Source organism: Podarcis vaucheri (genome assembly GCF_965113315.1).
Source record: "Podarcis vaucheri genome assembly, chromosome: 1".
Taxonomy (NCBI): domain Eukaryota; kingdom Metazoa; phylum Chordata; class Lepidosauria; order Squamata; family Lacertidae; genus Podarcis; species Podarcis vaucheri.
Window position 1 is genome coordinate 69,121,394 of NC_138759.1, and position 144,179 is coordinate 69,265,572.

The 144,179-nt window shown below is 41.5% G+C and overlaps 2 protein-coding genes and 2 long non-coding RNA genes across 13 annotated transcripts in view; 3 read left to right on the plus strand and 1 right to left on the minus strand.

Annotated features, from left to right (window-relative positions):
• Nucleotides 1-4,313: 4,313 nt before the first annotated feature.
• BTBD10 (BTB domain containing 10) lies at nt 4,314-34,306 on the plus strand. 7 transcript variants are annotated; one of them, XM_082194098.1, is made up of 11 exons: nt 4,359-4,450; nt 6,599-6,654; nt 13,272-13,430; nt 15,835-15,978; nt 23,132-23,322; nt 25,186-25,468; nt 28,139-28,241; nt 30,001-30,121; nt 30,591-30,788; nt 32,494-32,604; nt 33,150-34,306. In XM_082194098.1, the coding sequence occupies exons 3-11, from the start codon at nt 13,330-13,332 to the stop codon at nt 33,458-33,460; spliced, it is 1,563 nt and encodes a 520-aa protein (XP_082050224.1). In that variant the 5' UTR covers nt 4,359-4,450; nt 6,599-6,654; nt 13,272-13,329; the 3' UTR covers nt 33,461-34,306. The 7 variants fall into 7 exon arrangements, with proteins under 7 accessions (XP_082050228.1, XP_082050223.1, XP_082050227.1 ...); XM_082194097.1 differs by lacking the exon at nt 6,599-6,654 and having other exon boundaries at nt 4,326-4,450; XM_082194099.1 differs by lacking the exon at nt 6,599-6,654 and having other exon boundaries at nt 4,348-4,450; nt 13,301-13,430.
• An 878-nt stretch (nt 34,307-35,184) lies between these two features.
• On the minus strand, nt 35,185-80,461 carry BMAL1 (basic helix-loop-helix ARNT like 1). The gene is made up of 19 exons (XM_082193605.1): nt 80,312-80,461; nt 59,263-59,400; nt 58,014-58,161; nt 56,971-56,991; nt 55,626-55,664; nt 55,174-55,215; nt 53,243-53,400; nt 52,608-52,687; nt 50,510-50,602; nt 50,116-50,233; nt 49,540-49,689; nt 47,043-47,289; nt 44,137-44,243; nt 43,695-43,845; nt 42,519-42,607; nt 41,220-41,328; nt 40,265-40,358; nt 36,772-36,874; nt 35,185-35,867 (listed from the first exon to the last, which is right to left on the minus strand). The coding sequence occupies exons 3-19, from the start codon at nt 58,151-58,153 to the stop codon at nt 35,707-35,709; spliced, it is 1,902 nt and encodes a 633-aa protein (XP_082049731.1). The 5' UTR covers nt 58,154-58,161; nt 59,263-59,400; nt 80,312-80,461; the 3' UTR covers nt 35,185-35,706.
• Nucleotides 80,462-97,892: 17,431 nt separating this feature from the next.
• On the plus strand, nt 97,893-104,164 carry LOC309517014. Its single transcript, XR_014213119.1, has 2 exons — nt 97,893-98,062; nt 103,204-104,164. It is a non-coding gene; the product is annotated as an uncharacterized lncRNA (long non-coding RNA).
• A 33,527-nt stretch (nt 104,165-137,691) lies between these two features.
• Nucleotides 137,692-144,179, plus strand: part of LOC309516959 — a 15,385-nt gene continuing 8,897 nt past the window's right edge. For 2 of the 4 annotated variants that reach the window (XR_014213091.1, XR_014213094.1), the window contains exons 1-3: nt 137,692-137,839; nt 138,960-139,133; nt 141,290-141,318. This is a non-coding gene — a long non-coding RNA (uncharacterized lncRNA). The remainder of the gene's footprint in view (nt 137,840-138,959; nt 139,134-141,289; nt 141,319-144,179) is intronic. The other 2 variants (XR_014213092.1, XR_014213093.1) reach the window with 2 other exon arrangements.

Sequence of the window (144,179 nt, forward strand, 5' to 3'; positions counted from 1 at the left end):
TAGAAGTGTATTTGCAAATAGCGAGCTGACATTCATTATATCTAGACAGCAAGGAAAATTCTGGCCCCCTTTAAATCAGTGGCAAAGCTACAATTCAGGGTCAGAATATTATCTTGGAGCCCTACTAAAGACATGTTTCTGCAAACAGACAATACATTACTACAGACCCTTGAACCTGCAGAGAACTGCATTCAAATGGCATTCCATGTGGGAGCAAGGTTCTGACATGAGATAGGGTATGTTTGTGGGACTAAGACCTTAATATGCACTTTCTATTTATTATTTTGCTGTATGTTCATGTCTAACTTACACAAATGTATCTTTAGTCCTTTATATCTGTATCTTGCTAATGAATTGTCAAATAAAATGGACCAAAAGCTCTTGGACAGTAGTAGTTGAAAAGCATAAACCCTTGGCCTTTCTGTCATTATTTATACATGCACTTTCTCATAATTTCGGAAAATAAAACTATTCAGCTGAACCCGGCTAAGGGAGCTGGGCATGTTTAGCCTGGAGAAGAGGAGGTTAAGGGGTGATATGATAGCCATGTTCAAATATATAAAAGGATGTCACATAGAGGAGGGAGAAAGGTTGTTTTCTGCTGCTCCAGAGAAGCGGACACGGAGCAATGGATCCAAACTACAAGAAAGAAGATTCCACCTAAACATTAGGAAGAACTTCCTGACAGTAAGAGCTGTTCGCCAGTGGAATTTGCTGCCAAGGAGTGTGGTGGAGTCTCCTTCTTTGGAGGTCTTTAAGCAGAGGCTTGACACCATATGTCAGGAGTGCTCTGATGGTGTTTCCTGCTTGGCAGGGGGTTGGACTCGATGGCCCTTGGGGTCTCTTCCAACTCTATGATTCTATTCTATTCTATTCTAACCCACAGTTAGTTGAACCAAGTTGTCATTGAGATCAGTATACTACTATGGCAGGGGGAGAGATCAGTATGAAAAATTAGTTTTGACTAAGTTCCTATTCAACTCAGTGGGGATAGGTTCAACTAACTTAGGGATGACTTCATCATTGTGCTAATGTCTTAATTGAAGCAGGGCAAGCATTTTGGCTTGCCAGATGAAACAATCTTCCCTCTCCACCCCCTGTAAGCTGTTCTGAAGATTCTCCTGCCCCCTCCCCAAGCCAATTTTGGTGGACATGGAAGGAGAGGAGAGGGGTGAAGTCTCATTGTGCAAATGGAAGTCCACTGATGGGAGTCACTAGTTGAATCCCACCTTTATTCTAGATCCATCCTACTGTATTTAGTCAGTAAAGCATGAGATTCTTAATCTCAAGGTCTCCGGTTTGACCCCCACATTGAGCAAGACGCCTGCATTGCAGGGGTTTGCACTAAATGATCATTGTGGTCCTTTCCAATTCTACGATTCTATAATTCTAACAAAGTATTTATGTTAACCTGGAAACATGAGAAAATACATGGCGGGGGAGCAGGGATAACTCTGAGAGGGCAAGCTTCCCCCTGTAACATGTTCAAATGCTGGGAAGAAAACACCAAGTGCATGGTTTTCCATTTGACAGTTGCAGCTCAAGCTGTGGCCCCCTACCAGGGGTGAAAATGGTGCTCTGCTGGTCACAATGACAAATATGCATCTGTTTGTGACAGTCCAGTCTCAGCTGTTTAAGTTTATTGCAATGACACCATGAGTAGAACTAAGAGACAACAATGGAATTTTTTTACTGAGCACAATGTCTGTAATTACTTGCAATGCATAACAGCATGTTCTAGCATTATATTTTGATGAGTTAATTGTGGGGTTTTGCGTAGGCAGAGAGAGGCGGCCTATCTGCAGTGTCTATCCTACTCCCTCCTTATTGACCTAGCCATATTTTGATTTGGTATCAAGATGAGAGTTTGGCTTAACCATGCCACTTTTTTGGCCCAAACGAAACAAGATATAACGGATAAGAATAAGAAACATCTCAACAGTCCTGCCATTAGAGGTCATTATTAGAGCTGGAAAAAATAAAGGTAATCATTCAAGGACTTTGCTCCCATAGTGATATTATCTTCAGGCAGAACAGACAGATGATTAAGCTTTTCAAACAAAGCAGGAGCCCTAAAGACAAAGTCACAAGACCCATTTTTAGCTGGCTTAGTCTGCTAGCGGGGGACCAGCAGTGCTAGCATGTGGAGAAATCTTTTAAGTTTCACAGGGCACTTTCGGATGAGAACTCATTGTAGGATCAGTGTTACTTATGCACACAAGTTATTCACAGCATCCATACAAGATAAATAAAAATGCCAGCTAGTATTCCCTTCACCCCAATTTAGTTTCCCCTTACCATGGATATTGGGTAACTAAAAATAACCTCTTTTACATCTGCAGTCACTGCTGATGTGGCAGCTTCTTAGCATATTATTTATGTTAAGCAGTTTGCCGCCACTGTGGTGACGTTTCAGTGGGTGGCCTCCATTGATGCGCTCCAAATTCCATTTGCTTCTCAGCTGAGCACAACCTACCCATTTTGTTTCTGGTGACACAAGCAGGCTACCTAAAGTTGCTGGTGGCTGAACCTTTGACCATTTGCATGCAAAGCATGCATTGTACCACTAAGGTAAGCTCCCTACCAGATATATGCTCTGCCCTTCCAAGTAACCATGCATTAAACTGGACTACAAATCAGAAATCAATTATGGCAGGAGTAGGAGTGGTGGTTATGTGGAACTAAGCTTTGATCTAAGGGCCCCCAGGTGTTGCTGGACTACAAGTTCCATCAGCACTGATCCTTGGCAGCGCTGGCTGAGGCTGATGGGAACTGGAGTCCAACAACATCTGTAGGTTCACAACTTGCAAAACCCCTGACATAAGGCATTAAGGACTTGCCCAAGAAGAGCAACTTATTGAGCTCACACCCAGGGCTGATATTATTATTAAGGCCAACTAGATAGCCACCTAGGGCACGGACCTCAGAAGGAGCACAGTACTAACCTTTGAGGGGCACAGTTTTTATTATATCTTATAAATTTCTGGTTTTTTTAATTTTTAATTTTGAGGAATTTTATCATTTATGAAGTAATTAGTAGATTAGAATTAACTTGTGGGTTGCAGGAGTGATGAGGGTTTTCAACAAGTTTTGACAGATGCTACTGAGATTGCAAAGGAACTAGAAATACTACCAAACTTTTGAGAAAGAACAAGTTAGAAAGAGGGGAAAGAAACAGCAGTTTAAATTTGTGGCCCAAGAAAAGGCACTGCAAGATCCGAAGCAGATATCCAAAGTTAGGTTTCTGCTATGCTGTCTCACAACACGACCATAACAGCCTGTTGAAAACAGATTCCAACAGCCACCACACTTTAATTCCCTATTTGGCTTCCTCTGTGATATATACAGTATCAACAACAAAAAATCAAGATGTACTGAAGGCCTGCAAGAATTTGGAGAAATCACTGATGCTCAATGGAAACAAAGATATGGATACTGAAGATCTGTGCTGTGGACCTATACAGCAAAAGCTCGAAATCTTTCAGAGTCTATGCTTCTCTTCATACTATAACAAAAACTCCTGGATAACGTGCTCAACGTTTCTAAACAGTTTTGGATTTGAGAAAGATAATCAAAGTTTGCTGTTTCACCGATTCTTGCAATTTAAAATAAACTTGGCAGCTTCAACGGTTGTGCTTTTCATTTCCTTTTCCTGCAAGACATCTGTTTCTGAAAACTGAAGTTAGCAAATGTGTTTTTTGGGCTGGGGAGGGGATGTGCCAGTAGTTAGCCTTGCCTAGGGTGCCAAATAGCCCGGCCCCGGTCATGCTTACACACGGCCCGAGCGTGTTAATTAATTAAATAATAATAATAATAATAATAATAATAATAATAATAATAATAATAATAATAATAGTAATACCCCGCCCATCTGGCTGTGGTTTCCCCAGCCACTATGGGCGGCTTCCAGCAAAATATTAAAATACGATAAAATAAAATAAATGAAAGCAGCGCCGTCACAATCCTCCACTGATGCCCAATTCTCGGGGGACGACCGTCCACTTGAGCAGATTCGGGAAAAGGACGGGAGGAAGGAGGAGGAGACGTCGCCGCTACCAGAGGAGTGGGGCGAGAGAAGTGAGCGCCGAGGGGCGACGATGCCGCCGCTGCAGCCACCACTTCCTCGGAACGCGGCAGGCGGCTGCAAGAAGAGGCGGCCGCCGCGGAGCAGCCAACCCGCGCCCACCGTCCCGCGCCTCGGCGCCAAGCCGTCCGCAGCAGCAGCAGCAGCCCTCGCGCGGTAAGCAAGCTTCGCGCTCTCCACCCGCTGCTCCTCCCTCCCTGCTGCCAGGCGACGCCTCGCGAGCTTTCCGCGCCTACCTCTCGCGAGAGCAGGGGGCAGACGGCCGGCCGGGGCCTAGTAGCAGCGACAGTTGCCGGCTAGAGGCAGCAGCGGCGGCGAGGGGGAAGCGCGGCGAGGCTGGAGCCCCGGCGCTGTGGGGCGCAGCAGGTGAGGAAAGTGGGAGGGCGGCGGGAGGCCCTTTAAGCCCCCCCCGGGGGTTGGTTGGGGCAGAATGGGAGGGTCGGGCAGACGGTGGTCGGCAGGCAGGACAGCGGGCGGCGGCGGCCACCGGTTGTTTTCTCCCACAGAAGCGAGTCTGGGCCGGAGATCCGAAGCGTCGCGGTGGCGGCCAGGTCGGGGCAGGTGGGCGCTGCTCGTCTGCGCTGGCGGAGGGCGGGTGGCCGTTACCAGGGAGGTCTATAAAATGAGGAGGGTCAGCGGTTGTTGGGAAGCCGGGTACGTGTGGTGGTGGGTGCCGCGTGGTATTAAGATACGTTTGTGTGTGTACACGCGTATACCTGACTGTGTGTATGTGTGACGCGCGTCAGATGCGCGTGTATCTGCGTCTACCTGACAAGTGCGGCAAGACAGGTTTCTCTAGGAGGGGGGTATCTGTTTTAAAACCCATGTGGACTACAAAGAGTTGCGAGGAAGGAAGGGCGGGATTGAGGTGGTTATTATTATTATTGTTATTAATTTATTTATAGGCTGTTTACGGCCTCGTTCATGGTGATTCCCGGTTCCCGGTGCCCCCTCCTTCCTCTCCTGGTGCTCTTACCGTTTTCACCGATGGGCTTGTTGGGCGTATGGCTGCTCCCACAGAAGTGCCTTGTCACGGGTAGCTCACCTTTGCCCCCTTCTTTGCCACATCCTGCCCTTCTGGAAGGGTGTTGGGGGGCATATTGGGGAAAGCCCGGGATGAGGAGGTGGAGAGGTTGTGTTGGGGGTGGGGGGAGAGTTTTAAGAATACAATACTGTACTCAAAAAAGTTGGACTGTTTTGAATTTTTTAACGGAAAACATAGATTTATGGGAAAAGTTGCCTTGTAATTTCCCCAATATATGTGCTGCTCTTTCTGTGGTTTATTCTGACTTTGGTGTTCTAAAGAGATCAGGCTTAAAATATTTCTGATGTTTACTTGGGAAGATAAGGGATGTTGTTTGTGCCACAAATCATTTACAGTGTCGTTTGTAGTTTTTTTATTACTATTATTAGAGTTGGCTACCAGTACAGGAGAATGCAGTTGGGTCCAGTAATTCCAGTATCCCCATATCTGTCACATCACTCGTTCCAGACTTATCATTTATTCTTTGATCCTTGTGTCATTCATGTAACTCAGTTGGTGCCACTGTTTTTGTTTAGTATTGTATTTCACTATTTTGAAAAATATTTTCTAACAATACTTTTGATGTCATGCCACATACCTTCTTTATAAATTGTTTTTTGTTGGCATCCGTCATCTAACAAAAAATGAATTCCAACAGATGATACTTAGCTAGTTTCTTTCTTTTGGATAGGAGTTATTGGTTCACATGGTAAACCAAACCTAGGCTTAGCTGACACACTGCACTGACTTTAGGACTAGGAAGGAACAAAGTGGTTACAATTTCCTCTCCTCTCCAGTAGCCTACACATTCCTGCTAAGCTGTGGTTTGGCTTGTGTGTGAATGTGGCCATTTTGTCAGTTCTTTTATTATTGCAGTGTTAAAAGTTTTAAACCATAGATACTTAAGACATGCAAAATGTTTGAGTACTTTTCTTATATTTCAAAACAATTTGGGTATATTAATGGACGTGTTCAAATATATACACACTTAACTTAGATTTGTGTTTAAGCTGTACACTTCTTGGAAAATAATAGAAAGCGCCTCAGACTAATCTACTAGATTGTATCATGACAGTAGATTATGGATGGCATCCAACACTAGTCATATTTTGATTTTAGTGGGTCTGCTCTGAGTACAACTAATATTGGAGATCATCATAAATATAAAAAAAAATGTTATTCTTGTCTAAATAGAGATTTTAAGCCTCATTAAATCTGTGTGGTGCTTCAGTGAGACACCATGTATCTTTTGTAGTATAAACATCCCGTTTTATTGTAAAACAGTTAGCACTTATTATCCTGGAATTTTACACAACAGGCCTTTATGTTTTCTTCATCTCCTCTGCTTCTTCAAAACCTACGACTTCATTATTTTCCTTTCACAGAGTATTTGCAAATACTAAACTAGTATGCTTGGATCATTCTGTTTTATTTCTTTTGCCTTACTTTGGGAGATGCTCCATCACAATTTTTCATTAATTTCTCTCCAGCCTCCTCCAACAATGCCCCCTTCATCATAGTAATGTAGAACAGTATTCTGGCTTTGGTAAGTAAAAGGAGAGACTTAAATCCGGACAGAAATAGGAATATATTTATGAGAGCATTTTAATTATGTAAATATCAGTATCAAGAATGTGATTCCTAGAGGCATTGGGCATAAAGGCAAAATGTCCATAATTCTTAAAAATAACTACATGCTGCTGTGAATTATTATTATTATTTATTAAATTTGTTAGTCACTTTATGTTGCCTAGGGCAACCCAAAACAACTTACAGACAAACAAGCAAGACAATAAACCCCGCATAGATACAATAAAACCAAGAGGAAAATTAAATACTGTACATTAAAAAATCCCATCCTCTCCTAAAAGGCTACAAATAGTTAAAGTCCTGTTTACAGAGGAAAGTTTTTGCTTGGTGCCAAAAGATATGTAGTGAATGTGCCAGGTGAGCCTCACTGGGGAGAACATTCCATAAACAAGGGAGCCGCCTCAAAAAAAGCCCACAGAACAGTTGCCCCCCTCCAGACATGAAGAAGGGCCTTAGATTATGATTGCAGGGTCCGGGATAGTTCATATGAGGAGAGGCAGTCCTTGAGGTATTGCCAGCAGTTTGAATTTGGCTCAATCGCTAACTGACAGCCAGTGCAGTTGATCTAGGATTGTCACTATATGCTAAACCGTCTTGCCCTGGTGAGCATCCTGGCTGCTAAAGTTTCTGAACCATCTTCAGAGGCAGCCCCATGTATAATGTATTGCAGTAATCTAACCTAGAGGTTACCAGAACATAGCTGACAGGTACAGCTATGGCCACCAGCCACAACTGATGGAAGGCACTTTGTTGCCACCAAGGCCACCTGAGCCTCAAGTGACAGCTATGGATCCAGAAGTACCCCCAATAATCTTAGCAGGTGCCACAATATTGGTAATGCAACACATTTTGGCTGCTCAGATCTTTAAATAATGCCTGTAATTTATTATGTATTTATAACCTGCTTTTCAATAACCATCATAAAGTGACTTACAAAGTGCAACCAACACAATATAGTTTAAAAACATTTAAAACATCTTCATCATAACATAAAAAGATATTTGAAAATTAGCTGTCCCAGGAACACAACAGTTAAAGATGTGATATTATAGCTTTAACAATGGTTGTTCAGTTCTTTATTATTGTGGAATGTTTTAAATGGCATTTTAATTAAGTTGTAAGCTGCTCTGTGCTTCTGTTTGTGAGGAAGGTTGGGATAGATAAAAAAGTAAATAAACATTACTAAAAGCCAGCACATAACCTCAACAAATACCTAAATACACAAAACCAAACCACAGTATCACTTTCACAGCTCAGTTTATATTAATCACTGAAGGCCTTGGAAAACAAATGTGTCCTCCCGGCCCACTTAAACGGGATGTCATGCTGTTAAACATGATGACAACTTTCATTAAAATAGAAAACCAGCTGTTAAAATTTTTACTTTGTGAAGGTCCAAATGGATATTTGGTAGAACTTTAGACAATGACTTAAACTGGAAAAGAAAATAAGGTGCTGTTTCCTAAAACTTCAACATAACACTAATGTAGCTTAACTGGTGTAAGCTCCTCATTATTCTGAAGTAGCAGAATGCTTACCACCTCTCCTCCTCTTTCCATCAGTTGTCTTAAGAGGCTGGTTCCCTACATATCACAGTGGAACAAATAAACTGCTAATTGATACAAGTTCTCCAGAGGAAGTTTCTTGACATAATGTAATTTCATGTGCAAAACTATGTCATAAAGTGTCACTTATCTTGTATGAAAGCCATGACTTGAACCTAGAGAAGTTTACTTCATCAGACAAGCCTATCTGGCCCCAATCATCTTATTTAGTATCATGGGACAGGGAGGGTGACATGTAAGAAGAAACAAGGAAGAAAGAATGTGAGGGTAAATGGGGAAGAGATGAAAAGGAAAGGGGAAGAAGAGTCGGGTAACTAACCCAAGATTTGCTGGGATACGAGAGTTTGGATTTGGCAGATCTTAGTCTTTCCCAGTTGAGCCAGGTAGATTTTTATTTTTATTAAATTGTTATATCTTCTTCCAAAGATCTCAGGGCACTTCACAGCATAAAATACAAGATAAAAACACAAAACACATAATAAGGACAAGAAAAAAACAAACCAATAACCCACAAACACATTGAAAGGATAATCAGCCAAAGGCTTTGTTGAAGAGGAATTTTCACCTGGCGCCTAAAGGTGTATAATGAAGGTGCCAGCCAAGCCTCCTTCGGGGAGCCACTGCAAAAAAGGCCCGTTCTTGTGTTGTGGTAGAGGCACACAAAGATGGGCCCCCAATGGTAATTGCAGGGTCTGGGTCAGTTCATATGGGGAGGGGTGATCCTTGAGGTATTTTGGTCCTGAGGCATTTAAGCTTTATAGGTCAAAACCAGCTCTTTGAATTTGGCCTTTAAACTAGTTGGCAGCCTGTGCAATTGGGCCAGGATCAGTGTAATGTGCTCATACCATCTTGCCCTGGCAAGTAGCCTGGCCATCAAATTCTCCACCTGCTGAAGCTTCTGAACCATTTTCAGAGGCAGCCCTATGTAAAATGAATTGCAGTAATCTAACCTAGAGGTTACCAGCAAATAGACAACAGTAGTTAGGCTGATCTCACCCTGGCTTAGTCTGCAGTGCAATTATGCTGATGCAAGACCCCAAAAGGGGCATTCCAGAGTGTGGTAGAATGGGGCAAGGATAAACTTATACCTATTCTAAACTTTTAGCTTGGTCATATTGTGTGACTTTGGGCTCAGTGCTCAGAACTGACCCCCACAATTTCTTGCCAGTTCAGGTGACAGTAGACTCCCCCCCTCCAGCCTCCTGAATGGAATTTGGAATAGCAGCAAGTTCTGCCACCATTGATTATGCTAGTTCAAATTACACCACCTTTCTACAATTAGGAGGAGGAGGATTATATTTATATCCTGCCTTTTCATACTGGGACTTAAGGCTGCTTACAAATTAGAACAAGACAGATAAAATTCAAAAAGCTAAAAACATATAAAAATAATCATTAAAAATAATTAAACTCAAGTAGAATGAAAACAATATAAAAACCAAATCTGTTAAATTACAAGTGATAAAACCAATAAAAACAGCACAGCGCTATTAAAGCCCTTTCCTTAAAAAAACACACAGTAAAGTGGAATAAAGCATTGTTGCTTTGTTAATGCCCCATTATCTTTCAGGTATTATCCCTTCACTTGTTACATAGAAAGAGCCCAGAGTTTAGTGGTTAGCACACCATCTAGTTTAAAATTCATTTATTTATCTACACAGTGGTGCTATCCATGCCTGTGATGGTGTACTTTACAGAGTTTTATAATGAAAATACAAGCCACTATCAGTTCCTTGGGGGAAATATAAATGTAGCCCTTGGGAAGATAAAGACAAGAGTGTGTGTCTTGATAATAAGAATCCAGGCAGGGAGGGAGAAGACTGAGGAGGAGCTTCCTCCACTGGAAAAGTTGTACAAAGATCTACCTATAAGAGCATTGACTTAGAAAAGTGTTGCAGAAGCCTAAGGCATAGAAGGAGTCCAGGGGGAGGATTGTCCCAGTTCTCAATGTCGCTGCTGCTGTCCTTGATAAAGCAGACGGACACCTTTATCCCATGACATGAGAATTGCAAAGCCAATTTCAGGAAAACTCAAATTGTATAGGGAAGTTGTAAGTTTAAAGCAGTTTCAGTTCCTTGCATATTGTTTATTTGTAAGGTTCAACACAGTCAGCAAAATGGACCAACTAAAGTGGAGTGACCAGGAATAAACAGTCAGCTTCAATAGCCTGGAAGCAAGGGAAGTGAAAGCCTTAATTGAAATGGCCCTGAAAAAAGATATTAGATAATGTCAGAGATGGTTACAGTTTCTGAAAGCTGTGGCATTTGCTAGTATATGGATTTACATCTGAGCTAATTAGAAATCTGATAAGGTGAAGCTATGAAATGAGATCATGTCAGTAGCCTGATCAGTAGTACCCATATTTAAATACAGTGCTCTTTGAGCCAGAAGCGTAAGGCCTTCTGCTTAAAAGTTGCACCTCGGCTCCTTCACATGATCACACTTCTGATCCAGTTGATTGTCTCATTATTGGATTGATTTGATCTTAATGTAACACATTGCTTCTCAGTCTAATACTGGTTCATTTAATATGATGGATATGTAATATGACAAATATAACTTTTATGTATTTTTTAGATTATTCTAAGCACTTCACATATTATTCAAATATACTTTACAATAACACTGTAAAATCAGTGAGTGTCATTCCCATATTGTAGAGATGGGACTGAAACTGTGAGAATAGGAACTTGCCTTAGGCCACCTTGGGAATTCAGGCAAGTGAGGTTTGAACAGTGGTCTTTCCAGTTCACAGCTTCCATGTCTAATGATGATATTTGCTGAGTCTCTTCTTGTGGTTAGCATTTATTGAGATTAATTGTATAAATTACAAATTGAAATGAAAAGAATTAAGATTTTAATGAAGCCTTTATCGTGACATTTCTCTCTAACCACTCTCGTCTATTTAGAGTATAATAGCAGAGACCCAGTATGTGTATATTAACAAACTACATTCTTTTTCCAAGTCAAAGGGAGATCAGGGCTATATATTTGTGATTCAAATACAGTCTGACAGTTAGGTAGAAACAACAGTTATACTCCTGTATAAATCTGCCTTCTTATGGTAGCTTCAGCAGAGAGACCTTGCCAAAAATGGGTTTCAGTATTAAAACATGTACTATGAATTTGAGTCCTGGTTTGAGGGCTAATGGGTTCACATCTCTAAAAGGACGGGACTAGCCTTCCCCCCCTCTGCAGATTTCTTTTCTCATAGGTAAATTCCTTCTCCCAGAGCAGCCTTTGAATGCCTTCATACTTTGAAGGCAAAGTATGGAAGTGGCATTTGACTGGTCAAAACAACAAAAAGTCGACCCTTGGTCACTTGAAGGGTCACATACTTAAGTACTTAAAATGGTGATTTATCAGTAACAAACTGAAGTCACTATATAGTTTTGTTCTTCTTAGAAGCATAATGCATTTAGATTGGCAGATGCCTCTAAACTAGTACCGTACATTATTGATTTCACATATTACCACAACATGGTAAGTAGCTGACCGTCCAGATAACAATATTTTACTGGTCAGTTGACAGCCTCTCCAAATCATGCAGGCTACCAGTTTTATTTCTTTCAAAGCCACACAGGACCTACTTGCTCTGTTTTTCTTACCTACCTTCATGTTCAGTCACAGCACTGAGTGAATGGATGATTTCCTATTTTTCTTGAGATGTTTTCTTCCCTTGATCTTCTCCTGTCCTCTATAGTCTTGATTCTTTTAAGTCTTGGATAATTTTGCATTGCTCGGAGCTTCATTGTAGACCAAAGAAGCAGATTGTTGGTGAATTTAGTAACTACTTGTTACATCTGGTTTGGCTTTGAAATACTCCATATGAGTTTTTTTTTAATAGCTCCGATGATTACACTGTCTAAAGAAACTTCATTCCCCTCCCCACCTCTGTTCACCTGTGCAAACAGATGATGATTTTTATGGGGATCGAAACTAGGACTATGCTGAGATTCAAAGTGTTTATCAGAATATATACTACTAGTGGGGAGTTCCCAGCACTGCCCAGAAATACATACATACATACATACATACAAAAATCTGCTTTTTAAATAGTGTAATGTGCAAGTTTTGGGGTTGTGTTTACACAGTCACACTTCTTTGAAGTCTCTCAGCCCCACTCACCTCACAGAGTGTTTGTTGTGGGGGAGGAAGGGAAAGGAGAATGTTAGCCGCTTTGAGACTCCTTCGGGTAGTGATAAAGCGGGATATCAAATCCAAATCCACATATACACACGCACCGACCTGGTTGTGGAGCACCTGATCTAGTACCAAATTGTTTTTTTGGGGGAGAGGGGCAAGCGTGATGTTGAGCCAGCAAGTCAAGAAACCAGTTTAATCTAAGCAAGCCTGAACCAGAATATTATCTCCATGCATATGGAAATCTAGGCTGTTGAAGAGAAATGCTGTGAATATTCAAAAGCTCTGAATACATGCTAATTATTGGCCAGTATTCAAAGAACTTGACCCTTGTCAGATGAACTGAAGGGGGCTTTTGCCTTCTTTCAGACAATGAACTGAGCAGGTTTCATGGCAAAGCATAAATTCAAAACGTACCTTGGATTAGGTGAGAGGAGGTACCAGCCATTCAAAGGAAATGGTGAAAACTTCCAGTGTTATAGCATAAATGGGAGGCTATGAGACCACATTTTGCTATCTGTCAAAGACAGATATTCCTATGAGTCATGCATTAAAGAACCTAGAGTTTCTTGCGTAAACTGTTGATGCATGTGCAGTTAAGCATTTTTATATGTACTATTAAAAGGTAATTAAAGAGGCTGCTATCAATGTTCCATGTCTGCAAACATTCATGCATATAATTAAAACTGACTTCCCATAGTGGAAATGTCTCTGTACCATTGCCAAGTTCAGGTTTGTTTGCTTCTAAAAGTCTTGTTATGTTGACTGTGTGGGTGCATGTGAATAAATAGCAAAATGCTTCTAATTTTGCTTTTTTATTATTATAAATGGCATTTTAAAGGACAATGCTGCTCTTTTAATGTAGGTTATGAGTGCTGGCTGTATGCTTTTCAGAGCAGTAGTGTGAGGAAGCTTGGAGTGGAATGGCAGGACGGCCTCATCCTTATGACAGTAACTCCAGTGATCCAGAGAATTGTGATCGAAAATTGCATAGTAGACCCCGTAAACTTTGTAAGCATTCAAGGTAGGTAGCACATATGCTGTATAGCATCTCAAAACGTTAATCCAAATTGATTCTGAAAAACTATTGAAAAGGTTGATGCTCTCAGTAACAGATGATAAACATCATTCTGAGTGAATGTATCATTTTTTGTATCTTTATTGAGCTTGTTAATCATTTCTCACTTCTGCCAGCTGTAGCCATCTGAGAATGTGTAAAATACAGAGTTCAGTTGACCAATTATTGATTATTTCATCTAAAACTTACCAAAAAAAACCTACCTGGGTAGAAAGATGTTAAATGAAACAAGTACGCCACTAGGTATAAATTATACACATCTAAGGCAATATATATGGTCAAATGAATAATCTGAATAAGTTTTGTCCTGTCAGCAACACTATCAAACAGCAAAACTATTTGACATACTTGTCTAACCACATATTTTTTTCCCCTTCTGTAACTTGACTCTTACTGTGCTGAACCAATAGGTGAAGGCATTTGATATTAGAAATAATTGCTTTGCAGCTTGCATTGCCATAATAAAAAATGTTAAGCAAATTAACACCTGGCATCTTTTCATGTAATAACTTTAAATTTAGAAGTTCATATACATTCATTGTAGTTCAAAATGATCCTCTCTGCCTCGCTGGGTATTGAAGTATCCATTGCAGAGATGGAAAAATAGGTCTAGAATATTACTGACAGAAGGTATCAGTTCAGTGGAAAATCTGTAAATACAGTTTATGGTGCCTTGCTTATATAAGCACTGTAACCTTGCTACTTTAGCACTAAAAACATGCTGTTGGTTTAAGAATGTTAACAGGATACCTTAGAAGCCACTGTGCTTATATGCTGCCTTGATTAAGGTTACCAGACGTCCCCATTCCCCAGGACAATCCCTGGATTTACAAATCAGTCCCCATACAAAATCCATTGAAGTTGAAAAGTGTCCCTGGATTCATTGAAAAAAACCTGGTAACCTTAGCCTAGATGGCCTTAGTCAGCTGGTGTATATCGAAAGAGCTGTCTGTGAATCATCTAAGAAAAGAATGGTGAGCAGGCATATTCTAGGAAGCCGCTTTCCAATTTGGAAATTTACTGTTTCTGGAAAAATCCACTCGGTCCTCAGCTCTGGGTCATTTCCAGAAGTGATATAAAGCCCGATTTCAGCAGGCTTTCACTAGATGGGGATACGTTGGGTCAGCTAGAATAGCTTGTTTGCTTAATATGCATTGGCACTGCAAAAAAATGTTGTTACTTACCCTAAGCCTAGGACATCAGGCTTGGTTCAAAAGACTGAACTGCAAGCTGCAAATTCTGTTGTAAGAAATCATGCAAGTAATACAAATGAAAATAAAATTGTATTATATGAATAAAAGTAATTGGCAGCTAGCTTTGTTTTCTAATTTCTATACCACCTTTTATCGAAGGATCACAGGGTGGTTTACAGTATAAAACACAAAAATGCATGACTTTAGTGTTAAAAGTGTACATTTGGAGATAACATTTAGAACAGAGAACATGGGTCATTATGCTGTGTTTATTTTTTGGAATATTATGGAAAATATCACAACAAAATTGTTTTCAAGCGTTTTAAGATCTCAAACAAACAAACAAACAAACATTTGTTACCAAAGTTGGGTACAGGGACATCAATAGCAAGTACTCTACTGCAAAACTATGGCATGCTCCCCTTCTAGACTCAGGGTGTGAGAACAATTGTTTGATTACACCAAAAGTCTTGAAAAAGGCACACAGATAAGCAGAGTGCAAAAACTGACTATGCCATGGCACAAGAACATTTGTGGAAGCTGTTTGCTAGAGAATTAAATACTGGATCAATCTTGTATTATTTTTGCAACTCACAAACAAAATAATAATCTAACATTTGGGGTCATGTGACACTTTGCAGATGAGCATAATTTATTATGAGGGGCTTCCGTCCTTTCTGGAGTTAGAAAGAGCTAAATATTTGTTTGCTTTGATAGTTGCTTGCATTTTTGAGTTAAGAAGAGCTCTGCTGAATCAGACCAAAGGCCCATCCAGTTGAACATTCTTTTCACAGTGGCCAACCAGATGTCTGTGGAAGCCCACAAGCATGTCTTGTCCCCTCACATCAGCAGCCTAGATCTTGGTTTGTAATTGTATAACTGAGAAACATTGAAGTTGTAGAAGAAACTCTGGTTAGAGCAGTTATGGTGGCTCCTGCTTATTTTGCACAGGCAGTTTCTTAACCTGAGTTATCTTGACTGTTGCCTTTCTCTCCTATATCTCTAAACAGGGTGGCTTTTATTAAATATCTTTAAATATCCAAGCAAACCATATGATCCCAAATGAAACTCTTTGATAGTTTGTGTTGCTTTGAATGACTATAAAATCAGGCATGAAAGATGTGTGATAGAATAAACCTTTTCCCTTGTTTTGTTAGTTTATTGAAATCTGACAAGCTGGCAGGACTAGAAATAGCTTCACAGATGGCATTTGGCAATATACCAAGCAGCTCTTCTCTTATGCGTTCCTTACACTGTCCATCAACTATGTTAGCCAATGGCTGCTCAGAGATGAGGAAACGGTAAGCATGAATTCAGCTTACAGGAGGCTGTGAGGTCAGACGTCAGTACTGCACTGTGCACGGCTGAGTCAGTGGCTGTGAGAAAATGAATTGAATTAATATCTAGAGGGCTTGCGTCTCTGAGCACTTAATGGACTGAATAGCTGTAACAGGATTGTTACCCTTGAGGGTGAGAGGAAAAGAGGATGCTAGAAAGTAAGGCAGGCTAATGGTGCAGAGGAGTACTGAGAGGAGGATGGAAATAGCAAATATGCTGAACTTAGCAAGTAATGCCAGAGGATGCTGAGCTGGCTTCCAAATCTACCGCCTGGAAGGGAGCGGATTTCCTTTGTACTTTGGTCTCGATATTTTCCCCATGTTTTTGTGTTTCTTCCTTGTTCTACGCCAAAAGCAGGTGCGTAACCATTAATAATCTGAACAGCATTTAGCAGGAGCTGGAATGCAAAGAAGACTAACTGTCCTTTGTGTAGTCTGATCTCTTTAAATGTCTGATATGACAAAGAGCAGATGTGTGTGTCCATGATCTTTTGTCTCAAGGAAAGACTGTAATATAAACAGAAATGTTATTGTTGGTGTGTTAAGATGCATTTATTTAGCTTAATTTAAGAGGAGTTGGAAGTTTGTAGATCCACTCAAATGCAGTTTCTTAGAAGGGGCTATTTTTAAGTTTGGTTGACTAGCTTTTTTAGTGCAAGACAGAATATTCTTTTATTGTTGTTTGAAAGATTCATAGACAAAAGTTTTTGTAGGTGTAATGTTTATTTGAATGTACTCTATCACTTAGTCAGGAAGATAAAAAGATTTGGTTAGTAAGTCTCTGAAAGTGTTGGTATTTTTTTTAAAAAAGGTACTCTAAAATCTGAGTTTTCTAATTGTTAGTCCCTACACACTTCTTTAAACTATGAATATTGAACATGCTTCTTAAATCTGTAGTTTTAACATGTTGCTTTACAGCTCCTAGAGTTGTACTGTATATACTATAAATGCTTATGGCTGATAAAATCGTTGCTTTCATTTTAGTTGACTTGATTTTTTTTTGTATCTGCATCATTTATTGCATAATTTTATTTTTATTGCATTTTTAGTGCATTATTTTTGTAGTGTAGAGCATCATATGAAGTTGTTTAAAATATGAGGAAATTTATGGTTTTATATACAAAATAGCTGATAGAAATTAATGGGTTGTTTTTCTTAAGACTAGTTTGGATTAGTTCAAATCTAATACTGTACAATATAGAGGCTTCTTAAAGTTACATGTATGGTATGTGCTCTGTGCACATCAATATGTTTGTGTGAAGTGACTTGCAACAAACAGTTGCTTTATGTGGTTTGCTGTGGTAGGAAGACAAATAGTGTGGAGTCATCCATTCATGTTGCAAGCTACTACATTGGAATGGCTGGGTGATTCTGTGTGATAATGTTTTGAGTTTACAAACGAGGGTTTATGTCCCCTTCAAATTACCAGGTTTGGGCAGCAATCTGTATTCTAGGTGCACATGTGTTAAAGCACTATGGCTAACTTTTTTTTGGCCTGAGGGCCACATTCATTCTTGATCAACATCTGATTGCTGCATGCCAATGGTGGAGGTGCCCCCGCCCCATACATATATCAACAGACACACAGCCCAAATGATCATTCTGATGACTGGGAAGTGGGTGATTTGCATCTCCAGTAGGAAACTGGAAGCCCCTCCCCCGGGTTGTGCCTATTCCAATTCCAATTTTTCTTTTGGCTACTGGCACTAAAATGGGTGGGGTTGTGGAAAGGGCGGAAAAACTGCTTGGGGGACTGAGTCACGCCCCCCTACATTACAGTAAAAGTAAAGGACCCCTGGATGGTTAAGTCCAGTCAAAGGCGACTATGGGGTAGTGGCGCTCATCTCACTTTCAGGTTGAGGGAGCCGCCGTTTGTCCACAGATAGCTTTCTGGGTCATGTGGCCAGCATGACTAAACCGTTTCTGGCACAACAAAACACCGTGACAGAAACCAGAGTGTACTGAAATGACGTTTACCTTCCCACCACAGTGGTACCTAATTATCTTCTTGCACTGGTGTGCTTTTGAATTGCTAGGTATGCAGGAGCTGGGACAGAGCAGTGGGAGCTCACCCTATTGTGTGGATTCGAACCGCCAGCCTTCTGATCGGCAAGCCCAAGAGGCTCAGTGGTTTAGACCACAGCGCCACCCACATCCCTTACATTACATTACAATGCATGCTTCCAAAGAACTGTGCTAGCTCCTCTAAGTAACTTGTAATTTGACTGATATTTAGCAAACAAAGACTAAAATATGCCATGTTATTTTTTTAAGAGAATATTTTAATTTCTGTTTTTTCATAATATAAGCAAACAGTAGCAAATAAGAATAACCCAAATGGAGGTATACAAAATCTCAAATACAAGTTATTCTGTTGCTATAGCAGTTTTTGTTAGTTGAGTAATGAGTTGTCAGTGGTCTTGGAGTTGAGTGTGTGTTCACAAATGATAGGAAGCTGAACAATGTGTCAGCAAAGTCACTTTTTTTGGTCCTCCGTCATAAGTTTTTCTGCTTGTGCAATTTACCAGACATTGCAATGCCAACAGCTAAGAGTTAAGCCAACTCCAGTTTTCCATTGTCTACCTATTATTAATTTAAGTGTATAAATACATCATTTTTCCAATAGCCAAAGGAAGTTGAACTGAAATCTTTGATGAGGGGGTAAATAATCAATTAAGTGCACTTACTGAGTTTAAATATTAACATTCAACAAGTTCCAATGTTTCACCTGGAAATTTATTTTTATTAAAATGTTTTAAAACATTTGATTTCATTCTGAGTCATGGCAGTTGAATAACGTACTCAGAGGTTTTTTAGATTTTAAGAAAACAAATGAAGGCACAGAGACCTGTTAATACACTAATCAGCAACAGAAGCACAGTTTTTGGTGACATGAAAGAGACTTTTCCGTGGCTGCTCCTATATTGTGGAATTCCAAGCTAAGTTTAGAATGGCTCCCTCTTTGTTATCTTTCCCATGGCAGCCTAAGACCATCCTCTTCAGACAGGCCTTTGGAAACCAAGGTGCAGACAGTGCTGATCACTGGGTCGCTGTCAGGGCAAATTGTATCTTAATTGTTGGTTGTAAATATGTTGCAATGTATTTTATTATTGCTTTTAACTAGTTTGCTTTTATTATTCTATATTTTATGATTAGTGTGTATAAGCTGCCTTGAACCCCAACTTGGGAGAAAGGTAGGGTATAAATATATTGAATAAATCATTTTAATATCCCTGAATAGCTTCCTAGGAGTAGTCACCTGGAAAGCTAAGTACTACTTTGATTTTAGATTTTAATGATTCCGTGTTCATTCCAGTTTGTCCAATTTGATTTGTCACAAATTAATTTTCAGAAATTCATTGTTTCATTAAATTAAACATCTTCCATTCTGAAGTCTCAGAATGGTTCCTCCTTTGGCACACAGGGATAGCCTTCAAAGTGGCAAGTATCTGCTCATCCCCAATACTCTCTTAGTCCTTGTTGCCAACACTCAGTGCGTACAAACTTCTTTCATTTCTACTCTTCCCAGTGAAAATAACTTCTTGAAGCACTCAAGAGTAGAGTTGTTTCTTTAATTCTCCTGTACATAATTGAAGAGAATTGAAGAATATTCTCAGTTCAGCTTCACACTTCAATTTATGCTATTGTTTCGTTGTTGTTTGCCTATAATTTTGGGGGGATAAATTTCTGAAACAAACGTTTACTGCGATTTTCATCTGGAAACATATGCCATATTCTTTGTAGAGGAAATAGAGAATATTAGCAATATAAAATGGGAGTAAAATATGTTTTAAAATTAGTTTAGATTTCCCCCCTCAAAATACACATCTCAGTAGCTTAACAAAGAGTTTAGGGATTTTAAAATATATTTTTTTTACTGTGGTTCAGAATAAAATTCCAGTAGCATGATTATTCTCTATTCTAGAGTTTCAGGCTTCCTAAGGAAGTGTATTATTGTGAGTCATCTGCAATACTTCCTGTTGCACCTGTTTACAGTAGATAATTTCCAGGTTTTAATATGCATGAGCTTGGCTTGTTTTTGAAAACAGCCAAAGAGAATAGTATTTTATTCTGTGGGTTGTGCAGACTTGCTCTGGGGCAGGACGAACCTTTAGGGGACAAAACAAAAAATTAAGCCTAAATGCAGATGCAAAATCATGACTTAGACTTTTATGAAATTTTACTTCCTTTAGCTAACGTATGTGTCATGTCACGTCGTGTTTCCTGCTTTCTTATTTCCCATTCTAGAGTTGGAGATCTCTATCTTTCACTAATGTTCACTCTTTGTCTTAAGCTGCTTATAGATTTGGAAAATGACTTTCAGAAAAGCAGCTTAGCATGCAGTGAAGGGATGGACAGTAATAATAAATACAACACAGAGTAGCGCCAGCTTTTTTCTCCATCAGTAAACTACTTCAGGCACACACTTGAATGATCTAGGTAACTGCACTTTCGGTCCCCTCCCTCATATCTTGCAGAAGTTTTGAGAGGTTTGTCAATATGCGTAGGAGGGTATTTCTCCCTCCTGTCTTTTCAACTGGGCATAGGGTGCATTCATCCTGTGGTGGTTTTGTGTGGGCCGTCTGTCACTCTGAGGCTTGCTTCACACTTTATGGAACAGGAGGGTTCTTGTATTTCTCCAGCTTGCTGATGTGTCTTCTTATTGGCAATGGTAAAGGTAGCAGTGAGGATGCCATCATATGGGCTTCATGGTTCCTTTTGTTTCCTCCAGTGTGCAAACATATAAAGCATTCCAGAAATAACCTAGTTGAAATATTGTGGCAATGTGGGAGCTTGTCTTTCCTGTAATATGAAAAGTGTCCCTTTGATGCCATGCATTAGTTATGTTCTGCTGAAGTCAAGAAGGGGTTTTCTCCCACTTAAGATCTTGAGAGTGTGTCTCCCTTTCCTTTTTGGCATAAAGGACCATCACAGTTGGAGAGAAGGTTTGCGATGTGTTAGTCATAACAAGCAACTAATAAATATATAGGCTTTGCTTCATGCTTGAGATCTGAGATGAGAAGAAATTTCTCCTTCATCAGGTTAGCTAATTCTTCCTAGTCTTTTGTTGCGCTATATGGGTTGGCTTCTTAGGTCTTTTGGATATGTGGGGTAGTATACCACCTTAGCGGGTAATCTGCTCGTTGTCTAGTTTCCATCAGCCAGTGTGTGGAGGATCTAGTCTTAGAGGCTGGACTTTCTGACACTGCAGTTCCTCCTTGAAAGATGAAGACATAATTCTGTGGAACGCAAATACTTTTTGCTTGTCACATTTAATCTTAGACCTGTTTCATCCATGCAGCAATCCATGTGAGGCAAAGGAAGCTATTTGTGTGAGTGGCTTACATTGAAATTCAGGCACATTTTAACCACATCATCATTTCCTCCACACACACCTCCCCCTCCACCCAGTCATTTTTAATTGGGGTGGAATCCCCCATCATATCAGGCCTCTTCTCTGATCCAGTGCGATGGGACAGAATGTACATGAACTTCACCAACCAGTTTTCAGTCTTTTTCTGCCTGTATCAGGACCCAGAGCTACACATGTTTAGAGGCAATATAATGGGACAGTTGAAATGGTCAGTTAGCCATCTGTTGCTCATCTGTTGATAACTTGTATATAAAAACCAAGACCATTTATATTGCCCTTTTATCCTACTTGTGCACTTTTGTAGGCATATAGTTGACACCATGGGACTGTTGGATTGAAGGGGCCTTTGGTCTGCTTGGCTCTTCTTGGGATCTTATTTTGGGGAGGTGATGATAAATCAAGGCAATTATATCTATTTAAAATGGCAACAAAAAGCTGATTTAAATAGTTGATTTAAAACAGGCTTCACATTTCTTAAGAGAGAGAAAGAGTGGTGCAAATCTGACCACTAAATTGCGTTATATTACAAATAAGATTATGTACCGTGTTCTCGAAGCTACAAACATGAGTCTGACCAAACTGCGGGAGGCAGTGGAAGACAGGAGTGCTTGGCGTGCTCTGGTCCATGGGGTCACGAAGAGTCAGACATGACTAAACAACAACAACCGTGTTTCATTCTTACAAGCAGACTTTGCACCAGGACAGTTTCTGTCCTGCTGTTTTGAACAAGCTTTACTACATTTGCCTACAGCTCTATTGTTCATCCAGTTTAATATGCATTCTGTTAAAAAGCAATTCTGCGTTAGAAGTAGACTGGATTGGTGGTTTTTAAATTTGACTGCTCAGATTTTAGAGGAGAGGCTAGGGTCAATCAGTGTGTATGATGTCAAATCACTGTTAATTTTCTTTAAAGGTAAGACACCACTTCTGCAAAAAGGAAGGAGCTATATTAGCTGTGTGAATATGTACAAGTTAGTGGTACCTGCTTTGAAGCTTTTGGAAATGGTCTAAGGCTCCAAGCATGCAAATAAGCAGGGAGAGATTGTTTGATCTGCTGCTGATGTCACAATTGCTTCAAGGGAGAATGGAGCCAAGGGCTGTGGCACAAGGATGTGTCTTGGGAGGCACATAGACTTCCTTCCCCACTTGCATGTAGAAGAGGTTGTGGAACTAGAGTGCAGATGTGGCATTTCTCTGGTTCCCCTTGTAATTAATTTTTCAGCTGACCTTTAAAACTTATTAACTGTACTAATTATAAATATTAGTGTTGCGGTATCCTTTTTGTCAAACATTTCAAAAAGTTTGAGGGTTTTTAAAAATAGGAATAATTCAAATAATATTTATCTCAATTTTGTTTTACTTCTGTGTCAGTATCTTAAATATTTTTTCAAAGGCATTTTACATATTCTTAGTATATTGCACGTTGTGAATATACTTTTCAGTGTGCTCCAATGAATGGTCCATAGGATCTTCTATAGACAGGGTATTGCAAGCTGTAATAAAGAGGTGAGCAACATAATGATTCTGCCAGGATGGACTTAAACTTTCCCACAAGCAATGTGCCTCTTCCTAAATTTTTCAGAAATAGAACTTGATGTTAGGATGCCACTGAGGTTAGGAAATAATTTCAGCTAACGAAAGATTGGAAATAGACCTGTTAATTATTGATATTCCAGTGTGTAGATTGCTTTGTAAATCTTAATATGACAACTGTAAACTAAACATAAACATTTGTCTTTCTAGTTCTTCTTCACGTGTTGCTAAAGGAGATTGTAGCAAAATGAGTCTCCATGGTGCTAGTGGTGGGCATGAAAGGTCACGAGACCGACGTAGATCAAGTGATAGATCACGTGACTCCTCCCATGAAAGGCTCGAGTCTCAGCTCACCCCGTGTATCAGAAATGTGACTTCACCAACAAGACAGCATCAAGGAGGTATGTAAGGAGAGAACAGCACCTAAGGTCTTTTTTAAAAAATGTATTTCTTTAGTAACAATAGAAATCTTGACCTTGCCATATATATGAGTGGATCCTTACATTTCCTGAAGACATATGTGTTTGTTTTCTTAATTGAGGTTAAATCTAGGGTTATTTCACACATGTGATGCAAATGTAAAAACTGCATTGGCCAGTATGTTCATTGGCATTACAGATGTCCATCCTCCACTTTATTTCCACACCAGTAGTTAGCTGTGAACATAAATAGTGCAACAGAGGCCCAGAGGCTATTTATTTATGCTTCATATATGAAAAATATCCTCACTAATTTGTTCTGTGTTCATATGAAAAACTTGGATCAACAGTATATGACATCCCAACCCCAAATAGGTTATATTGTCAGTTCCTTCATTGAATCATGTGATAATGGAAAGCACTAAAACAATTAAATAGATTTATTAACAGTTGTTTTATATTGTGAACTGCCCTTAGACCTGTGGGTATAGGGTGTTATACAAAGAAGAAGAAGAAGAAGAATTATTTTTTATTATTATTATTATTATTATTATTATTATTATTATTATTATTATTATCAGGGGATAGTAATCAACCATTGTAGAGTTGGAAGTGATCCTGAGGATCATCTAGTCCAACTTCCTGCAATGCAGGAATCTCAACCAAAGTATCCATGACAGATGGCCATCCAACCTTTGCTTTAATACCTCCAAGGAAGGAGAGTCCACCACCTTCAGAGGGAGTCTGTTCCACTGTTGAACACTTCTTACTATCAGAAATTTTTTCTGATGTTTAGTTGGAATCTCCTTTCTTGTAACTTGAAGTGATTGGTTTGAGTCTTATCCTCCAGAGCGAGAGAAAACAAGCATGTTCCCTCTTCCATGTGACAGCCCTTAAGATACTTGAAGATGGCTATCCTACCTCCCCAGTCTCCCCTTATTCAGGCTAAACATACCCACCTCAAGTACTGCACACCCTTTGCACTTTTTAAGTGAACATACTTTTGATTTGCACTTTTGTAAAATGAGGTGATCTTATTTGCTTATCACAGTGAACCAGGGCTTCTGGCCTGTTGTGGTTCACCATGAGCAAGCAGCATTCTGGTGTGCACAGCCCAGTCTCTTCTCATTTCTTTCTTTCCCTGGCACAAAAAGAAATCAACCGGGAAATTTGTCACAGTGTCTGAACCTGAGATCTTAGCTTGTTCCCTACCAAGCTAGGATTCATAAGCCAACAGCAAACCATGGTTGATTATCTCAAGTCTTGAATGTAAGATGTGACTATTCCTTCCTCCCCCGCATGTATAGGTTTGCACACTGATACCTAGGACTAGAGATAACTGAAGCTTGTTTGAGAAAAAGTTGTATGTGTGAAATACCACTCCATTCATACAAGTTGTCCCCTCCCCAAGTGTTCTGTCCCAGCAGTCTGTGGGAAGGGAAACAGATCACCCACTTCCACTCTTAACCTCAGGAATTCCTATACTGTGGCAGCGATGATGACTGCTGATCTTCACTTCCTATGTCCGTGGACAAGTGCACAGAGAACCCTTCCACTGCCGCTCATAACAATAAGATTCCATTCTGTGCAGTTGTCACCCATGTAATGATAAGCAGAGCGAAGGTTAGGAGACCTTCCCCCTTTGTCGTCCTTCACATCACAAGGTCACACCCTGCTGCCACTGTACCTAAGTCTAAGATCCATGTGGTTTAATCAATACAGTGGCAGCTCTGCTTGTTGGGTCACAATAATAGCTGCCCCCTGTGAGAATGTACGTTCTGATAGTGTAGAATATTTGGACACTGCAACACCATTTACAATATTTTAATTTTTTTTTTTTTGCAGAACGTGAGAAAGATCATAGCTCATCTCGTCCAAGCAGCCCTCGACTTCAGAAAACCTCTCCAAATGGTTCCAGTAGTAGTATTGGGAACAGTAGAAACAGCAGCCAGTCAAGTTCAGACGGAAATTGCAAGAATGCTGGCGAAATGGTATATGTATACGAGAATGCAAAAGAGGGAGCTCGGAACATAAGGACTTCTGAGAGAGTAACGCTCATAGTGGACAACACTCGATTTGTTGTAGATCCTTCTGTTTTTACTGCACAGCCAAATACAATGTTGGGCAGGTCAGCATTTCTTTTTACTGCATATTCATAAACTGTACTCCCTGAATTGCTGCTCAGAACAAATGTTTGGCTTGTTCAATATTTTTATTTGTTTAAACATTTTTATTTATTTAAACAAGGATGTACACTTTGGTAACACAAAAGAACAGGAAAAACCAACAGAATGAATGAAAACTAAAACTAAACATACACAAAGTACAAATTTGGGTTGTTTCATTTACTTTCCCCAGAAAAAACAGTAATTATTTTGATGTTGGAGGGCAATAACGTTTTTTAAAAAGTTTTATTTATAAATATCAAGATACTGTCTCTGAGGTCTTATGATATTCTTAAAGCTAAAAGATTGTTAAGAATTCCAAATTGTAGCATATTTCATAGGAGTCATTTAAATATTTTTATCATGAAATAAATTGTTTTATGAAATAAATTGTTCAATTTTCTATACCTCAGTTTTACAGCTGTCTTGATTAAATATTTTTGTGCAACATTTCAGGTGAAATTAGCCTCTTTTAGAGTTGATACCTTTTCTCTCATGAAATGCAACTTAGATATTGGGTGTTTTTATCCTTGGGTAAACCTGTCCATGGTGCGACTCAGTGGGAGAGGAATACCGTATTTTTCGCTCTATAACACGCACCTGACCATAACACGCACATCGTTTTTAGAGGAGGAAAACAAGGGAAAAAATATTCTGAATGAAACAGTGGACGTATCATTTTTGTGCTTCATGCTGTGGCCACAGACATGTGATCTGATGGTGAATTTGGGGTGACCCAATGCAAAAATCCTGAGAATCCCTGTGGATCCATGCTTTGTAACCACGTTTTTGCACCATTGCAGCCCCAGGCAACAGTGGGTGCGTGATTTTTTTTTGGGGGGGGCAGGCTGTAGCCATGGACATGCTATGTGCTCTGATGGTGAATTTTGGCTGACCCAATGCAAAGTTCCTGAGGATCCATGTGTACCCATACTTTTTAACCACGTTTTTGCACCATTGCAGCCCCAGGCAACAATGGGTGTGTGATTTTGGGGGGGCAGGCTGTAGCCATGGACATGCTGTGTGCTCTGATGGTGAATTTGGGGTGACCCAATGCAAAGATCCTGAGGATCCATGTGGATCCATGCTTTGTAACCACATTTTAAGTGGGGAGGGAAGGAAAAACACAGAAGGCTAAGAATGCAGGAGAGGGCTATAACGTGAGGAAAGGAAGGCAAAAGTTTCCCCCCACCCACCCACACAAGCCAGCCACTGTTTAAGGATTTCATCCTTTTAAATGGAAGAAAGCATATTTGAATGCTGTGTGTCTCCAAAAACAAAAAGCAGGAAGTCAAATCAGAATTTTAAGCCGAACCTGTAATCTCTCTTCCCTTCACATACATTGTTCCCTCCGGAGCAGGGAGAGGATAGAAGGACGGACGCTCTGCTTTCCTCTCTTCTTGCCTGGAGGGGAGGGGCTTCCCCTGCTCTTTGTTCCGTTTGAGCAAACACAGCAACGAAACAGAGAGGGCGGGCAGTAAGACCCGGAGGCAGAATGCAGGAAAGCTGCCACTTCCTGTCTCACGGAGCTCCCTTCTCCCTGAAGCGCGGTTTGATTTTTGCCTTATTTTTCGGCTCCAGAGACCACACATTCGCTGCATAACACGCACAGACATTTCCCCTTCCTTTTTAGGAGAAAAAATCTGCGTGTTATAGAGCGAAAAATACGGTATATCTTATATGACTTTCTCTACAGTAGTTAATTACCTAATAATGAATTTCCTCATGGGATGTGACCCGTGGCGGTATTGTTCTGCAGTGAATTACCAGATTCATTTTTAGATAGTGTATAGTATTAGGGACAGTGTATAGTATTAGGGACATATCGAGGTCTGTTCTTCTAGAAACCAGTAAGGTAACTTCTGTGCTGAGTAGAGTTGGCTCTTATCAAATTCAGCAAAGGAGGTAATAAACCTTTTATGGATTGATCATTGTCCATTTTAAGCTGACATTTTACTTGAAAGCATGTATTCGTCCCTGCTACTTATGGATTAAAGGACACATTGTAGATCAAAATGACATGACCATGCAGGAGAGTGAACTAAACCCATATTACCATATTTTTTGCTAAAAAAAAAATTTGGTGTCTCATACATGGATAGTGAATGCAGAGGGGGGATGTGCGATTAATAGCAGCAGCAAGGCCTGGCGATTGGCAGTGGCGATTGGGTGGGTGATTGGTGGCTGCAGCAAGGCCTGGCGATTGGCTGCGGCAGGTGGGCTGTTGGTGGCGGTGAGTGGGCAGACAATTGGCTGTGGCGAGATGTGCGATTGGCAGTGGCGGGCAGGTGGGTGAGCGATTGGCAGAAGTGCCCCCCCCCAAGCTAAACAACTTAATTTATTAATTTCGGGTTTAAAAAAATATGGGTTGTCTTATACATGGAAAAATACAATAATTAATATGGGTTAGTTCACTCTCCTGAATAGTCTCTTTATTTTATGTGTTCATATTTTATTTGAAGTAACAAGTCACACAAATATTATCTTAGGGAAGATGTAAGAGTTATTATTTTCTGTAGCTCTTAATTTGCTACTATTCTTTCTGCAGTTTCACCTTGCTAATTTGAACACTAATGAACGTTATATATCTGAAATGACTTCTAAGCAAACCTTTTATATATATATATATCTAGGATGTTTGGATCAGGAAGAGAACACAATTTCACACGGCCCAATGAGAAAGGAGAGTATGAAGTGGCCGAGGGAATTGGCTCTACTGTGTTTCGTGCTATTCTGGTGAGATTACATTACTTGCTGCTCTTTCCACATTCATAAGTTTATGTACAAGAGGTACAGATTTTTTAAATGGTTTTGTAGAATTGAAAAAGAACACCTGAACATTCATCCTATTATATCCAGGGCCTGTGCGGGTTGTGATTGAGGGTGACTAAGGATTCCTGCAGGGCACTGCTATTCCATTGTGCGTGACATCTCTCTCTTTCATTCTCACATATATTGAATGACATTGTTTGAAAGAATAAATGCAATATGAAAATCCTTTACAATGCAGTTTTGTTTCTAGCTGTGTAATCAAAAGGCTTCAACTGAAATTGAGGGATATAAAAGGTGGTATCTATTTTTAGATATTTTATTGTCTCCAATGATAAAGAAGTTCTACATAAAAGCTTATTATTATGGACCTTTTGTATCACAGTATGGCAGTTGAGATAACTTATTTCACTACTGTGAGAACTGTTCTAGTGCCAGACATTAATTTCTGCAGTGTTTGACTCTAGACCAGTGATTTTCATCTTTCCTTGTTCACAGAACTCTTTCCATGAAACTGCTGGGTATTTCAGAGTGTTTTTGAGTGCACACTTGGTTTGCTTGAGGTGCTGCCCATTCCTCTTGAGTGTCACGTGAGCTCTGTAAGCTGAGTTATAGAACACATCCAGCACCACTGTGTTGAAACATTGTGGGGGAATAGCAGGCAAGCTGTCTTTCAAGAAACACTGTTCAATATTACTGATATTCTCATTGAAGAATCTCCAGTAATCTTCCAAGGAACATCAGGATCCCCCAGACACAGAGTTGTTTGTGGAAAAGATAGAAGAGGTGTCAGTTTGCATTTCTTAGTGCAGAAAGTATTGATTTGATGTGTAGAGACCTTTCCTAGTCTAATTAATTCGAGAGGGTACTGGAAGCTTCTTTGTGTGAAAGAAACAAGTACTGTAGAAGGTTCATGATGTTCGGGTTATTCCTTCAGAGAAGCTGAGTACAGCTGGCTTAAAGTGGTTCTGTTATCTTTTTCTATGAATGTCATGCTGACTATAATAGTAAGGCAAGAAGGAGCCTGGGTTTCACACTTTTCTATCTCTCTTTTTGTTCTGGTGTGGTGTTCTGTATATAGTATGCTTAGCGTTAAGGTTTAGTTTTATTATAAGTTATTGTTAAGTTTCAGTTAGGTCTTTTTCAACTGGATTTCTTATGGACAGTGCCAATCCTGAATGTATTGGATTTGTGACCATTATGCTCATTTGCCTTCAGCAGCAGTAAAGCTCCTGGATGAAATACAATTGCCTCTGGTCTATTTTTGGGGAATCCTGCAACATGTTTAGATTTTTTACTCTGATAGCTATACGTTGGAATCTGCTCTGGATCAATATGAGTAGAATAGTAGAATTCATGACAAGAGGAAGCTAAAATCTTTGGCCAATGTTGTAGGACAGGCAGGCATCCCCTGAGATGCACAAACCATAATAATACAGGCCATTTGGATTGTACCCAGAAGCTAATTGGTATCCAGTACAGTCATTGCAGCTCCAGCCTTCTATGTTCCTTTCATGCCACACCTGACAGAAGGTATGCTTCAGCTTTCTGCATTAGCTCTATTTTTTGCTCTGTTACCATGTAAAGGTATAATAGTAAGGTAATTTGTCTTAAGATGGCAAAACAGAATTTTTGGAGAAGTGAAAAACTTTTCAGTAAGGAATTAGATGCTCCTTTCCAGTGTTTCATGGTAGCATACGGTAATTTTCCTTTTTCTTTTTCTAAGGATTACTACAAGACTGGGGTGATCCGTTGTCCAGATGGAATATCTGTTCCTGAACTTAGAGAAGCTTGTGACTATCTCTGTATTTCTTTTGATTATAGCACTATCAAATGTAGAGACCTCAGTAAGTACACAGTTGAAACTGGATTTATATGTATGTGTTTTCAAGATATCTTGTTCTAACTGTCAAATATTTTCCTGGAATAATATTTATGCAGCAATACAGCCATCTCCCTAAAAAGAACCCCTCATTTCCAGATGACTCTCCATATGTATCATGGCATTATTTTCTTTTAGATAATTCCATAACATCATGGAAATACATAGGAGAGGCTCAATGGGGAAATGAATCTTGAAACCAACATAGCCTGTTATCTGAAGCATTCCCAACAAATTCTTTCCCTACCACAAAAACCATATTGTTCCGTTTCCCTAGTCAGGGGAACGATAGCAGAAGCTTTCCCCCTTTTTTGGTCTAGAAAAACTGTACTGACTAAAGTGTATTTAGTGTCTAAAGTGTATTTAGTGTACTGACTAAAGTGTCTTTCTTAAATAAGTGTTCAATAATATTGATTTGGCGTTCTTGATTTCAGGTGCTCTTATGCATGAATTATCAAATGACGGCGCTCGGAAACAGTTTGAATATTACCTTGAAGAAATGATACTGCCACTGATGGTAGCCAGTGCTCAAAGTGGGGAAAGAGAGTGCCACATTGTGGTGCTCACTGACGATGATGTGGTCGATTGGGATGAAGAATACCCTCCACAGATGGGGGAAGAATACTCACAAAGTAAGTCACTGAGGTTTTTTGAAGGTAAATTTGCCTCTGGGGTATTTCTCCAACAATACATGCACATATCCTCAGATAATTTTCATTAAACAAACAATAAAAACATCACTAGAAAACACCTGATGGTGATCTCTAAGAAAAAAATACTTAACTAAATAGGTAGTGGTGTTTATGAATTAGGCGCACATTGCAATACAGTTAAGGTTCTTGTTCAGTGTGGGGAATTTATTTATACAGAATGTACTTAATTGACTACATAGTATTAGAAAAGTTTTCAGTGGGTGTCTAAAAGTTGACACTGAAGGCGCCTATTGGCAAGAGTATTCCACAATAAAGGTAAAAGGTGAAGGACCCCTGGACAGTTAAGTCCAGTCAAAGGCAACTATGGGGTTGTGGCGCTCATCTCGCTTTCAGGCCAAGGGAGCCGGTGTTTGTCTACAGACAGCTTTCCGGGTTATGTGGCCAGCATGACTAAACTGTTTCTGGTGCAATGGAACACCGTGACAGAAACTAGAGTGCACGGAAATGATGTTTACCTTCCCACCTCAGCAGTACCTATTTTTCTTCTTGCACTGGCATGCTAAGTTGGCAGAAGCTGGGACAGAGCAACGGGAGCTCACCCCATCATGGGGATTTGAACTGCTGACTTTCTGATTGGCAAGCCCAAGAGGCTCAGTGGTTTAGATGACACTAAAAGCTCTGTGTCTTGTTATGAAGTGAACTGTGTCAGCTTGGGGAATGACCAGTGCCATTCCTGCAGATCTTGGTGATCGAGCTTGCATATAAGGGTTCAGGTGAGGTGTCCAGGACCTAAGTTGTTCAGGGCTTTGTAAATTAATTCAAGGATCTCAAACCTGCCTTGATAGTTGGAGGAAGCAAGGAGCGAAATGACAGCATTCAAGTGCAAAGCCTAATTTTGCTTAACCACGATTACTGACCTATTGTTATTTCCAAATTCAGCCTTTGCATAAATCCCATCGGCAAAGTGTGAACTACATCGCAGCAAATTTTGGTTAGTCCAGTTAAATTAGAAGTGAAGAAGGGAGCATTCACAAAATTTTGAAGTGGGGGCAGTACTTAAAACCTACTCCAATTTCTATTAATTATCTCACATTGGATTAAAATCTTTTGCTATGCCAGTTAGCAAAAAGCACACACTGGCCCATCACGTTGTACATGCTTTTAAGAAAAACAAATCTGGGAAAAGAGTACATGCACTTTTTAAATAATAGAAAAGCTTTCAAGAAGGAGGCCCCAGGCACACCAACTGCTTTTTAAACCTTTGCATGATGAGTCTGAAGGCCTGAAGGGACTTTTAAAGGCTTTGAGTGAATGTTCTTACAGCTGCTGCTCACAAGAGGGTTTCTGTCTTATTAGGGTACCTCCTCACAAAGAGTTTCTAATTGTATTCAGTAGAACACACTTAAAAACCTCTTTAGAGCTTCATTTTAATTGCCCAAAGGTGTAAAGAGTAGCCCAAGTACCTGGAGACACTGGGAACAGGGCTTGCCTGCAGTTTTAAAATGCTTGACCTCTGTTATTTGTGTGGCAAAGTGGGTACAAAGGATTGTCTTCCAATTAAAGTTGCAAGCATTGTAACACTGGAGGAGAATGCATCCGTTGCTTTATCGACCATTGCTGCTGAACCAGGAGTAAGCACTGCATAACGTTTTATTCATCGGTGCATTGTGTTCCCTCCCCCCAGTTATTTATAGTACAAAGTTGTATCGATTCTTCAAGTACATTGAAAACAGAGATGTGGCCAAGTCAGTCCTGAAGGAAAGAGGCCTTAAGAAGATTCGATTAGGTATAGAAGGTAAGAGGTCTTGGAATTACTTCCTAAGCTACATCAACAACAGATCTGTGTGTGTGCACTTCTGCATTTACACAAATGGAATAAGACAGGGTAGCACTGGAAGGCAGATAACTAAATTGAGAGAGAGCAACAGAGAGAGAGGAAAAAAGAGAGAAGCCTTGAACAAGAATGTAGTTGATCATTCTGAATGTATGGACCATTTCATGATTCATGTGTACATGAGTAAATCTTCCTGCGTAAGTACCAGTGCAAAGCCTACCTTGATAAATAAGCATAGCTTGAAATGTTAGTGTTTTACCTCTTGTGGTCTGTTAGCTTGTTATATATTATATGATCCTACACACAAATGACAAAAATATATTGCTTGAAGGCAGAGTGCCAATAATATCTTCAGTGGAGGGTGGAGGAGGTCCTTACATGGAGCAGTGCCTAAAACTAAAATACTTGCCTGGTGTCTTAAAGTGTTAGATTCTTTTAGATGCCCTGGAAATGAAGTACTTTTGGTTGAAACGTGCGCGAATTTTGTTTATCTTTTAATATTTCAGGTTACCCCACATACAAGGAAAAGGTTAAGAAGCGGCCTGGAGGACGGCCAGAGGTCATCTATAATTACGTCCAAAGACCTTTCATCAGGATGTCATGGGAGAAGGAAGAAGGGAAAAGTCGGCACGTTGATTTCCAGTGTGTAAAAAGTAAATCTATTACCAACCTGGCAGCAGCTGCAGCAGACATTCCCCAGGACCAGCTGGTGGTGATGCACCCCACTCCCCAAGTGGACGAGTTGGATATTCTTCCTGCCCCCCCTCAACCCAGCAACAGTGATGTGGATCCTGAGGGACAGAACTTGCCACTCTGATCTGAACTCTTGGTTAAACAAAAGCATGCTATTATAAAAATGAAGATGCTGTAATGAGCTCATACTGCACTACAATTCCAGCTTCTCTCCATTGTGTAATGAACATAAAATGTTTTAGGATATTGCAGTATGGACTTACAAAAGACCAAAGTGGGATCTGATTATGGTTTGTGGGAGTACATGTGTAACGACATCCTGAGGTTCAGTTACATACCTGCATATGTTTACCAGTAGGTTTTGTGGTATTGGTTATTTGTATGGTGGACTGTCCTCATCCTAAGGCTCTCTTGTCACAGCAGGATTTGGAAGTTACAGTTTATTCAGTATTTTGGTACACGAGTGGGCAAAATGCAGACTTAAAATTGATAGTGGCACTTTATTAATGGTGGACAAAAAGAATTCTCAAAGCCATTTTTATAGTCATGATGCACAATGTTGAGTCTAACAGTGTGCTTCTTTCAGAGACTTTCTATTCAGCTAAATGTAAATAGTTTGTTCTGAATGAAGGTGATGAGCCTACTTTGTTCTCTTATGGACGAGCACAAAATTAATTCTTGCCACTGGGGCTTTTGGATTGTGAGGTTGAGATCCAACAGCCTTCTTTTTCAGATTTATTCAGTGAAGGGTTTTTTCATGTTTGATGTGAGCCATGTTCAAGAGTCAGGAACATACGATACGGGCTTTATCTTAAAATTCTGCCTTACCTTAAATCTGTTCACATAAATATTTATTTACTGAGTTTTTTCATAAGTGTCATGGAATAGGAAAATGCAAATTGTTCACCCTTCATTTATTAACTGATTGTAAACGAGTTTTTCATTCAAATAAAAATTTCCATTATTTTAATATTAGCTGTGACAGTAATTTATTACGTATTTTTGTAAAACTAGTAACAGAATTTAGTGCCAAAATCAATGCCTTTCCCCCTCTCTTTTTAAAAATGAAATGCCCTAACAATCCACATCTGACAAAAGAAAGCATTTAATGGTATGGAAGGAACCTATATCCTATGTCCCAGTTGCAGTGATAGCATATGGGGACACAAAGATGCTGTTGTAAGGCAACTTCCTATATTTCTAAAAGTATAAGATTATATATGCAGCTCTGTAAAATCAGAAAAGACCAGTACAACAAATGGTATGTGGAAGTTATTGTCTGTAATGAGGGTAGACTGGATGGGATGTGCATCTTTGTACTGGAAGGCGTTGCAGTAAAGTGTAGGAGGACATCTAGATTATGATCATGAGATGAAAATCCTCAAGAGTCAAGAATAAGTAGAAGCCAAGGCAAGTGCAGTGACCTGGTGGTTAGCAGCACCTAACGCTGTACTTCCTCCCCTGTATGAAGGTTTTTGCATGTCGTTTTTAGGCAAAACTTCATCTCATAAGCTGGTATTTCTTCAGTCAAACCTTAACCGCTTGCTTTTGTCACCAGAATATCTCCTATGCGCCACATCTTTTTCCATGCTTCAGAAGCTAGGCTGAAACTTGTAGGCGTTTGACTGAAGAAATACATTGTAGGAAGTCCTGGTTGTGTGTGATTTGAAAAATTGCAGACCCCCATTGATGCCAGGCAATTCAATGGATTCCCATAAGCATACTTGTTCAGGTAAGGCCATCACTTGCTTAGGGGGCCCCTTGCTTTGGAAATGCATTTGTTGTTCCTTTCGCCGTTGTCATTATGCACTTCAACCAGAAGTGCTTTTTCAATCCAAGTAAATGTAATTTAGAACAAGGGAAAACATTTTATTTTAAAAATATTTAACTGTCTAATACATTACACTTCAACAATATTTATAGTAAAGGATCTTACAAGAAACAGTTTTGATACATTAGTATAAGAAATATCCATTATCCACATGGGGGACCATTTTTGTAGTGTAAAAACACACCATACAGCTGAAATGACCATTTGCATATAAAAGCTACCAGTGATGCCAGTGCTTAGTTCGCACAGTGATCTTTTCCTTTTTTTAAAAAAAATGTCAACACAAAAACAGAATCCAAAATATACAGTTAACGCAAGCTATACACAGCTAACCAAATCAAAGACGTAGGAGGAACACTGTAGCAGGTTGATCTCCACTTGGTGGTCTGAAATTACACATGGGAGAAGGATGACTGTTCTCTTGATATGGCTTTTTATGAAATTAAAACATCAAAGCAATTCAACAAGCTTCACAGATTGGAGAACTCCACCAATAATGCACTTTGATATATCCATATTTCAAAGCTATTGGGTAGCATTTACAAGGGCCATGGTAAGTCACTAAAATCAACGGGGCCTCCTAGACCCGCGTCAGCTTCCAGAAGGCTCATGATTACAGCCATTGCTGCTTCATCATTGCTGGGGCTGCTGGATCCCTGGTCGTTGTCTATCATGTCAATCCCTATATGCGAGTTTTCCCCTGGAAATAAAGCAGAAAAAATGAAAGCTATGGTATGAAAAACGGATCAGCTCTGTCCAAACAGTATACTTAAGACCCTGAGATCATCTTCTGAGACCCTCCTTCGTGTGCCCCCTCCTCAAGAGGTCCAGAGGGGGGCAACACAAGAAGGGTCCTTTCTGCAGTGGCTCCCCGTCTGTGGAATGCTCTCCCCAGGGAAGTTTGCCTGGTGCCTTCATTATACATCTTTAGGCTCCAGGCAAGAACGTTCCCTCTTTAACCAGACCTTTGGTTGATCCATTACATCCTATACCCTTTTAAAATGTGTTTTTTGTCGTTGTTGGGGAGGGGGTTATTGCGTTGCTGTTTTTATTAGGTATTTTGTGGTTTTATATCTTGATTTTATTCTGTGACCCGCCCTGAGACCCTCCCAGGTATAGGGTGGTATATAAATTTAATTGATAAAAACAGCTGAGATAAAACAATGCCTAACAACAAAGAGGCATTACTTTTCCCTTTGTTCTGTATACTTTGTTCTAAGAAATGTACTAATTCACGTTTTAAAGATTAAATATTCCTAGTTTTCTTACAAAAAATAATAATCTGATGCAGATAAACATGCAAATGAATCGGTGCTCTAGAAAACTTGTAGAATACCTTCTCTTTATAAGAGAAGAAGCAGAGGGTTAAATACTATTTGTTGGGAGGGACTCATCTGGAGAGAGGTGTTTCCTGTATCTGGTGACCCTGAAGTTTTCCCAGGATTCCATGAAGAGAAGTTTGCCCTCAAGATTTAATTCACCAATATTTTTAAGTTAGAGGGATAGGACCCTAACCCTAAGGATTTTTACTACATAGTGACTGGGAGTGAGTAGTTCAATTCTCCATTCCTTCTTTTATTTGTCTTACATGGTTATATACTTACCAAGAATGGAAGAATTGTCAGAATACGGGTAGCCCGGATTGTCTTGGATCTGGCTAGATAGTAAACTGGCAGGAGGAATGTCTGGAGTTCCACCATTCAAAATCTAAAGAGAAATAGATAAAACATAACAGACTTTAGTCTCTAGCATGATCTGAGCACTCTGATCGTAGTATATTTTGCACACATGATCCTGATACAAACTGTTAACATTTACAGAGCTTATGTTCTGACATTATTTATTTATTTATTCAACCAACCAACCAACCATTAAGCTGCCCTTCACCTGGCTCAGGAACCCAGAGTGACTTACAAAATACTAATGAAAGTTAAGCAAGTTAACAATAAATGGGTCAAATTTTTAAAAAACCAATACCAAAAAAATTGTACACCTTTTCATAATTTCTCCTGATTTCTACACGTTATGGTATCATGCTATGGTGAATCTTAGGAACTTTGCGGCTTTAACACCTGAATTTGAAGCAGAGGGAACCATTTGTCAACTTTCGGAGGATATTATTAACTTCAAATTTACATTATGACTCAGCAAGAATTTCCCTTTGGGCCTAGCAACAACCCATTCACAATGTAACAAGTCATCACATGGGGCTTTTCTTCCCACTGAAACCCGCTAGGCTGCGGAAATGACAGGTGAGTCAACATGTGATGAAAGCTTATTTTAGTGCTTATGTTAATAGCTCTGCTAGTCAAGCTATACTGTCATTGGAATGATTTAAATGTGCTGCAAGTGAACCAATAATAGATCAATATAAAATCTCTGAATAGCCAACTTATTTTTTTAGCACTATAATTAAAAAACATGGAGTTACAGGCAATTACATTTTTATTTCTGGCAGTAAAATGACCTGGTAAGTCCCCACCTTGCATTCCAAAGGCCCCAGGTTCAATACTTGGCATCTCCAGGCAGGACTTGGAGACAGCCACTGCCGGTCAGTGTAGGGCAGATCTTTCCAAACTTGTCATGATGGTGACACACTTTTTAGATATGCATCATTTTGCAACACAGTAATTCAGTTTCACTAGCAAACTGGAGGTTAAACTAACCCCTTTCCAGCCCCTGGAGGAGTGCGGGGAGCATTCGCACAACACACCTACACACTGCAGCCGACACACTCATGTGTCACGACACAGTTTGGAAAGCTCTGGTGTAGGGAATACTGAGCTAGGTGGGCCATTGGTCTAACTTGGTAGAAAGACAGATTCCTAATGTGGTTTGTCACCTGGTTTGCAGTCACATAGCTATTTGGGGGGTTGCAAACTTAAAAAAAGACTCAGTCCCTGTCTAAATAAGTTTTGTTCTCTTGCACTCTTATGCAGGCACTGGTGCCACCTCCAGGGGGCCCTAGAGGCCTGGGCACACACATAATTTTTGCTGTGGGAGCCTAATTGTAACTATTACTGGCATGTTTTACTACCATTTCATATACAAAGAAAGTTCAATTGAAATGTCGCTTAGGAAACTTTCAGCACCTACTCTGCTCTTTTGAAATGAGGGCAAGGGAGGAGAGGAGGGAACCTAAAACCTAAACAAAAGCCAGCCGGGAAGATCATGCCAGTACTAAATGTTCACCAGGAGATGGCAGAAGCACATTTCAAAAAGGAGTCATCGCATCAGTAAGGATGTTTGAAATGCTTGCTGTGTTAGGTGGATCTGTGTGCAGCATTATCAAAATCTGCTTCACAGGGAGGAAGGGTTGGGGTGTGCAAATCAGGAGGGTCATGGGCAGAGGAGGAGGAGCAGGAGGAAGAAGAAGAAGAAGAAAAAGAGGAGGAGTTCGGATTTGACATCCCGCTTTATCACTACCCGAAGGAGTCTCAAAGCGGCTAACATTCTCCTTTCCCTTCCTCCCCCACAACAAGCACTCTGTGAGGTGAGTGGGGCTGAGAGACTTCTGAGAAGTGTGACTAGCCAAAGGTCACCCAGCAGCTGCATGTGGAGGAGCGGGGAAGCGAACCCGGTTCACCAGATTACGAGTCCACCACTTTTAACCACTACACCACACTGGAAATACTGCAATGCAGGAGGGTGTGGCGAGATGGGCAAACGAGCAAATTGGCACTTGCTGACTGTGGTCCCTTGTAGGCCACCAAATAACTGTCAGTCCTAGGCAGCCATGCCCACTTACTTCCCTTGCGGAGCTGGCGAATGTCAGGTTGGCCTACAATAAAAAAAATTATCATCCATGACAATAGGGGACTGAGGTGGCAAGTATTACGGAAACCTGGGAAGGTGGGTGGGCAGACTTGACCTGTTTCAGCTGAGCACACCTGGGTATTCATTGCCGCATGAGCATTGGTTGGAGAAATCTAGGGTGGCCATTACTGTCATTCCTAAATCTCTGTCTTTCAACAGGAAGGCAATACACCAGCATGATGGATTTGATTGTATGTGCCTGGTGTTGGGCCAGGGAAAGAGAATAGGAATGTAATTGGTGCACTGCCTGCCCCACCACCCTACCGTCTTCCTGTCCAATCTGGTTGCAGCAATAATGTTTGAGAACCCCAAAGGGTTTGTTCTGAGGGACCAGCAGTGACACCAAAGGCATGATATTGGGCAACAGCCATGGGGCTGTCTCAGTACATCATGGGCTCAAGACGGGTTGCAGGTAAATGCACTGTGTCTGATGCATGCTACTGAGTGGACTGGATGTGCCTCTGTGGCTGAAGGTGTCATGGACAGGCCACTTCCTAGTAGTTTGGACTGATGGTGGCAGTACCAACTCCAGTGATTGCTAAATGCTTTGGGTGAGTTTCCAGCTGGTCTATCTGACACTCCTGTGGAAGCCTTGGTCTTGCTACAGGGTGGCAAGAGTTGCATTGGGAGAGACACAGGGAGAGTATAACCCTGTTGATTTTCCTCAGTATCTTAGCAGCTTTTGATACTGTCAACCATGGTATCCTCTTGGAGTGGATCTGTGGTCTGGAGCTACTGTGATACAGTGATTCTGCTGCTACCTGCAGGGTTGTTTCCAGGGTGTGGGACTGGCCAATTTCTGTTTGGCCCCATCGGGAGTTGAGCTGTGGAGTCCCACAAGGTTCCATCTTGTCCCCAGTGCCACTGCCATTGGATGTGGTCATCAGGTGGTTTGGAGCCCAGAGGCATCAATATGTTGATAGCATCTAGATCTATCTCTCTAGACCATGAGATGGAGCTGTGCTAGTGCGGAATTGGTGCATGAAAGCAGCGAATCGGGGTAAGGGCCAAGATGGCAAATCACATTGAAAATTGAAAACTTGTGCATTTGCTGTAGAGAGATAACTTTTGGGCAATTTGAAAAGTAACTTTGTTGGCTGTACGTGTTCCAAAAATATTCAGAATGGACCTTACTCTTCCCCTGAATTGAGCTGCTGAGAATTCAGCCCTACAGAATACTAATCTAGCAACAGGAAGTTCTCACAGGATGTCTGCGCATTTGCAGAACAAATGTGTGAGACTGCTGAGAGAAGCCTAGCAATTTTAAAGACCCCATCTCACCTTTTTGCCTCCTGGCGAAGAAGTGTCAGGGGGAGGTGTGCTGGTCATGTTTAATGGACTAGAGCCACAGCTTGAAGGCGAAGAGCCTCTTATCCTGTCAAAACAAAAGCAGTCAGATTAGAAAGGTTATGCTAAACAATGCAATTAATGTTTGACCAAATTATCGTATTCATGGCAACCTGTCCCCTACCCACCTTGGAAGACTGTACCCAAGGAGGTCCTATCTCTCCCATTATCAGGTGTGTGAGAGATGATGCTCTGGTTAGGACTTAGCATTTTGAATTTTAACATGCCAGAGGCGTTAATCTGTTCTGGTTTACAATGCCTTGGTGTTCTCAATTGTGTACATTATTGGAAGTAGAAAACATAACATGAGGAATTTCCCACTGACTATAACCAGCGATATTTTTCTAGAAAAAAAAGGTGCCGGAACTCACCATGAACACCTCCCTCATTCTCTTAGAATGGCAATGGTGCCCTCCTGAGAGGTGCCACAACTGAGATCCGGCAAATTCCAGCTGAAAAAAAGCCCTGACTATACCACTTATGGTTCTTTTCTCCCTCTCCCCTATCAGGGATCAACATAATTTTGAGGCCGAGGTTTTGACCATTTGGGGTCATTGCTCTCAACATAACCCAATATATCGCCACACATTTTTCTCTCTACATTTCTACAAAAACAGCTACACCACTTACACAGACTGCTGTAAATGCATCAAGAGAGAACACACTTGGTGATAAAAGTGAATGCATATTTGTTCTGGACTTGTCAGGTTTGCCTCCTGCTCCTACAACGACCAACAGTAACACTACAGCAGCTATTGATTTCTTGTAACCTGAAAGCAACTAAACAGGGATACTTGCTATTTATGGAAAGGAAGCATCTGGTCACCTTTTCTTCTTTTTTTTAGAAATAGAGCTTGAGATGGAAGAACAGCACTGGGGCTTTCCTCACCTGTGAATCTCCATAATTTCTTCAGCAATCATTCTGCCAATTTTTCCAGCTCCTGCTCTTGTTCCACCTGGAATGCCAGGGACTGTTGGAAGGGATCTTTTGGGACCACCTTTATAAAGGGGGGAGGAGAGAACATAAAGAACTACACCCTTTCTGCTTGCACATTCTGAACACACATGAAAAATTTAGCAGAAAGCAGAAAATGTCCCTTGTCCAGCACTCTCTCCTCCATTTCCAATGTTAAATACTTTACTTCAGTAGTCATTGAGTTGTATCCAATGTAGCACCACGTTAGGGTCCTGGCAGTGCAAGGATTTCTGCTTGCACAACAGGACTCCTCCCATCCCACCCCCAAATCCTTTGTGCATCCTCCAAATCTGTTCTGGGGTCCCCCAACTGAGGTCCAGCTCTTAGGGCCTTCTGGCAGTTCCCTCACTGCGAGAAGTGAGGTTACAGGGAACCAGGCAGAGAGCCTTCTTGGTAGTGGCACCCGCCCTGTGGAGCGCCCTCCCAACAGATGTCAAGGAAATAAACAACGATCTGACATTTAGAAGACATCTGAAGGCAGCCCTGTATTGGGAAGTTTTTAATGTTTGATGTTTGATTGTGTTTTTAATATTCTGTTGGGAGCCGCCCAGAGTGGCTGGGGAAACCTAGCCAGATGGGTGGGGTATAAATTTATTTATTTATTTTTAAGGGAGTGAGGTCCTGTTGTGTAAATCCTTGCACCGTTGAGAAGAGTTTGTTGGATATAGCCCAATGATTCCAGTCATTGCTGTAGCAGCGCAACAACTTCAACCCTAAAAAAAGCTCAGCGACGTTGGTCAACCCTCAGGCATGTTCACTTCATCAAATCTGGCCCTCTTTGAAAAAAGTCTGGGCACCCCTGGGCTACTTGTTCAAATGACTTCCAAAGGAAGGTGTATAGAATGACAGACAGGACACCTACATATTTTGACCGACAAGGGATATGTTATTAACAGCTAAAGTGAGCCAAGTTAGAGTTTGTTAGAGTAAGACTAGGAACATCCAGCTTCAGATCTGCACTCAGTAATGAAGTAAAACTTAACTCCTATGTTACACTAACTTCACGTGTGTTCTTTGGCTCAGGGGCTCATTTGGACTCTGATATTTGGCACTTGAGGCTCGTGAAATTTAGTGAGCTTCTTGGCTCCAAAAAGAGCCACTTAGAACATGGGCTTGTCTGGCTGACTTAGCTTTGATGGTGGAACACCAAATTGGCTAAAGGGGCTAAAAGGTGGCTATGAATGGCTTTGCACTGTATGGTGCTCTAGTTACCTTCTCCAGCCTGGAGCACACTGTCCATGCTGTGCGGTGAAGCTGAAAGCTGTGGGAAAGTCGCGTCTCCCCCATCAAGTACATTGGCGCTGCAGGGAGGGAGGTTTCAAAAGAAACAGAAAGACAAATGAGACCCTTGGCTTGCATGCAGCCGGTCACCATGTTTCCTCTTTTCAGATCATAGCCACAAAGTGAAAGACACACAGAAGAAATTACAAGCTTTGCATTACAAACTGATCATCAAGAAACAGATCATATGTTGCACAAAAGACAAAAACGTATACATCACGTTTCTGTCTTCCTGTTTGCAATACGTAAAGTAGAACTGGGATTTCCAGATCTCAGCAGCAGCAGCAGGGGTGAGATCCACTACACATTACAGCAGAATCAAGGAAGGAGGAAGGGCCGTTTACATGCTTGGAACATTAGGGAACATAGGAAGCTGCATTATGTGGAATCAGACCATCTAGTTTGGTCATGTCTAGCATCTGGCAGCATCTCTCCAGAGTTTCAGGTAGAAGTCTCTCCCACCCCTAGTTGGAGATGCCAAGGATCAAACCAAGGCCCTTCTACATGCTTTGACACCAAGCTTCGCCCCTTCCCATTCATGCTTCTGTTTTTCCTATTCATTTTTTGTCCCTTGAAGAAATTCTGAAATGATACCCCTAAATTATAGGCCAGAACCTACATTGCAATGGAGCATGGCAACCAAAGTAGTTGCCTTCCCTGAACCCAAGGCAATCATCAAGGTGAAGACCCTTATTTTGCAGAAGGTTAAATCTATTCTTGTCCTTCTGGCAAACCAATTAGTCTAAATTGGAGCATTCTGTTATATTTGAACATCAGGACTATTTGGCTGTTTCCAGTTCAGCCATTATTTGATTAAACATATCTTGACATTGAAAAGCAGATCAAGTGGCTCAATGAAGTGGTATGGACCTATGTAAAATACTGTCTTGTTGACAAGTTGAGGCCAGGCAGTATGTAGGGTCCAGTTTTGCAGGCCACTTCATACCACTGGACCTAACAAAACTGTGAAGTCAATGGGAATGTCTGTGTATGCTTCGTTACCAAGCAGATAACAATGTGCTGATTTTCTACGTCTGCTTGTAACTCCTTTGAGACATAGAAAGGAGGATTAAGTGCCCAGCTTATCAGCTGAAGAAAAATACTTACGATACCACTGTGTTCGTTGAGACAATATATTCTACTTCTTTGGTCCACGGGTTCATGAAACTGAACCAACAACTCCTCAGTGTAATAAAAGATCCATCTTTGACTTTAAACTTGTAACAATTAGTATTAATTTTCTCTCTCGACTGTAAAACTGAAAGAAGGGGGAAATGGGACAAAAGTTAATATAAATGCACACTCCCTAGATAGTCTTGTGTGTTCATCACTTCCCATTGTGCGTTCCTTCCCACTGTGGCAAATTTCCTACATATGCACTATTATAATTACAACATCAACTTAAAATTTTCCCATTATTCAATTTATCCAGGTTGTGTTTCCTAACCACTCTTTCTTAATAAAAAACAGAAATAAAGTCAGAAATTTAATAAGTTTGGAATTATCTACCACCCCCTTGCATTTTTATTTTTTGTTTTGCTTATTTTACCTTGTCGATGACATTCTGCAAGATGCCCTATATCGTCTTGATGAAAATATTCATAACACGAAGTACCTAGAAGTTCCTGCGGTAAATATGCCAGAATTGCAGTTGCCCTAAAATATAAAAGGTTGTTTAGCTTACAAAAATTATACTTAGGCAAAAACTACTATATAAAAAAGGAGTGCCAACAGACCAGAAACAGATTGGCATGGCCTGCTCCTTTGTCTTCAAGGAGAAACTTTTACTGTCAGAGAGAAAGACTGCAAAAAACATGGGCCCTCACACTGAAGCTCTTGCCTCTCCCTTCTGTTGTCACAACCAATGCTAATTATTCAGTATATAACAGCTCAATGTGGGAACACAGTTTCAGAAAATATGGCAGAGGGGTGGAGCAAAGCAGGCACTTTATGGATTTATTTAAATGCATTTACAAACTACTTAATATTTCAAAAATCTCCAAGCAATGTCCCAAAAGAGATATGCCAACCACAAATGGACAGAGGTACGCAAGCACAATGCCACTGATTTCAATGGGCTTCAAATGCCTGTAACTGGATGTTGGATTTTTGTGGTTACGGTCAAAACTCAGTCTATTAACAAATCAAGAAATTAAGTTCATGTATGTGCATGCTTTTGGTGCAGTGTTAAAAAAGGGGTGATAGCAAATGTGCATTGAGTGTGAGACCAAATGTACAAAGAAATGTAAAATAAGAAGTGACAAAAATGTATATTATTTGAGAGATTATTCATGAAACCTTTTCTTTTCCACCTCTGCTCTGTAATCTGCATGTTATGATTTAGCTGCTAGTAATAGGATCTTCCTTCCTGTTGCCAGGACAGTAGGTTGGCATGGAAATCTCTTGCATGCAAATATATTTCTTCTGATATTCTATCAGTAGTTTTTAAGGTACCATCTGCTTTAGCATCTGTATTCCAGATAACTTTGGGGAGGCTTTGCCAAGTATTTTCAATTTAGCTATTGGCATAAAAGAGAAACTCACTTATGAAAGTACTCAAGGAAATAAATAAACATGATGAGCACCCCCAAGGTTAAAGATCCAAATAAGTTTCTGTCTTCCACTAAATCCAGATTAGCTCTTCTGGCTGCCAACTGGCTGAATATATTATAGTCCAGAAAGCTAAAGGTTTATTTTCATACTACAATAAGGAATATAACTTCCCATGGTAACTTATTAACACTGGAGAACATTTTCTAGTTATTAGCTCTTACCATTTAATATTTAACTGGCAAGGGTTAAAATGGAAACACGACCAAATGAACGAATATATAGCAATTCTCCAATGTATTCATATATTTAGAAATCCAAAGTGATATAATCCCTCCTTGCACCAAACTGAAAACATGTGAGAGCAGTAGCTCCAGTATAGAAATGGATTGCTGCCCACAATGACGTTGCTCACTTCAGTAGAAAGCTATAAAGGTGGCATTTTGCTGTAACATTACAGAAAGCTTTCAACCAAAGCTGAAATTGTAGTCAAAATTTCATTTTTGTGGCATGTCATGTTCTCTTTGGCATGCCAAAAATGAAGGGGGAAAGGGGTGCACAGCAAATATGCCACACAGCCATGCTAATTATTCAGTTATGACTGTGAAAAGTTCCTTCACCCTCAAAACAACCTTCACTTGCACCAAACGGAGAGTGAAAGGCAGGTTGTGCATCTTTGCATAAAAGAATCACATTTGTTCTTTTATATCCCTTTAATAACCTCCCTTCTAAATACTAAGCAGGGGCATAGTTTGGTTTAATAAATCAAGCGCAAATGAATGATAATGCAACAAAAGTGGAAGCTTCATGTATTTTCTCTTTATCGGCAACCCCTTCTATTCCTCACCTTTTATAAAGTTAAAGTAAATTCAAAGGATTTAATTTAGGGAAGCCATGGGTGTATTTTTACAACCCAGTGGGGGGTAACTATGATCTTGTAAGGCTGAGAGCTCTTGCACCTACTCTGGCCAGTCTCATTATTTCATTTATCAGTTTCTTCCCACAAGGAGTCTCAGAACGGCTTATAAAAATAACAATCCATAATACAAATAATATTAAAATAAAAAAGCAACACTAAAAATAATCAAATCATAAACACAACACGAGCTCTCCCCCACAACGTAAGCATCCCTGCCAAAGACTAACCCTTTTAATTGTAATTTCTTTTAAACTGTTTTTAATGCTGCATTTTAAATGGTTGCTACCTGCCCTGGGGCCTTAGGATAACAGGCAGGTAATAAGTTAACAATAACAACAAATGCAACAAGGGATAAATACACAATTGACTGGGAGAAATGTCTTTCCTGACATCAAAAAGATGCCAATGCCTGGGGCTGGTGAACCTTCCGGAGGAGAGCATTCCACAAATAGAGGGTCACCCCTGAAAAGGCCCTTTGGACTGTTGCTAAGAAGGGCCTTCAGTGTTTACCTCAAGCCATAGATATAGGTAAAGGAGGTTCATAGTTTACTAATGTCTGGGCCATTGAAGACTTTGTGGGTTAAAATCAGCATTCTGAATTTGGTCTAGAAACAAATCAGTCAGATTGTGCTTTGTTTCCTGTGCTATGCTAGGAGGAAAGGAGATAACATGAGCACCATGGGGGGTTGTGGATTGCATCCCATTTTTCTAACCAAAAAGTTTAATTATTATTCATCAAACTAGGTGTCAATATTCTTGAGCAACAAATGATTACATTTATGATACAGGGATTCTGCCTTTCAGGGTGAGAAGTAATTTAGAGTCACAAACTGTGGATACATAATTGCTCCAAAAGTACTTTGCAATTACTTATTTTCATAACTAATATTATTGCTGTTCTGAATAAAAACATTAGTAGGTAAAAGAATAAACTTAAGTCAACAGACCATTGTCCTGATAGCATGAATTAAAGATGTTGTTCTTACCTCTGGTCTACAAATACAAATTTCCCATCAATTGCATGCCGAGAAACATATTCTGTCGGTTTAACCCTGATCTCTCCATTTACTGGTTGAGGAACTACATGAGGATGTAACCGTCCAATTGCAACGAGACAGCTTAAATTACAGCCTTCATTATCAGGCTCATTGTCTTCGTCTAGTCCCATTTTTGTTGGTGGCCAGCTTTTTAAATATCCTGTGCTATGGATAGTGCAAAAGCTTTTCCGGTCTGCTACAAAAGAAAATAAGGTTTATGTCATCAGTACTGCATTGGTGGGAAAATGGCAACTTGTGTTCAGGCACATGAAACATCTGGCATCTTCTTCAACTTCTGAAGAGCTGTACAATGTGCAACAGGCTGTATGTATGCAGACTTCCATGCATATGCTTGGTCCAGGACCAGGAGTTCTTAGTTTCTTCAGGACCAGGAGTTCTTAGTTTCTTGGTGAAGAAACCAAGAACTAATCGGTTGGGCAGGAAGAGGATCAAGAAGGTGCTACAGCAGTGCTGAACAAAGACATCTGCCCAAGTGGTATCGTGCAATTCTTGGATCATCATCTCGGTCAGCAGCTGGTAGTTTTAGCTGACCATAAACCAGAGATCCATCAACAGTCTGCAGGAAAAGCTCCTCATGGCGGGCTCCAGAAGGGTCATGCAGTGGGTTCCAAGAAGCCACTGCTGTTTGGTGGCCCACCACAGGTAGCAAGATCAGGTTCCCATTAGCAGAGTCCAGCTCTTGCACACCTACCTAGTTGTTATCATGGACCTTCAGAAGAGGACATGTGCTGCCTTGTTAGTAAGAAAATCAGACTACACACCCCATTCTGACAGTATGTGTAATGCACACTGCTTCAGTAGAATTTATAGATATGTTGAGAAAGTGGTCATTTAAAAAAAAAACCTAAGCTTTTTTTAAAAAACAAATTTCATGTGAATGAGCTCCTCACTGGTTTGCAGTCTATCTAGGTTTTCTTGAAAGAACAACTCATTTAATTATTAAATTATGCAATCCCCTCCATATCCAGAGTTACAAATATTTCAAGTGTTTAGAACATAGGATCATTCTGATTATGCGCTTCCAAAGTGCAGTTTTATTTTAAAGATATTGATTTTCGAGGCTGAGTTCATTATGGTGAACTTGGCCAGTTCAATCTTTCTCCTTAAAAATATCCATTGCTGTTACACTTAAGACTGTCAAATAATTTTATTTCCAAGCAAAGGCAACATAATCTGAGCAATACAGGAAAAGGAAGAGAAGAACTCCTGCTGGATAAGTCAACTTTGCTACTTTGTAAGTCAGAAGTGGACAAGCTTGCCACAGAATCCTCAGTACATCCAATTTAGACAGTTTACGCTGAATTTCCTGGGCATGGTTGTGATACTGGTTTTCTATCTGTAGTAGGTGAAGTACAACCTTTGTAAAATGGTTAAGACATTAATGTCAATGGGCTGGACAGGGGCGGAGGAAGGGGGGTGCGGTGGGTGAAGGCCACCCCGGGTGTCACCACTGAGGGGGGTGACAAAGTGCCAGGTGGCACTCACCGTGGGGCCTGCAGTGCGCCTGAGCCACGTGTCTCTCCTGGGAGAGACACGGTGGCTTGGGCCCGGGCAGGCTCCGCGCTGCCCAAATGGTCTGCCTGCTGCCTCCCCCCCAGCTGTAGGGCGGCTGAGTGGGAGGAGGCAGACAGACTCTGGGGGCCTCGAGGTGCCTCTATGGGCTGTTTGCCCCACCCTCATGCTGCCCCATTGTGCGGCTCCTGCCACCCCTCGGCACACTGCCCCAGGCACCCGAGCAACTTCCTCTGCCATTGGGGCTGGAGCCAGGGACTGAATTGATAGAAGGAAGTGCAATCTTGCTGAAATTCTATGGGGAGGGAAGACATATTTCCCTGATTTCCCTTTTCTCTGAAGCTCCCTGTATCTCTTCCCATCCGCCTTTGGAGGGCAACCCACACCCTAGAGCAGGGTTTCAGGGGACACAGGGGGAAGGACGAATCAGAGAAAATTACACGTTTTATCATCTTTGGCTCTGAATGCAATTTGCTATCAACAATTTAAATGTTATGTCTACAAACTATATTCTGACCTCACTAGCAACTTGACTTGCGTCACCAAACATATACTACTTGATAGCAAAAAGTCTTAGAAACTGTTAAGAGAATTGACTGTTTTTAGCAATAGCATTATTACAATGTTATTATTTCACCCATTCGTGGACTCAAAAGTCATGGAAGGACTGGAAGCTAAATTTCTTTTTCCAAATGATGCTTTATGTAGCCAGTGCAAATCTGATCCCATATGCAAAATCTATGAATTGCTTCATAAGGTCAGAAACTGTAAGCCAGCAGGAGTCAGGTTTCTTCTTTATTTTTTCACATAGTTACAACTTTGCAGGGTCTTATTTGATCTCAGATAAACACCTTAATTGGTAGAAATTAACCAAAATTATTTTTCTAGATTAATCAAGACACACTACTGGTACCTTTCTTTTTAGAACAGGTGGAAGGAAAGTCTTTATCTTCTACTTTCACGGATGGTCTGTTGCATTTCATCCTACAAAAGAACGAACGTCTTGCTCCAGAGCATAGTCGTGATGGTCCAGGCGTTATATCTGTTTTAACTGGAAGTCCAGCTGCAGTGGAGTGAAAGAACACCAATCCAAAATGTTGAATCTGGCTTGGCTTTAAACTTCTAATTTCAAATATACAGCTCTGTAACTAGACAGTTCGTATCCATGAACATAACTCAACAGAATGATATTCAATGGAGACAAAAGCAAAGTTTTGCATTCAGGGAAAGCAATTACGGGATTGAAAATACTTGGCTTAGCAACATTACATATGAAAAGGATAATGGAATTTCAGCCGATTACAGACCAAACATGAGTCAGGAGTGTGAAACTGCTGTAAAAATGGCCAGTGTGATTTCATGCTTCCTGAGTTGAACCACAGTTTCCAAGTAACAAAAGGTAATAGTTCCACTTTATTTTGCGCTAGCTTAAAATCACCAGGACCTGTGAACTAGCCTGTGGAGCTCAATGAACATTCCAGTCACTCACTTTTCGCATCTATGAGCCTTTCCCGTGGTGCAGTATCTGAAGAAGAAAGTTGCTCCTTAACTTTGGCAATATCTTTAGGATGAAGGTAGTCAAATAAACTCTGACCAATCAGATCATTCTGCCAATAAAGAACGTTAACAACCAATTAAATTATTACAGACATGCAAGAAAAACTGTTAATAGCATTTTTGTAACATTTCAATTAACTGATATTTTAAATGAATGAAAACAATACTGTTTTTGTAAACTGAGATATTTCACTTCAACCCATAAAATAAAACAGAGAGCAATATTGATAGCTTAAGCACAGAGTCATCTACACCCACCAATGAGTTGAACAAAACATGTTACAAGGCTCTGTTCTTTTCTACACCATAAGAAAGACAAAATATACCTGACTGTAGTTGAGAATCTTGAAGACTGATTCTGAAACAAACAGTATTTTGCCTCTGTCACAGCCCACAACGAAGAGAAAACCATCCGCAGCCTAATTGGGAAACACAGGACGGCCACTTTGTTATAGTGTGTTATTTACCCATTGTTAAAATTATTCACAACATGCAGTTGAATTTCAGTGACCAAACACTTTGCATTTAAATATAACTAGATTAGCACACAGCAAAAAAATTCAGTGGAGACTTGAGTATGACGACACTATTTTTAAAATAATAATGCCAGAAAATGGCAAGGCTAAATGGCTAAATGTCACTGGTAAATGTCTATTTGTAAAGGGTAGCATCCAGTCACACCTAAGAAATTATTTAAAAACCACCTTACTGCACTTGATCTTTTCTTTTTTAAAAACCTTTCTTTAGGGAAATTTCCAAAAACTGCAGGAGGTGACGTAGGGGGTGGGGTAGAGAGTAAGGGGTCATCTAATCTTCCTATTCTCGCTCTAACAAAACCTTTGTCAGGATCTTAAGAGTCTGCCAGGAGCTGTTCATGTGTGTGGGTGGAAAAGGCCATAGAAGCAGGGAAGGCAAAAATGACTCACTTTCATTGGGCTGTTGCCAGCAATCTTTCCAAAGGGGCTTCTAGGAAACCAGGAGAAAAGGAATTGCTGGAAATAGGCTAGATTAATGCAAGGCAGACTCCAGAACATTATTATTGTGGAGTATCTTACCAGACACTTGGAAAGGGGTCATATGCGTGCAACACACACACAAAACAAAGAATGAAAATACTGCTTGAAGATCTTGCTAGATCTTTTCACCACATTAGAGAGGGGAGGAGGGAAGAGGTTGTCTTACACCACAAGATGGCACCCCTTTATCGCTTGGTTTATACCTCTTATCTGACCATGATGAATCTCACCCAGGGTGGGAGAGAGTTGGGTTCCTTTTACTGATGCCTTTCTCTAAAGTTTCATAGAAGATGTTCTCTTCCGATCTTAAAAATAGGGTTATAAATCCTACTTAATTTCACTGGAGTGCTTGTCCATATGGAAGCATACAGAGTCAAGCCTGAATATTTCTATCAGTTGCACACCAAAGCTGCTTCGGCAGGGCAGAGACTCGGCATTCGTTTACCAGAGGGTAAAACCTGCAGGGCAGTCAGATCAAATTTGCAGAACGCAAATGAGATTTTGAAGATTTGTGGCCACCAATGAAAAGGAGCATTTTTATGTTGTATAGGATACTATTGGATACCATGTTTCTACCGACAGGTAAGCAGATGGGCTTTATTACTGTAATTCACCGAAACAGCATGGACACCCCAAATTTAATAAATATCAAGTCAGTTTCCACTAAATTTTAAATATCACACGTTGCCATAAAAAACACCTTGAGCCTAACAAGAAATTATAGTGCCATCCTTCACATGCACTTCAAGCAAAATCAGAGGTTCCCTATTCAATACAGAATACATTGTTGCCAGAAGAAAACACTGGAGTAGGGTGAATAGACAGCGAAATCAAAGTCCAGTTTCTAGAAACCAAGGTGCTTCCTCTCCCTTTAGTATTTCTGCTCAGGAAACACATTAGTCAACCTCAAAACAGTAGAGCATTATGAATAGTATAATCACTTTTTGTAGTCCCTGGTAATTTATTATCAATTTTTTGGTTTACTGGCTACTAATCCAGAGTTTCATGTTACTGGGGAGCTTACCGAACACTATATTGGGGTTAGCACAGTGTGCTCGTAACAGGCAGACAGCGACTTGCTGGGAAGTCCATTGGTTTAAAAAGGGCTGAAGCAGGGCTTTTTTTCTGGAAAAAGAGGTGCCAGAACTCACCATGAATGCCTCCCTTGCTCTCTTATAATGGCGCCCACCTGAGAGGTGCAGAAATTGAGTTCCAGTACGTTCCAGCTGAAGAAAGCCCTGGGCTGAAGCTTTTGCATATAGCACGCATCTCCTACACTGGAGGAATTTATGGTCGTAGTGTCTGGTATAAGAGAACTCCACCCTACATGAAAACGCCACCATACTTACAAGAATCTTCTCTTTCCATTGCACACTATACATGCTTTCATGTATCTGAAGACACATACCCTAAGAATAAGATGTTTTAGTTCATCGTCTGACAAAAAGGCAGGTTTGTAGTTTGCTTCTGTATATGGGTTTGTGGCACCTTAAAGGCAAAGGGAAGAAAAGAAAAGTAATTATTCTTTGAGTAAATAAACCAGTTGTGCGAGGTGCAGAAGGGGTTACATTCTATTTGCACAACTATTTTCAGTGTCCCTAATCTATTTTCTAGTAATGCCTAGAATGATGCCTCAAATACTAAAAACCCAAGTAGACACTGCTCCCAAAAGCTACTGAGACAGCAGCAATTTCTTTCTATTCAGAAACTTACAAACCTTTTACCAATAAAGGTTGGCATGATAAAATATCTATTTTGTATCTTTTACTGGTATGAAAGCACCTTTAACAAATCTGTAGATCACATGGTGCAAGCTAGTTCAAATCTCACTTCAGTCAAAATCTCACAAGGTGCCCTCAGGTAAACTGCTGCTCTTTCATTCTCCTATCTAAAATAATACTAATCTACTTAACCACAATGGTGTAAGCAATACTGAAATAATAAGTGCAAAGTGCTTTCACTGCTCCATCACACCAACATTTCTCCTGGTTTTTAAGTTCCACAAGTAACCTCTCTAACTACACAGGTTGTTTTAAAATTTACCTCTTAACGTCTTCATGTGCTGAACAGCCATTCTCAGTACCGTAAGTTTATCTAGTTTTCTGGACATAGCATTGCATGTTGGCACTAAAGAGGCCAATTCATCAATAAAACTGTTCATCTTATCACGACGTCTTTTTTCAATCTGACTGTGAGCCTCCCTAAGTGATAATGAAATAAGGATCATGACATTTCAGGTATCCAGAGTTACATCACAAATCTTAATTGCTTTTGTGAAAAAAGAGACAGGATTGCTTACATTATCAGTTATCAGGAGATAAACCTTTATTTACTTTACATTGGCTACATAATGAAGAAATGAAACAAAGTAAACAGGAGGATGAAAGCTGATGAGTAAATTGAGGGAAACCAACTATAAATGAGGATATAAAGGTAAAGGTACCCTTGCCCGTACGGGCCAGTCGTGTCCGACTCTAGGGTTGCGCGCCCATCTCGCTTAAGAGGCCGGGGGCCAGCACTGTCCGGAGACACTTCCGGGTCACATGGCCAGCGTGACGAAGCTGCTCTGGCAAGCCAGCACCAGCGCAGCATACGGAAATGCCGTTTACCTTCCCACTATAAAGCGGTACCTATTTATCTACTTGCACTTAGGGGTGCTTTCGAACTGCTAGGTGGGCAGGAGCTGGGACTGAAAGACGGGAGCTCACCCCGCCGCGGGGATTCGAACCGCCGACCATGCGATCGGCAAGTCCTAGGCACTGAGGTTTTACCCACAGCGCCACCCGCGTGGGTAAAATGAGGATATAGTCTTGGTCATGTAAAGGGAAAAAAAGAAGTCAAGAATCACTGCAATTATCTGAAATGAATTATTTTAGTTTAGACACCAACCCTAAGCCTCGGGTATGCCTGCCTGCAGGAAAAGAGACAGACCATTTCAGAGGAGCTTTCAAGCCATTTCACATACAATATAGAACACTCAATTTGTCTGGCAATCAAATTCTAATTGGACTTCCACACAGCATGAAGGTGAGGCTTCACCAGAAAGATGCTGAATGGGTAATGCTCAGTGATGATCATATAGGTGTTGCAGTGTGTGTGATGCACAAGCATCCACAGATTCTAGGGACCCACCAAACTCAAAAACCTTAAATAATCATATAGGTCAGGTGCGTATTGCAAAATATTTTGATGAGTCTACTCATCAAATATTCGAAAATATGTAAAGTTAAAAATGTAATTGTTCTAATATAACTTTGCCATGCCAATAAATATCATGCATGAATATGTATTTATAATTTATATATATTCTGAAGATATGTGCTTCATAGTTAATTAAATGTCCTTTTTGCATAAGAGTGTTTCATATCCTGTAAGAAAGGTACATCACTGTATTGAATCTTAGTGATGCTGATCTTGAAAAGTACGGGATGAACCTGAGCCTGCACTTCGAACTCAATTCCCATATTGTTTAACATTTTTGGAATCTGAACCCAACATAAGGTCGTGGTCTCAAACTCTGAAGTGATTCTATGATTTGCTGTAGCAAACATTATTGTAAGATTATGTGTTTAATTCACATCTATTATACGTGGCACATTTATTCCTTGTATAAATCTCTCTGTCACGTGATATATTTTCAATACTTCATAATTAGCTAAATCTTTAACATCATCCACAATCTATAAACTGGAAACAATAAGGAAGCACAAACTGCAGGGTTTGAAAAATATCCTTGTTAGTGGGAACTATATGGGATGAGCTGGCAGAAGAGAGAAATGTTGTAATCTCTGGATCAAAAAATGAAATGGCTTTTTAATATAACCTGGTACGCTCATTTCTCATGAGTGTAGGAGCATAATTTTCTATTAAAGAAATAAAAATCCATTATAGGAACACATCCAAAAGGCCTTTATGGATCACATCATAAGCTCACTCACTGTTCAGGGAGTTAAAACAAAGACTCATTGTTTTACCTTGCATTTTTTATTCTGCCTTGCTGGTCTGTGTATTCCAACCTAGCAGAGAACAAAAGTGATACAAATCAAGTCGCTACAGCAATATAATCTTTGCCATGAGACAAGGTGAGGAAGAAAGATGCTTTTCAAATAAATCTATAGCCAAAGCCCACTTGAATATGTAGAACTAACTGCACAATGCTTTGGATCACAGCCACTTACATTTCAGAAGGATCACAACTTTGCATTTTCTCACTAAGGTGAGGATTTCTATTTCATCTAGGTGTTATATTAAGACTTGATCTTCCAGTAGGATTACCCCAGTCCTTGTATACTCTCCAGATTCTCACAGACCTCAATTACACTCCACATCTCCTTATCTCACTCTCTAGAATTATCCAAGCTTTACTTTGAATACACTTATTTTTCAAGACGCACAATCAATTCAGCAATGATGCACAAATAAATACCTTCCATGTTGATCATCTTTATCTGTGTCCATACCTTCGCTACAAAACCAGAACAAAAGAAAAATCAACAGGGTCAAAATGCAGCAGAATTTGCTTCAATGATCCTCACTCCCACACCTTGCTAAAACATAAGCATTTACACAAGTAAAAACAGATGGCGTGCTGCAGCAGCATTCATTATATCTATATTTCCTGAAAATAACCAAGATAAAAAACGGGCTGTTGAATGGCCATGAGCAGACATTCACCTCCACCCCACATTTAAATGTATCCTTGGAACTTGGCCATCCTTTGTAATGCATTGATATATCCACCTAATTTAAAAGAAACAGCAGCTAACTTTAGATGGTGGATACATTAAGGACTATCTAGCTAAACACATGAGCCTGGTTCAGGCATTTCTCTCCACACAACTGATATAGCGCAGCAAGTGACAAGGGGCCATATGCCCCGTCTCCCCATTATACTTCACAATGTGCCCTTCTCAACACTGTACATGAGCTGTAGGAGCATCTACAGAATATGTATAGGCTATCGCCATGAACTGGAACCCTATATGCTCTCATGGGGGTGGCCTATGTGCATTTGGCGTAAGATACCTGCAGACCCACTGTCTCTTCTCCACAAGATTTCTATCATCTGATGAGAAATGCCTGCACAGGACTGGCCTGCCACTGAAAATGGCGAGCCATTTCCCCCTCAGCTAGCCCTTTCTACATTTGAGGACAGAGCATAGAGGGTGCAATGCTAATCATACAACAGGAATCCAAGTACTCTCTCTCTCTCTCTCTCTGTGTGTGTGTGTGTATATATATATATATATATATTTGCTTTCGTAGATTTTCACGGGTACAGGAATGCAGGTTTTGGTGTCTTCGGGTGTCTTCCCGTGTAAGAGTCGGGGTGTCTGTGCGACGTTTCGACGAGGTCTCACTCGTCATCTTCAGGCTGGTGCTTTCGGCTTCTTGTAACAAGTAACAAGAAGCCGAAAGCACCAGCCTGAAGATGACGAGTGAGACCTCGTCGAAACGTCGCACAGACACCCCGACTCTTACACGGGAAGACACCCGAAGACACCAAAACCTGCATATATATATATATATATATATATATATATATATATATATATACACACACACACACACACACATACCTTCCCAAGAGCTTTTTTCTTTAAAAAGGCATTTTATCAGAATCATGAACTTTGCTTACTAGTGACTAGCCAGATAAACAACAGTTAATATAGACTGTGCTTGAAAACAATCATATTTTTTCTCTTGCAATTCTTTTACACAGTGAGCATTGTAACAAGGCCCCCCTTTCCCCATATGATGTTTGTACTTACTCAAAAGAAAAGCCATCGAGTCTGAAAAGAGAGAAAAATATTGTTCAGTTTATACTAAATGATGAAAAGCGTTTTCTATCCACATTCAGTTTTTAGTGAATCTTAATTTCTACTATTTGATCATTGCAATTATGTACCTTGAGAAGATTTTTATTAAAAATCTGAACCTCCCGTCCAGTGGCGTAGCGTGGGTTGTCAGCACCCGGGGCACGGCAAGTAATTTGCGCCTCCTAACCCGTGGAGCCAGGTAGGGGCAGAGAGCTGCGAGTGCGAGCGCGCCCCCTTCCAGATGTTGCGGCCGGCTCCCCCTGCACCCCCCACGCTACGCCACTGCTCCTGTCTAATGTTTCAGTAGGATACTTGCATTTGCAAACATAGGTATAGGTCTGTTCTATTCACACACAACTTTTATTTATTTATATTTCTTTCACAAAATTTATATACTGCTTGATTGCGGAGAGGACACCTCAAAGTGGTATACAAAAAAACCCCAATAAAATTATCAATAAGAATGAACAACAATAAGTTAAGACTTTTGAAAAAGTTGAAATATTTTATTTATTTCATAATATTTTGTTTCAGGTGGACATCCAAAGAAAGTAATGTGTGAACAATGTGCGCTTTGGGCCTGACAAAACATCTCTGAACTTTTTCTGAAAGCAGAACTAGAATAATCAGCAAAGAATTGAATCATATTTTCAGCTTTAATTCAACTTACAAGTAAAGACTTATTTATCAAATAATACAACAAATAATACCCCCTATAAATGCAAATATTTAGGATAAAAACTCATTGTGCCACGTTTACAAAGCAGTCATTTTTATGTAAATGAAAGTCCATTGTCCCCCAAAACTCAATTCTCTTCAAAAGAGTGTATTTGTTATTTCCCATGAATTAATAGATCACTGTAGGAAATTTTTTACAGGTTGAAAAACACCTCATCTATTTCCATTATTTCTGGAAGGAAAACGGACTCCAAATAAAAATGGAATTTGAACAACAGACACAGCTGAAAGGTTATACTAATAGGAAATGCACTTACTGATAATCAGTAGAACTGCCTTTCCTTTTCCTATTACAATCCATTCCTGAAGAGCTAAGAGAACTAGAGATTAGGTCAGTGGGGCCTGGTGACATAAAATCACTGATTGTAGAAGAAATGTCCATCCTTTGGTCAGCCATTGGATTGTCTAGAATTACCACAAAAAGAAGAAAAGAAGCACAGGAAATTGGTTTATCGAATGGCTACATCACAAGAATAGTTAATGGGTTCATATAGCCCCTGCTATCCCTAAGAGTTAACTTCATTACAATAATTTCTCACCTCAGCCCACAACAATTCTATTAAGTATAATAAGAAATCATTTCCCCTATTCTACTGGAAGGAATAGATAAGAAATGCCATTCAGTATCACAAATAATGTCTATCCCGGTGTTCCTGAAAAGCTCACAAGAGAGGTAAGATGGAGACAGCCATTTTGTTTGTTCCCATGAGGTGGCAGTCAAAAGTACATGGGGTTCCGAACCTGGATGTTCCATGAAGACTAATCACCATAATCCTTTGAGATTTTTTACAGACTGTTTTTAAAGTCATCATGCCAAGATCATCTAAGTACTCTACTGCTGAACAGAGCGGTTATGCCCAGGTCCACGTCTAACACTCTTGCCACTGGGACCATAGCTGAAGCTTACAGTTTCAATTTGAGTAAAGAGAAAGGTGAATCTGGTAACAGTTTTGCTATGCTTCTTTTTCAGTCTTCAAAGTGCTACAGTACTCTTTGTTAAACTAAAGCTGTAGCCAACAAGATTGCTCTGAAAAACTAATTGTCATGTAATTTCCTGGTCACTTCTGAATGTATAGCAGCTGACTTTGCACCATGTGCTCATATTCCTAAAACACACCATGGATATCAAGTTCTTGAAATATTATATGAAGCCTAGAATTGATACATTAAAAAAAGATAAAAGGTGATGGGACTTTATTTGAGAGGATGGCAAGACATCTGTAAAATACAGGCAAATGATAAAAGAGTTGGGAAAAGAGAACGGTAGAAAGCAAACAAATTTCTCCATGGAAAAAGAGCTGCAAAAGGTTCAAGTAACTTAAAAGGCGAAAGAGGTGGGGCAATATAATTAGTTTTCAATTATGCTTTTGCGTAATAAGCATTTTTAGAGTTCTTAAGAGTTCAACAAACAAAGCAGTCCACTCTTATTTCCATCTTTGTGAAATATAGTAAGAGTATATAGAAACGCAAGCCAAAAGCACCGAAACCCCCGATGGCTGTTCCTACCTGTAGACTTGATTTCTGGAATCTTAGATCCACTCTGGAAGGATGTGCACTCCTGCTGCCAGTGCAAAGCAGCCAATCACCTTAACCCTCCTTTCATTTCCTCCAGCCTTGTTTCTCGGCAGCTTCCGAATGCCTGGGCTGTAGGAAACAAATATCACACTGTCAATTTCCTTTATTACATCACCAGCTATATTCTTCCGATGCTTTTTAAAAAATGTTAAAGGTGACAACTAATTAACATTGTTCAGTTCAAAGGGTCCACACCCTAATCTGCTAGGAAACATTCCACTTCTTTATATCAGAATCAGGTGAGAGGGTGGCAGTGGTGAATCGATGCCTCGACTCAGTAATGCCCTGCATGAAGGGTAACGTACTGAAGCTCAATCCAGACAAGAGAGAGGTGTGCATAGCTGGCCTTCAGCAGTGACATTCTGTCAACCTTGGATGGGGTTGTATTCCCCATGAAGAAGCAAGTTTGTAGTTTGGGAAAAACATTTACGTCAAGCTGATACTGTGGGTGGTCAAAATACCATCCATGGGATGTACCAGGTCTGGCACTTTCTAGGCAGATATAGTTACACCAGATTTATCAGAGGTGTCGTCACACCCAGGCTGTAATACTGTAATGCATTACACAGTACATGAGGCTGGCAAAGACAGCTCAGAAATTTCAGTTGGTTCACAGCAGGGGAAGAAATGGCCTTTCTGGACAATTAACAGCATCTAAAAAAAAAAAAAATCTGCACTGCACTAATTTAAGGTGTTGAGTTTAACCTTTTAATCCCTAAATGGCTTGAGGCCCTTTTGTCCCATAGGAACCCACCCCAAATGACTCCTCCTGCAAATACCCCTTTAGCAAATAACCATACCAAGGTTGTATTGGTGCAATTTGGAAAAAGGCTTTTTTGTTTGTATGTGATGTCTGCCTGAAATGCTCTTCCCACAATAGGTGAGGGGAACACTTATGTCATGTGAACACAATCAAGCCCATTCTGTTCTTCAAGACTTTGCCCACCTCCCCCAACCTGCTGCCCTCCAAACGTTTTGAACCACAACACACATCACGCCCAACCACTAGTCATGCTGGCTAGAACTGACGGGACCTGTGGCCCAGAACATCTGGAGTGCAATAGTGGTTTAAGTGTTTTTTTTTAAGATTTGAGAGAGCTTTCTGTTCATTAAGTATTGCTGCTGCAATAGATGAATTTTAAGTGAGTTTTATGGATTCTGTTTTAAGCTTTATAAACTTTGCTCATTTATTGGTTTTGCTTGCTGCCTGATATTATGTTTGTCATAGTACTGTTTCTGCTTATATATTGTTTCAACAGAAAAGCATATACAGTGGTACCTCAGGTTAAGTACTTAATCTGTTCCGGAGGTCCGTTCTTAACCTGAAACTGTTCTTAAACTGAAGCACCACTTTAGCTAATGGGGCCTCCTGCTGCCGCCGCGCCGCCGTAGCACGATTTCTGTTCTCATCCTGAAGCAAAGTTCTTAACCCGAGGTAATATTTCTGGGTTAGCGGAGTCTGTAACCTGAAGCGTATGTAACCTGAAGCGTATGTAACCCGAGGTACCACTGTATTTTAAACAGATACAAACATACATAGTAGTCAGGAATACAGACACATAAGCATATCTGTCATTACGCAGCCCCAAATGCTGCCTCTCTTTACACCAAATAAAGATGAATTAAATAATCAGTTAAACCAAGAGACCATAAACAAAACCCACCCCTTACATCCATGCGTCATGGCACTGGATGATGACTATTCATAGTTCAAGGCAAACAAAATTAAATGTACCTTCAGGCTGGCGTCTGATTGTATGGCCCAGTCTGAAATTATGTACAAGGATGTATGCTCAGATACACAAACTCCCCACCCCCATTAATTTCAACAAATGGAACAGCTCCATGCACACAAAGGAAGGCCATGCAGAGCTACTGTGAATGAGGAACTCACTTGTGCAATCTTGCAACTACATTGGCAAAACTTTTTACTAACTCACAAGTCTCAGCATGCCCGTGCCAGGCACTTTCAACAGCCTGAACAAGTACCAACCCTTGGCCAACTTACAAAAGTTTCTCAGCCTGGTTACTTCCTTGGTGGAGACTCTTATAGATAGGTGACTGGGCAACTGCCAGGCCCCTAACCTAACCTATGTATGTACAGATGCTCTCCTGTGTGGACTGGAACATAATTGCGGGTCAGTACTGAAATGAAGCCCGTGGCATTAGATTGAGGCACTTTCCATGAATGGAAACCCTGCTTACAGATGGCTTCTCAGCCTCATTTTGGAAACCTCCTTTTCCCTCAGTCCCCCTTCCCATTAAACAACATTTCCTGACCTCCAGGAAAGATGGAGTTGGGAAGTTTAATTCCTTCAGCCCATCTCTGCACACTTTATCCAACCCAAAGAAGCGTACTATGCAAACCACCCGTGGTTCAATATTTACATGTTCACAAAAAATATTTACATGTTCACTTAGCCTCCTGCTCTCAATGTTAGCATTGCTTTTGGTATGTTGCCTTACATAATTTCTAAAACTTTTTTAATTGTTAGATTTTCATATTATAGAGTAAGACTGATATGCAGCCAAGAAGAACACATTGTATGCTTATTTGCACAAGAATGTATATCCCCACCCTTTTAATTTTTACTCATAATTCAGGGTGGTTAAAAACCATTAAAATAGCCCCTTCATAATAAAATATTAGAAGCAAACAGTTTAAGACAGAACAGACAAGAATAGAGGTAAAATGACATCTACTAATTAAGGCAAAAGTTTGCTGGAAGAAAAAAGCATTTGCCAACCAGTGGAAAGTGGAAAAGAACCCATGCAAGAGACTGGTAGAAAAGGACACCCCATGGTGGCTGTCACCCATTGACATCCTAGTAATTAAGAAATTAAACATGGAAGGTAAAAGGTGGACATATGCTGATCTTCTGAGAAGATCTGATAAAGGATGGGAAATCAGGCCCTACGAAGAGCTAAAAGATAAATTAACGGGGTGGCTACAATTCCATCAAATTAATGCCTTATGGAATGAACATAAAAAAGCCGGAATGAGTAAGAACAAGTCTAAGTTCCAGCTAGAAATAATAGAAGGGAAGTCTAAACTCTTAACCAAAATGTACAATCAACTACTAGACTGGGACACTATGGACGAGGAGGTCAAAGAGGTTATGATTAAGTGGGCCATAGACTTAGGATACCCTCTAGACCATGAAAGATGGATAAAACTATGGAACAAGGATATGAAATTCTCAGCTTGTGTCGGACTCCGAGAAAACATGGAAAAGATGATGTACCGTTGGTATATCACCCCAACAAAATTAGCTAAAATGTATAAAACCGGGGATAAGACCTGTTGGAAGTGCAAGAAGAAAGAGGGAGACTTTCTCCATATGTGGTGGACCTGCGAGGAAGTAAAGAGGTTCTGGGGCTCTGTTTATGATGAATTAAAAAAGATTCTAAAGTACACCTTCCCTAAAAAGCCTGAGGCATTCCTTCTAGGAATGCTAGGGGATGAAATCAAGAAAGACGACCAAACCCTATTTCAGTACGCAACAGTAGCCGCCAGGATACTGTTAGCACAGAATTGGAAAACGCCTAATGTCCCAACAATCAGAGACTGGCAAACCAAGTTAATTGAGTATATTGACTTAGCAATGATGACACAGAAGATCAGGCAACAGAAAAACACCAAATTTATTAATGATTGGAATAAATTTCTCTCATACATGGAGACAAATTTAGGAAACATCAAAATCACAGTAGGTATAATATAAAAACTGCGAGGTAGAAATAACGGTTAGCAAAAGACACTGCTGAATATATTACTGAGTTACAGCTCACGCTGTGGTGGTGGGAAGTTAAACAATGTAACAGATCTGTATAATGATTTAGTATCTAAACAGTATGGAATCTGATCTCGGTTTTGTTTATTTTTCTCTTTTTTTTCTTGTTTTGCTTGTTTTGCTTTAGTTGTTGGAATAAAAATAAAGGTTTTAAAATTTAAAAAAAAAAAAGAAAGTGGAAAAGAACCCAAATGAGCTTCACAGGGCAAGGACTTCTATAATTTGGATGTGAAAAAGATTTCTCTTGTTGTAGCCAACTGTAGTATAGAAAAATTCATAAACCTACAGTCTGTGGCCCATCAGCTGGAACGCTCCTTCCTGAGCCCTTTCTGAAATTATGTTGCACCTGAGCAAGAAGAGTTGTCTCTGCAAGGCAAGGTAGAGGTGCCTATATTTTTTGAAGAGTTGGGGGTCTCTCCAAAGTTGAGGGGACTTTCACTTCATTTAGTTTTAAAATGAACTAAAATAAAATGACTGCCAGGTGATTAGGAGTCTTGGCAGCTGGTACAAAATAATCTCTTACATTAGCCACCTCTGGATTAAATTAACATGGCAGCCCTAATGATTTACAGGGCAATCCTGACCATGTCTACTTGGAAGTAAGTCCTATTAAATTCAGTGGGGCTTATGGCTGTACTCTTGGTATAAGTAAGGAACAGGAAGATGTTTACACTATCAAGATGAAAGGCTAGGAAACCTAACATAACTAAGGTACTAGAATCATGTAAAATATTAAGTAGATATGCTACAGTTATCTCCCACTTGGACTACTATTTTAACTTTAATTAATTGATTGTCTATTTTTATGTTCTTATGTTCTTTGTATATTGCGTTAGTTTTATGATGTTAGCCACCCTGAGCCCGGCTCCAGCCAGGGAGGGCTGGGTACAAATAATTTTTTATTATTATTATTATTATTATTATTATTATTATTATTATTATTATTATTATTACCATCATCATCATTACTGCAACATGCTCTATGCGGGGCTACCTTTGACGGTGACTCAGACATTACAACTAATCCAGAATGCGGCTGCCAGACTGGTGACTGGGAGCAGGCTCCCGGACCATATAACACGGGTCCAGAAAGATCTACATTGTCTCCCAGTACGTTTCTAGGCACAATTCAAAGTGTTGGTGCTGGCCTTTAAAGCCCTAAGTGGTCACAGCCCTGTATACCTGAAGAAGCATCTCTACCCCCATCGTTCAGCCCAGACACTGAGATCCAGCTCCGAGGACCTTCTGGCAGTTACCTCATTGTGAGAAGTGAGGTTATAGAGAACCAGGCAGAGAATCTGCTCGGTGGTCACGTCCACCCTGTGGAACACCCTCCCGTCAGATGTCAAGGAAATAAACAACGATCTGACTTTTGGAAGACATCTGAAGGCAGCCTAGGGAATTTTTAAATGTGTGATGGTTTACTATGGTTTATTAATTTGATGGGGTGGGCTTATTAATGGGTCAGATGAGTGGCTTATTTATAAATTTAACAACAACAGTAAGAAATTTCCAACAAAGCCAGTGGGACATGTATTGAAAACCACTATATTTTTCAATGCATATCTGGGATGTCTTCTAACTCTGCTTTCTTTAACACCCCCTCTGCACTGCTTCCCTCACACTAGCCGTGTGCTAAAAAGAATAACCATTATAAAATCCACTACACTGAGGTTGCTTTTAAAAAAAATACTCTGTCATTAGTAACCTCTGGTATAATACTTGTTAACTGCCAGGCGGCAGCTACTCATTTTATTACAATGTAATGAGAGAGCACACTGACAACAGATCTTTCCTCTTGTTTCTCAAGGCACTGCACAAAACAGCCCACAAACAAGGCAACACTGCCCTGCTGTAACATACTCTGAACACCCACAGTCCCAAACACAGCCAAGTTCTTCATATTGTGACCCCAAGCCTGTTGCCAAGATACTTCAAGGATTTATTTGAAAGAATGCCATCTAGGCCACTTCCTGATTAGAGTCCTGGTAGAAGAGAACCAAGGCATGCTCTCGATGGATCGCATTCTGCCGCTGCTGCAACTCTCCCTCTCTTATTTTATCTTAAAACATTTTCTCAGAGAGATACTGAGCAGAAATCAGGGATCAAGTCACAGACTCTGCCTGCATTTGGATTCAGGGCTTCTGCCCATCGTCACATGATTGATTTAATCACGCAGCAAATCAGATCATGAGCACATAAACACCTCAATGAGCAAATCAAGGTCAGAGCAAAAAAAAAGTAGGTCAACTTAAAAAGTCTGCTGAGGCACCCATCTGGGAGGTGAGACCTCAACACGCAAGCGCTGCCAGCTCCAACACTGCCTACAGGAAAAATTACTGTCACCATAAAACAATGCTTGTTTCTTTCCAACGAGACATCACTCCTCACTTGCTGAATCACAAGTGCACAACACCACGAAGGCATTCTTTTTCAATTACCAACAATGTCTGCACTGCACTTCTTTTAGCAAAAGAAATACAACGATTAAAGTTGTGCCTGCTTTCATTATGCATCCCCAAATGACAAAAGTATACAATGCAGACTTCCCAACAAACAACTTTGCATGTGTTTTGTGAATGGAAAATTATGAAAAATGTAAGAGTAGCCCTGCAGGATGAAAACAAAGCTACATCTAGACTGGCACTCTTTTTCCCAAAGGAGAGAAGCACATGCCTCCAGGAGCCTACAAGCAGGAATGTCACTCCCCAGAAACTAGCATTCAGCTGCAAAAAGTCTCAGACCATGGATGTTCCATTAAGGCAGGGGTCAGCAAACTTTTTCAGCAGGGGGCCAGTCCACTGTCCCTCAGACCTGGGGGGGGGGCTGGACTATATTGGGAGGGGGGATGAACGAATTCCTGTGCCCCACAAATAACCCAGAGATGCATTTTAAATAAAAGGGCACATTCTACTCATGTAAAAACACGCTGATTCCCAGACCATCCGCGGGCCAGATTGAGAAGGCAATTGGGCCGCATCTGCCCCCCGGGCCTTAGTTTGCCTACCCATGCATTAAGGCATCATGACTAATAGCCATTTCATTACAGCCTCATATGCAAACCTGTTTCCAAAAACACTTCTCTGAAATGAATGCTTAAAGGATTTTTCAAACAAACAGTAAAAATGAAGGGGGAAAGATTGAGGGAAGTGAGTGCTAGGGCAAGTGAAAAGGCTAGGAAGAGGAAGTGAGAAAAGGAAGAGGTTGGTGGGAAGAGGAGGCAGAAGAGACAGTAGAAAACAGAGCAGTAATTCCCAACCTTTAGAACCAAAACTAAGAAACCGTAATGTAATCAGAAATTAGGAAGCAAAAAGTCTGCCAATGGTCCATAATACAAATCCCATTAAAATTAAAAGGGGAGCACAGTGAGACTTGTAAAGGCTTTAATAAAGTTCCCCCACTCCCATTTGAACCTCCAGAGGCACAAACAGGAGACAAAGCTGTTTTAAAGCCCTTTGCAAAGGTGCTTTTTGAAGCATCTTCTCTCCCACTTTTAAACATACTGTAGCTTGTTCAAAGGAGAGAAAGGAGGCTGTTTCAATGAATGTTTTTGCTTTAAGTGAGCAGGCAAAGGGGCAACACTTTTTCTGACGCCTTGGAATGGGATGGACCCCAAGTTGGCACCACAAGTTAGTGTCTGTCAGCATCTGTATTAATTTGAAGACCATTATTATGGATGTTTCACCATATTTTGTCCAGATAGATATGTAGTTGATTTCATTATACAACCATATATGACGCTCTCATAGACTTCTCAATCAATGGCTTAATCAATCAAGCTTGGACATGGATTTGTCCATCCATGGTGGGCTGCTAGGTGAGTAGGATCGAGCTAGCTTACAAGTTGGTGGATGTACCCTTATCACTGGAGGGTGGTGCTTTGATTCCTTCCAATGCCTGCCAACATGTAATGGGTTTTGTTTTTTTAAAAGGATGCTAAGGATGCCCCTCCCAGAATGAAGCATGTCTGAGTCCACCAAAAAGACATTATAAAATTCTGAGATACGGCATGTTAAAATGACTTCTCTCAGTAGGTAGCTATAACTTGGCTCATGGCTCACCAAAATAATAAAGTATATTTCCCCCCAAATAAACAATAGGAAATGTTAATGAATGAAAGGCCTGCAATTACATAAAATATGTACACATTGAGGTTGAATACACATTTTCATAGTGTACTGAACTTCACTCAAAGCTCTGACATCTTTCCATAGCAGCTGAGTTATCGCCTTGCATTCTTGCCATGTTAAACCTGACCTACCTATAGGTTTGGAAAGATATGAACAAGTCCAAGGGGATGGTTAAGAAACACAGTCAAGGAATTATAAACACAATAAAGGTTCAAAATGGAGTACCGTAAGTGCTCTTTTTTATCCATCTGGCCACAAATCACAACTTCATACATTGTTGCAAGTAGTACAAGCAAATCTTTAAGCAGCTACAGTATCAGACAATTTACAGTTCTAGACATCCATTCTGATTTTTAGTGCAGCTCTGAGCTTTGTGGCTAGCAACAATCTGTTTTAGTACTTCAAGAGCAATACTAGCACCTACACTGTCTCTACCTTAGGCTACCAAATCAAAAGCTCATAAAAGCCAAATAAACCTCCCAAGGCAAGGAGTTCCACATTCTTGATGGCATGACATAAGAGATTCTTGCATATCCCTGCCAATTGTACCTCAGCAGGTGATGGGACACGCAGAAAGACTTCACCAAATGTTCTTAGTAGGCAATGATCTTACTAACCAGCTCATTACATGTTTTATTTGCCTGCATGCCTGTACAAAGTTCCATTAGCCATTGGCATTAGCCATCGGCAACTATTTTCTATGTTTGTTTTCAGCCTCGCCTGCCCTCAAAATGGTCCATTTCATCAAACAGGGACACAATCATATGAACCACACACACTTTGTGTAATTGTGAAAATACTTGTGTCAACTGTATCATATTAAAACACCCAGATTTAAAGGGTCTCTAAAACAAATTTAGAGAACGTAAACATCTGTGTTCTGATTTACAGTATTTATTAGAGAATTTACTAGAAAATTATTTTTTGTAAAGGTCCCAATTTACTATACATTTTTCCTTAACTGTAGTAAAAATCTATCACCCTACATTTCATGTTTGCTTATTCTGTATATTTGTTTCTCACGCTATCCAAAAACTGCAGGATTGATTATAAAAGAAACAAGTGTCTGTAATACACTTAATCACATTGAGTTGTTACACTGAACCATGGTTCAGTGAGACATGAACAAAACTAGTCTCCTCCCAGACTCATTAAAGGGGGGAGGATTTTGAAAGCTTTTACTCCCACTTTCCCTTAATATGCACTGCATCCAAACCTTGGTTCGAGTTCTACAGTTAAGTGTTCAGCCAAACCAACCTCCTGGCCCATGGTTTGACATTAGCTTGTGTAACGCCTTCCCATATCATTTATGCATTTTGGTAAGGATTATTCACAGAGGTATGCTGTGAGCAAAAGATGTACCTCAAGCTTTACATATACAGTATTTCAAGCTGCATAACAATCACTGTAAAGGCAGAACTGCTATGATGCTTTTGGTACATTTTAAAGGGATGCATGCAGTGTGATCCAGGCATGTATAATCAGAGGAAATTTTCATTTAGTCTTACTCACTAGAATAGGTGCTAAGGATTGCACTTTGACTTTTCCTGCATATGTAAACAACACCCTAAGCCTAAAACCTTGGAAAAGGTCTCGTTCTAATCTACAGTTATAAATTATGGGCCTTGTGAACATCAAACAGAGCTTCCTATTCACCTAGGGGAAGATGTACTGAAATCTAAGTTTTAAACATAAACCATTACTGTACATCTGGCCAGCCATCCTTCACCAACCTTGTGCCTTCCAGATGTCTTGAATTATAAGTCCAACCAGCGCCAGCCTGCTTGGCTCTACTGAATAGGTCTGATGGGAGCTGTAGTTCAAAACATCACATGGGGCACCAAGTTGGCAAAGGCAGCATTGACTCCCACATATTTTTTTACACCACACATAATAACAGGATTGACATACACACATATTTCTGTGTTAAACATTTCACATTACTTATCAGTCACCAAAACAAACTATATTTCCTGAAGAATCTGAATTGGTGACCTGCCACAGTCACTTATCCTAAAACATGTGCTTCACGCACAACATTATTTAGAGAAATCACTGGAAAAAAGAATATAAATCCTTGAACTAAGCCTGTCCACCATTGTTCAATTAATAGAATGTCCCCCGAGGGGTCAAGTATGCAACTTTATAGGACTATCTTTACTATGTCAACTAGGAACGGAAACCACTGATTCCAACAGGGCTTAATTCCAGGCAAGTATGCTTAGGATTACAACCATGCACCACGTATGATGCATGCTTAAGACTGCAACATTTGAATGACTCGAGGCCTATGCCAGAAAAGAGACACACTGGGCAAACGCAGATAAGAGTTCAACAAATGCTGGATTTACTGCTGGGGTAGGAACCTTTTAGGACCAAAGGCTGCATTCCCGTCTGGGCAATCTTCCAGGGTTGCATGCCAGTGGTGGACAGTGACAAAGGTAAGAATGGGTGGAGTAATTAATAGACATTTGACCTGTGTAAAATACACTGGTTTCTACACATACCCCTTTATACCCTCTACCCAAGCAAACAACAGTCTTTATAATGTTCCAAGTACACATTCCAGGCAGGCACCAACACTCCAGGAGGATGAAAATAATGCTGGAGATGGGGTGTAGCATGGGGAGAGTCCCAAAGGCTAGACAGAGAGTCTGAGGTTTCCCACCCTTCTGCAGGCACACACAATTACATGGGCAACCACCTACTGTAGTAGCTGTCTACAGGAAAAGGAGAATTTTCAACTGTTCCTTAGATTCTAGATCCTATGCAGAAATGTGAGTAAGTCTCATAATGTGAGCAGTTGCTGTCGGGACACTTTTAAACCTACTGTGGCAAGTCACCACTTGGCAGTGGATATTATTCATGCCATTGCGATGATTAAAAAAAAAACACCCTTCAACTTCAGGCAATACCAAAAATAAATTTTCAAGCTTGCTATCTAGATGACCCTACCTTGAATTACAGTGTGTGTGGTTGTTTTTTAATAAAAAATTAGCTATCCATTTTATACACCCTTTACCCAAATAGGTAATTATAATGGAAAATACTGCTCTATACCAAATCAGACAGTTGCATCACCTAATCCAATATGATCTGCTCTGATTGGAAACAGATCTCCAAAGGCAGATGTCAGGGAACTGCCATCAGTACTGGAGGGGGAGAGCGAAAGCCAGAGGGATTCCAGAGAGCATCCAGGGATCAGGAGGAGCAGCCCATCTTCTGGGGAAGAGAATCAGCGTAGCACCAGGGGAGAAGGAGGGCAGGTGGGGGAAGCGGCGAGGCGGTCCCATGACTCCTTGCTAGGGACCAGCGGGGAGAGTAGGGGTCCTCCACTGCCCACGCCCTCCTTGCGCAGAAGGCTTTCGCGCAGAGAGAGTAGGAGGAGACTAGGCGTCAAAGAGCTTCTTTGCTGGAAGAAGTTTAAGAAACGCCCACTGACGGATTCTGCCAGCGATTGAGTCAGCCACGGGTGAGTGGCTGTCCGGACAGAAAAGGTTCACTTTGGCAGCCCAGACAGGTGTTTGCACCCAGCCGGGGAGATAGGCACCTGCTTACGCACGGGCAACCCCTAGAACCATTACAGCAGAGGACTTCCCCTTCGCCTCACTTGCTCCCTTATCCTGGCGATCCCAGGAATTGTACTGTGCAAAGCCGGTGCTCTACCGCTGGCCCTTTCCAAACAGAGGAGTTTTAAACACCAGGGGCTGCATACAGTCTATGTTAATGTTGCAACTTGGCCTGGGTTTCTATGATTTGCAAAATGAAACCTGCACAGATCCACTGGTACTGCCTAAAAGTACAGGCACTGTCTTATGGGATCAAGCCTTCTAATCTAAAACTTCTTCATCAATGAGCCATCAGATGCCCGTAGGGCTCTCCACATGGGGAGACAGAAAAAGAGAAAGAGAGGGAAATGGGGGGGGGGAGGAGGGAGGAGAAGGACTGGAGCTGCCATCCTAGATCCCAACCTCTCCACTAAGCAAATTAACTAAGGCAAAGATGCACTAGACAATTCAGAAATCAGATTGACAGGCTGCAGCAGAGAACGAGGTTAAATGTAGTTTCCAGATTTTCGTTTTGAAACTAAAGTCTACCCCCGCCCTTATGAAGTTATTAACTACCCTTCACTTACTGAAACATGAGTGCTTACATGAACCAATTTAAAATGCACTATGCCAAGAACATATGGGAACTGACAGTACTGCTTATGTGGAACAAATGTCACCAAATCAATTATGTGACAAGTAAAATAAAAAATATTACAGATGCGCGTTCTGTGCAAAACAAACAAAAAACTCTAAAAAGTTTAATTCTCCTAGCTGTATAAATTTAGGCTTCAATCCTAAACAGGCTTCCTATGCAGTAAACCCAACTGGATACAAATCCAAGCAACATCTAGATTAGTCCCGCTCAAATCAATGGGAGTAAACTGATTTAATTTCCAGGAGGAAGCAGTGTGTGGAATGTTGTTTTAGGACAACCCTTCAGATGTTTTGGACTACAACTGCCACTATTCCCAGCCAGCATGGCCAATGGTCAGGGACAATGGAAGCTGTAGGTCAACAGGCTGGGAAGGCTGCCTTCTGATATCTCAAGTCAGCTTGTAACTCAGGCTGCAACCAGTCCATTACTTGATGCCAAAGTGGGTCTTCAGACTTTGAAGTACTTGAGAACTTATGGATAACAATTTCTCAGGGATTCTGACAGAGATCAACTTGCAATCCTTCACCAGAGGATCAGAAGGCAGCACATAACCCATGCATATTCAGTGCTGTTTCAGTTCCATGCCATTGTTTCGACTTTATTTTTCATGGGTATAAAAAGGAAAATAAAAGTTTGCTCCAGACAGAGGGCACAATATGATTGTGTTTGCCAAAATGCAGAACAGCTATACCCAAGTCAAACTTGGGTTTATAGAGTGGAGAGAATAATAAGGGTGATATGAAATATTGGCTTCCCACTTGTATTATGGCTCTTCACCTGTGCAGATAGGACTGGCCCTTCTTCTCCTTCCCCCACCATGCATGCCCCTAAAATTTGCTTCAGGAGTTGTCAAAACCTCTGGAGCACATTGAAGGCATGGGGGAAGAAGAGGAAGGGGAAGGTCTGCTAGTGCAATGTTGGATCTTGCCCTAAGAATACAAGCAGGGCTGCAGGTTTAGTGGGCTTTTGTAAGAATCCATGTTTAAATGGTAAGCAATATAGGCTTACCAGCAAACATTAAAAGGAAAAATAATTGTAGACAGTGATATAGGCAGAGCAAACCTGCTTTCAGAAACATCTCGGATAATGCCTGAAGATTCCAGAAGGCAAAAGCAAACCATTTTAATGCTAATGATTCAGAATTATTATCCAGCAATAATGATGTTTTTCAATAAAAAAGGTCTAGCCTAGTATTACCATTAAGTAGAATAAATAACCGCTATGCTGCTGACATCCAGTTCTATTTTTCTGTTATATCTGAATCAGTAAAGGCTATACCTGTCCACTGCCTGGATGCAGTGGTGTGTTAAGTGAGGGCCAGCTATCAAAGAATGAGTCCTGGTAAGGTGGAGACTCTGTGGGTGAGCAGTTCCCACATCTGGGAGGTGAGGAGTTGGCCAGCACTGAATGAAGTTGCTCTCTCCTGAAGAAACAGGTACATAGTTTGGGAGTGATCCTGGATTCATCTGTCCCTGGAGGCCCAGGTAACCCCTGTGGCAAGAGTAGCCTATTATTAACTTAGCTTGGTATGCCAACTACGCCCTTTCCTGGAAAGGGAAAGCTAGACCACCATGATCCTTGCATTGATAACCTTGTGATGGGACTACTGAATTGTGCTCTGTGTGGGGCTTCCCTCAAGACTGGTTTAAAAGCTGCAGCCAGGTTGCTGAGTGGAGCACCTGGACACATAAATATTAAAGCTGCACTGAGGGATAGAACAGCTACCAGCCATGTTCCAAGATATTGCTACTAACATATAAAGCTCTAAACAGCTTGGGACCAAGTAACCTGACCGGCTGCCCTGTATAGACCTGTAATCACTTATATCACCTAGGGAAATTATACCCAACAGACTATCACAGGGCAGTGACCAGAAAATGGGCATTTTCTGCTGTTGCCCCTGAACTATGGAATGCTCTCCCCCCCCCCTGCCATATATTAGTTGCTTCAGATGTTTTGTGAAGGCATATCTTTTTGCTCAGGCTTTCATTTATACACAAGGTTGGATTGTGCTATTAAATTCCTGTGTTTACCTGATTCGGTTTTATTATATTGGGGTTTTTTGTTTTGTTTTTACACTGTTTTCATATACCACTTAGGGAACTTTAAAAATATGATGCAGTCTAGAAATGCTTTTAAATCAGTCAATCACATCAATATATTAAAAGTACCCAGGACTGGAATCTAAGATTGGTAACCTAAGCACTGATTAGAAAGCAAGTTCCAATGCTATCAATAATCCTCACCCTCCAAGTAAGACTGCAAAATTACCTGAGGGTATCACTGAAATCAATAGGATTTTCTTTTCAGTATTCACACACAGGATTAGGCTGTTAATGTGTATACTAGAGTGTGAATAAGCTTCAGTGAGTTGTGAATGGAGTTACAAGATCTTTAGACTAGGATATGCCATTCACAGGCAATATTGTTTGCTGTAGGAGCAGCCCACTGGCACCATTCCTACTAGAAATTAACCCAACACACTACAGTGTGGCATCACACCAACATCACAAGCTGCTCCAGCTCCTGCAGCTGACTTGGAAACATCTCTTGGCTGTTGAGTCTCTTAATACCAAACTTCTCAAATAGCAGGAGGCTGAAAAGGTTACCAAGTTCGTGGGTGCCAACTAATACTCATTGCCATCATAGGTGAGAAAAGATGACCTGGAAGTGTCTCCTTTTTCTCCTAAAATGATCTTTCCGGACACAATTAACTCAGAATTACACACTGGCTTATTTATAAGAACAAAGCAGGAAGGAGGGATAATTTATCAACAAGTTTTACTGCTCTTCATGTTAGTTGCTTCACTGTTGGAGGACAGCCAAGAGTCTGACAGTGTTAAAAGAGTTCAAAGCTCATTTTAGGTATTACTCGTTGCCCAAAGCAGCGCAAAGGGGATGACGTTCTCCTTCAGGTTTACAGAAAAGGTCACAAATATTTTTGCTCTGCTTTTAGGGATCCTAGGTATCACGTTATTGAGACTCAATTCTTAGATATCAAAGGGTTTTCCTTTTCCATTATAAACTGTTTAAGTATAACAAAGTTCCAAAGAGAAGAATACATATATTGAATATTTTTTATTGCCAAGTGTATGCTACATTAGAAGTAGTTGGAAAAAATGAAAAACAGGTTAGAAAAATGCAATAGGGACCATACAGAGATTCTCTCACTGAATAAATGAGGCTGCCTTATACCAAACCTTTACCAATCCAAGTCCATGTGTCTATGCTGACTAGCTGATAAGTCTTTAAGTTCTCAAGCACAAGTCTTTTCCATCCCTACAACCAGAGATAAATGCCAGAAATTGTCTCTGTGGTTTTCCACTTGCAACACATGTGCTCATTTCTGTGCTATACATTCTCCCATTGTTCTGTGTACATTTAGTAAGAGGTGAAAAATTACTAAGAAAAATTACTCCACTGAACGTTGACTTAAGTCAGTTCACAAGCAAGTCAAGTCTTTTTGTTTAACCAGCACACCTTCCATCTCCAAACAAGTAACCCCAAAAGTGTATCTTAACCTTGAAGAATGACTTAGTAGTCAAACAGGATTTGCCGTAACTTCTCTGCAAGTTCATGTGCACCAAGCTAATATGTTGCCAACCTGGGGTGGTCCCCCCCCAACTTGGTGAGAATGAGATGAAACACAAGCCAGCATCAACTCAACTTAAGAGAGCTGTGGGGAGAACTGCTGGAACTCATAACAATATGTGTGTGGTGGGGATGATGAAAAAATGAGCTGCAGGCATTCTGCATAGAAAAAGAAGGTAAACATCAGTGGCAATATAACCACATTAAAAATATACCCACACAAATCAATGGAAGGAAATGGAGGAAATTGCTGGATTTTTCCATTTATCTCAGTAGGAGGGTACTTTCCTATCCTTTTGCAGGAAAAAGGATCAAGTCACTAACCTAGGTTGGAAGATGCTTGAAATGTACCTTGTAAAACTATTCTGCAGTAGGATAGGCTTACCAGTCAAGTTCTGGTAAGGGGAACAAAGGTTGCATCTTTACAATAGCCAATGACATTGTGGTTGTTAGTGGAGCATGGCAGAAGCAGCATTTCCAATCTACATACATACCCTGTAAAAAGGTAGAAGGTACCTTTCACACCCTGTAAGTATCGTTACATAAATGTAAGCTCTTAAATTTAAGGTTCAATACCTTCCAGAATGTTTGACTCAAAAAATGATAATTTTACAGAACTTGTGGCCACCTAAATTATACAGAAGTAGGTCAAACTTTAAAATTTGAGTACAGAATAAATATTGCCCATATTCTCTATTCAAAGAATTTATTAGAATTACCACAGCATACCTTTACAGCCAATGGGCTTAATTTCTATCAAGTTAGTATGCACTACCAAAAATCTAGATAAGTGTATTCTATTGCTTTCTGCTTTCCAACAAAATCAAAAAGGCAAAAAAATGTAAACTTACTAAATGTGGCTTGTAACACTTTTCTATCACTTACAAGACACAATTGGTTATTTGTTTACCCTGGGAGTTGGTAAAATGTATTTTGAAGTAATATAAATACTATTCTAAAGCACTGACTGTTTCTTCCTCACTTTCTTGATTTGGCCCCTTACCCACATGAAAACTTTCTAGCTCTTTTAATACCGGAAATATACTTATGTACATTTGAGAGGTGCCTTGAATAACATTTCCCATGAAGTTATCAAGAGATCTGCTCCTCTCTAGCACCAAAGGGCCTCACGTTCATGGCAATGGTTGGGTCTGTTGCAGAGCACATGGAGTTCAGTGAGGAGGAAGCGGGTGGGAAGGCTCAATAAACTCCCTATGAGGATACCAACTCTCTCTCTCTCTCTCTCTCTCTCTCTCTGTGTGTGTGTGTGTGTTCAACAACAACTTGTAAGGCACGAGATCAATTTTATGGACACCTAGTGAAACACACCATTAGGCTTCCAATTCTGTACTTGGTTCAAATAAATATGACTTTCATGCTTTGGTCTTTACATATCTGGCTCTTCCCACATGGTCTCGAAAGTTGAAAAAATACCATGCAAGGCAGTAACAGGATATACTCCAGTTCTAGAATGCCCCACACTACAGAACTCTAGCCTTCCCAAAGCCATTATTTCAAAAAAGACTGTAGCATTTTCTGTTTGGGTTGTCACCTAGAAACTGTGGTTAAGCATGCAGAAAGCATGAAGAGTTTTATAAATGCAGCATTTTTAACTGTAGTATTTTTACCTTCTCTACTCTGTTTAATTTAAGGGCATCATTTATGGCTATCAATTTGGAGTTTACTACTGGGTAGGTTCTCAAACCAAATAAAACAATTTATTTTTAGACCATTACAGCTACATCAAGTAACAGTTTATCTGAAGTATTAGAATTATCCTCTTTCATTGACAACCTAGTTCTGAACACACTTTCTTGGAGGTCATTTCCGTTGGTTTCAATGCACTCAGTAATCTCTTAGGTGATCAATTTACAGCAAAATGTATGTGTGACTAATTTGTTGCATGGGAACTATGCTCAGGGTAATATTTCTGTTTGTGATTTTTTTAGTACTCAAAATATTTTTGTTGCTGGGGAAGTGATCCTCCTCTAAGCAAGCACACTCACTGCTACTCTTGAAACATGGTGTTAGAACATGGTGAGCACTCACTGGATAGTGCCTGTGGCATTAAGTGACAAGACCATGGCTCCTGACCCATATCCATGCTATTTTTGGAAATGCAGACCCTTGGTGGCTGTGTGTTCCTTTCTATGCTGCTAAAGCACTAGAGGGCTGGTGCAGCACTAGTTTGTTTCTTTTGTGTAAAGCAGTAACTCCTACCCCCTTTCCCCACCATGCATTTTAAAAAAATTAACTCAAATTTGATTTTTACAACAGCCTACACATTTTTACTCATAAATTAAAGTCCCACAAAGTTCAATGCAGCAAGTAAGTGCACATAGAACTACAATTACAGTATTATGTGCATGCTTGATGTGTACATCCCATGGTGCAAAGCCAGAACTAGAGCTGTCATCTTGCCTTGTTTACAAATAGAAATATTCTGAACAGCAGCAAGGGAATTCCACCAGCCCACATCTATTACATGAACTCAGGATGTCATATTAATGGCACTGCATTGGGACCAATGCAAGTACAACACTAAAGTGAACTTTATAAAATGCTTAGAAATCTCTTAATCCCAGGTGAGGCTGCCATTCTAACCATACTTATTCAGATGTAATTACCACTGAAGAACTTCCTTGGACCTCAGTGTGGCTCAATTTAAGTATGGTTGGAATTGCAGCCTCAACAAGTTTCAATGTATCAAGCAGAACTACATACAGTATACCCTGTGGGCTTACACATGCATCATACTATATCCAGAACACATAAGCTTTCACAAGTGCATTTAATCTTGTAAGAAATTGATTCTTAGTCCATACATTGCCTCTCTGGTTCTCTTTCATCTAAGGACAAATGGACTGATAATATGCCTCATCTAGGGGTGGACTTTGGTCTTTTAAATTTCAGCAGTGCCCTGTGCATGGTCAAAATTCGGTACCACTCCTTTTCACCTTCCAGTCTGCTTAATTCACTATTTCATAGTAGTGACATCCTATGGCACCCCCTAGGCTTGGTACCCAATGTGGCAGAACCAGTTGTATTGCCCTAAATTTGCCTCTGCCTCATCTGAACAACTTGTAAGCACCTTCCATATCTCTTCTGATTGCTCTAATTGCTGGAATAAGCAATCAGCACAACACAAATGTTGATTTTGATCAAAGTCTGGAATCAAGGAGCTCACTTTGCTCAGGAAAACAGGGAAACTAAATTAACATAGCCACTGAAGGTTACGCAAATGGCCAATATATCCACTACTGACTCAATTTAATAGGCACAGAATCTCCCAGCAGAGATAATGTGAACAATGCAACATACTCCTATTGCATGGTGGCGCATACACTAGATGGTTTTCAGTCAACAGGTTATCATACATGAATATATAGGCTGCAATCCTAAATACACTTTGAGTAAGCTCCACTGGACCCAGTAGGACTTACAAATAACATGTAGAACAGGGGTAGAGAACCTCTGGAATACAACTTGATCAGCCTCAGCCAGCATGGCTGATGGTCAAGGATGATGGTAGTTACAGTCAAGCAACATCTGGAAGGCCACCAGTTATCCACCCCGATGAAGAGTGGATTATGCTCTTAAATATCACTCTTATCTAGGAAGCTGTCTTTTACTGAATCAAATCATTTGTCAATGCAGCTCAGTATCCTCTATACTGACTGGGAGTGGGTTTCCAAGGTTTCAGACTGGTGACATTCCCAGCCCTACTTGGAGATTCTGCATGCCAAGCAAATGCCCTACAAGTGAGCTTTGGAAACTTCATTAATAACTACGAAGTTAACTCACCAAGCACTTACAAAACTATTTGCCTTTTTCCCATTCAAACATTTTAATGTCCTCTTTCGGTTCTTTTTCTTGACAAAATTACAATACATCAGAGATTTTGCTATTTTACACCAGGGTCTATTCAAACTTTACTTAAGAGTGAGTTTGAGTAAATCCTCCTATGTTCAGGGGCCACCTGACAAATATATCACCATGCATTAAGATGGGCAGCAACATTGTAGCAAGAGAGTGATTTTGGTATTGGTTAAAATGATACAAAAGACAAGGTTTTTAAGAGTGTAATATGCTTGATGGATACAAACTCAATAAGAGCAAGAAAGAAGACACAAATGCTATCTTTATTGAACAATCATAGTATCCAGTTCAGATTTATGAGCAGGACAAATCATTTTACCCAACACATAATTATTGCCTTGGTCATAAATCTGAACCAAAAAAGAGTGTATTAAGAAATACATATGGCATCTCCACTAAAAGAACCAGAACCCAGGAAAAGGAAATAAGATCGTGATCTTATGTATAATTTGCAGGGAGTAAGTCCCACTGCAAGTCAGCTTTATCCTCCCAGAAACACAAGGCCCATTCATCTTTTGTCTCCCAAGTTTTGCCTCTTACTAAGTTTGCATGAGTTATATTTTAAAATTAAGGTCAGTTACTAAGGCCTTACTAGTTGCTCAGTTGACCACAACTTTGTTTCTAAAATAATAATAAGAGGATGGGCTGTGGATTTACAATGCCAGTATCATTCACACCCTGTCCACTGAATTTTTGTTTGAAAAAACCTCTGTCCAGAATACCACCCAAGTAACACTGCATGTATATAGGTTTTCTGTTGTTTTGTTAATAGGACAGCCCTAGGTAAACATACTCCGCTCCCTGTTCTCTGGTCCAGAGGAAGACAATCTAATCCCGTTTCCTTATCGCTCCTTAGCAAATATCCCAGAAATAAGCCCAAGAAACACAGGGAAAGGGGATAATTTCCCCGCGTGTGCATGCGAGCCCCCTTCTCCCTCTCCAGTGCACCGACCCGGAGGCCCCGAGGAGGAAAACTACCTCAAGTCCTCATCCAGAGTAGTAGATGCGTTTAATCTGTTGGGCAACCCGCGCCCCCCCCCCGGGAAAGTCTCGGGCATAAGCGCCCTGGTATGCGTGAGACAGATTTCACCCATGCACCCAGACCCGCGCTTTCCGCGCACTCCCACCCACCCACGGGCAACACGCAGAGGGCAGCAGCGCAGCCCGAAGGAGAGCCACCTCTCCTCTCCCCACACCTGACAGGAGTCGAGAGGGGCTCCGCATTTCGCCGGCAGGGATGCCCCGCTTCCCCGCACTGAAGTCACCGAACAGGAATCTCCTCCACCAGCTCTCCCGCTCCCCTCCCTCGCCACCTCCATCTCTGCCCTCCTCCCCAGCCTGACTGCGGAAGGGAAGCGCTCCCCCGGTCCCGTTCCTCACCGTTTCAGAAGGGCGGCGGCGGCGGCGAGCGGGGGGGGGAGGTGCGTGGGGGTGACAGTGCGCAGCCCCCACAACGGCGCGCGGGATGGCAACACAAGCGACGCCCGGCGCGAGCAGCCACCTATACCTGACCTACTTTCCGCCTGGCTTGCCACTGAACGTCGCACCACTAACCTACTTTCCAGCCAATGGCTTCTCCCCCCGCACCAAGCCCCGGCCCGCCTCCCGACCAATCGCGGGACAAAGCTACGCGGGCACGACGCCCAATGGGCAGCCGAGAGAGGCTTCGCGGTCCCGCCCTCCGCCCCGGCCGTCCAACCGGCGGCGTCGGCAGAAGAGAGAAAGAAACGCGTCGGGAAAGGGGATCAACGCTCTCGTTCCTCCCGCCTGTTTAAAGGGCTGTAACTTGTGAGGCGGCGGGGAAGCGAGGGAGCGGGGAGGGAGAGCGGAGGAGAAGAGGAGGAGGAGCAAGGCTCCCCCCCCCCACGCGCGCGCTCTTTCCTGCCGGCCTGTTGTTGCTCCTCTTAACGGTTGCGTAAGTGACTGTTTGGGACGGGTGGGACCCGGATGTCTCCCTGCTGTAGCGCCGAGCGCGGGCTCCAGCCTTTCCTGCGCGCGCGCGCGCGAGCGTCGCTGTCGTCAGAGCGCTGTCGTCAGAGCGGGGCGGAGACAGCGGAGTCTGTTTTTCTTCTCAGGGATTTCGCTGCCTCTGCGCGTTTTCGCTCCTCGCGGGGAGGCCCCCCCCCCTCCCCCGGGAATGGCGCGCGGCTTCCCGCTCTCGGCGCCCTCTCGCGCCTGTGTCAAACGGCGGCCAAGGTTGCCCGCCACTCAGTGCCAGCCAGTTCACCCGAGCAGCCTCCGCTGATCTCGGGCAGATCCTGCTTCTGGTGCTGAAGCGTTATTGGCTTCCCGCTCCTCCTGAGGGATCGCCGGCACAAGTTAATGTTATGAACACGGAATACCCCCATGGAAAAATAATAATTTGCTGATCGCGAAAACCCTCCTTTGCGCTGCCTTGTGCAACTCCGCATCCAGGACCCTTTGCCTCTCCCGACGTGCGCTGTGAAGACGTCCCCATCCATCGCCCTCTGTTTCCATCTCGACAAATTCCAGAGGACGGCTTATTGCGGCAAACGCCCACACGAACTTCTTTGCGGTGCCATAAGAGACCGAACAGATGCATTGCGACTTCTGCCACAATGCATGCTCCTTAATTTAGTCATTTGTTTACATTCTTTGCATGGTTCCTTTTCTTTCTTTATTTCACCAAGGCGACTTACAGTTGTGAAACACTAAAACCGACGAATGGTGCAAAATTCAGAAATGAGTTTTCAGATCAACCGATGGTCCCCCTTCAGGAGCTGGTGGCACAAGCTCTCTGGCCTGGGCTTCCTCCCCTCTTCTGCTTTCTCTCAGGGCGGATGGGTGTTGAACAGCTCCAGGGTGGTGGGAAAGGGACTAACCCATCAGTTCTCTTGGCCCTTGATTGTATTTTTTGATTATTTTTATAACTACCATATTTTTCGCTCTATAACACGCACCAGACCATAACACGCACATAGATTTTAGAGGAGGAAAACAAGAAAAAAAATATTCTAAACGAAATAGTGGATATATGATTTTTGTGGTTCATGCTGTGGCCACAGACATGTGATCTGACAGTGAGTTTGGAGTAGCCCAATGCAAAAATCCTGAGGATCCATGTGGATCCATGCTTTGTAACCACGGAGGAGGGAAGGAAGGGGAACTATGGATCCTCAGCTCACGACTGCAGCAGATCCCCCCCCGCCACCCGCAGGCATTCGCTCCATAACACGCACAGACATTTCCCCTTACTTTCTAGGAGGAAAAAAGTGAGTGTTATGGTGCAAAAAATACGGTATTTTTATCTTCCTGTTAGCCAGAAGCAGCTTGCATGTCAGTGACATACAGTGGTGCCCCGCAAGATGAATGCCTCCCAAGACGGAAAACCCGCTAGACGAAAGGGTTTTCTGTTTTTGAGCTGCTTCGCAAGACGAATTTCCTTATGGGCTTGCTTTGCAAGATGAAAAGGTCGTGCGAGTGTTCCGATTTTTCCCCGCTTTCCCCCCTTTTTCTAAGCCATTAAGCCGCTAATAGCCTTTTAGCCGCTAAGCCTTTAATAGCCGCTAAAACGCTAATAGCGCTAATCCGCTAAGCCGCTAATAGGGTTGCTTCGCAAGACGAAAAAACCGCTAGACGAAGAGACTCGCGGAACGGATTATTTTCGTCTTGCGAGGCACCACTGTAAAAGACAGTCGCTGCCATCAAGCTTACAAACTAAAGGTTCACTATTAGTAGGATTACATTTACAGCTGCTATACTGCTAACAGAAGCTGAGTTAAGGGATCATATATCTGATGAAATATCTCCACTGGTTCTCAGTTACTTTCTAAACTCAATTCCAAGTGTTTTTGCTTATTTTTAAAACCCTGCACAGATGCCTACTGGATACTTTCAATACCTTCATTCACTGAAATCTTTAGTTGAGGCCTTTCTCCAGGTGTCCTACATTCTTAGTTTAATGTGTGACACCTTGAAATAGAGCCTTTCCAGTTGTGGCTTCCAGTGTTTGGATCGTACTCCCCAGAGGAGTTCATCTGTTGCCTCCATTGCTGCTATTTCAGTGTCAGGAAAATACTTTTTTTCCCCTTTTCCCAAGCCTTTTACTTTTTTCTACCATTTAAGCAGAGTGTAGTATCCTGCTGTTCTTCAGTTTCTATCTGTCCTGCCATTTTTGTCCCCCACAATTCCACTGCAGCGTATCTCAGACTACATCACAACAATATGCTGCAAGATTCCCACAAAAATCATTGTGTGCTGCTACAATAGTAACTTCTCTCATCCCTACTGTGACCACCCCCTCATACTGCCACAGCTTCAACTCTGTAGTTGCCATGGCAACATCAACCTCCGCAAAGTGCCATAGAAGCACTGCTGTAATGCCATAGCAATGACATCATGCTGCCAGGGATGCTGCCCATCCTCGCCATCTTCACATGCCATAACATTAAACTGCCACTGAAGTATTTCAGAGTTTCACAAGCCACATAGGAACATCAGCATAACAAACACATTACTGCCCTATGCACTTAAATTGTGCATATTTTATACCAGTAGCTGCACCCCTATTTGCTCCACTTGCCCCCCTTTACCAAGCCTGTGGGGAGAAGCAGGGTGCACTTGCCCTGGGCCTCAGAGGGCTAAGCTAACCATAGACAGTGGGTACCAGGGCCCTGCTGAACTTCAGCTGTCATGGCAAGAGCAAGACTCCTTCCCCAGGCTTCAGACAAGCTCTGCATGGGCTATTAATCTAGAGATTCCCCTTCCCACTCTGTGCAACTACTAAGATCAGTTTTCAGCTTCCCAACCCCATTTATGAAGCCGCTTCTCTCTCTGCAGTCCCATTTTGCACTAATTTTCACTTTTGCCCCATGCCCATGCCCCTTCGTTCCCCTCCATTTGTGCATTGTGCAATCTGCTCCCCAAACCACCCCCATGTGTTTCCAGTGTTTTCCAAACTCCCCTGCCTCCATGGACCACCTGAAAAATGCCTAGGGTCTTGGAGGACCAACTTAACGATTTTTCTACCTGTTGTAGTAATTGTAGCAGACTGCACCGGAGGCTGTATACTTTTTAATTATGTTTTTATTTCTTCTATTTCTTACAATTCAAAGTGTAATACAATAAAATACAATATATAAAAAAGCAACAAAAATTCAAATTAAACCATTTTATGTGATGGATGTGCTATCTCCCATATTCAACAACAAATCTACAGACATGCTGTGAACCATCTGAATGGAGCTAACGGACCACAATTTGGGAAATATTGGTGTAGAGAACAAGCAACTAGCAATATGGATTCAGCGGAACATAAGCACTTATAATGAAAGCGCTATTAACACTCCTATTGAGAGTTGAGATGAATGGGATTTGAAATGGTTTAAATGCCTGGATTGTGCCCTTGGTGTTCTAAACTGCACCCATGAAAACGTATATCATTCCACCCAAGGGTGTATGCCTGATAATTGGTAAATACACAACATGGGAGCACCCTATATTTATTGTGCTTTTATGAAGGAGGACAGGAAGTACTTAGGGAAACATTCCAGGAACATTATTCATCTGTATTTGTGAATCAGACTAGTCAAGAAGGGAGTTCCCTAAGAGTGCTGAACAATCCTTTTGAACTGGATCTTAACTGCACAAGCAGCACAGTCATTCATCCTGGAAAACCAGGAAAGCCGGATAATGTATTGTGTGCATGCTCAAGAAATAAACTACAGCCTTTTCAAAAGTTATTTTACTATAAAACCTATTTTGCATAACACTAGTTACAACATTGTGGCTGACTCTTCCCATCTATCCATAATTCAGATGGTAGCCATTGTGGGCCCAACATAGGCCCAGCAGTAAACAATCAATGCAACTTAATCTTATCAGCCAATCTGCTGACTGGCATTTCAAGCTCCTGGTGATGTCTCCTTAAAACTAGTTTCCTTTTAGCGTAGCAGCGGCAGAATCAAAGTGAATAACTTGCTTATGATGAATGCTGGCCGTCTTTTCAACCTGGAGCCTGCCAGCTGTTTTGGACTACAACTCCCATCAGTCATGTGGGTGGGGGAGGGACTGATGGGAGTTGTAGCCCAAAATGGATGAAGGAGAGAGATGTGAAAAACTTCTCTAAAGGGAAGAGAGGACATGAAGTTGGCAGTTTTGTGAGTCGAGTGCTGTAGTAAAATTTATCTAAGTGTTCCCTGTTGCATATTCCCCCCCAGAGTGGCATAAATCCAAAACTTTGCTTTTAACTTGTGTGAACTCACCCTTATAATTAAGGAACTTGACCTCTCAATTGAAATATTGTCAAAGCCCTCAGTCACCAATGACAACACCATAAGAAGAGCCTGCTGGGTCAGGCCAGGGGTCCATCAAGTCCAGCCCCCTGTATTCACAGTGGCCAACCAGATGCCTGCAGAAATCCTGCAAGTAGGACCTGAGCACAAAAGCCCTCTTCCCTCTTCTGGTTTCCAGCAATTTGTATTCAGAAGCATTTCCAACTGAGACGACCAGTACTGTACACTGTATTTCAAATGCAGTTGCACTATAGATAATGCATAATGGCATTACAATGTTGATAGTTTTATTTTAAATTCCTTTCCTAGTGATCCCTTGCATGGGATTTGTCTTCTTCACAGCTGCAAGCACACTGAATTGATGTCTTCATTGAGCTATCTACTACAACCCCAAATGATCATTATGCTCAATAAATTTGTTGTTAAACGAGGCTGTATAACTCTTGATAAGATTCTCAGATACTTCTATAAGGCATTAGTTCTCCCTTAATTGTAATCAATGTCCCCAGGTACAAGATTCTATTTATACCACTGTCCTGTTTGTTTCACTATGTTTTCATGCACTCTTCTTCTTCCTGCCTTCCCAGACAGAAGGACCAGGGTGGCCGCCTGCATTATGTTCTTCTGTTCTTACACCAAAGTACCTTCCAGTTTCACTCCAGCAATGACTGTTGCCTAATTTCATATTCAGTTCTCCTGGGCTGTGCTCCACCTAGGCTCCTGCCCATATCTTCCTGTCCACATTGTCTGCCTTATGGTCTGACTTCATGGTTTTGATCCCTTGGCTCCACTGGCTCTTCTTGCTTCACCACTCTGCCTTTCTTACTTGACTCATCTTGATTATCTTCTTAGATTCTTCCTCCTAAAAAACAATCCTGATAAATGCTTCTGACATCTTTCCTCTCAATGACCATTGACTTACGGTGAACTTTGGGAATCCCATAAGTTGCACAGTGCTCTTTAATGCACAGAATACCTGTTGCACGTGCACAACTTCTAAACATACTCCTACATACTGCTGTTCTAATGGAACAACCTTCTTTCAAATGTTTAGTTAAAGCATTTTTATGCCACCCACCTTGTGCAGACAATTAAGGATCCCTAGGAAACAGGGTATCTGAAGGGATCCAATTATGGCAGTGGTTCCCAATTAGGGGCCCGGGGACCCCTGGAGGTCCGTGGAACAAACCCAAGGGTCCACGACACCACCCCCTGCCAGGGACTCACTTATCTTTCTAATTGCACAGTGAAAGCCTTCCATGGATCATCCAGCCTCTGCTCACAAACAGCACCTGCTTGCTGGCAGGGGGAAAACTTGTGAAAGAGCTGCTGGATGGCAAGCGAACTGGGATTGGGCACAAACCTCTGACACAGTTTCTTAGGGTTCTTGCGATTGGATGGGGCGAGTGGGGGGGAAGAGAGAGTGCAAACAACTCACATGCTTATCATTAAAAATAATAATATGTAAGGGATTCCTTTCCCTTGCTCTCTGCTTTTTAACTGAAAAGAACCAATTGCTTTCAACAGCTATCAAGTTCAGAGGACTCTCTCACTGTTTGTAGGTAGGGCTTTCAGTGAATCTTTCCTGATGACCTTGGGATTCATGTCTCATCTTGGAAGTCCAACAGGGGAAATAGCTAAACTAATTGCCGCTATGATTAGCACAACAGCTCACACTCTGATGATTTAGTTTAGTGCTAGGGCTGGGCGATATTTCCTTTTCAGCATTGTGGTATATCAGCAGCTAAACACCAGTATATGCTGATATATCATGATGGCTGGAATTTCTCTTGGCTGCTTTGTCCCATCTTTGGACAGTCCCAGCCCTGCACAGTGAATGAGTCCTCATGCCTCTCAGGCTCACGGGCAAACTGAGGAGCATCGGGTCTTTGCTGAACTGCTCAACTGGGGGATGGAAGAGGCCTTTCACACACACACACCCCAGCTGAACGAGCCAGTGGTGGGCTGGGGGCTCTGTTAACTGCTTGACTGAGGGGAGCAGCAACCACAAACCCCTCAGTGAAGCAGTTTCATGTAAGCCGGTGGCAGGGCAGGTCTCCATAAAACTGCTTGGCTTAGGCAAGGGCAGCTACACGCTCCTCAGCCAAGCAGTTTAAAGAAGCAGAGGGAGGGAGGAATAAACTGTATTGTGCCTCACCAGTATGAGGGCAGAGTAGGATGGCTTCACTCAGTGGTATATCGGTGAAACCACTGCCACTCCTGAGTCCCTCTGCTACCAGCGCCAGCTGGAGGGAGCCAAGAACAGTGGTGGCTTCACTTGCTGAGTGAAGCCGCCATCACAGTCTGCCCCTCATACCAGTCATGCGCGATGCATCAATACATCATCCAGGCCTATTTTGTGCAAAGGTAGTCTGCACTTGGCAGATGGGTGACACCTGGCTTGAGAGCAGTACATGTGAAAAGGATCTAGGAGTCTTGGTTGACCACAAACTTGACATGAGCCAACAGTGTGATGCAGCAGCTAAAAAAGCCAATGCAATTCTGGGCTGCATCAATAGGAGTATAGCATCTAGATCAAGGGAAGTAATAGTGCCACTGTATTCTGCTCTGGTCAGACCTCACCTGGAGTACTGTGTCCAGTTCTGGGCACCACAATTCAAGAAGGACACTGACAAACTGGAACGTGTCCAGAGGAGGGCAACCAAAATGGTCAAAGGCCTGGAAACGATGCCTTATGAGGAACGGCCAAGGGAGCTGGGCATGTTTAGCCTGGAGAAGAGGAGGTTGAGGGGTGATATGATAGCCATGTTCAAATATATAAAAGGATGTCATATAGAGGAGGGAGAAAGGTTGTTTTCTGCTGCTCCAGAGAAGCTGACATGGAGCAATGGATCCAAACTACAAGAAAGAAGATTCCACCTAAACATTAGGAAGAACTTCCTGACAGTAAGAGCTGTTCGACAGTGGAATTTGCTGCCAAGGAGTGTGGTGGAGTCTCCTACTTTGGAGGTCTTTAAGCAGAGGCTTGACAACCATATGTCAGGAGTGCTCTGATGGTGTTTCCTGCTTGGCAGGGGGTTGGACTCGATGGCCCTTGTGGTCTCTTCCAACTCTATGATTCTATGATGCTGAGCATGGCTGGGACGCAGGTGGTGCTGTGAGTTAAACCACAGAGCCTAGGACTTGCCGATCAGAAGGTCGGCGGTTCAAAGCAAGTCAAAGTGCAAGTAGATAAATAGGTACTGCTCTGGCGGGAAGGTAAACGGCGTTTCCGTGCACTGCTCTGGTTTGCCAGAAGCGGCTTAGTCATGCTGGCCACATGACTCGGAAGCTGCACGCCGGCTCCCTCAGCCAATAAAGCGAGATGAGCACCACAACCCCAGAGTCAGCCACGACTGGACCTAATGGTCAGGGGTCCCTTTACCTTTACCTTTAGTCTGCAGGGATGTTGTTTTCTTGGTCTCTGTGGGAAGTAAAGTGGCTATATTTGGGGGTGGGAGGAAACAGATGTACAGAATCCTAATAAATTAAAAAGTTGGTTGTTCCTATTGGGTAATCAGCAAGAATAAAAACCTCACTCCAAGTAAGTACTGTATTTAACTAATTAATCTCTTTGAACCAGGGATGAAACTTGGGCACAGGAGGGCTAAATAAATACATACATACATACATACATACATACATACATACATACAACTAACATTACAAAATTCCAGCTGTTTTCTACTCTGTCTTCACCAATACTTCATCAAGCCCTGACCAAGCCTTCACCTATGTCTTGAAGGTGCAAGTTGCCTTAGCAGAACCATATGCTGCAAAGGTTTTGCTAAGGTGTACCATCTCAGATTGCAAGTAAGGAATAGCATGTTTGAATACCCTCTCATATAAAAATCCTTCTGCATATAGAACACTTGCAAGTTAGGGAAACAATTGCTTTTTAAAAATTCAGTTGTAGTGGAGCCATGGAGAGAAGTTTACCCTTCTGTCTGGGTATAGGAAATTTGTGGTAATATCCCAAATTTTATGGTCTGCTTTTTAGTATACCTTTGATTATTAGGATTCACCACACATTTTCTTCAAAAAAACTACTTTGCACAGGTAACTACCATAGAGTTATCAAAATTTTCAAAAGTAAGGGGTCCATGGCTTTGCTTTCGAAAAACAGGGGTTCCTCAGTAATTAGCTAATTGAGAACGATTGAATTATGGTATATAGCAATAGCACATGTCCCATTGCGAGCAAGTATACAGACCCCAATTTGTTGTCTTAAGTGGTAATTTCAGTGGGCAGAATACAGAGCTTGATGCTGGAGGAATGTCACAAGCACCCCCAACAAGCAGAAACTAGCAGAGTAGTTTTGGGCTAAGCCAAGAGATACTTCTGCCCCATCCACACATCCACACAGTCACTAAGCATGGTGGGTCAGGGGTTTGCTTTGCAGCCTTATTTAAAAAAGGAAAATTATGCCCCACTTTTCTTTCTAAAATAAACTCAATAGCAACTTTCAAAATCACGAAGGGAAAAAACAAACCAGGACATAATGAAACCAGTTCAAATTACTAAAACCAATTCTATAGTTTAAAATCAAGAAGAGGTCAAAAGCATTCAGCATTATAGCAGGGAGACAGGATTGTAACCTATACTAAAAGCTTGGTGAAATAAAAAGGTCTCAGCCCCTTGCCTGAAGCCTTTAAAAGAGAGAGGGGTCCAAAAACCTCTCCCTTCCATGGCAATTGTTCCAAGCAGGCACTTCTTAAAAGGGTGAAATCCAATCAGCTATCTCGTTTCCTTACACCTTCACATTCACTAATAATTTTATTGTTTTCCCTCTTTGCATCCTTATTTTTATAGCTGCTGGGCTACTGTTAAGTTGTGCCATCTGCCAGCAGCAGATGGCATCCTAGCAAATAGAAACAATGAGAAGGAGCTCTTTACACATCAGCAAATTTGCTTTGGGGGGCAATTGATTTATCTCCGTCTCTTCCTTTTGAAAGCTAGTCTCCAGACTTTGGCTGTGTCTTGGACAGTTCCACTTAGCTTGCTAGATCAGACCCAAGCAAACCTCAGTCACCCTCCTCCCCAAAAAATTCTGTAAGCATTGCAGAGACAGGGCCTTCTTAAGCATATACAGCGCTGTGGTGCAAGGATCCCTCTGGCACACCCACACCCACACACCCATTTCCCAGAGTTGTCAACCTTTTTTGGGGGGAGCTGACACCATGCTTACACATTATCTCTAACAAGCCCTTAGAACAAAATAAAATGAAAAGGCAGAAGAAAATCTAATGAAGCCCTCAATTCCAAAGCAAGACTCATTCAAGACTCAGCAGTTCTTCTAATTCATCCTCATGATTCAAATCACCACATATCAAAAAGTTAAAGCAATCACCAGTTTGTTGTTCTTTAAATACATTAGTAAAGACACAGACAATGCAGTTCCTGGCCAATTTGTGTTTAACTACAAAGCTGACATTTTCAAATATTGTGGGGTAAAGCAGTGACATCCTGAACCTAAAAAGGTCCCGAAACTTGGGTCACAAAGGCTGCAGCCCTAACTGCACTTACCTGAGAGTAAGCCCTGCTGAATCTAATAGGACCTTACTTCTGAGTAGACAGTAGGACTGCAGCAAGAAACACAGTTGGGAATTAGAGCTTTCTGTTTTAAGTCTCAACCAGAGGAAAATGTAATATTGGAGATTAGGGAGAAAGGAATATGAATAGATTGGGGGAGAGGGCTGACGAGAGACCAAAAACCACAGGTAGCAAGACAAGGCACACTTTCTGGGGAGCAAGTCTCACAGTTGGGTTGTGCGTGTGTGTTTTTCAGAAAAACGTAGAATTGGAAGGGACCCTGAGGGTCATCTAGCCCAACCCCTGCAATGCTTTTTAGCTTGCATTGATCTCAAAAACCTTCAGTGCCTTTCTTTTCATTGGATAGGCAATTAAAAGGCTTGTTTCACAAATAAGGGAGAAGGAGGGTTGCTGGCTTGGTTTGGTTTGTCTTTGTTCTAGTTTTTAGCATGTGCTTAGTACCATAGTTTCAGGCTGTGAGCCGCCCTGATATCTATGGGTGGAAGGCAGCAGCAGCAGCAGCAGCAGCAGCAGCAGCAGTAGTAGTAGTAGTAGTAGTAGTAGTAGTAGTAATGGTGATGATGTTTTTCGCAGGGCTTGGAGTGGGTGATGGCCAGCTGCTGGAATGAATAGGGTTGGTGCTAAATGGTCTGGCTTGCTTTACAACCCCTAGGGACCTTGTTGGCGGGGGAGGGGGCGGTGATGGAGAAGGAACCCACCCTCCAAGAAGAAGAAGAAGAAAAGTGAAGGGAGGAGGCTTCCCTTCCCCGGGATAGAGTTGCCCATAACATTAAACACAGAGCATGATTCCAGGGGGAGAGAGAAACCAGGGCAGCAGCTACTGCTACTCATGGCTTGGGCTAAATGTAGCTGAACAGTACGGGCAAGGGGACCCTGCAACCAGGGCTGCAAACCCAGTGTGGAGGCTCCATGGCTGGAGGAAGAAAGGGGGCAAGTCGGGGGGGGGGTGCCTCTCCTCCTCCTCCTCCTCCTCTTCTTCTTCTTCTTCTTCTTCTTCTTCTTCTTCTTCTTCTTCTTTCCTCCTAAGCCTCTGCAGGGATCGCTCTCCCCTGCAGAGGCTTGGGAGGCAAGCTGCATGCCCGCCAGCCATATGATTGGCGAGGCGCAGATGGCGGGTGCAGGGAAAGGGTAGGCCGCTGGCAAATCCGCGCAGCTCCTCCACTCGCTGGGGTGCCCCTGAGATGCCAGCACCCTGGCGCAAAACACCAATAAGCCCAATAGGAAAGACGCCTCTGTGCAGAGAGTTAAGCTAACTTTGCCAGAATGTAAATGCTGAACAGAACTAATACAGAACTAATGACTTCCGAGATTTTCAGGATCTCAGCTATGGAGCTGCTCAACTTTAGCAGAATTTCTTCCTTCGCACTGAATTATCTCCCATGCCAGCGCAGGGCCGGTCTTGCTATGCAACTGGGTGGAGTGACCTACTTCAGAAGACACCTTGAGGGGGTTTAGAGATGAAGGTGCAAGAAGTCAAATGAGGTTATGCAGTGATGCTTCAGTGTTCAGGGAGAAAGCAGGATAATGAAACTGTTCGAAATGAAAATTGGAAAAGCTAGCTGGAAGAAGAGAGGGAGATAGTTAAACCTTTCTTTCCTAAGGTTCTGGCAAAAGCACGGGAGGAGCAGGATTTATCCTTGGCATCAGGATAAATCCAAAAAAAGGAGGTAGAAATAGCAGGCTTTCACCATCCATAGCATGGCTTTACCTTGCACAGACCACTGGATGTGGAAGTGCAAAAAAAGAGAAAGAAAATATCACCCACAGCCAGGGGTGCAGTGTCAGGCTACAGTGATCTCTTCTGGAATTACCTATGGCTCAAATGTGCAAAAATGACACCTAAATCAGAAGCCAGCTAGATTGAGTTTACCCCAGTTTACCAAAAAGTCATTCTGGCTTCCGGAATCCGAGGCCAGGGGCAGCCATAGAAAACAAAGAAATGCAAAAGAACAGGGTGGTTCTAGAATGGAGGATTCCCAGGTGCACAACAAACAAATACAAAATGAGGGAGTCTGGGCTCTAGGTGGCGCTGTGGTCTAAACCACTGAGCCTCTTGGGCAGGCACCCCCAAACTCGGCCCTCCAGATGTTTTGGGACTACAATTCCCATCATCCCTGACCACTAGTCCTGTTAGCTAGGGATGATGGGAGTTGAAACCTTACCTTACCTAACCTTTACCTTACCTTATTACAGTACAACAACAGGGCTCTCCATGGCCACTTGAACAGTGATACAAATGCGATTCAGATGGCCACTCACATACTTTCCCACCGTGAGAATGGGAGTACACTCCATAGCCCTGCCACCAGCATCATGCACACCAGCTGCTTCTAGCACCTTTAGGTACCACACAAACATCTACAGGAATGGGGGCCATTACAGCAACATTCTGTTCTGATTTGTTAGGTCTTGCCAGCTAATGTTTTCAAACAATGGAGACTTCTGAGCCAATTTGATTATGAGGAGACTCAAAATGAACCAACCTGGTGCTTTCTTTTAACAAGCCACTCTGTAGATTGCAGTCATATGTAATGAGAAGCCTGGTTAGCACGTCTCAAGTGATGACTTTCCAGGTTTTCGTTTCTCTTAAATTCTCAACAATGCATTGCCCATGGGATGTCATTTGGCGTAGGCCACTAGTTTCGTGGTTTCCATTTCAAGGAAGAACTGTCACCCACTGATGCTGTTATTTATTCTCCCCCCCCCTTTAATGTGCATTGTCATCAATCCTATTTCAAAGCAAATTTGTGGTTTCTACCTCACGACTTCTGGATGCTGTAAATTCAAGGCAAATCTTCACTGTGCACACTCAGTTCTTGAGATCAAAGGCATTTTCATTGTTTGCAATGGGAAATGATAATATATCCTGAATACCTTAGACCACTGAAAAGGCTCCATGGACTTCGCTTTCTTTGTCCTTCATATAATTGCCACTGACAAGAGTTTGCTTTGATGTGTACAAAATTAATCATGCTCCTATTTTCTGCTCTTTGAGGACGCCAGTGAGGTTTGCGCACTGGGCTCCATCCGCTATCTTTTCATTTCCATGGTTACTATTAGTCACCATCATTGTGTTAACACCCCTCAAATGGCACACTGATTATTTCTCCTTTCCTGAATGTAGTACAAAACTGGCCAATTAGGTTACATTCAAATGTCAGTCTGGCTCCCCATGTTGTGATCTGAGGTACAGATTAGCTCCTCATTGATTTTTGATTTTTTTAAAAAAGTCGGCTAACAACTGTTGATCATGATAGTATTTATTTAACAGAACTGTTTAAGGCCCCAATGTTATAGTTGTTGGCCTCAGGATAGCTATCTCTCTTCATTTCTGTAAGAAAAATAAAAATGTAAGGGGATGTATATATGAGCCTCAGTGTTAGCCCTACTATAAGGTAGGTTGAGGCAGCTGCCTTAGGCAGTTAACTTTGGGTGGCATGAAATGACAGCAAATGGTGCATTATTTAAATTATTACTATTTATTGTGGGGTTATTTTTACTCCCTGGGGAGGGGAGAATTACTTGCAAGGTTTTCTCCCTCAGATGCCAGAATAACTTGGCTGTCCTGGGGTACTATTAAGGTTGGGGGCAAATTCAATTCATTTCATGTTTAAAGGTAAATCTGATTTATTTACACTTTTTGAAACAATATGTGGACTGAATTTTGCAATGTGGCTCTCCAGCCACGTAACTTGTGCCAACATGCATATGTGCATTTTAATGTGCGTATTAAAATGCACATATTAGTGAGAATAACATACAAAATGCATTGTATTAAGGGGAAATTGCTTTGCAGAAATGTGTGTGTTAGGCAGAAAATACACACAAATGTGCGTATAGAAGGAGAAATTTGCATTAAAATGCTGATGAATTTTGGTGAGTGTTGGAAAAACGAGAAATGTATAGGAACTGAAACTGACAGATTCACCCGTCACTAGGGGAGCCGTTCACCATTCTGTGATAGGCTAGCCCTGGTGAGCCGCTTGCTAAAGCTATGCCAAAGAAGATAAATCCTAGTTGTACATGATTAAAAACAACACCACATATTGTACTATCAGGGAAAGCTCTATTGTTAGGTATATATAAGGAGGCAGCATGTGTTCCGCCTGAGCCCGCTAGCTATATCCTTCTGTTGGAAGACTGAACTCTACATCACACTGCCTCTTCTGCACCTGCATAACTACCCTCCTATCCTCAGGTGCATTGAAGGAGGCTGTCCCATTGTCAGCAATGAAGGAATATTCAGCAGCCACTCTGCTTGAGTTCTGTGTACAGAAGGGTGGTGGTGGTCATCAGGGCTGTTTCAAGCAGCAAAATGTATTGGGCTCGCCCTGGGTACCATGGGAGGGTTCTTGAGTCCTACCCTCTTTCTTTAGCTGACGCCTCCTCTCCCAGAATCAGAGCTTTTGGCTGCCCTTCCCTTCCTTTTTGTGGCACCGCACACAGAACTGTACTCAGTATTCCAACTGTGTTTGCAGCATAGATTTGCATCCTCCCTACAGTGCCACATTTAACTACAGTGGGATCGTGCAAGTGAGATTTGTAACCAGAAATTTCCCAGGTCATATTCGCACAGTTATTTCCTATAACAAACACTCCACGTTGTGCTTGAACTCCTGCTCCTTTCCCGCCGGTGCCTTATTCACACAGTTCGTGCAAGGGCACATGAACTGCTTGGACACTGCCCATAGGGAGAGGAGAACAAGCCAGATATCACAAGCAAGCCCAAGTCAAGGTGGGGACATGCTTGACAAGTATTTGAGATTAACCAACTTCTTGTCCCAGCCCCCTCCATCAGAGCAAACCAATGGTAGTAGTAGATCCCTTTTCAGATTAGCTATTTACCTCCACCTGCTGTTCAAAGCGAGAGATGTCACAATTCCAAATTCTGTATAAGTTTACTTAGTGCTCCCCCCCCCGCCAAAAAAATGTTTAGGGGTACTCTCATTTTCCTACTCATAATGAAATACTGCCCCTCAATGAGGCCAAATGTTTAGGGTTATGCATACCCCTGTGTCCCCCCCAGAAAAAAGCACTGAGTTTACTACCCTAGCAGCTGTGCCTATTACAACATACTGAATGGATATGGTTCTCTCTCTCTCTCTCTCTCTCTCTCTCTCTCTGTGTGTGTGTGTGTGTGTGCGCGCGCACGCACACACACACAAAGAAACCACATAGGATTACTTAGAACCAAACTTGTCAGAATCTGCAGACTCAAGAAATTATTATGCTGTCTATCTCCTACTCCCCATTTTCCAAAAAAACCTTGCAGGTTCATATGTTCACATTCATCAGGCAACGTGGAGCAATGGCATACATGTATCAAAACCACCAGAGAGCAAATGCTACAGACTATTTCAGTATTGGGTCCAGGGATGTTTGCAGAATTTCATTTTTGCAAACTCAAATACAAATGGATCTGCACCACCTGGACCAGTGTGCGAATCAGAATGTTGCCATTCTCTGTTTTGTTTTTTTAACTTCTTTTTATTAATTTTGTATGCCAAACAACAAACAAAGAAAAAGAAAAGTAATTAAGACACACCAATAAAGAGAAAAAAAACATCAAGCGAAACATAAACATGTAAACAAACCAAAAAACAAACATAAATTAACACAAATAATGATTGACTTCCCTCCATCTCGGTTTTGGGTTATGTAAAATAGTAATTCTATTCTGCAGTTTCCATTCTGTATCATCTAAACATCGCAAGAATTATATTAAACCTACTGTGAATTTGATTCCATGTATGTTATAAATTTAGTCCAGTCATCAATAAACTTTGTACCTTTTTGCTGTCTGATGTTCTGCGTCATTTTTGCCAAATCCATATATTCAAATAATTTAATTTGCCAATATTTAACGGTCGGGATATTTGGGGTTTTCCAATTTTGTGCTAACAGGATCCTAGCAGCTATAGTTGCATACTGAAACATTATATGGTCCTCTTTCTTAATCTCGTCTCCGATCATTCCCAGGATGAGTCAGGATTCCATCTTTCTGTTGTTCTCTTATTTTTTTCCTGTAACTGTTTTGTTGGATTAGGAAGCCTCTTAACGCCGCCTTACTGGCATCCCAAACTATATCAATATTTGTCTCTTTATTAAGATTTAAGTCAAAAAAGTCTTTTAAGGTGTTTTTGGCCTTCTCAGTTACATCTTCGTTTCCAAATAAATATTCATTCATTCTCCATCGATACATACCCTGAATTCCACACTTAATTTCCAGGGATATTGAGTTATGATCAGACAGAGTTTCTGGGTTGTATTTCACATTTTACAGCTCTTGTTACTAGCTCTCTTGATACCCAAATCTGGTCTATTCTGTTGCCATTCTTTGGCTTTGGTGCTTCTATGGATTTTGTGCAGCAGTTCATGGCTGAAAAAAGTATCAAAATGCATTTTAAATTGTGTATTTTGAAAGAGAACAGTTTAGAAATGTGCATTTTGAGAGAAGGAAATGTTTAGGAATACCTTTAAAAAGAAAGAAAGAAAATGTGTTCAAAATATGTATTTAGCTATTATTGTGATGCAAAGTTCCATACATATATAGAAATATAAAAAACCACTGCAGATGCTGGCTCATCCAGTATACTGTACAATCTCATCTTACACAGGAGGTTGGTTCCAAGGGTTCTGTGTATACTAAAAAAAAAGTGTATATTCAAACCATTGGAATCACCCCAATGGGAATCAAGGCACAGAACTTAAGAGCTCTTTTTGTGCCCAAATCCCCTGATGCAAACACAACTCTTTTAAGGTCTCTACCTTGCTTCCCAAAAAAATGGCCACTCTGCACGCGCCAGATCCACATTTAACTTGTGGGATTTCAACTAGCTGGCCTTCCACTCTGTATAATTGAAACTGCACAAGTTAAATGCATGTAAGACATGATCATACTGTGCCTCAGCTTATGAGATATTGAATATCATACATAACATCAATAAATCAGACGTTTGACATGGACGGCGGCTAGTGTGGGCAGGTGCAAGAGAAGGGGGTGGTGGAACTGAGAAGTAATGCAGAAAGAACATGGGAGAAAAAGGAGACAGCCAAAGCACACAATGTTTTGGTGTCAAATGCATTTGGAAGTGTTTGTGCAGGTGGTGATGCTGTCATGATGCCTGAGGTGAAGGGTAAGATGGCAGGCGTCCCACCCTGTATTACTTCAGGAGTGGTGATGGGACAGCATCCCAAGGGCAGCAGGTTAGCTTAAGAGATATAAGGCACACTGCCTGGCACACACTGATCTGTCGTTCAACGGGGGGACAGCTGTGAGCTCAGGAGGAATGGCTGAGGGGCTGCCCCTGCTGCCCTGGCAAAGGTAGGTGGCTGCATAAAGCAGTCATCTTACTTTGCCTAATGGTAAGACCAGCCCTGCAGGAACAGCTGTAGGCTGTGGGCTTCTGGTCAGTGAGGCTTATGTCTTTGATAGAGGATTTCCAGGAAATTGGGGGGGGGGGCTAAGAACAAAAGTGGGACGAGGGGCAGACAACCTTTCTCTTGATTAGGTTCCTATAGATGTTTGTACAGTCGTACCTTGGATCCCAAATGCTTTGAGACTCAAATGTTTTGGCTCCCGAACGCCGCGAACCCGGAAGTGAGTGTTCCGGTTTGCAAATGTTTTTTGGAAGCTGAACGTCTGACAGGGCTTCCGCGGCTTCCGATTACGTGCAGGAAGCTCCTACAGCCAATCAGAAGCCGTGGCTTGGTTGTTGAATGTTTTCGGAAGTCGAACGGACTTCCAGAACGGATTCCGTTCAACAGCCAGGGTACGACTGTACAGTGGTACCTCGGGTTACATACGCTTCAGGTTACAGACTCCGCTAACCCAGAAATATTACCTCGGGTTAAGAACTTTGCTTCAGGATGAGAACAGAAATCGTGCAGCGGGTGGTACAGCAGCAGCAGGAGGCCTCATTAGCTAATGTGATACTTCAGGTTAAGAACAGTTTCAGGTTAAGAACAGACCTCCAGAACGAATTAAGTTCTTAACCTGAGGTACCACTGTATAAGAAAGCGAGCGCGAGCTAAGCAAGACAATATGTTTAATACATTATTGCATTTGCTGCATCTACTTTCTCCCTCCGCTTCCCCCCCTCTGTGAAGGAACCAGGATCATAACTGCAGATGTGTGTGGAGGAGTGATTTTAACTCATACCCCTGACATGGTTCTGAGAAATACAGTATCATCGACCAATTTGTTCTTGTATATATTTATCAAAACACAAGGGGGCAGAGTTGCATAGGTTTATAGCAATAGATGTAAGAACTGTGTACAACTCTAAGAACTTCTGAAGTTGCTAAATTTCTATTTGTGAAGATGCAAACTTTACTTCATAAAAGTGCTTTACTTGACTTTTCTTTTTCTTTTTTTACAGGTTCAACACATCTCAGGTCTATTAAAGGGAGGTGGGGGAAGGGTACCAAAACAGAGCCAGAAGGAATAATCAAATACAATTGAAAAATTAGGGATAGAAGAAGGAAGAAAGTACAGTGGTACCTCTGGTTACAAATGCTTCTGGTTATGAACGCTTTGGGTAACGAGCTCCGCTAACCCGGAAGTAGCTGTTCCTGGTTGCGAACTTTGCCTCAGGATGTGAACAGAAATTGCACGCTGGAGGTGCATGTGCAGCAGGAGGCCCCATTAGCTAAAGTGGTACCTCAGGTTAAGAATCGTTTCAGCTTAAGAACGGACCTCTGGAACGAATTAAGTTCATAACCAGAGGTACCATCGTATAAAGGTACATATTGCAACTTATTCTGACTGGAATTAAAATTTAAATAGGATTATGATACATTTGAAAGTAAACCAAAAAAGCAAATCTTCTGTTACAGCAAATCCTGTTAAATTATAAAACGTTTGTAGTTTAATATTTAGTTACGGAATACTTGGGAACTATTTTTTTCCATACCCATGGAAGATTGTGATGAGATTCCCAAATTGTTATCAACTTCCCAGGAGTGTAAATATGGTTACCGCAAGCAACAAAAATTGCTGGCTTTGATGTGATGTTTGATTCAGTTCAACTGTGCTAAGCAAATTACAGACCTTGCATGGAGCTACTGTTATGATGCTGAAATGCTTTTATAGCATCTAACAACCTCTCAGTCCAGCACCCTCAAATGCCTTTCTGTGTTTCTTTTCCAAATAACACATTACAAATTTAGCTCGTCATGAGTCTTAAGAAGGCCCTCCACCTTTGGTTTCTACCTGGCTGCAACTCCCTTTGCTCAGCTGATGCCAGAGAACCTAATCTCAGCAACCAGGATTCAATATGAGGCTGAGTATTGCTTTTTCAATATCACTAGTTTGTCCTGCGGCCGCAAACTAAGTTTCCTTGGTAAAAAGCCCTGCTAATTTCAGTTGATCTTACTCCCAAGTCACTATGTGAAGGATAAGGATGGATGCTGAATATTGTGGCCAGGTTGTTGTGTGGAGTATCTGGATGTGCACATATTACACCTGAAGTGAGGGAACTGCATTGGCTTGCCAGTCAGCACCAGGCCATGTTCAAGGTTTTGTTGTTTGCTTCTAGATTCTTTACTCACTAGTTTTATTGGCTTTAGGTTGTATTTTCAATTTTGTGAAATTTGTTTTCAAATCAACAATGCAATCCTATGCATGTCTAATGAAAGTAAGCCCTGCTGAGCCCAATGAGACTCATTCCAAATTAAACTTGATGATGAATCAGTGAAATTATTTGGTGAAACAAAAGTTGGTGGGGCATTTCCTGAAACATTCTCCTCAAATTACAGGGTCAATTTCATAAACTTCTGGTTAAATTGCTGTTTCTTGCCAGCTGTAAAGGTAAAGGGACCCCTGACCATTAAGTCCAGTCGCGAATGACTCTGGGGTTGCGGTGCTCATCTCGCTCTATAGGCTGAGGGAGCCGGCGTTTGTCTACAGACAGCTTCCAGGTATGGCGAACCAGAGCAGGGCATGGAAACTACCTTCCCCCTGGAGGGGGGAAAGCACTTGACGTGCTTTCAAACTGCTAGGTGGGCAGGAGCAGGGACCGAACAACGGGAGCTCACCCCGTCTCAGGGATTCGAACCAGCGACCTTCTGATCGCAAAGCCCTAGGCTCTGTGGTTTAGACCACAGCGTAGTTTTCACTTATTTTGTTTTTAAGAATGAATTGAATGGGGTGGGGGGTGGGGAGCTCCTTAACAGAATTATGGAAACACTGGCTTATCACATTCCAGGTTCTTAGATAACTTCTAAGAAACAAAAGTATTTGATAGCAATTTTACACAGTAATTTAATGAGAATTGCAACTATGGCGGGGGAATGTAGGAATTCATTCCTTCTTTTGAAATGTACAACTTTGTCTCATGATAATCTAAAGTACATTTGAAAAACTCCAGAATCTTGCAAAGTGGGAATAGCTTTGCTACATATATCATAATATGAATGAGCTGCTGAAGAGTGTGTACCAGGGGAAAGATTTCCTGGGAACAGTGCCCAGACCTGTGGCACGAAACAGTACATTTTTAAACACAAAAGGGGTGGGAATAGGGCTTGATGATTACTGTGTTAGCCTGCACTCAGATTGAACTGTAGGTAATCATAAACTGGAATGAAATTCATGTTTACACACTTTCAGAGCACACTGCCATTTAAAACTCTGAATATAGTGCACTTTCCCCCTTAAGGGAGCCGTGCATATATTGTATGCTTTTGTTTGCTTATACATATGACTCTTTTCTCATATTCATCATTCTAACTCCAAGTTCTCCCATTGATTTCAGAACAAGTATGACAGGCATTTGAGCATATACGTTTCGAGGCATCATTGCTTGCATTCCACATTTGCGGAGAAAGTGGATAGAGAATTTATTCCCTATCCGTCTCCTAACACTAGAACTTGTGGACGTCCAATGAAGCTGAACAAATATAGAAAGTTCTACTTCACACAGCACATAACTAAACTTTGAAGTTCATACCCACCAGAGGCAGTGATGGCCGCCAACTTAGATGGTTTGAAATGAGTCTACTATCAGTGTCTACTAAGCATGATGGCTATGTTCCACCTCTGCTGTCTGAATGTCAGCTTCTGGAAACTGCAGGAGGGGAGAGGGCTCTTTTGCTGAAGTCCTGCTTCCGGGTTTTCTGCAATCATCAGGGCTGGCCTCTGAGAAGAGGATGCTGGACACAATGGGCTATTGTCCTGACCCTGCAGGCTCTTCTTATGTCCTTGTGTCCTTATGTGGTGAGGTACACCATGCATAATTGTATATACACTTTTATCACTTCACCTCTTACTCACCTTTCCCCTAAACAAAGAAGCCCCAAATGCCATAGCCTTTCCTCACAGGGGAGTTGCTCCATCCCCTTTGTGGAGCAACACCCCCTTTTCAAGTGCCAGGCAAAGAAGACAATACTGGGACAGTTGGATCAATGCATTGATTCATAATAAGGCAGTGTCATATCATCATGTGTTTGTATTATGATATTAATTAGGGTTAATTAAGGTTTCTCGTTAGTACCTGCCTGGACATGGGGCTACACTTTTGAGTGGCCTGAGGCACTAAGAGAGTGTGCAGCTGCATTGCTTCCCTGCCCATTCTCTCTACCATTAAAAAAACCAAAAATACTACTTTGATTTGGGTTCCCAGGTAGTACAATGTTTATTCTAGGTTGCTTGAAAAGGAGCTGTGGTACAAAGTGTTTTGCACTGGATCTTGGAATGTTCAAATACCAGCACCATTGATTAGGAAACCCTGGAGAATGGAATAATTACCTTTAGGTGAGCCCCAAAAAGAGAGTTCCAGCTTCCTTTTACTGGCCTACATACTGTGCTTTAAAGGCAGCATGATACATAGGCATTTAGCATAGATGAGTAAAAAGAAGGTGGCAGCTCTATGGGTCACCTGACGCCATCCTGGCATCAGGTGACTGACAGGTGGAGGCCCTACCCACCTGTCAAAACGCCCCATTGGAAGGGGGAATTGAGGGTGGGTTCAGCTGTCTTGATCCTGCTCTCCACCCCTGATTCAGCAGCTGAAGCTTTTCTCAATAATTTTGTCCTTATGCTTAGAAAGGCTTCCTTTACATCTCACCTCACAGTTAAAAAGGTAAAGGACCCCTGACAGTTAAGTCCAGTCACGAACGACTCTGGGGTTGTGCTGTTCATCTCGCTTTACTGTCCGAGGGAGCTGACGTTTGTCCTCAGACAGTTTTTCCGGGTCATGTGGCCAGCATGACTAAGCCACTTCTGGCGAAACCAGAACAGCACACGGAAACGCACAAAAGCAGAGTGATTAAGACGGTTGACAGCCACGGTCCTGAGATATTAAAGCAGGGAGAGAAAAGAGTCAGCTTCTTGCATGAAAATGCTCAGATAAAACAAGAGAAGACGTAGCTGTTAGCATTTAACGCCTCTGATGGTGCAGATGAGATGCACCTTTTCCAGCCTGTTTTTGCTAAGTCTTTTTCTCCATCCTTCTCTCTCACCTGCAGTAGTAGGAATTGGAAAGTCCCATTCAGCACTATTGGGGAAGAGAGGAGTACAGATGAGTGAGGTAGGAATCTCCGGCATCTCACCAATGTGATTAAAAATAGACACACACTCAACCAGTATGAGAATTGGCACGTCTTTCTCGTTGCTCTTCAGCTTTTTCTTACAACTTCCCCTTTTCTGGATTCTTTCATCCATTTCTTTTCATCAGGGCACTCCTGCGGGTGTTAGAGTTGCCTTCAGCTTGACTCCTTAATTTGAAGCCTGTGGCAGTCAAGATTTTGATAATACAGGCAAAGAAGGAAGAAAAAGCAGCTGGAGGATGAGGCGAGGGCAGAGGGAGACGAAAGAGCTCTGAGTGGAGGGGGACCATTTCCCCATCTTTTGGAGCCTCTGGGAAACTCAGGAAACCTGCTGTACCTGGAACTGGGTGTGGAGAGTGCAGCTGGATGGGGCACCGCTTTTGTGGGCAGCCTGAGGAATTACCATTCATCTTGGGTCTGCCCATTAAGGCAAGCATAGAGTGAGAAACTAGGGTGATGTCTGCTCTTCCCAGGAATTCTTCTTGTTGTGAGACTTTTGTGGATGTTGAGTTTGTTTGGACCCTGGGTGAGAACTTGGCAGCTGAAAGGGAGTGTATGTCAGAAGGAAAATGAATTGATATTGATGCGCATATATATGAAACTTTGTATGAATATAACATTTTCATATGTAGCTGTATTTCTGTAATATTTTATTTAAGTTGTGTGTTGTTGCTTCGGTTTTTTTGCATACTGCTTAGAAATTTTTTAAAATATATTAAACGGTATAGAAATTAAATATTCAAATCATCAAATCATCGGAGCATCAAATGCACTTTGAACTGCCATGTATACACAGTTTGCATTTGTGAGTACCATAAACTGCTGCCTCTGGATTAAAAAATGCTTTAGCTTGCATTGTGAGAGAGCAGGCAAAGAAAAATTGCCTAGTGCAGCTTGAATCTCTGCTTCTCTACAATTACTGTATGTTAATAACTGGAAATCAGATTTAATTGATATTTTAGGGTTTTCACATAGCAAATAGAAAGTTTTAAATTTCCTGACATAAGCAGATAAAACCTTCTCTCCCAAGAATCGCTAAGCATTTGATGAAAGCTTTGTGCCAAGCAGATGCAGTTCTTGCTGAGAAGGCTCTCTATTTTTGTCACAAACTTAAAGAAAGCAACTTTAATTTCAGGTTTGTTTAGCTGCAGCCTTAGAGAAAATGACGCTCTGTTATTTGCCTTGTTTCACCAAAAGCAGGACATTACCTTGTTGGTTGTTATACAGTAAAATAAACAGGCCAGATTCAGCAGAATTGAGAGAGGTCCTAGTAGATTATCTGCTACCCCTTAGGGTTGTAGCATCTAAGGACTGAGGAGAAATTTTGTGAGGCAGTTCTCCAATAAAAATGTGTTCAAAATTGAATATACTAGGGGAAAGGTGTACATGTATGTTTATACTAGTTAAAATAGCATACAAAAAGTGTTATACAGTATATGAGGACATTGCTTGCTATATATCTATATCTAATGGCCTCATGACCTGGAAAGCTGTCTGTGGACAAACGCCGGATCCCTCATCCTGAAGCGAGATGAGCGCCGCACCCCACTCACCTTTGGCTGGATCCTTTACCTTATCTATAACCTATCTATCATCTATCTATCTATCTATCTATCTATCTATCTATCTATCTATCTATCTAATCTATCGCTAAGTTGCATATAGAAATGTGTATAATTAAAGAAACGCTGATGACTTTTCATTAGTTATAAGCAATGTAGCAATGTGGGAATGTAGGAAACTGAACTTAAGACTGAAAAAAAAAAATGAGAAACTGAAGTTGGCAGATTCACCCATCCCTAGCAAAGTCAAAACTTTGGACCTGTACCTTTAAATCCCCTGAGGCTGTAGCCGGTCCACCCTGGCACAGGGTGAGGCAGCTGCCTCAGGCAGCAGAAATGGAAGAGGTGGTACTCCCCCAAGCACCCTATTTGCCCCACTCTTGCCACAGAAGCAGCCCAGATAAGGGAGGATTAGGGGCGGAGAGGGACCAGCAGCAAAGCTCTGTGCAATACCTCCCATCTCACAGAGCTGGCGAGAGGCAAGGTATCCTGCAGCCGGCTTTGCAGCTGCCAGGGAAGGGAGGTTTGGAAAGTGCTTCTTCTTACAGCGAATGGCTTTCTGGAGCTTTCCACCCCTCGGGCCCAGTGGGCTGCCGAGACTCGGCAAGGGCTTAGTGAAGGCTTCTCCTCCCCCGTAGAGGTTTGTGCCTCTCTCCATCACAGGGATGGCGGGGAGAATGTCACCTCATGTACTGAAACATCTATGGCTGCCTCTTCCTGAGACATTGAAACATAAGGAAGTGATGTCTTCTCTTGGCCATTCCCCCCAATCTTCTTGTGTTGTACAAAGAGCATGACATCGCGCTAAGCCAAACCTTGGTTTAAGCTCAGCATCGTACAGCAGTAAAAATGAGGAGCAAAACAGCTGTGAACTCCTCTCCAGAAGCCTCCAGATTTGCAGTTGTGTTAGGTGAGCTGCAGTTTGCCTATGGTGACATGTGAATATGTGGCTCCTTCCAGCAACTGCTGCAGCCAAGCTGGTGCCAAATGTATTGCTCGGCTTTTCTTTGGACCACGTCAGCAAGGCCAAGGGGGGGGGGAGGGCGTCTTATCATCTGGGCAGTCTCGGACCTCCATACACACTGCCCAGGTCACTTGGGTGTTGCTTGTCTTCACCCCTGGAGGAACACTCCATTGTCTCTCAAGACAGTCAGGTACCAACAAGTAGAATGCAATAGGACCAGTGGAGGAAAGCATTTCAGTTCAGTTTGCTTTCAGGCGTGTGTGGTTAGTTTTAATTAGGTAATTTGGGGAGCAAATCTGCATGTATGCCACATCCTTTGCGTGCCTCCTCCTCAAGAGATCCAAAGGGTGGCAACACGAGAACGGGCCTTTTCTGCAGTGGCACCCTGCCTGTGGAATGCTCTCCCCAGGGAAGTTTGCCTGGCGCCTTCATTATACACCTTTAGGTGCCAGGGGAAAATGTTCCTTTTTAACCAGGCCTTTGGTTGATCTGATTTACATCCTATGCCCTTTTCAAATGTGCTTTTTGTGTGGGGGCGGGGCAGCTATTGGGTTGTTGTTTTAATTCTTATTATGTATTTTGTGGTTTTATATTTTGATTTTATTCTGTGAATCGCCCTGGAACCCCTGGGTATAGGCTGGTTTATAAATTCAATAAATAATAAAATTATAATAATGAGGATGGGGAGTGGAATGGAGGTTAAGAATGGAGGCAAACTGTGGTTAAGAGGACTCTGGCTCAGAGTTTAAGCAGGCCCTGATGCCTGCTTCAAAAGCAGAAATGTCTCTGTTTGACTGGACTCTGCTGGTTCATGGGATATGGAAGGCTTAGCAATGCTTCAGTCAAGCTGAGGTAGTATTCCTGTGCAAAGGAAGTGCAAGGTGTGATACTCCCTCCAACCATGAATGCCTGGTGACCCTGTGATGGACCGTGAGATCAGAAAAACTGACAAGACTTTAATCAGGCTGAGATTATGTACCAGGATGAAGTAAGCACAGAAGTGGCTCCAAATTACCTTCCCGGGGCTCCTTGTACCCTGCTAAGGCATGAGAACACGTCACTCCTCAAAAACCATTAAAATTAAAATGGAATAAAATGAAACACCTGTTTCACAGGACTGCGCTCCTGACATCATCTGCCAATACAGAATTGAATGGCCATGAGCAAAGGTGGGCTGAAAGGAAAAAGGTGAATCAAGACAGCAAAATTGGGAGGTGTAGCGAAACCAAAAAGAAACTGGACCCAAAGTGAATTTCTTATTTGCCTAATTTTAGTTTTGCTTAACTCTGAGTTTTTCAAATAGATTTTGGCTTGTGCTGGGAACTTTGGAGACCAGACTGCTTTTTTGCCTTCTTTCTTTTCATGCTAAACTCAAGGTGGCGAGTTTAACAAACTTTGAGATACATCATCTAGAACCATAAACTTTTTTTTCCAGGTGGAAATGTCTGCTTCTACCCATCCCTCATTGAGTCTTAACCACAGTGGTCTGATTTTCTTTATTTTCTGATGTTTAGTGATTGTACTTAATTGAACTCTTCACCTTAACATTTTCTTCTTCAGGATTTAGGCAGCTGCAGGTGTCTCTCAATTCTTCATTGCTATTTTGGCTCTTTAGAAACTGTGTTACCCATTCTGTCGCATACCGAATTTGGCAGCAAAACACAGCTTTGTGAAGCCTTTACTCTGAAGTAAGCGCCTTTGATTTCAACTATTTAGGACTGCATCCCTGATGCTCAAAAGTCACAGGTCAAAGGATATGACTATTGTTTGAGTTGGCCCGAATTTAGAAGCTTGTGATTTCAATTAGCAGGTTGGAATGTCACCATGGGAAGAGTGTTCTTCCCTGTAGGTACTGTCCTATGTCTTAGCTAGCTTATAAAACCATTGTGTAAGATGGCCCCTTGGCTTTCACTTGTTAAAGCCTTGTTCACCTTTTTGCTCTGCTGAGCACAACTTTGTGACTTTGTAGCTGAGGAATTAAGATGCGAGCACAATGGGGATTTACCAATAGTTGTTTGAAGATTAAATTAAATGACTGTTCTGTATAATATTTCTGAGTGGATTGGGACGCATGGCTCTAATTGCCTGCTTGTCTCTTCTCGTTTGCTACATGCCATTGTCACTGCTGAGTTCTTTTGGAACATGACTTAGGGGTGGCATAGTTCTTACTGAGCATTAAGAACTACTATAGGTTTTCCCCAAAATTGGCTTTGCCTAGTGTTGCAAATAGACTTTAGCATCTTTGTCGTTTGAGTTCATACCTGTATTTGAAATAAAAATCTGGTTTATAAATGTTCACACATAATTTGTTTACATATTTCCACAGATAATTATCCTGAGCTAAAACTTAAGACTTTGCTGGCTTAAATCTTTTGCAAACAAAATTCACTGCCATACTTTAAAATTGAATTTGCAGATGAGGAAATACAATACTTTTTAGCCTTTAGTATCTTACCGTTTTGGTTCTACACTGATAACACGTTCAAACAAATCTTTGCCTGTTAGAATCATTCTAATACAAAGACAATTAGTAGTGAAAAAAGTGTCATGTATGTGAGAAAGTATTATTTCAAATTAGCCCTTTAAGTGGCTAATTTATTTCCACTTATGGAGCATTAAGAACTTCATTAAATTTGTAATCTTATGATTATCATCCATACAATGGAGTTACGCAATGATTACAGAATTTCATAGTGCTGCAGGTTATTTCTGCTTGCCAATATATCTTCTTAATTTAGACACATTTAAATAAGACACATTATTGAATATATTGTTGAAGATATGACATTTTATTTTCCCCTTCTATATATTTTGAATCCTATGGATAAGCTATTTTGCTGAAAGACCATGTATTCAAGTTATGTGTGGTGAGGTCTTTCACATGTATAGATAAGTACTGTTGAAAAGCCTGTGTTGAAAAATAAGTTGGTGGTTTATATAAAGATACCTTTGATGCTGGATGTGTTTCTCTGCTTGCCTAGCAAATAAAATTTCATATACATGATCCTTCATTTATACCTTTAGTGATGTGTTGGATTGTAGCTGTGTTAAATGTCAAGGATTGCTGCTTTGGAAAGAAAGAAGCGCTCTTTGGTCATCAGCCAAATTGTTAGAATAAGCTTCTGCTTTGACATCAGAGACACAATTACTTTGAGGTTTAACAAATTCTTGGGAGACATAAATTGGTAGGATTAGACCAAGCCATCTTTAGAACTAGCCAGGAAAAAGTACTTTTGAACGATTCAGTGCTTATAGTTGGGGCAGAAAGATAGCTTTTTGGAAAGCTAAATGCACGTTAAGTTAACCATTGTACAAACCATTTCCTGATTCACGTTCTCACCATATATTCCTGCACATTGCAAACACTATACTTTTCCTGATGTAGACAGTGATTTCTCTCTCTGAAATGATAACATGTAAGGCCTGAAATAATCTCTTGCCTAATTCTGTGTACTCCCACTCCCCCAAAAGAATGTCCTGTTAATTGCAGTTGTGGGTAGGAAGTTCCTGGTTCTGGGAATTAGGTAAACAGCCTGTTTTGGATGAGGTTGCAGTCCCTCTGAAGAAACGCATACACAGCTTTGGAGTGCTCCTTGATTCTGAGATATCAAGTGGCCTGCGACAAGGGATGAGGTGAATGACAGATAAACTGTTACTGATTGATTGTTGTTTTAGTAAAGGTATCTCCCTTTAGATGCTTGTGAGCAGTGAGACACTCACGAGAAATTCCTGTGCCATTCAGTGACAGGGAATGTATCAAGGCTGAATGAACATTTTTATTTATTTATTGTTCTTACAGAACATTATAAAATAGAGAGGGAGGGAGGCTCATTCATGCACAAATCTCCTAGTGTGAATTGAAAAGTAGCAGAAATAAATAGGCAACTGGAAGTATATGCAGCCAAAAACATCAATATATGAAAATGGAACATTCAAATTAAGAGACATTCCCCATGAAATAACAAAATATGCCTGTGTTAAAAGCTTTGGCAGTGGCAACATAAAAATCCACTTAAAACAATGAAAAGCTAAAGATTAGCCATCTGGGGAGAAAATCTAATGGTAATCACTTCATCTAAATAAATAAATAAATCACATACTGTACACTGCAGGGAGCAAATTAGAGGGACTTCGGAGCATGTTCTGCTATGGTGAAAGAGATTCTTTGGATCATTCCATCAGTGCAAGCTTTTCAGCTTGACAGATGGGACAACCCGCCCCCCTTCTCCCCCCCCCCATGTTGTTCTGAGGGTTCTCCTAGCCTGCCAAAACCAATTTTGGGGAGTATGGGAGGGGAGGGGGGAAGCCCTGTTCCACAAGTGGAAGTCCTTGTGTAGCCCATAATTTCTAGATTTTTCGGTGTATTGGGAAGCTAGGATTGAGAGCTGAATTCCAGCTTGTGCGGCTATTTACACAAAGGGATGAGCAAAGTGGCTGCAAAGGAGCTCCATGTACTTAACACATAGCTTGTGCATAACCTGAAAACCTGGCCACAGCTGGGGAGTTGATGGTCCTTTCCACGTCCACCCAGAGGTCCTTTTTCCTCCAGCAGTTGTGGAAAAGCCAGTGTAACTATGGTCAGATCCACACCGTACCTTTAAAGCACATCCAACAGACATTTATGGCACATTGTATCCCTCAAAGAATCCTGGGAACTGTAGTTTAAGGGTACTGGAATTGTAGTTCTGTGGCAGGGAAACGGCAGTTCCCGTGATTCTTGTGGGGAAGTAATGTGTTTTAAATGTCTGTTGGATATGCTTTGAAAGTGTCGTATGGTATATCAGTCATATCCTTTAAGTTTTTGTGTTCCAGTTTAAATCAAGATAACTAGACAGTGGGTTAGCAGTTACCACGTGGCAGCCTTTACCAAAGGTTTCATGGGCTTTGAAGATACTTGAACTCAGGACGCAAAGGAGAAATGTGCTAAGTGGAAGGCATGCTTGGCAAATCCACACTGTGATCCACTCCCACCCAGAAACCTATGTCCCCACTGTGGAAGGATGTGTGGATCCAGAATTGGCCTCTACAATTACTTATAGACTAACTGTTAAAACCGTGTTTATGGAAGACAATCTTACTCAGCTACGAGTTATCGCCAAAGAAGAAGGACCACATGACATTCATTTGGTGAGCCTTTCACCCCTGGGAATTGGAGGAAACCAGGAAAACTCAATAAAATGGTACCTCGGGTTACAGACGCTTCAGGTTACAGACTCTGCTAACCCAGAAATAGTACCTTGGGTTAAGAACTTTACCTCAGGATGAGAACAGAAATCGTGCAGCGGCAGTGGGAGGCCCCATTAGCTAAAGTGATACCTCAGGTTAAGAATAGTTTCAGGTTAAGAACGGACCTCTAGAATGAATTAAGTTCTTAAGCTGAGGTACCACTGTACATTATGCCTTACATTCATTCAGTGAACTCTACTAAACATTATGGGCAGGATTCCCCTAACAAGCCCTGCACAAATACTTTTTATTGTTCTATGGGGCGTCCCACCCTCCTCCCACCATCTATCCCCTGCAAAATCCCCCCACCCCCCCATGACTCACCCAGAACAGTCCATGGGAGAAGGAGAGGGGGTCATTCTATTCATCAAGGATCCATCATAGCACAACACTGAATTCCATCCTATGTTGAGAGGGTAGAAAATTATGCCCTAGGGATGCTGACTGCCAGTGTCCATACTAGGTTCACATTGCTTGTGGGTTTCCCACAGGCGTCTGATTGGTCCCTGAGAGAACAGAGCATGGGGCTAGATGAGCCTGTGTGCAGGAAGGTTCTTCTTAAGATATGGAAGTCCTATTTGTTGTGTTTGTTCTAACATACACGCAACAGAGGAAAACTTGAGATTCTCTGTACCTTTTCTTCCTTGGCAAGAAAAGCATTTGGGACAGGATATTTTTTATCAAACAGCTAGAAAAGAAAGGGCTAAATGATTCTCACCATTTCCCTCTGCCCACTCAGCCAGAGGCTACCTGTGGTTGCTTTACATCAAAAGCTAGTCAAGAAAGCCTAGCACAGAACTAAATGCAACCTGAAGGTTGGCCCAGTGAGTGCACCTCCCAGATAAACTCATCCTTTTTTGAGAGCTCTGGATCTGCATTAGAGGAGGAGTGCATGTTTGGGGATTGAAAATAAACCCCCCCCCTCATATAATCAAACCACTCCTAGGAAATAGAAAATAAATGGAAGCTAACAACAACAAAACAACAGCAACAACAACAATTTATTTGTACCCCGCCCATCTGGCTGGGGTTCCCCAGCCACTGTGGGCAGCTTCCAACAAAGATTAAAAATACATTAAAATGTCACACATTAAAAACTTCCCTGAACAGGGCTGCCTTCAGATGTCTTCTAAATGCCAGGTAGTTGTTTATCTCTTTGACATCTGATGGGAAGGTGTTCCATAGGCCAGGGACCACTATCGAAAAGGCCCTCTGCCTGGTTCCCTGTAACTTGGCTTCTCGCAGTGAGGGAACCGCTAAAGCCTTTCTTTTAGGAATTCTAGGTGCCGAGATCGTAATGGAGCAGAAAAGACTATTTATTTATGCAACCACAGCTGCGCAGATGTTAATGGCCCAGAGATGGAAACAAGATAAAGACCCTACCAGAAAATAATGGCAGATTAAGTTAATGGATTATGCCAAAATGGCAAAAATGATGGAAGATTCAGAAATCAGGAAGACCAAAATTTTAATAAGGAAAGTTTATAATTTATCTTAAAAACCATTGTAAACAGCTAAAACCGTTAGTAGGATTGGAATAACACTTGTAGTTTAATGGTAAATTTTGGATATAATGGAGATGTAAAAGATTTGGATTATTTTAAAAGATGCAGGAGGAAATGACTAACAATTGGACCCACAAAGGGGTAGAGGGAGATTCTTTGGAATTTTGTTTTTATGTCGTATGTTGGATATGTGACTGTAAAACTTTAATTTGAAAAACCAAATACAGTGGTACCTTGGTTCTCAAACTTAATACATTCCAGAAGTCTGTTCCAAAACCAAAGCGTTCCAAAACCAAGGCACGCTTTTCAATAGAAAGTAATGCAAAATGGATTAATCCATTCCAGACTTTTAAAAACAACCCCTAAAACAGCAATTTAACATGAATTTTACTATCTAACAAGACTACTGATCCATAAAAGGTAAGCAATAATCAATGTACTGCAGTCACACAATCAATCAGTAGCTGAACTGGGTTCCACACAGTCACAAAAATAAAAAAGCTGCAAAAACAAAAATGCAAAATAAATAGCAAAAAGAGACAGACCTCAGCATAACACTCAAAACAGAAGTGTGGCACTCAAATTGGGAGCATAACACTCAAAATGGAGCACGTTCGGCTTCCGCAAAAAGTTTGCAAACTTACTTCCGGGTTTGCAGTGTTTGGGTTCCAAGTTGTTTGAGTACCAAGGCATTTGAGAACCAAGATATCACTGTAAATAAATTTATTTGAAAAGAGAGGGAAGCTATGTTGGCAGTAGGATCTTTCTCCCCGACATTTTGTTTCCTGTGGGCAGGGTTTTTGTTTTTTTAACATTGCAGGAGAATTCACACATTTCCCCCCAGTTTCATTTCTTCCTGTGAGAAAATGTGTAGGGATACTTGGCTCTGTTTTATACGTAGGTCTCTGTTTTCATTTTGTTGTTTTTACTTTGTTTTCACCTGTGATTGTGAGCTTGGGAAACAATTTGTTCCCCTTTCCCCCTGTTGTCAAGCAAGAATATTCCCAGAGCTGGCAAATTCAAAGGAGCTCTATGTCTGGATATGTCTGCATCTAGAAATGAGCAGATGGATTGAGACAAAGAACTTAATCAGCTTACTTCACAATGAAGACCAATTTTTTTTCACCTGCTCTGTAAACGTTGAATTAGTTATGGATCTTGTCACAAGGGGTGGAACAATGCTTTCCCATCCTATCTACAAATTACAAATATTCTCCACTTTTGGACATACTGTAATAGGACAGCCTAGGTTATCCAGCTGTATCAATCTTTAAATGTTGAGAAATAGCACAGCTTTGCAGAGGCGATGATGTGCAGTAGAATGAAAAGACACCTACAAAATTAATTGTATCTTCAGTAGAGATGTCAGAGAATTCCATCAGAAAGAAGAGTGGAGATTGCAGCATTTTGCATGTTCGTTAGAGGGCAGGAAAGAATTCATCTCCTATAAGCATGTCTCATTGTGTAGTCTACTATCTCCAACAAAAGAGCAGATGTGTCGTGTGGATTATTTCCTCGTATATATGATTTACACACATGCACACACATCACTGCAGCGTTATATTCCTCACATAGGAAACACAGGAGCTGTTCTTCAGAAATGCCTTGAACTAGAGCCATGTAATTGCTAATACGAAAGGTTCCAGAACAGGGGTTCTAAATGTTTCTACCCCCCCCAGGTCTCACTTGAAACGGCCAAAAATATTGGAGGCCCGTTACCTGGACGAAGCTATGACACTTTAATTTATGACAAGTGAAAAATTCTGCCGAACATTATTAACAAAGTATCTTTTTTAAAGTGGAAACACCTGACAACTTTAGATTACAAATTCTTATAAGCAAGGGCTTGTTTCAGCATATCACTGAAGTATAAACTAGGTTATGACTCTGAAAACGTAGAGAAATAAATACCCTATCTGACACTGTAAAGAATATATGGCACACAAGCAGCTTCTAAATTGCCTGTTTCAGGTGCCAAATTCCATGCAAAGCCTCAACAAACAACGTATCCAGTAAACTGCTCTGTGCTGTTGATTGATGAAAAGCATCTCTGAGTGGCAATGGACTCAATGTAATTCTAAATTGAAGCAAGAATAGTTCACACACACACACACACACACACACACACACACACCTGGCTGGCATTCTCTCTCTCTCTCTCTCTCTCTCTCTCTCTCTCTCTCTCACACACACACACACACATGGTATCTGAAGAAGTGTGCATACACACGAAAGCTCATACCAAGAACTAACTTAGTTGGTCTTTAAGGTGCTACTGGAAGGAATTTTTTTATTTTGACTTTGGCAGACCAACACGGCTATCTGTAACACACACACACAGTCAGGAAATAAATTTTTTCTAATAGATGTTCCAATTCATTAGTATGAACAACTAAGAGGGGAAAAAAAGAACTTGTTTACTGGCATCCATTCACTAATTTCTGTGCAGATATAGTTTTTCTTTTAAACTGGCATATAAGTGACAGCTTTGAGTATACACAATACTCTTTTGAACATTAGAATGACTGAAAAGCATAAACGACAAAAAATAATATATCATCATTTTAATTAAGCTGCCTTTGCTTTAGAGTCTCAGTCAGGATTACTTGTTTAATGGAGAGATATTACTTTTGCCCATGCAACATACACATTCATTCTCTGAAAGGCAATATTGCCTGTGCTTCAACATGAACTTTTTCTGACTGTGTGCCAAAAGAGTGATCTACTAGAATATTTTAGCATTTCTAATGATAGGAACTACAGAGATAAACTTAATCTACATGCAGATGCACATAATAAATGTATATGATGCCTCCAGGAAATGTCTTTATGACTTTTAACAATTTTACTTTGGGCTTAATGCAGTCTCAGTCTTCAGAATCTGCAGGTGGATGATTAGAAATAGCTAACAAGAAAGGTCATGATGCCTGAATCAATGTTTATCCATAAAACAGGAATGTTAGGGTTTTAAGCTCCAGTCCATGCTGAGCTTTTGCTAGCGCAGCCCGTACTGAAGCAGTCATGTGACCTGCTGCCGTGTTCCAGGGGGGTGGCTGTATAAGGCAGCAATGGTGCTCCAAAAACCCATTCTCACCACTTAGGACTCAGCTAGGCTGGATCTAGACACATCAAAGAAGCATTTCAGAAGCTTTGTAAATTTAAACAGGGAAAACAGGTAGAGAAAAACAGGACTCCATGTCGCCATCTGGTGGCACAATGTTGTATCGCATATACAACGCATATAAATGGCTTTTTATTTACCAGTCTAGCTAGTGATTTATATGCCTTGTATGTGCGATATAACATTGTGCCACCAGATGGTGATGTGGAGTTCCATTTTTCTCTACTTGTTCTCCCTGTTTAAATTTACAACACTTTAAACTGAAACACTTCTTTGATGTGTCTAGATCCAGTCATAGTTGCAAGTATACATAGAAGATTTATCGCAGGCTGTGGTGGCTGCATCTGAGTAGGAATTATCTTTTTCACACAGCTGTCGTGCTGAAATGGCCATGGGGGCCATTAGTGTTAGTAGTATGGTTATATATAGCTATAGTTAGTGGTAGAGCACATGCAGAAAACCCCAGCTTCAGTCCCTGGCAAGCCCAGGTCAGGTTAGGAATGTCCCTTGCCCAAAAGCCTGGAAATATGCTGAGCTATAGCAGACAATGCTCAGCTAGATGGATCAATGATCTGACTTGGTATAAGGCATTGCCCCATGTTTCTATATTCCTTTCTTGACTGGTAGGGCTGGGAAGAACTCCACTATGAAATCTAACAGCCACTGCTAGCCAGCGTAGAGTAATCTGAGCCAGATGAACCAACAATCTCATTTAGTATAAGGCAACTTATTGCGCTCCTAAAATGCCCTTAGATTAATATAAATTAACATGCAGATTTTGCATTTGTCAATAGTGAAACATCTTGGTCATTGAAAATGTCAGTGCTGTGCCACGCTCAACTTTGCCAGCTGCCAATTTGGAAATAGAAAGTAAGCTTGGAAATAAAGTTCCAAGAAGGAAACAGTCCTATATAGCAGAGTAACCCCATATGTAAAGCCTAACTTGACATTGCTCTTAGACAGTCTCCATTTCTTCACATTTTGTATCTTTAACCAGGGATGTAAAATATACAAATAACTTCATAAGGCTGCCGGAAATGCAACTATTCTAACCCAAAAGAACCAAGTGTGCTCCCTTTGGGGAACCCATGGTAGTTTTAAAGATCCAGCTCTATTCTGAATCCAGATCTGGAACACTGTCATAAATGATGATACCCTCAAATTGAAACCTCATATAAACTTTTAGGGTAAATTTTACCTTCGAGGATTTTGAGGACAGGAAGAGCATGTTTCTGGCTTTAGGTTCTCAGTAATTTAATAACGTTTTGGACAGATTGTTTGGCTTTCATCCTAATAGCCTAAATAAATATTTCCCAACTGCCAAGTGCAGACAGCATTATCCTTTGGTTTCAGTTGGACTGGGCTTGTTCAGTTGCATGGCTGCAAATGTACTGTGCATGAGAAGATTACTTTCTACCCAAAAACCGCAACCCTTGTTTTATCATAATTGATATATCGTGTTGAGACTTACGAAAGTTTCCCGAAGCTGACAACAGATGCCTCAAGCCAATTTGTGTGTAGGAGAACAAGACCATATCACTGATGCATTTTAAGAGAGTTTGGGACTTCTTTACCAGCTGGAGAACAGTGATAAAGCATGGGTTGATTTGTTTTTGTTTTTGAATGTTTTTGAATGTTTAAGTGGGAACCGCCTAGGGTGTAAGACAAGCAGGTTAGTCAGAAATGCCTGCTTATTACTGGAGTTTGCCACATCACCTTATCTTTTTCTTTAGTATGGGCACATATTAGTGCATATTTGAAATCACTGGGAGTTAACTTTGGCTGCTTATACACCATATATTTAAAGCAACCACCCTCTCTGAATCATAGGAACTGTAGTTTAACCACCATAGTGCTACAATTCCGAGCACCCTTAATGAACCACAGTTCCTAGGGATCGGGGGGGAGGGGGTAGCGAATGTGCTTTAAATGTATGGAGTTTATGAAGAGTTGCTCACATTCAAGTACTATCCCGAATAAGTTGTGTCTTGCACTAACAGAGCCCAGTGATTCAATTGTGCCGTGACTAGCAGCCTGTAAACAAGCAGATGCAAGCGGAAATCCTCTCAATTGGATTAAAGGGCTGAGAGATGGGTGGATAAAGGGGTAGAACTCATGTGGTTTTTCCGTATGTACACACACACACAGCAGTGCATTTAGACTAATTGGAGAAACTTCCCAAAGTGCTGTTATGTGTTTATGTGAGCATGTTTTTAAAGAGGATTGCTGCCAACTGAGGCCATGTGCTCTGGTTCAACTCTACTTCTGCTTTCAAAAAGGCAGTCGTGCATGACAAGGTTAGCCGAATGTGGGCGGGGTTACGGCGTTCAAACGTGCGCCCTACAGAAGGCAATGTAGCTCAGTGTCTGCACTCAGATGCCAAGTAGATTTATGCCCATGCTCCCTCATCCAGGAAGTGATTTGCATCAGAAGCACACCGATGCCCCACAGAAGCAGGCTCATGCACACCAACTGCTTGGATTCAAGTCAGCGGCGTACAAAATAGCAAACCATTTGATCTTAGTTCTATGAAATCCTCAAGGATGTATAGTTGCCTGATTAAAATTAAGGCTCTGGGACCCCAGCTGCATCACACTGTAAAGGCAGGGTGTGTACACTTCCATTCAGAGAGATCAGATTTATACTCCCTTTGACATTAGAGACTGAGGGAATGCAGATGGCAGCTGTAGCTTCCTTTGTCAGGGAATTCATGAAGAGGCTCTTCTGTTGCCATTTCATGGCATCTTTTCATGGTTTCTCTCAGCAGGAAGCACAGCTTTGGGGAAGCGGATGCGTTGCAGAAAATCTGGGGAAACAACACTAAACTGCCCCAATAAGCCTAACTTTCAAAATTTGTCTATCCCTTATGCATGCTTAACTAAATTCAAAGGAAAATAAGAGAGAAGCTAAAGTAAGTCTACATCTGGGCAGGGTTGCTTGGGAATACCCTTATTTAGATGCTCCATTCTCAAGGAGAGAAATAAAAATATTCCATGTAAACTGAATGGGGACATACTTTAAGCCCTAAGAGGGAAGGCTTAACTTACTATGTCATTAACACTCTAACTTGCTACAGGATATCATTGGGGTCAAGGGCTTAAGAGGGTTCAAATGCCGATTAGACATCTTTAAAGATAATGAGAACTTCCACAGATGCATTAGATAGGATTTTTTTTAAAGAAGTGCTATAAACCGTCAGACTTCCAGAGCGTAAACCAGCCGGGCTGCCTCTTGTAACCTTCTGTGTAGTCTGTTCATGTTGGTCTGGGTAGTTAAGGCCGCCAGGGCTTCATCCAGAGATGTTGCCTGTCTGAGGCACTCAGGCAAAGTGGCCATGTGTCCTACAGGGAACTCTTTGAGGGAAGGGCTTTTTCTCAGTGGCAGAGCATCTGTTTACATGCAGAAGATCCCTGGTTCAACCCACAGCATATCTAGACAGGGATAGCAGTGTCTTCTGTCTGAAACCATAGAGAGTCACTGTCAGTCTGTGTAGACAATAATGGACCAAATAGAAGGTGTTCTGAAGAGGTCCTCTTTCTGAAGAGCAGCCTGGTTCAGGTCTGGTTGAAGGATAAAGAACCATAAGGAGCGAGAGCAGTTGGGACACTGGGACAGCATAGTCCAGATACATCCCCTGGTCACAGTCTTTCCCACTATTTCATTTTAGCTCCGTTTTTATGAAATATAACCCCAGAGCCTGATACATTAAAACCAACATAGCTGTAAAACAGGAAACATCATGTCAAGAAGTCCAGTTTGGGCAGATACAGTACAGCATCTCATTATGGTGTGATTATATTTCTATTAAAATTATGTTATTTTTTTCTCAGTTTCTATGGATAAAGTAGCATATACATGTTTTATGTGAATCTCTGCCCCTTTTTATCCTCTATCTTTTTGGTGATGCAGTCTGGCCACCGTACTTTCAGGACACTTGCACCTCACAGTCTGCCTCTTTTCATGTCTTTTTGTCTCCTCTAGAGAAGACACATTGAGTCCTTAGGCACTTATTTCCTAATCAAATACAGCTCTCTTTTATTGGGGAGGGTGAGAGAATATCTTCACCTTTCAATATCATGAGCATGCTGCATTTTTTGTGGTGAGGTAGCAGAAATCTCCTACATTTTATTTAGCTTTGAGAATCAATTTACAACTTGCCCATATCCATATTACAGATGCTCTGTAAACTGGGAAACCTGCCTCTGCAACTAGTAACTCTGCAACTAGTAATAGTGAATTATTTCACAAATTCCCCCTCTTGTAGTATACACCTTCTTCTCAGTAAATTTTAAAAGATGGTTTGATAATCTTATTTTTCGTGGCAGGGTGCAGGGAAGGGGGGAAAGGCACCCTGTAGAGCGTTGCTATAGATGCCTCCAATAACTTGTACATATTCCAAGGCAAAATTACTTGGATAGTTTATTTGAGGACAAATTTGTCATCTTGTATAGTTAAGCTCAGTTGTTTATCTGTCAGAGAATCCTCCCTTGGGGCCATCTGAGCAGACAATACTGATTTCTTTTTATGAGTAAAGGAGGAAAGCTGGCCTGGCCTTTATGGTGCATTTCTGTTTTAAGTGAGGAGATGTTTCATAAACAAAAAAGGCTCACTAGACACAGAATTGATGGACAATACCTGATAAAAGCCAATACAGTGGTACCTCAGAAGTCAAAACAAATCTGTTCCAGAAATCCATTTGGCTTCCAAAATGTTTGGAAACCAAGGCACAGCTTCCAATTGGCTGCAGGAGGAATTGGAAGCTGCAGAAGCCGTGTCGAAAGTTTGGGTTCCAAAGAACGTTTGCAAACTGGGACACTCAATTCCGGGTTTGCAGCATTTGGGAGTAAAAATGTTCAAGTTGCAAGGAGTTTGTCAACCAAGGTACAACTGCATTAAGAACAAGTCCAAACCTTTGTTTTCCAGTTGAAAGGCCAAAAGGGGACTGTGCTCCATATATGGCGGAGGTTTTACTTGATGAATATTTCCTTTTTTCAAGTCTATCTCCTCTTGGAGATAACAACTTAGAGAAACGGGCCTTTAGTATAAATTTGCTTCAGAGAATTCAGCTCTTAGCCATTCAGTGATTTGCTGCTGAAGGACTAACTTCAGTGATTCTGCCTGACACGGGATTTATGCCAGGAGTGATTGGCTAATCCTCATGGAACACTGCAATTATCACCTACAGGATAGGTGTTAAGTGCTGCCTTCAGAAGGCAATTATCAGCTCTCCCCCTTTCCTGAGCAGGAACACAGAAAGTGCCATTCATTCTCAATTTGAAGTAGAGGATCAGAAAGGAATGCTTGCTCTGCATCTACAGCAAAGAGAGGCTAGAATGGCTCCTTTTCTTTTAATCTTGCTTCTATTCCCACACAACTAAGGATAAGAGAGTCCTTGCAGTCCTTTGAAAGTGCAAGAAGAAAACAGGAGTCTAAACACCTGAGTGGAAAGTGGAGACCTTCCCCCAGGTATCCTGAAGTTAGTTAGAAGGTGCTTTCTTCTTCTTCTATGAGGGAGCCAAACTGTATGAAGCACCAGCTCCTTGGCTATTAAATATGAGGGTGCAGAATATGAAACTCAGTGCACTCTTTTGCCTTTGAAAGTCTTTCTCTGAGTGATTTATTTATATAAAAAACTTTGCACAGGCACCATCCATCTTGGATTCTTTGTTATGAAGCCAAATCCCTCCAGGTGGCTCAACCAGATGCTAGCACCTTGACAACGCCCTAGTTTGTATACTATTTTAATAGATACTAATTACCCATTCAGTGTCATTACTGTGTCTTTCTGGCTCTGGCTCCAAAGTTACAGAGCAAGTTTCAACAGTCATGTAAATGGATCTCTCTCTCTTATATGCGAGACTAGAAAGTGGGTTAAGAGTTTGTGAGAGGAGTTGGTCCTTGTCTGCGCTTAGTATCTGGAAGCCTTGTTAGCTTTCAGTTTTCTCTTTGGCATTTCCTCTTCAGCTGAGATTATACTCGAGTCTAAATTTTCATGCTTTTGGAGAATAAGGATAAACCTCATGCCATTCCTTTGATCTTCTATGAAACGAAGTGAAATTTCTAACTGAAACGCAGTGCTCAGCTTTATTAAACCCAGTGGGGTGGGAAGCAGGAATCCTTTTTCCTCTTACAGTGCTACCTTGGTTCTCAGACACCTTGGTACACAAACAACTTGGAACCCAAACACTGCAAACCTGGAAGTAAGTCTTCCAGTTTGCAAACTTTTTTCGAAAGCCGAACGCACACTGTTTTGAGTGTTATGCTTCCAATTTGAGTGCCACGCTTCCATTTTGAGTGTTATGGTGAGGTCTGTCTGTTTTTCCTATTTATTTTGCTTTTTTGTTTTTGCAGCTCTTTTTGTTTTGTTTTTGTAACTGTGAGGAACCCAGTTCAGCTACTGATTGATTTATTGCAGTGCATTGTTTATTGCTTTCATTTTATGGATCATTGGTCTCGTTAGATAGTAAAATTCGTGTTAAATTGCTTTTTTAGGGGTTGTTTTTAAAAGTCTGGAACAAATTAATCCATTTGCAATACTTTCTATGGGAAAGTGCGCCTTAGTTTTGGAACAGACTTCTGGAATGGATTAAGTTTGAGAACCAAGGTACCACTGTCCCTATATTCTGGTGAATTAGCCAGCCATTCTGGACTACCAACCATTCATAATGTAACAAAAGAAATACAGTGGTACCTCAGGTTAAAGACACCTCAGGTTACAGACACTTCAGGTTGCAGACTCCAGTAACCCGGAAGTAGTACCTCGGGTTAAGAACTTTACCTCAGGATGAGAACAGAAATCATGCGGTGGCAGCACGGCGGCAGCGGGAGGCCCCATTAACTAAAGGGGTACCTGAGGTTAAGAACAGTTTCAGGTTAAGAACGGACCTCCAGAAAGAATTAAGTTCTTAACCAGAGGTACCACTGTACAAGGTGAATCACTGTGCCCAAATGAACCTTTCAATACAAGGGCCATCCTTGCTAAGAACCTGGGAAAATGTGGGGGATGGAGAAAACAAGAAAGGTCAGTACATCTGGATGTTGAACAGATTTGGACTAATCCCAAACCCCAATTTGAAGCACTGTGCCTCAGAGGAATTATTCGCAAAACAACAACAACAAACCTATGGTTACATGGAACATACTCAAAAAACACACAAGACGTAACCAACTGAATAAATAAGGTCTACAAATTTTGTATCTGTGGACTGCTATTACTTTAGATCTGAAAATTGATTACATTTATGTATGAGTTTACATGTATAACATCTGAGCATGGATTGTTTTACTTCTGTTGTGCCATATGGGTCACTTTAAGAAAGAAATTTTGTATCTGTGGATTGCCAACACCTGTTACTCAAACCAATATTGTGTTTGTCCATATAATCCTGCTTTGTAACAGTCGCTGCTTACTGCAACCACTACTATGCTATCAGATCCACTATCCTGTAATGTTGCATATGGTGTGTACAGTTGTTTATGGTTTTTTACATTAATTTTGCTGTAAAAATGTGTGAGATTACGATATTGTATTTATTTGCATTACTTAGAGCCTGTTCTGCTGATGAAGCCTAGGATGGCGAAACAAGGCTAATATTCCGGAAATCCTTGTCTTAGACTATGAAAGGATTCTGTGGAACTGTAACAACCCTTCATGTGGATTATTGGACTCTTTGAACAGACAGATGGAACAGATACTTATACATGTATGGACCTTATGCATGAACTGACTTGAGAATAAACTGATCCACTGGATCTTCTGCTTTTTTCGTTGAACTTTATGAGACTTCTGTTGAAATCTACAAATTGATACAATGAATAGTATACCTTGTTTATTCAAAAGTACAGCCGGTTACGTCTTGTGTATTAATCAGAGGAATTATTGGCATGCCTTAGATGAAATCTCCATGAGGCACCCCTAGATGAAGCAGGACCTTCTGAAGTACTCTGGGCACCTCTTCAGCTCAGAAGCCAAACTGAAGTATCTTGTGATTGTTAGGCTACATGCCTTTGACAAACTCCGTTGACACTTTGCTCTTCTGTAGTCTGCAAACAGAAGCAGCTGTTCTGAATGCAGATCACAGGCATCAGCCTCCTCTAGTGTTGCTAAGGCAACTAGACAAAGCAAGCTGCTAGCTTTCACATTATGCCTTTCCTTGTTAGCCAGTGCCCTCTTAAAAGAACTCCTTAACACTTTTTTTTTTTTTTTGGTCTTGTAGAACCATCAAAACAAGGAATTATCTGAATTAAATAGAATTAGGTTCAATAAATTTGCAGAAATTTATTTGCTCAAATTAGAGTCTGAATTTGAAAGAGGAGGGTGTTTGAAGAAGGCAAAAGCAAAAGGGACCAAGCAGTAAAGTTTTGGGTGGAATAGATGTTAAGAAGAAGAAGAATTGAAGAATGAAAAGAACAAGAGGTAACATACAGGTAGGGCAAAATAAGAAAGAGAGAAAATGCCAAAGTGGTCATTTAAAGAAGAAAAAGGTGAAAGTTTAAACAAGAGTCAAGAAATGAGAATCCTATGAAATAAAGAACAAGGAGACTAACCTGATCTCGTTTTTTGACAGAATTACAAGCCTGGTAGATGAAGGGAACGCAGTGGATGTAGCCTACCTTGATTTCAGCAAGGCATTTGACAAGGTGCCCCATGATATTCTTGTAAAGAAGCTGGTAAAATGCGGTCTTGACTATGCTACCACTCAGTGGATTTGTAACTGGCTGACTGACCGAACCCAAAGGGTGCTCATCAATGGTTCCTCTTCATCCTGGAGAAGAGTGACTAGTGGGGTGCCACAGGGTTCTGTCTTGGGCCCAGTCTTATTCAACATCTTTATCAATGACTTGGATGATGGACTCAAGGGCATCCTGATCAAATTTGCAGATGACACCAAACTGGGAGGGGTAGCTAACACCCCAGAGGACAGGATCACACTTCAAAACGACCTTGACAGATTAGAGAACTGGGCCAAAACAAACAAGATGAACTTTAACAGGGAGAAATGTAAAGTATTGCACTTGGGCAAAAAAAATGAGAGGCACAAATACAAGATGGGTGACACCTGGCTTGAGAGCAGTACATGTGAAAAGGATCTAGGAGTCTTGGTTGACCACAAACTTGACATGAGCCAACAGTGTGATGCGGCAGCTAAAAAAGCCAATGCAATTCTGGGCCTCATCAATAGGAGTATAGCATCTAGATCAAGGGAAGTAATAGTGCCACTGTATTCTGCTCTGGTCAGACCTCACCTGGAGTACTGTGTCCAGTTCTGGGCACCACAGTTCAAGAAGGACACTGACAAACTGGAACGTGTCCAGAGGAGGGCAACCAAAATGGTCAAAGGCCTGGAAACGATGCCTTATGAGGAACGGCTAAGGGAGCTGGGCATGTTTAGCCTGGAGAAGAGGAGGTTGAGGGGTGATATGATAGCCATGTTCAAATATATAAAATGATGTCATATAGAGGAGGGAGAAAGGTTGTTTTCTGCTGCTCCAGAGAAGCGGACACGGAGCAATGGATCCAAACTACAAGAAAGAAGATTCCACCTAAACATTAGGAAGAACTTCCTGACAGTAAGAGCTGTTCGACAGTAGAAATTGCTGCCAAGGAGTGTGGTGGAGTCTCCTTCTTTGGAGGTCTTTAAGCAGAGGCTTGACAACCATATGTCAGGAGTGCTCTGATGGTGTTCCCTGCCCTTGTGATGGCCCTTATGATCTATTCCAACTCTATGATTCTATGATTCTATTCTATGATTCTATGAGAATGAAGAAATCTGTTTTCATCTTACATTTGTGAAGAGGAGGCTTGTATGGTCAGAGCCAAAATTATGGCACCAGACGACAGAAAATCCCCAAAGCTGCTGTAGCCTACCTGCTTTAAGAAATGGCATGGGTTTTACCTCAAAAGAACTTTTTCAAATTGTGAGCCACTGTGATATAATATCATTTCTACTCAATTGTCTCTTGTGCTCTCCAATAAAATGCCAATCTTGTTATGCTTGCAGGGTTCCTGGATACTGGCCACCCACACAGAATTATTTAATCAGTCTTATCATGGAGATGTTCCTTGGCTCACTTTTGAACTTGTCAAGTCAAAGTTTGAAAGCAAGCCATCTTTAATTATTTTTTAATTTCAAGCACATCTTTCAGAGCTTTTGAAAGTGTGTCTGAGACAAGCAGCTCCTGAAAAGACCATCTTTAATACCTAATCAAGTCTTTCAGAAACCCCCCACAACCATTTCTTTTTTTGAAGTTGAGCCAGTGCTGAGGTGACTTCCAGTTTATTGTAGTTTACTCTTAGGATGGAAGCTGCAGACTCCATTTGCAACTTCAAACAGTCTCAAAATGCCATAACATCTGTGGCTTCTAAATTAGCAATAAAAATCTCCCTTTACTTCCAAAGAAGGCTGTCTTCTCCAATATATTTGCTTTATTGCAGTGACAAATTTAGGATGGTTTTATAGTCCCGATTTCCTCCCCTCTCCATTAACATATATTCTGTGATTCTCAGCTCATTTTCATGTTGTCAGTAACTTCAGCTCCAGTAATTGACGGATTCACTTCTTCACCAATTTTGCAAGATTAAAGCGGCGCTACTCTGTCTTCCAAGATTATTTCTTAATGTGATGATAGATTTCCATTTTAATGAGCCTAAATATCTGTCAGCATCTTTCCCATGCCCATCCCAGCGAAACTTTTATTGTTAAACTCTTCGTGAAAACTACTTTATACAGTTTAAAAGAGGAAATACATCTCTATATGTTGATTTGTGATGTTTGTGTCCCACCCCCACCGTTCTGAGTGGGATGCATAGTGTTTCCTCATGATCTCCCGTTCATATACTGGCTTACATTTTATTCATCAGTTGTGATTTAGTTATTAATATTAAGTAATGCCACTCTAAAGATAATCTACACTAACGGATTCATATGCACATCATCATATACATAATCTCAGATCCTTGAGAGTTGTTTTATATATATATCCATGTGCACACTCCCTTCCACTTCAGGACAGGAGTATTTTGAATTATTTATTGTTAGGGTAGCCATGCTCCCTACATTCCAGAGCAACTCTCCATTTGAAGCCCTATCAGAGGACAATCCTCTGCTTAAAAGTGTCCTCTCTTTGAAGGGCTTCCCAGACTTCCTGTCTGACTGCCATGGCAAATGGCTGTGCCCATTCCAGCAGAGCCTTTCTGTGTGGCTAATTGAGGATAATATGGGAGCAATTATCCTCCCCAACCCCCCAACCCCAGGGCCAGGGGGCTGCTCTACCCACAGATCGTCCGATACCTGCTGCTCATCCTGATGGAATGCGGGGGGCGGGGGGGCACTGGCTGCAATGCACTGCGTTTCGGCAACTCTCCAAAGCTGTCGCCATGAGCGGAGGACACCTGTTCTTTAAGATGAAATTGGGACTTAACTAACAGGCATGCTCTGAACTAGGGGGGATAAAGTATTCTGCTAACTGAATCAGCCACTGAGCGCCAAGGTTTTGACCTGGAGAAGGACTTTCGTCATGATCAGATCAAGAGAATGGGAAGGCACCCAAAAGATATATAATTTGGCACTGAATATTTGGCTTTTTGTTGTATTATAATATGGAATGTTTTGATGTGATTTTTATTGGATTGTTAAATGGAAAATTTAATAAATATTTTGTGTGTGTGTGTGTGTGTGTGTATGGGCTTCCCATTCCAAGCCCAGTTTGAATAACAGATTGTTTGTTTTTATTGTGCAAGGCATTGTATTTCTATTTAAGTTCTATACAGCTACACATATAAATTGGCATATACAATTTGTGTGCAGATGCATAGCCTTTTTCTTTCTTACTCTCTCTCTTTTTTTAGTGTCTGCGTGTCTTGTTTTTCTTGAGAAATTATTTCATTTTGACGAGCTGGAAGATAACTGATTTAAAACAGGATTTTATCTATGAAGTACCGGTAGATAATGTAATCCCTTCCTCAGCAGCTGGTTGCAAATATGAATGTAGATAGAAAGAAAATATTATCAAAAATAAATATTATCTAAGCCAGCTCTACTAATGGTCTGCAAGTGAAGTCAGTTTCCCATTAAACAATCTCTCATGAATTTATCATACTCAGAAATAGTTGCAAACACAATAATTTGGAGGAGAGGGTAGAATCCACACTGCAAATAGAGGATTTTGTTTTTTGCAGACTGTTAAGGCTAGATAAATGAAATTAAATTTTCAAAGAAATTTAAAGCAACTTTTAGGTCTTGCGCACGCGCACAAATGTGCTTGTAATGAGATCTGTGAGTTCATTTGCGTAATTATTTTCCATGTGGAATTTACTATGGCCTTTCACACTCTAGCATAAATGAAACAAAAATTAGATTGAGATCTACAAGTCCAGATTAGAAAGCCAGGCAGCAGGTGACATCCTACACGGAAAATTAGCCTTTCTGCCTACAACTCAGTTATCCACCTCATTCATCAGTATTTAAGGCTGGTCTTCCTCAGGCAAGAAGCCTATTTTTAACTGCAAAGATAATCCTTTCTTCATCTTGATTAACTGCTGAAGTAGCCAGCTCTCTAAATTTGCACCCCACCTCATTTTGGCCAAACATCTTGTTTCTATGAATCAGCTTGCTAACAATTGGGTGTATTGCACAACATAAGTCTGTATGCTGTACTTAGCAAGTGAGAATGAAGGAGGTAGGGTCACACCACTTTCTTTGCCGGGCGTTTGTGAAGCATGAAAAGAGGCCCTCCAACCATACCAACGCTTGTGTGTGAAACTTGTCAGCACAACGGGAAGATCCTAATTGGCCCAGGATTCCCCAACATGGGACAGTTTATGCATATAGGTCTTGAGCCCCTTCACATGCTTGCCCCTCCTCCTCTCAGTGTCTTTGTTTGAATTATATTAAGTTGCAGATAGCTCACTCTCCCCCCCCCCATTTTTGGAGGTTTAATACAGCAATATTTGGCTTGTACATTTAGTTGGTTGCTAGAGCTTTATTCATTTTCAGCGACATCCAAATGATCAGGCAATCCCACCTGGTGTACTGCTGACGGCTATTCCTGTTTTTTTGGTAGAGGTGTTCTCTGTTTGGGGAGGAAGCCTCTTTGCAAGGTGGGTGGCGGTGGGGGAAGGAGATTTGAAGTCAAAATTACTGTATGTTGGTGTTAGACAAGTACCTGATGCACACACAAACTAGGAATTTAGAGAAAATAGTCTTCAGAAGCATTTTCTCCACCTGTCTATTATTGCAGCATATTTAAGTAGAAGATTGCACAGGAGGGGAAAAAACCAGGCAAAGTACTTAACTCTAAATTCCCTTAAGCTAAACTGCTTTCTTTTGAAACTGCAAATCTTGGAGGAGTGGGGTGGAAGGGAGAATTATATAACTTCTGTTCTGAAGTTGCTCCAGAAATTTGCACAATGATGTAAAGAAATAGTAAAGACCTTCAGTGTGTGGACCTAGTCATTTGCAGTGGCTCATGTAAATTCTATGCAAATCTGTACTATCTTTTTTACATTTTTTTAATGGTGCATAAGTAGCCTCCCTAGCGGTGAATCATATGATTGAATGTTCTCTCAAATAAGAAGGTACCTGGATGTCAGGGAGAAAGTCCTAGCTTGGCCTCATCCCTGAAATGTTAATCTTGCATATTCAGGGATTTTCTCCAACAACTCGGGCCACATCCACACTATACATTTAAAGCACTCTTTTGCCACTTTAATAAGCATGGCTTCCCCCAAATAATCATGGGAACTGTAGTTTGTTAAGGGTGCTGAGAGATGCTAGGAGGCCACTCACAGAGCTACAATCAGAACCTTTAACTGTGTGACCAAAGTATAATCAGCAAGTGTTGGGAGAACCACATTAAAAGACATGGGAAGAAATGAGGGCAATATGGAACATGTAAATCTACCTTCTACATAGTATTGGATTCAAAGGTGCTGCCCATGAAAGGTTCCCTTCCATTCACTGAAGTGGCTCAGCTCCAGGGAAGACTATGCCAATATTCACCACAGATAACTTTTCTGATTCACCCCTCCCAAAAATGTCTCCTTTTTATCCTCTCAACCATTTGGACACCAATGGCAGAGGAGGAATAGGCTTCCACATCAGCAACAAGCTGCAGCCTACACATCCATCTACAAGGAGAACTGCAAAACCACCGAAACATCTTCCAAGGGACCATGTGAGCACTTCCTTTGATGGAAGCAAGAATTTTCTACAAACATTACCAAGGCCAGTGACGAGTTTGTATGGTGAGATCTTTCTATGTCTGTTTAATTGACCACTCTCAAGTTGGTGGTTGTAAACCTCCTGCTGTTTTTATGGTTGGAAACCTTTAATACTCAAGACATCACTGAGATGGTGAGGGAACAAAAAAGCCAACAACCCAAAGAAATAATCTGGAAACAAATACATGGATCCAGGTCATTCTTGATATCAACATAGGTTGAGTGGCTCATTGATGCATTCAGGAGGGGGGGGTATCTAATTTCTGACAATTAATATAAGCCTACTTAATGAGAATTACATTTCAAAGAGAACCATGTCAACGCTTCATGAACAGAGAAGTGAGCAGAACTGAAACATGTTCCATTGCTGGCTCATTAATCCTTTTCGAAATCTGGTTTTATGATCGCCTTCCTGTTACAAGGCAAAAGTAGCAATATACTAAGTGCAGATATGTGAAGAATAGATCAGGTGTATAGACTAAAGAGTCAGTGGAAGAGTAGATGGTGATCCTGCCATGTATGTGAGAATTGAGGTAGGATCATACCCTCAGGAGTAAGAGTTAATTTGCTGGTGGGCATGTATTGTTTGAAAGCCAGTGCACAGAGGATTCTAGTCTCTGGAAAAAGTGCCTCTCAATAAGGAAGAATATAACTGGTAAACCAAATGTGAAGTCATAATACTGCAGTAGGTGCTGGACCCCAGAGCCTTAAATGAACACATATGATGCAGTACCAGCAATTGGATATAAACCAATTATAACTACCGGTAATTGCAGGCTATGTCTCAGATCTAGCTATCTGCATCCTCCCCAAACTCGGCCCTCCAGCTGTTTTGGGACTACAGTTCCCATCATCCCTGACCTCTGGTCCTGTTAGCTAGGGATGATGGGAGTTGTAGTCCCAAAACAGCTGGAGGGCCGAGTTTGGGGATGCCTGTCCTAAACTGTTCCATTACGCTACAGTCTCATAATATGCAGCACAATCCTGTTCATGAGTCCTCAGAAGTCCCTCTAAAGTCAATGAAATTGACTCCCAGGTCAACCTATATCATTTATATCATTCTGCCAGGGCCAGCCTCAGATGAGCTGCTTTTGATGAGCAAACCACTAGTCACATAACACATCATTGCATTGTTGTATTTTTACTGTCCAAAGTTGGGGAGAGATACTTGTGGAATTTTCTGTTTTAGGCATCAGAACAGCTCAGCTGTGTACCTTGACTAAGGTGGTGGTTGCAGAGGTTGCCATTTGGTGATGGGGTGGGCAAGCTGTCTGGCTAGACTGTTGTTTGGGCAACAAATGTGAGCAATTTCACAAATCACTGAGATCCTTTCAAGCAATCAAGACAAAATAATTACCAACAGGACAGCAACATTTCCACCAAACTGACCAATGTCTTTATAAAGGGTGGTCTTATGCACCACCTTGGAGAAACAATTTTATTGTGCTCATTTTGTTACCCCCTCCCCACTTCCGATGACTTGTGTATTGTATCAAATAGTATTGTTGTAACAGCCAGTGGCTAAGCATTGTAAACCATTACTATGTAGATATGAATGAGGACAGAAATAGGAATAAAACGTACCGGTATTTAAAATCCATTTCTCTTGATTTCATAATTGAAAGATTAGAGCATATTCAGAATTGTAAAATTTGAGCCATTGGGTTAGAACCAATAAACTTTACTCATGGGAAGTCAGATCTATGTATCCAGCCCATTATGTCCTTTGGTTGCATCTCTGAAAAAACAAACCAGAATCTTGCCTGATTTAATATAGAAGAAGGCTGCCCTCTGCATGTTTACTTGGAAGTAAATCCAATTAAACAAAGTAGGCCTTACTTTCAAGTAAGTATTCATGGGATTGTTTGCACACACATTAAATAAAGAGAAATCCTAAAATGTAGAGGGGTTAACGACATTTCAGAGTTTATAACTTGATAGGATGAATGGACTCACTGAAGATGCTGCTCGATGGTGGGCTGAGTTAAATAGTGTTTCATCTACTAATTTTGAAAATGTAAGCTGAAAGGCCCCAAAGGCAAGAAGAAAATTCCCCCTTCACTTAAATAATAAAATCAGGAGCCTCAAAATGAAGCTGAAGCAGATTCTTGGAACAAATTCAACTGCTCTAGGCTCACGGGAACGAAAATACTGCATAAAATTCTTTTTGCAAGTCGTCGCTATGTCGGCAGATTCCGATGAGTGAAAATATTTGCAATTTGTTTAGCCGGAGTGATAGCAAATGATCATTTCATCAAAAAAATTGGCACACAATGTTTGAGTGTAATCGGGCTGAGAAACAGCTGAAAAAGACTAGCAGGTGTCCTTTATCAGGGCTAGACCTGCTGTTAAGCAGAGTGAGGTGGCCACCTCAGGCAGCGGGTGCTGGGCCATGGTGAGTGGCTGTGAGGTGCTGAAGGACAGTGGTGGGATGGTGGCTGGTCCATTAGGGCAAATGAGGCACTGCCTCACCAACCTCAGTCTACCCTCAGCCAGCCCCTGCCAGCCTGCCATCTCACTGACCACCAGCTTCGTCCTCACTTGTCTCAGTGTTGAGCTTGTAGAAGTGAGCAGGGAGGAGAATGGGAACAAAATTGTTCGGCTCTGTCTGTCTGGGCTTCCAGTATTCCACCCTACCCATCCCAATGGGCACCAGCCACCACTTCAGAGATGTGTGCCACATGGCCTGCACACATACATACCATACAAGCTCGTCTGCTGCCCTCTGGTGCACTGGAGGACCCTATTGCCTCACCTGTGTTGAAGTAACATCCAGCTGTTAGGCTGGCCAACTTCTAAATATGAAACGGAGAGGTTGCTCTCTTGCTCTTTGCCCCAGGCAGCAAAATGTCTCGGGCCAGCTCTCTTCCTTATCAGCTCATATGATTTGAACAGTGGAAATGTTCAAGATTTTACGCAGTTATGTTGGAATCCAGCCCAATAATTTTAATCAAGACGTCTTGCCAGTGTCAATATTTGAAGATACAATCTATGAAGCAGAGTTATGTGCAGTCTTTTCCTGGTGACATGCCAAATAGAGAACTTTTCCCCTGCAATTAAATAATGCCTGTTGAGATTATTTGGCCCAGAAAGATGAAAGATGGCAATTTGATACAAATTTGTAGTAAAGACTAGTATTGTCAATTAAACGTACAGCTCTATTAAGATATAGAAAACAATCTAGCCAAAGCTAATACTTTTTGAATTCCATTCATTTCAACAGAGATATTTTGAGTATACAGTGGTACCTCGGGTTAAGAACTTAATTCATTCTGGAGGTCCATTCTTAACCTGAAACTGTTCTTAACCTGAGGTACCACTTTAGCTAATGGGGCCTCCCGCTGTTCTCATCCTGAAGCAAAGTTCTTAACCCGAGGTACTATTTCTGGGTTAGCGGAGTCTGTAACCTGAAATGTCTGTAACCTGAAGCATCTGTAACCCGAGGTACCACTGTATGCCTAATTATTCCACTGAAAGTGGTGGAACTTTAAAATGCTTAACTTTGGCCATGACTGGAACTCTTTCCTGGAAATGTTAGCTTATTAGTAAATGGTCAAACAGTCAGAATCTGCAGTACAAATTATAATGATATTGCAATCTGGCTGATCTGAATAAATAGTGACACAGAATGCTGAGGTTGCAGCATTTATTGTGGCTGCTAGGAGGCAACAGTGCCCTGGAGTGACTAGCAGGTCCGAAAAGGCTGCAGGGAGCCAACATTTGGCGTATGTACAATTGCATTTTGAAGTGATCTACGCAAAGAAATTACCGTATTTTTCGCCCCATAGGACGCACTTTTTCCCCTCCAAAAATGAAGGGGAAACCTGGGTGCGTCCTATGGGGCGAATGCAGGCTTTCGCTGAAGCCTGGAGAGTGAGAGGGGTCGGTGCGCACCAACCCCTCTCGCTCTCCAGGGTTCAGGAAGCTATCTGCAAGCCTTGCAAGCCCGGTGGGAGTACCCGCGGGCTCACAAGGCTTGCGGGCAGCAGCCTGCAGCTCCCGCGAGTGTCCGCAAGCCTTGCGCGCCCGGCAGGAGGTCCCACCGGGTGCGCGAGGCTTGGGACGGCAGCCTGTCGCCTGAAGCATGGGGAGCCCTCCGGAGGGCTTCCCCTGCTTCGGGCAGGTGAGCGCAAGGCTTGGGGCGGCAGCCAGGGCTGGGGGGGGAATATTTTTTTAAAATTCATTTTCCCCCCCCAAAAATGAGGTGCGTCCTATGGGCCGGTGCGCCTTATAGGACGAAAAATACGGTATATTGGAATGTGTGTTTCAAGTAAGATGGCATTTGGCCAGGATACAACCAGAGGCTTATTATCTTAGATTACCTGAAACAAATAACTGGGACATGATTTCTACCTCACAAACCCAAATATGCACTTAAAATAATTATTGCATGGTTTCGAAGACTAGTTTGAAATGAGTCCACTTAAGAATAAGTCCAGAATTGGATTGTTAATTTTAAAAAAAGGTGGAATTAAGTTGACCATATGATCTGGGTTATTTTCCTCCTCTCATCCATATTGATGGTACTCAAATATCTCACAGACAAAGAAGCAACAACACAAACATGAGTGGCACTCACACTTTTCTATCTCTGCTTCCAGGTTTCATGCAAAATTGGTGGCAGGGGAGATGTTCTGCCCATGGAAAGGAGAATGAGCAGCGCTATTTTTCTAGAAAAAGAGGTGCCGGAACTTACCGTGAACACCTCCCTTGTTCTCTTATGACAGCAATGGCGCCCACCTGAGAGGTGCCTGAATTGAGTTCCAGATGAAAAAAGGCCCTGAGAATGAGCATCTTGCTGGGGGGAGGGGGATGTCCACATATTCACCTGAGGCTTAGAAGTGGCAACAGTCACTCCTGTTTCAGGGGACCATCTGAATCATATAATAATATAACTCAGAACAACAGCAAAAATACACCGAAACACCTTATTATTACTGAAGTTTTGCTTCTATACACTGGCCCCATTTTTCTCAGATGTGAGACAGTTGGCTTATCCCCTCACTATGACTTGCTAATAATCATTTGTTGTTGGTAGTCATGTACTGGAAACACTGGCTGAAGAATGAAGCATGGGCCACTGGATTCTCATTCTGACATACAGAAAAACCTGTTAGTTAACACCCTCTGGAGGCCAGGAAACAGTGAAGTGACATCACTTTGCGCAGTTTTGGTATGTCAGAAATGCTGTCAGCAGCTTCAAGGGGTGTGGATAGGTGCTACATATGCTCTAAAGCCCAAACCTTGGTTAATATTTTTCCTTTCTTCTGGGCAACAAATCCTAGGTGCTACTAGGAACAGTAGATATCCTATTACAAAGGCATTTATCTGTAGCAGCAATATAATAGAACATCCATTATGCAAACCACAGTCAACTAGAATCTTCTTGTTATCAAGTGCATGTAATCTGATGTGCCAATGCAGCAGAAGGCAGACAATACTCCCATTTATCTAAAATGCAAATTATTGGGATGCCTGCTAAGCAATTAGGATAAAAAGACTTGGCCCCCATCATTTGCTGTACTGTTCTTCTAAAATAGCTTTCCCCAACATGGCAACCTCCAGAGGTTTTGGACTACAATTCCTATCAGCCTCTGCTGGTGAAGTGGACAACTAGTTTGACTTTAGAAGATAATATTTCCACATGGTAAAGAATGATGCTTTCTCCAGATGGCGTGTATTTTATACACTACACTACTCTATATGCCACATTTGTCTTCTTGTAAATAAATATGGAATTGGTTTTGATTTGTGGGGTCAGTAGAAACAAACTCACTGAATTTACCTGCAAGCATAAGTAACATCAAGTAATTAGATGCTTGCTTAACACCTATCCACTTGATTGACTGAATTTATTAGTCTAAAAGTTGCCCAAGGTATTTGATTTCTTTTTTATGATATTTCTCTCTTTTTGTACACTATTAGGATACTTTGATGTTTAGTGGTTTAAAATTTCTGTGAGATAAATGAAAAGTGAGATCTTAGACAAAGTAAAGCAAATTGCTCTGTAACTTAGTTCTAGGTTTCTAGGTGATCTGTTTTGTTTCCAGCCAGTAGATACAAACAAAAACAGCTCAGTAGATGATTGGCAGGAGATTGCTGTTTTTTTAATGGTAAATACTGGCACATCTAGGTACTGTTGAACAATCAAGCATATTGAGTTTCAAATGTTGGTGATAATTTTTCTGCAGCGGATAACAATAGTACCTGGCAGCAAGGGTGAAATACTCAGTAGGGCACAGCTATGCAGCTTTAAAAATAAAAATAAAAATGGGGGGGACGGGACCAAACAAGATTATTTCTGAGCAGAGCCAACTCATCATGTTTAATGCAACTCTATGCAAAACAGAGGCATAGAGTTACATGGAGGGGCAGGAGCAGGTTAAAGGAGTTTAGATGCAGCTGGACAGCAGAGGAGAAAAATCCACTTAGCCTATATATGTGGGCAAAGAACTTCAACCTGCCATGGTATAAGATCAGGGCTTTTAAAGGACTTAAATGAAGACTTCACACTTATTAGACAGCTCTGTAAGGCCTAGAGTTCTGGATAATTGACAAATGAACTTTTCTTTGGTCAACAGTTAAAGTGTTTATGAAACAACGGATGTGGGGTGGTAGTGAGGGTGGTATTTGCTTGGTTCATATTCTGCTCTAACCACAAGAAAATGTAATCACAACATGTGTAACTGCAGACTGACACATAATGCTAGATAAGCTGATTTCAAAAGAGCAAGCCTATTTTAGGAAAGGTAAAGGTAAAGGTAAAGGGACCCCTGACCATTAGGTCCAGTCGTGGCCGACTCTGGGGTTGCGGCGCTCATCTCGCTTTATTGGCCGAGGGAGCCGGCGTACAGCTTCCAGGTCATGTGGCCAGCATGACTAAGCCGCTTCTGGTGAACCAGAGCAGCACACGGAAACGCTGTTTACCTTGCCGCTGGAGTGGTACTTATTTATCTATTTGCACTTTTACGTGCTTTCAAACTGCTAGGTTGGCAGGAGCAGGGACTGAGCAACGGGAGCTCATCCTGTCACTGGGATTTGAACCGCCGACCTTCTGATCGGCAAGTCCTAGGCTCTGTGGTTTAACCCACAGCACCACCCGTATCTCACTATTTTAAGGCTATTTTAGTAACTTGTCGAAATCTTCTTGCAACTTTTGTCATTTCCCAGGATATTTGAGGAAGTGACTTGCGTGCTTGTTGTGTGTCAACTGCTATAAAAATATCTTGCACTTTGTACAATGTTCAGACCACCCATGGCACAGGTGGGCAAAAGGCGTCTCTCTTGTTATATGTGTCAGAAATTAAAGAGATGTCATTGGTGTATGTTTCAAAATGATTATCTTGTGATCTGATTTCCACAATGCACTTAAATCACTACACCAAAAGCTCCCACTCTTTTGAGAGCTGGTATGATACATGGGTGAGAGGTTTGGACTAAGAAATGAGAGACTGGGGTTCAGAATCCTCAGTCTGCCCTAAAGCTATTTGAGCGACCTTGGTCCAGTTAATATATATCAGCTTAGTTTACCTCACAAGTTTTTTGTGAAGTTAGAAGGGGGTGAGGGGAGAAAAGAGAATTGTGTACATCATTAACAATTTGGGGTTAATGAAATTGATAACAAAATCACTATCCACGTGAATCTTCAGTGTCCCACCTGTTCAACTCCATTGTATTCTTTTGTGTAAAGCTCCAACAAAGTTCTCATTGCGTTAGATTTAGAACACAGTGGTACAGAATAGGCAAAAGGCAGCATTCTAACCAAGGTTGCAAGTGGAATGTGGCACGTTATGATATGAAACATGTATACCTGCAGGTTACCATTAAAGTCAAAAACCCCAACCAAATCACAACAGAGGGATTGAAAGGTTCTGGGTAATTAAATGGAACATACGCACAGAGGAAAAAGAAAACAATTCAAAGCATTAATAATGAAAGATTAACTATAATCTCTAGGTAACCTCTAGGTTAGATTACTGAAACAGATTATACATGGGGCTGCCTCTGAAGACAGTTTGGAACCATCTCTTTCCATATGAACTGACCTGGGCACTGCAATCATCATCCGAGGTCCTTCTTCATGTGCTTCCTCCACAAGAGGTCTGGAGGGTGGGAGCACAAGACCAGGCCTTTTCTGCGGTGGCTCCCCATTTGTGAAATGTTCTTCCTAGGGGGCTTACCTGGCCACCGTCATTATACTCCTTTAGGTGCCAGGCAAAAATGTTCCCCTTCTCCTCGGCCTTTCATTGGTGTTATTGTTATACTATGTTACATACTTTTGTGTTTTTATATTGTAAACTGCCCTGCAATCCTTGGATGAAGGGTGGTATAGAATTTCTTATTCTTATTATTTAAAACAGAAGACTGTTTCCTTCCCAAGAATTATGCTATAGATCTGTCAAAATCAAGGCTGTCTTCTCTTCATATCTTTAATTGTACTTGGCTGATATTCAGACCAGTCCTCACTACTGATAATGATAGGTTGCTGTGGGAGGAAGAAAGAGGCAGACACCAATTACTTGGATTAAACAGGTCACAACTTTATTTCCACAACATGGCATAAAACATTAGCTAGGCTCCAGAGATATGGGAGTTTAGAGATGATCCCCGGAAAAAGGGGGCAGAACCAAGAGCAGACTTAGAGGAGCGCCAACATAAACTGTTTTATCTGTTTAGCAATAAAACATTTTATTAACTTTTTACTTGGTACGACCTTGATGTGAACGAATTCCTTATTACAAAAGCCATATACAGTGGTACCTCTGGTTAAATACTTAATTCGTTCCGGAGGTCTGTTCTTAACCTGAAACTGTTCTTAACCTGAAGCACCACTTTAGCTAATGGGGCCTCCTGCTGCCACCGCACTGCCGGAGCACGATTTCTGTTCTCATCCTGAAGCAAAGTTCTTAACCTGAAGCACTATTTCTGGGTTAGCAGAGTCTGTAACCTGAAGCATATGTAACCTGAAGCGTATGTAACCTGAGGTACCACTGTACTGCTGTTATCAAAAGGCAGTGTGTGAGATGCAGCAGTCATATGATGAATTGGTACAAGCTCTTTTTCGATTTTGTTACAGGCTTATGAGCTCCAGTTTGCTTATGCTACTACAGTGTTTTTTTAAAAGAACAGTGCAAGTTTATTGGGATTCCTATACAGAAGCTGCATAACGGCAGACAAGGTTTTCTAAAGCTTGATGACCGTCCCTGATATTTACTTTCTCCTACAAAGTGAAACCATAGGAGAACATCAGGTGCATTTTATTTATTTTTTAAAAAATGATATTTATTGGGAATTTAAAATTACAGAAAAGAGAGAAGAAGGAAAAGCAAAGAAAAAAGAGATTAAACAATACAAATCAATAAAAAGAAAATAAAAAGTACCAAACATACAATACACCAAAATCAAAAACAAAAACAAAAAAATAAATTTAAAAACAAATCCAATATTCCCATACCCTTATCTTCATTAACTTGTTTCCTCGACCTCCTCACACCTCCCTTTTTTGTATTCTAATTATTAATTATCTCAGCAAATCCTTTCCATCTTTCACTGTATTTTGTCCTTTAATTGTCTTAATTTATTTTAGCCTTATCTTACCATAAAAAACCCTAGAACTTAAAAACTTATTTATACATAACTCCTTATAACATTTCAACTAAAGCCTAATAGTTTCATTCCAATATTTTCCTAACAGTCGTTAATTTTGCAATATTTCTCTAAATGAATTTTTTAACTTTCTGCCAATCTTCATCCACCGTCTCTTCTTCCTGGTCTCGAGTTCTGTCAGTCCTTTCTATCTGTTCCATCTAGTCCATCAACCTGGTGATCTTATGTCCGAGGCTCTTAACTCTTTCCCATGTCCCTTCTGCAGATCTTCTTCATAATTGTACCTGCACTTTACTTTGTCTTCTGCTGGTCTTGTTCTTAATTTCCTTCCTTTGTCTCTGAGCAGTAGATCTTGGGGGAACAACCTAAGAGTGTCTTTATCCCTTCTCGGCCGGTCAGCCCGTTCTCCATGGTTAGCACTAAAATCCAAAAAATATTCCAAAACATACTTCAATGCCCCTCCAAAGTTGAGTGCCTCGACCACTCCAATCTCCTCCTGGCCCAAAACCAAATCCCAAAGGTCAGAGCATCCCTGCATAGGAGGATCTGACCAACTTGCCATCTCCAGTCCCGACAGGACTCCGTCTCTCCAAGTCTGTCTCACTCCAGATTCAGTCCTCAGAAACGACAGCTTATGCTCCTGCAGGGCCGCATCTCTTTCAACTTGTATTACTTGAGGTTCAACAACAACCTCCTCCTTTGTCTTCTCCGCAACTTGCCCTGTCAGGGCAGATTCCTGGGTCAGTTGTTGAGCAGGTTCTATATCAGTGGTCACTGTTTGACCGAAATTATCAATTGCAGTAGTCATCAAATCCATCTTCACATGAAGCTGCTCCAACAAAGCACTTGTCCTGCACAAAGCAGACACTAAGGTTTCCTGTGTCAACATTCTTATCCAAGGTCAGAGCCTGTTTCTCACGCTCTCTAATCTCTACAGCTGTAGAGTTCCCCAGGTCCACTCCAACAACAGTTCAAAAGCTCCCTCTAGAGGAAACAATTTCTATTTGTATCCATCCTTTTACAAGCAGATCCAGCAACAAAATTGCTTTCGTTTTTCAAATCTTTGTTCCTTTTTAGTGCAAAAGGAAACATTGGAGTCAATATGTTTCTCTTATTTAACTATCTGTCAACATGTGTTATTATTCACAGTCAATGAACTTTCCCCAAACGCCTATCTTTGACAGCCCGCTCCCAGGTTCAAGACGATAGAAATTTATCTTTCTTTACTCCCTCCCCTGCAGGCTTGAACAATTTAAGATTTCCCCCCTCTTCTCCTGCTTCCAAGGGGGGTTTGTAGTTTAAACCTATGGAAATTTAGTCCTTTACAGATGACTTTCCAGACTTTAGCTTACGATGTCTTTGCTTCAAACTGTTTACAAAAGCGGAAGGCGGACTTCCTGTTTAGACCTTCCCGCTCCGGTGCCAAATTACGAAGTTTAGTAATCCAATTTTCCGTTCTACTCACGGGTACTTGTTTAGAGTCCAATTGTCCACAGGAAAAAAGTCAGCGCTCTCCGACAACAGCAGTGCGGCTTCACTCCGTGAAAAGAGCAATCGATTCGAAGCACCGCGCCACTCATCCCATGTCGCTCCGGATCCCTGTAGCTGGGTTTCCCCGTGAGTAGGGGAGGCGCTAAAGGTGCCAGCCGAATCCCAGGTCCACAGGCTTCTCCCGCCTGTGGTTTTTAATGGGTCTTCGCCTCGCTGTGGCGGTCCAGACCCTGATTTTCACGGAGTGGGTTCCTCCAGATCAGAGGAAGCCCGCCATTGCCGGTGGCGCTAACCCAGAAGTCCCATCAGGTGCATTTTAAAGCACCCTCTCCATTCAGGTAAGAAAACAAAGAAGTGCATGAACTAAACAGGTGACTCAGGACATACTGCAGAATCCCCTGCAATGCATTGTGGTTCTCTTGAAGATCTACAGGATGTGTTTGGCACAGGAGTCAATGGATGCATCATGCTAATCCATGGTTTAGTGTGACTGTGGTATGAGCTGGAATGACTACGAGCACGCCTACAGTTCCAGCACTTCCCTCTCCTCCCACTCAACTAAGAGGAAAATTTCAACAGCATTTAGTTTTGCTTTCCTTGAACCTTGCCTGCTTGTGTTGCCTAGACCAGGGACAGATATAACAAACAGGAGAATTTAACAAGTAGCTATATAACCCATAGGGACACGGGTGGCGCTGTGGGTAAAAGCCTCAGCGCCTAGGGCTTGCCGATCGAAAGGTCGGCGGTTCGAATCCCCGCGGCGGGGTGCGCTCCCGCTGCTCGGTCCCAGCGCCTGCCAACCTAGCAGTTCGAAAGCACCCCCGGGGGCAAGTAGATAAATAGGGACCGCTTAGCAGCGGGAAGGTAAACGGCGTTCCGTGTGCTGCGCTGGCTCGCCAGATGCAGCTTTGTCATGCTGGCCACGTGACCCGGAAGTGTCTCCGGACAGCGCTGGCCCCCGGCCTCTTGAGTGAGATGGGCGCACAAACCCCAGAGTCTGTCAAGACTGGCCCGTTCGGGCAGGGGTACCTTTACCTTTACCTTTATATAACCCATAGCTTGAAGCTGGCTTGTTCTGAAATGGACCGGCATTTCTTCAAAACCATGATTCCAGCAAGTCGAGAGTCAGGGAAAATGAAGTGAACGTTGCAGAAGTCATCCTTCTGGGCATGTAAGAGGAGGGGTGTGTAAAACCAAGGCTCATGGCAATTCCTTCCTGTTCATGCATGATTTAGCAGGACATGCAAATGTATAAAAAGGGTTTCCAGAAAACAGACAGTTATGGCGGAGGGGGCACCATGCTAAACAGCAATGATTTATTTCCCCCCCATTAAAAATTACATGGATCCTGAAATTTGCAAAGCCTCAGCATGGTGTTTAGCTTACCATGCAAATGTTGAAGCCAAGAGAAAGATAAACTCATCTCAGATATGAGGATCCAGGAAGAAATGCTCAGGGACAACGTTTACAGGTCTGATGCAGTTTGCATAGCTGATTAGTCTGCCTTAGTCTAATTACCCTTGCCTGTCCTGACTGTAAAGATAAAGACACAGAATATTGAAGGCAGCTAAGATGAAAGAAGACCGTCTCTGCCATAAAGAAAAAATACATAACCAGCAGCCTGTCTGTCTATCTGTCTCAAGCTCGAGGCCTAATTGAACCCAGTTTTATTGAGGTGCAGCAGACACCACCAGGCCAATTTTTTGGCAATGCTTCACGTGTCAGATATCAAAGTCTTAGTTCATGCTAATTGGTCTTACTAAGTTATTTACTTTGGCAGTTCTCGTGGATGCTCACCAAAATAGACTTTTTAAAATTAGCTTTTTAAAAAATTGTTTTGTTTTGTTATTTAACGTTGAACACACTCAACTTCGGTGAGCTTAGACATATTATATGTATTCTCCAGTAAATAGAATCTATTCATCCCATCTTCTCAGCAAGTGTCTGGGTAGAATAGTAAGTTTCCCAGCATAGTTGGAACAATTACTTTCCTAACATATCTGAGTGATGACAAAATGAATTCCGAAGAGGAGAATTTGAATGCCTTCCCTGCATATGTCTTTCTTTTATATCAAACACTCCAGTTGACTTTGGGCAAGGGAGGGGCAGCTGCAGCATCAAGCAGGAGGGGATGCAGCATGGAAAATACCCCAAACAGATTTGCTCAAATTCCATGATTTCTTATGGTTTCAAGCAAAGAGGTTACTTACCAGTGTGGTGTAGTGGTTAAGAGCGGTGGACTCGTAATCTGGTGAACCGGGTTCGCTTCCCTGCTCCTCCACATGCAGCTGCTGGGTGACCTTGGGCCAGTCACACTTCCTTGAAGTCTCTCAGCCTCACTCACCTCACAGAGTGTTTGTTGTGGGGGAGGAAGGGAAAGGAGACTGTTAGCCGCTTTGAGACTCCTTAAGGGGGGTGAAAGGCGGGATATCAAGTCCAAATTCTTCTTCTTCTCACTGTCTTCTTCTCTAAAGGGACGTACATATTAGAAAGGAAACCTTATTAATCAAAGGGCTTCATGTGCATCTGCAGCAAGGAGTTGACTTTAATAATGGAGAGCATGTCAAAATGCTTAGCATTCGAAATGAAAAAGATCACTAAAAAGCATAGTCCTCCCAACATATTCTTTATGTGTAAACTGAATGTATTCATCAGGAAACTGTCGTGCATGCACATAGCAATCTCCCATGCTGAGCTGACCACAAGCAAATATCGTCAATGTACCCTTAAATAAAGTCCTATGCAGTAGGAGCCAAACAATTTCCACCTGAAAGGAGTGGATTTAGCTGAGAGATTCTAACAATAGTGTCATTTACTCTGCTGAATTTATTACTGTATTTTGATTATTAATCAGCTGATCGGGAGGCGGGATCTATGCAGCATTCAAGACAGTTACATTTTCTCTTATTATCTCAACTGAAAGCAGACTTACATTCATCTGGACACTGATTATCCTGAATAAATATTCCTGAAATATTTGGTTCAAGGAGAAACCTGTTCTTTAGTTGCTTGCACCACGGGCTTCCGATCCCAGCCCCAATTTTATCCATGTGGCGCAAGCTGAGCAGACGCCTGCAACAATGCCCTGATACATATTGGAAAACAACGCATCCTTGATGTATAGCCCTTTTAAATTGTTAGGATATTTTATAGCACAAAGTGCATTGCAAGAATTTTTTCTTTAATTATTGCAACAAGT

Coding starts and splice junctions, on each gene's coding strand:
- BTBD10 (XM_082194097.1), top strand. CDS start 13,330: ATGGCAGGACGGCCTCATCCTTATGACAGTAACTCCAGTGATCCAGAG. Junction 15,979..23,131: donor TGCTCAGAGATGAGGAAACG/GTAAGCATGAAT, acceptor TTGTCTTTCTAG/TTCTTCTTCACGTGTTGCTA. Junction 28,242..30,000: donor CTGTGTTTCGTGCTATTCTG/GTGAGATTACAT, acceptor TCTTTTTCTAAG/GATTACTACAAGACTGGGGT.
- BMAL1 (XM_082193605.1), bottom strand. CDS start 58,153: ATGGCTGACCAAAGGATGGACATTTCTTCTACAATCAGTGATTTTATG. Junction 44,244..47,042: donor TTTGTATTTGTAGACCAGAG/GTAAGAACAACA, acceptor TTTATATTTTAG/GGCAACTGCAATTCTGGCAT. Junction 41,329..42,518: donor TGTGCTCCAGGCTGGAGAAG/GTAACTAGAGCA, acceptor CCCTTTATAAAG/GTGGTCCCAAAAGATCCCTT.